We start from the raw sequence: 144,179 nt of genomic DNA, 5'->3' as shown, positions 1-144,179 counted from the left end.
TACATCAGCCTTTTTATTAGTAGCCAAATAAACAAAATCAGGTAATCTGGTGAAACTACATCCATATGTGGACAAAAACACATTGGGTGGTGCCTCCTTTTCTTTTTACTTTTTCAAACTGCATCAATCGGACATAACATGACCAGGCTTGTTTTAAAAAAATAATAGATAGGCTTTGATAGTTTTAATAAAATTGTATCATGACTGTCTGAAAATTTTGAATCACAGGAACTGGATTTTTAGAAGAATCCTCAACTTTAGTGGATTGGACAGATACTGGTTTTGCTGAGGTGAAATACTTTATTTTTGTAAAAATGGTTTTACAAGTTAAACTGTAATCATTGGAAACAGAAGCTGCTTCCTGTAGTTTTCAAATTTCTTTTCATCCAAATAAGTTTTGAGGTCGTCAATTATACAACGTTTAAATTCCTCAATTAAACATAATTGTCTTAATTTGTCGCAACTATTGGCAATCAGCATAGAATTACAACATTGATCGAAATAAACCTCCTTTTCATGGGCGAATTCCATATAAAATTGGCTCTCTTGGTTGCGATAACCTCAAAACATATGGCGATAAGCCTCTGGTACTAACTTGTATGCTTTGAGAATATCTGCTTTAACTTTATCAGAATCGATGCAATCTTCTAGAGGTTTTGTCTGTTTGTTTGTTTGTTTTTGGAATTTCGCACAAAGCTACTCGAGGGCTATCTGTGCTAGCCGTCCCTAATTTAGCAGTGTAAGACTAGAGGGAAGGCAGCTAGTCATCACCACCCACCGCCAACTCTTGGGTTACTCTTTTACCAACGAATAGTGGGATTGACCGTCACATTATACACCCCCACGGCTGGGAGGGCGAGCATGTTTAGCGCGACGCGGGCGCGAACCCGCGAATTACGAGTCGCACGCCTTACGCGCTTGGCCATGTCTTCTAGAGGGAGAACAGCATAAGCTTCTTAGGCTTTGCCAGTCAAAACACTTTGTAACAATAATGACCATTTTTAGTGAGCCATTCCATGGCTTGGGAAAACTTTTCAACATGTTGGAAATATTTATCAACTTCATGTATATTAAACGGTGGTAGTTTTATATATCGATTAAGTTCAAAATTGTCATTCTGCTTTGGTCGAGCAAAGTTGAGTCTAATTTTCATTTTCTTCTCAGCTTCATTACGGACTTGCTCGGCCTCGAGAAGTTTATTCTCCCTTTCAGCTTCGATATGAGTTTTTTCGTTCTCGAGACGTTTACTGTCTTTCTCCACTTCTATATGGGCTTATCGGGCTTTGAGATGTTTACTCTCTCTTTCAGTTTTGATACAGGTTTCTCCTCTCTCTGGTTCGTTACAGTCTTATTCTTTCTAGGCTTCGATGCGGGCTTGTTCGAGCTCGATTTGTTTGAATTTTAATTGGTTTTCTTACTTATATTTATCACTCAATTCTGAATGGCTAGTGGAGACACCAGTATATTCCCCTAATGCTTTCTTAGACAACAAATCATCATCAACTAACATTTCAACGATACACTTTTTTAAATTTATTTTTCATTGATATTTTAACCTCTAATTCTAATATTTTGGCAGTTTCGAACAATTCACTTTTGTTATATTTTTTCTAGTTATTCGAGGAAGGCTGATTCAAGAAAATATTGATAATCATACATTATCAAATCTTGTTAGTACTGATACATATAAATAGTATTAAGATTTGAATTTTAATTTAGAACAAATTTTGTCTCTGATTCGGATCTCGGACACGAGCCCTTAATTTATTAAGTTTGGTATTATAATGGCATGGCCCAGCGCGTAAGGCGTGCGACTCGTAATCCGAGGGTCGCGGGTTTGCGCCCGCGTCGCGCCAAACATGCTCGCCCTCCCAGCCGTGGGGGCATTATAATGTCACGGTCAATCCCACTATTCGTTGGTACAAGAGTTGGCGGTGGGTGGTGATGACCAGCTGCCTTCCTTCTAGTCTTACACTGCTATATTAGGGACGGCTCGGTGCAGTGGGCTAACAACCTACTCACTTAAATTGGGCCCGGCATGGCCCAGCGCGTAAGGCGTGCGACTCGTAATCCGAGGGTCGCGGGTTCGCGCCCGCGTCGCGCCAAACATGCTCGCCCTCCCAGCCGTGGAGGCGTGATAATGTGACGGTCAATCCCACTATTCGTTGGTAAAAGAGTAGCCCAAGAGTTGGCGGTGGGTTGTGATGACTAGCTGCCTTCTATCTAATCTTACACTGCTAAATTAGCACATATAGCCCTCGAGTAGCTTTGTGCGAAATTTAAAACAAACAAACAGGTATTATAATTTATTTTGGACGAGTCTCCAATTTATTACGATACATATATTAACATGTTACTATTTCAAATGACCGGAAATTTGAATTTGAATTTAGAAGTTCATAAAATATTAATATGCATCAAATTTATGTTATATTCCAACAAGTTTGACACACACAATTTTCTTTTTTAACACAAATATAGTTTCATGTACAAACGTAAAAAAATAATACAATTTATAATAACTGTTATTACTAATAGTTATGAATAATGGTTTGTATACAATAGTTTTACAAACTTACAGACAATACTGATTCTGGTGGACAGAGCACAAATTACCCATCGTGTACCTTTGTGCTAAAATACAACAAACAAACTACTTTCCTCCTTTTTCATAGATCGTCACCAAATTTAGTACGATGGGTTGCTGGGTTCATACAGATATACAATCTTGCGATTTCATATTTTGTGTTTTGAAGTTTTTATGGGCATTTTTGCTTTTCTTCCAATTGCATATAAAGAAAGCAACCTTTCATTAATCATGATGCTTCATAACTTCCGTCGAGGGATAGGTGCTCCAGGCAGTTATAAAATGATATTATATGTAGCAATCAGAGAACCCTAAAAAACACAGTAAAAGGAACGAAATATCAGAAGTATTGATATCGGAGAAACTAGCTTCAGTACATTTATGCGTCCTCTTCAGTTTCACCTTGTCTTCTGCCAGGACGAGTGGTTAGCAAAACATACGAAATGACGGTGAAAGATTTGATAAATATAAGTAGACGTTTCTTCGATTCGGCATGGCCAGGTTTTAGGGCAGTCAATTCGAAATTCAAAGGTCGCTGGGTTGAATCTCAGTCTCAACAAACATGCTCGCCCTTTCAACCGTAGAGGCATAAAATTATCGGTAAGTCCCAATGTTCATTAATAAAAGAGTAGTGCAAGAGTTGGCGGCGAGTGGTGATGATTAGCTACCTTCTCTCTGAGCTTACACTGCTAAATTAGGGACATCTAGTGCAGATATCCCTCGTAACAACTAAACAAACAAGACTTTTGTTCAAAAAAGATATAAATATTATTAATTTATATAGCAACATTATTCAAATAGGCAGTGATCTGTTTTGTTAATTAATAAACGAAAATTGTAATTTGTAATACGTTTTGAGGGAATACAATTTTTGTTTGAGTCGCTTTATTTGCGTATTTATATGACAATAAAGTTCTTTTTTTATTTTGTAGATGGCATCGTAAGTATGGTTGTTGGTCATCATCGTAAACAGATTTGATCTCACGCGAATTATGAAACTTTAATTGTAACTTAATTAATAATAATAGTAGTAGTTTCTTATATTTCCAGCGAGATATTGTTATTAATAAGCAGTTTAATCGTAGAGATTTTCTTCCAAGATATATATTCCGATTTTTTTGTTTTTGAAGCGGGAATTTAGCCTAACTTTGACTGAATTTGAGTGGGTAAGTCCATTGTCGAACACGAACTGAGTGTGGCTGTTTATTTACTTAAAAGTTAGTTATATTAGTATTACATTATTAATAAGTGGAAGAATACCAATGCAGTTTGGAAACATATTTTACCAGGGCAATAAAACTCTTTCACATGGACAAGATTGGCAATACTCGGTTTTGGGATTGCAGATATTTCCAGGCACAGAAAATACGTTAATATTAGTAAGCCCTAAGAAGTATTTTATGAAATTTGATTGACGATACCTAATATCTGCAGAACGTGGTATATGTCCAGTGATTGTCCAAGTTATGATTCGTTACTCTTTTTAGGGTGTTACTTATTTGAGTAATGGCTGTACTAACAATGATCATCATTTGTTCATGTGGTTTTGTAAATTGTAAACGATAGATGTTTGATATATATGTGTATATATAAATAACAACACCATGATTACTCATGTATTCTTAAGTATTTGTGTGTCACATATGACAATGTTTTATGAATTTTTGGTGTAATACTAATAGTAATATTATTCTGTAAAGCCAATAGTTTTAAGATCTGATGATCGGGCATTAGAATGTAAAAGCAAGCAGCTTGGTGGTTGTTTTATTTTCATAACATGTACCCACATACAAGCAGTGATCATAATGCCTAGAGTTTAGAACATTCTTTTCTAGAAACAACTGGCTTTAGATTATGAGTTTCATGTGTTTAATTTTAAATTTTTCAATGGTAACAAGGTGTGATTTCTAATGACAACTTACATTGTAAACTTAATAACAAAACCTAAATAGCAAGAAGAGTAAATTAGGTATTTTTAAGAAAGTTGTGGAGTGAACTTATTACCTTAGCATAAGCTACAACATTCATTGAAATACTTTAGGTAAAAATCAATGATGAATAAAAACCTAGGAACAGAAAAACTTAGTCAGAACTATTCAGTGAAAAATCATAAATTGTGGATTATACTTTCAGTTAAAAGGTGCAAAGTAAAAATAAATTTAAATTCCAGTAAAGAAGACAAAAATATTCATGCTTATTTAGACATTCACCTTAAATCTAGCTTAAATATTGCATAAAGAAATATTTAAAGAAAGACAATAGATGTATTTACAAATACCATAAAAAAGATGCAATGAATTAAGTAAACTTTGTACTCATGTCATTCATATATTTATGTGTGGGGTGACATATGGAGAAGTTTGTGATATTGATTAATAATGCTTCCCCGCATTTTGAAATTGCATCACTTTCTTTCTTTAAGGAGAGTGGTCCTTGTTAAAGAAGCCTGAGAAGTAAAAAAAACATGGAAATTCTGGAACTGAAGTGAATGACAAAGGTAGTCTACATTGATTTCTATAGTTATATCCAACAACAGCATATGACACTTTTTTTTTTCTTACAATAATAAATAAAATCACAAAATAAATTTAAAAGTCTATAAATTACTTGAAACACTTCAATAAAATCTTTCACAAACCTTGCGATCCTGATTGTACAGATGCTGGCCAGAAAAATCTGAAACCCTAACATTTTGTCCAGCTAAGCAAATTTTGAATAAATTAAGCCTAGTAGACAGTCATGAACAGAAAGAATATCTGTTATAAAAGGATGTGCTTGGTAATTCTAGGTCCTTAGGTGTCTTCCATTATGGTCATATTTTCTTCATTTTATGTTGTAATACAACCTTATGAGGATTTGTACTTAAAGCTTGTTATGTCATCCAAAATTCCTCGGCAGATGCTGCTCATTAACAGGGACTTTAAAGAATGCAACTTGTGTTCACATTGGATCAAAAATACTCAAAAATTCTCAACTTTAAATTATTTTCTGTTATCATCTTCAGTGGTTTTATGATAACTGATATTAAAGAATAATTTCTTTTTGTACATCATAGATTTTAGTTTTATAATGACTTTTATATGATACATGAACAGCTGAAAAGTTGATAGAGCTAGCGAACTGTAAGTGATATGTTTCAGTTTGTCTCCTTTGTTGTAATATCAGGACTTTCATTTCATACAACACTGTTTATTGTATCTTGGGAAATTCTGTACATGTGTCTTGTATATTGTAGTGTGCTTTAAATAATGCTAGGGATCAAATGATCAAAGGTTCATACGAGGTGACTTTGGTGGTCAGGGTAATTCACAATGAAAATACAGAACAGTGCAGTACAGTGTTGCCAAGTTTTGTACTATTTGCTGGGTGTAAGTGAGAGTTATTATAAATACAGAATGTATGATGTATAAAAATTCAGTATATTTGAAGCTGTCATGGTATAACTATTGCAATATTAGTTTGATGTTACAACCAATCTGAAATTTATAAGCATTGTTATTTGTATGAGCTACTTGCATATTTTAGACCAGTTTCTCAACTTGCAGTCACTAAAAGGTACATGTAGAATTAATATTTTTTTTTATGAAGGAACTGTTTTCTGCAATATTTTATTTGTGTTTATTGTAGAGGTTATTTAATGCTGCTTGTTTGAATTAATGTTACATTCAGTTTAATCTACTATACACTTTTTTGAACAAATCTGCACAGAGTTATTCCTATTTACATATATGCCTTGATACTGCTCAAGTACTCTGCATTTTTGTGTTTTTATGTTTTATGCTTTTTTTTAATAAATGTTGTTTTCTACAAGTTCCTAGACCAGTGTTTCTTGGTGTTTTTAATTCAGAAACCACTTAAATGTTTTTATCTCATTGGACCACAATGGGTGTTATATACTATTCTGCTACTTTTGTGTGATTATGTAATTTTCCTTGGACCACTTGAAGGGAACCTGTGGATCACAGAATTGAGCACCACTGGATTAAAGTTATGAATAGTGATTTTAAAGTTTTAACAACTGGTTTTTACTTTAATAGAAAGGAAATTGCACTAAACAATGAAAAAATAAACTGTAAATTTTCTCTATAATTAGTATTTTATGGAATAACTATTAGGTTTAAAACAACTTGTATTATTAGGAATAAGGATAATAAAGTATGTGTAACTAATGTGTGCAGCTACTACTTAGCATCACTGTTTTCAGTTTTGAAGAGGTGTTTTTATTATACGTGTATATAATTAATAGTCAACATAAATAGTGTTTTATACTTGGTACCACATAATAAATCATATATATATCGTTTGGCTTTTACTAAAATGTTTCAGTGCCCTTTTATGCGAGTTTTGTTGGATTAGTGCAGTGCAACTCTGTTTTCTTGATATTGTTTGGACTACACGATTGCCACTCTCCAGTTGTTTCCTTTGACATACAGAGTTAGGCATGGCTTTCCAGCTTAGCTGGTGAGTTTTGTTTTTCATAACTATTTAAGTGATGAATGATGTAAGTTATTTTTTTCCATCATTTATTGATTTTATGAACATTGAAAACATACCAGTTATTTACATACAAAACATTTGGTAAGAATATTCTTGTTGTGCAGAACTTGCATGACTTTTCCATATCTACTTAGCTGCTTTATCATGTCTATCTGTGTAGTCCTAATTAATTTCAATCAGTTGGAGTGGTTGGCATGTCACATTTTGGACCCAAAGGTCCATGGTCTACTTCTGTTGCCACAAAAAAAGTAAAATTGCACTCTACACTTATATCTGTAGATGCATTATTAAGATGACAGTCAAATTCCATTCTTCAATTACAGTATCCTAAGAATTGGGTGGTGGACATTGTTAAATGGCTACCCTCTCTCTAGCCTGTCAGTTTAAAATTAGGAACATCTAATGCAGATATTCACACACTACTGTAAATTGCATCCTGGGTTACTGTGTCCTAAGCTTCTATGTGCTTTAAATAGTAACTCTAGCCTGTCAGTTTAAAATTAGGAATATCTAATGGAGATAGGTCTTGTGTAATATTGTTTGAATATCTTGAACAAAAAACTGAATTAGAACTTTTATTTAAGACCAGTAAGGTTTTACTTATATTACAGTTTATTGAGGCATTCTTCCCTTAGAATTTAAATTGAATTTTTTTAAAAAATATTTGCTCACTTTTTGTTACAATTTTTAAATTAAATAGTGCTATCTAGGAATATAATTACATTTTGGGGAATCATGTGACTTCTGTGTTTTTAAATGTATCAGTTTTAGATTCCTAGAGCTATCTACTGTTTTGCCTTTTCTGTGTGCATTTGTCTGTGTTTTTTTGTTCTGTTCTGTACATCTTGTTCATTCTTTCTGTCATGTCATATTTGTCATATAATCAGTAGATGTCATATCTCTCGTGTTTGGTGTATAATCAGTAGATGTCATATCCATTTTGGGTTTGGTGTATAATCAGTAGATGTCATATCCATTATGGGTTTGGTGTATAATCAGTAGATGTCATATCCATTATGGGTTTGGTGTATAATCAGTAGATGTCATATCTGTCATGGATTTGGTGTGTGATCAGTAGATGTCATATCCGTCATGGGTTTGGTGTGTGATCAGTAGATGTCATACCCGTCATGGGTTTGGTGTGTGATCAGTAGATGTCATATCCGTCATGGGTTTGGTGTGTGATCAGTAGATGTCATATCCGTCATGGGTTTGGTGTGTGGTCAGTAGATGTCATATCTGTCATGTTTGGTGTTTAATCAGTAAATGTTGTATCCAACGTGTGACTTGTGTATAGTCAGTAAATGTATTATCCGACATGTCTTTTGTGTTTAGTGAATAAGGTAGTATTCAACATGTGTTTTGTGTATAATTAGTATATGCTCAGGTTATTTTTAGGGATACTCCTGTTTTGGATGGAAAAGAAGGGTTCTTCAGCAAGGAAAGCTTTGAAATTCATTCTGTAGCTTATCATGACATGATACAGAGCTTGAAAAGAAAGTGGCGTTCGAGACAGTGTGGAAATGTTGAACACAAGGAACCTGACATCAAAACTTGGAGCTTAGAATCTGACAGTGAAGATCATTTGTCAAATACAAATGATTTAGGGTTGGTAAACTCAAGTGCATGGTAAAAATTGTATCTGGTAGTTTTTTGTCAACTTAGCATTTAGCTCTTAGTCTGGAATGTTGTTATAATTAAAAGGAATACATGAAATATTTTAAAGATTCATTTCTTCGGTATGTTTTCAAATTACTAATAATTATTTTAGGAATTTTCTAATTATGGAACAACATTCTATATCTTATTTTTTCAGACAAAATTTTCAAAAATCAACTTCAAACAAGAAAAAATTGTTGCAACAATGTAAGCCTTGTAAGACACCACGTTTTTCTTGCCTTTCAAAGCAAGAACATAGAAGTTACTTAGACCTTCTTCAGAAGTACTCATCGAAAGTTGTCCAGTGTCCTACTGAAGCTGAGAAAGCTGAGATAAAAGAACTTGCAGTATGTCTATTTCTTTTACTTCATTAGTGTTAGGACTGGCACGGCTTAGTGGTTAAGGTGCATAACTGGTAACGTTAGTGTAATGGGCTCAAATCTCCATCCTACCAAATGTGCTCTCCCTCTCTGCTGTGGAAGTAATATAATGTAATGATTAATCACACTATTTGTTGGTAAAAGATTAGCCTTCCCTCTCGTCTTACACTGCTAAACTTGCAACAACTAGAACAGATAGCCCTTGTGTAACTTTGCACACAATTCAAAACAAAACATTAGTGTTAAGACTGGCATGTGCTGTTTCATTTTTGATGCCATGCATCTAATTGATGCTGGCCATTATGTAATTGAAGAAGGAATCCTAACGTGATACTTTTTAATTTCCTGCATTTATCTGTTCAAATTGTTATCTCAAACCTGGATATACAGGATGGTAATTTTAATGGAAATGCTGTTGAGCAATTATTTTTCCTTCTTATTACTTATCATTTTAGAAGACAAACTATATAGTTTTGTTTTTCCTGTTGTAGTTTTCGTGTTTTGTTCTTCCTGCTGTGTGTCCAGCGATGTCTTTCTTGTTGTTGATTATTTCTAGATTTGGACATTTAGATAACCTTTAAACCCAGAATATATTACTGGGGTTGTTGGATATAATCATGAAACACTTTCTGATGATTTTATTGCTTTTAATTTTTTATTTATCAGTGTTAATATTTGTTAATGTTTGGATGTTGGCCATTAACTCTGAACCATTTAATGATTTTATGAGTACAAAGTTAATCATTAAAAGTCTCAAAATGTTGGGTCTATATGTATTGAAGTATTTTCAAGAGTCTTTGTTTACACAAGATGGATGATTGAGGATGTATCCTTTTTCAGAACATGTTGCAGAAAATAATGTGTTTTTGTGAAAGAGCTCTATGAAAGTGACTGTTGGAAGTATTTATTATTACAGTAAAAGTTTCTATATAGAACTCATTCAATGTTTACTTTATTTGAATGTTCTGATGGTTTGTATATTTCCTTGCTATTTGTATAATTAACAGGATCTACACAGTAAAGTTGTTACAGAACAGCAGGAGTTCAGCGAACACCTTCGATCATCTGTCAGACAGTGGAGTAAAGCATTCTTGTACATACACCCTGAAGCTGAGAGATATGTAAAGGTTAGTTTATTTTTCTTTTAACATGATATGAAACTCAGCTGAGTTTGTAATACTAAAGAAAAGTTTCAAATGACTGGTAACATAATATTTTGTAAGAAAGAAATGTTGTTTTAGGTTTGAATATCACTTGTATTACTTGTAGTTAAGATTCTAATTTGTTTGATTTATGATAAAAACATTACTCACATTTTAAAATATATACAATGAAGAAAGGCTTTGAAAGTATAATCTCCAAGAGAGGATGTACATAGTTCAAGTTAACAACTTATTTGATTGTTGTTATTTTTGACATTTTCTTTTTGAAATTTATTTTACAGGAACTGAAACGATCCAAATTTTGTCGGGCTTATCGTTACAACAGATACCTTGTAACAGACAGGGTGCTTCCATTTCCAAATGGGCCAATGCAGAAAGTGGCTTTTGAGCAGTTACAAACAATCTTACAGTTGGTAAGTCCTTCTGAAATTTTAAAACATGATTTTGTGAGTATTTTTAATTTTTACTTGACTTTACACACACATGATAAATTACATTTACTATGATAAAATATATTTTTTTAAATATCAGTTGAAATAACTGTTTTTATATTATGTGAGCAAGCATTCCTTTTAACAGTTTTGTTATACTTGTCTTACGACTTTGGTAAGACACTTACATGTGAGTACATCACAGTTTTGTTATACTTGTGTCTTAAGACACTTACATGTGAGTACATCAGTAGTAATTTCCTATTTTCTTTGTAGCTGTCTGTTTCTTTATTAACTGATACTGAAACTGCTTTTACATTTATGAATGTTTTACTTAGATTACTTCCCAATGTACTACTCATTACTAATTACTCAGAGTAAGTTTAGAAAAGTCCATGTTTTGTTTATTATTTAGAATCATTACAGACAGGGTATAAATCACATTTTAGGACTGCAGAAATTAAGAAAGATTACTTTAAAAATAATTGTATATTTGTTGACATAAGTCATTATATTACCAAAAGGATATTTCACTTATTTAATTACCTTGTGTCAAAGTTTTTGTGCTCTAAATTAGACCATTTATGGAAGTTGAATAATTTGTATGGGAACAATCAACCTGAAGATCTAAGTATAATATGTATCACTACAGTAGTGAGTGAGGGGCATTTTCATTACATGCTTGTTTATTCTTTTGGCATATAATAAAACAGAGTATAACTTTTTTATTTATTTGTTTGTTCTGTTGCAATGAAACATCATGATGCTGGTTGAAAGACTTCTGACATCTGCCTTTGTATTTTTGACATAAACATTGTATTGTTGACTGAAGGATTATTCTATTACATCCTTTGTTACTGACCTTTGGGATCTCACCCATTACAGTATTTACCCATATTGAAATAACTGTAGTCGTCACTATAGTTATGAGTTTACTTGTATATATAATTTCTGTTTTGGTTGTAGTGGAACTACTGGTCAACTGTGTCAGTTGTGGTTTAGGAAGAGAGATGTTAGGTACTGTATTTTAACCCTTGATTCCTTTTCTTGACATTTCCATACCTTGTGAGATTCGTTGCTTCTTTTACAATCTCAGTGAGGATGGCATCTATTTGTATTTTATATCCTTCCAGTGTTATTTGTTGTGGGTATTCTAGATTTACATGCAACTAGAGGTTTAATAGTGGGCTTAAGGTTTTCATTCAGAATGTTCACATTCTCACCATTCCTTCTCTCATGTGAATATTTCTGAAAACTGTCAGCTGACACATGCTTGAATAAACACTATAATTCAAGTAAGCACAGATAAATATTGCTTTTAAATAGGAGTCTCTTCTAAACTGTCATATGGTTGAGGAACGATTGATTGGATGATTAAGTATATGGAAAGGACTTAGTCAATGATAATTTGATGTATTAGCTATACAATTATGAAGATGTAACTACTATTTTACTTCAATTTTAATGCTAAAAATTAGATATTATATATTGAATAAATAATTACCTTATTGATATTCACAGAAACATAGCACTTAATTGTGATACTATTGGCAGGGCAGACTTCCTCGGCTTGTGTTACCATCTTTGGACAGGAAATGTATTCTTCCTCTTGACTATAGCAAGATTACCAAGAGGTTTCCAGTTCCAGACTTTTCTAATACCAAACACTACAATCAAGTACACCCGAGTAAAAAGGTGAGATACTGTATTCCTTCTTTGGCTTGAACTGTAAAAGCAAGCTGCTAAGTTTTAAAACAGTTTTTCTTTTTCAAAGTAATTCTCAAACTTGAGTTGAAAAAAAATTGTGAAAATAAATTTCTTACATTTTGAACTTTTGATTCCAACTTGACACTTCACATTTATGTTTGATACTTTTACTAAGGTATTTTATTAGAAAATTACCTTTCAAATCTACTTCTTGTTTCCTTCTGAAAAAAGTTTAACTTTCATAAAATCAGATTTTCTTATTCTGTATAGGGTGTTAAATCTATTGTATATGTACATTTTTGGAACTTGTTAGACTTTCTTTAAACTCTATAAGAAGTAAACATTGTAATCTTAAATAATTCTGGAAAAGCTGGGAAAAAGTTTTTGTAAATGTTTGAGGTTAAACAAATGTTTGAATGTTTTGAATTTACTATCATTTTATAACTTTCTACACGACTTAGTGAAATCAACAGACGTGTTCACTTTGTTCTTGTTTAAAGTTATTACAGTTTTGATACTACTTATATTTAATATAGTATGTATATGTTTATAGTATCTGGCAGATTTTCAGTAAACATTAGAAGTCTTTCTCATACAGAAAATTAGATTCTGTAATGAAATATTTTTAATAATCTCAAGAAAGATTTGTCTGTGAATATACTGAGATGTTTTTATTCTTCCAAGTGGTTTTCATGTTATGATTAAAAATATTCTTCATCTCAAAAATCTCACATTTCCATAATCCTTAAAACCTCCTAAAGGCATTTCAAATACTTGTTTTCAGAATTTTGTCTGTTATTTTCTCTACCTTAACTCTATACAAGGTTGTTAAATTTGACTAACGTCTTAACCACCAAAAATAAATATAAGTTACCATTTTCTATTTCTATAATGACTTTAGAATGTAATGTGAAACTATTTGTTTATTTGAAGTAGGTTTAGGTTTTTAACTCTTAACAGTTTACCTTTATTTATATTTAAATTGTATTGTTTTATTGCCCTCTGAATCATATCTAATTACTGTTTGTGCCATTATAAATTGTAAATATAGATCACTTGGGAAACAGAGAATTCATGTTATGCTATTGAATTACATTATATGCAAGCTACTCTGAGTTGTTCCAACATGTGACCTATGAACTATTTTTATATTTTTATTCAATTAATCTAACCTTAACTAATGTAGAGATTCCTATTTTTACATTTTATTTACTTTTATAATAATAAATAAACAATACACATGAAAAACAAGAAATAAACTTCTTACCTGCATTTTTTTTTCAACTGTCAATGACGTGTAACCTTACTTATAAGTACACTAACTTTTTATTTAATTGAATAATATCCCAGAGAGCATAAAATAATACCATGTAAAAATCAGATGGTGTCTCTCAATTATCACAATTTTTCAGGCTTTCTAACTATACAACAAGAGCCGTTACAACTTCATCCAAATTAGTCGATATATTTCCCATGGGAATGAAGTTTGTACTAAAAGAGAAATTGACAATTCTCTGCTCGTAACACATAATACATCCTTTGATAGGTAAAGACCTTGGCTGTCTGTTGGTTATAAATAATATGGTATTAAACATAAGAGAGAGCTATTGACAAATTCTGAAAGACAGGATTTTACAGGTGAGTGTGGCAATGGGGGTCTGATTTTCTATTTTATAGCTCTGTAACAAAACAAGGTTGAAGGTTAGAAAAAAATTATGCTTTGTTTCAGTGATTATGATATAGTGAGTAATTTATGTTGAATGTCATATTTATTGGAAGGGTGGTGACTAAATTAGAGAAGAGGAGATGCCTAGAGAAAAAAAATGTATTTCTTACACTAGGGCACATTCAGGATTTCCTAATATATTAGCTTACAAAATTAAGAACTTAAAACTTGTATACTGTTAAAATAACAATTTTCAGCTAAGCTTTTATGTTATACTAATTGATATAACATCAAGAAAAAGTAGCGTAATGACGTTTTGAATGTAAGACAATAAAACCTAATGATATGAGCAGTAAAGTATTCCCATAGTTAGAGAGTTAAGTGACAGTTTTCTTTATTTTGATACTCATTTTGCTTGTTATTCTATATATTTTTTTCTTTGTGTATTCTCTTCTGTTTTTGTCAACTTTTAGATACATATATTGTTAAGAGTGATATTTTCCTTTTTCTCAAGCCCTCTGGGTAATCTTTAAGTAACTGAGCTCTGTTTTGTCATTTTGTTTCCTTTTCTCTTGAACAAGATTTCTGAGGAATACCAGAAAGTAGGTTAATGAGCCTTGTCGGTAAAACTTTTCATGTTCCTTCTCTATGATCTGGAATAGTATGTCGATGCTACATTTTGTTTTCCACCTGAAAATGTTTTGCTTTTGATAGATGTTCTCTTTTTTTAGTTCTATGTTTTACTATTGGATTTGTTTTTTTTTGAGTGACTTTGTTCAATATTTAGATAAATTTATTGCTGGCTGAAATTATAGTGCTTGAAGTTTGGATTATTTTAACAAGTAACTGGTAGCTTCTATCTCTGCCTGTCTGTCTCTCACATTCATTTTGTTTGCCTATCTCTAATTACTTGAGATTTTTTACGTTATACCTGGTGTTCATGTGGTTGTCTTACTCTAACCATTTCTTTGTAAACTCAAGGTCAGTATGCAAAATATGCTCTTCTTTCAAAGACTTTTAGGCATTTAGCATCTAGTTGACTTACTTGTTTTTAAGTTCTCTCAAATTTCAGATATTTGTTAAAAGAAAATGTTGGCTGTATAAATGTATTTCATCTTCAGTTTTTGGGTCTGTTTTGGTCCTTTATATTTTGGTTCCTGGAATTTTTTGTTTGCAGTATTTATCCTTTAGTTTTTATATCTCACTTCAAGAAGTGTAGACCTTCTCTGATATATGTCCACATGGTTTTCTTTTCACTATGGTACAAGTGTCATTATTTTTGTTCCCATCTGAAGGTTTGATTGAAAGGACAGGTATCATTACTTTTGTCCTTATCTGAAGGTTTGATTGACAGGGCAGGTATCATTACTTTTGTCCTCATCTGAAGGTTTGATTGAAAGGGCAGGTGTCATTACTTTTGTCCTCATCTGAAGGTTTGATTGAAAGGGCAGGTGTCATTACTTTTGTTCTCATCTGAAGGTTTGATTGAAAGGGCAGGTGTCATTACTTTTGTCCTCATCTGAAGGTTTGATTGAAAGGGCAGGTGTCATTACTTTTGTCCTCATCTGAAGGTTTGATTGAAAGAGCGGATGCCATTGCTTTTGTCCCCATCTGAAGGTTTGATTGAAAGGGCAGGTGTCATTACTTTTGTCCTCATCTGAAGGTTTGATTGAAAGGGCAGGTGTCATTACTTTTGTCCTCATCTGAAGGTTTGATTGAAAGGGCAGGTGTCATTACTTTTGTTCTCATCTGAAGGTTTGATTGAAAGGGCAGGTGTCATTACTTTTGTCCTCATCTGAAGGTTTGATTGAAAGGGCAGGTGTCATTACTTTTGTCCTCATCTGAAGGTTTGATTGAAAGAGCGGATGCCATTGCTTTTGTCCCCATCTGAAGGTTTGATTGAAAGGGCAGGTGTCATTACTTTTGTCCTCATCTGAAGGTTTGATTGAAAGAGCGGATGCCATTGCTTTTGTCCCCATCTGAAGGTTTGATTGAAAGGGCAGGTGTCATTACTTTTGTCCTCATCTGAAGGTTTGATTGAAAGGGCAGGTGTCATTACTTTTGTCCCCATCTGAAGGTGTGGTTGAAAGGACAGGTGTCATTGTTTTTGTTCCCATGTGGAGTTTGGTAGTTTTATTTTTATATGTTGTTAATAATAAAAATGTTACAGTGTATGTTTCTAACTGTATTTGTGTGAATAAACCAGCTCATGAATGAAGACACCATAGCTGAGAACCTCGCAAGAAAATATAATGCAGATGTTGTACTGTCTTTGAGTGCTCTAAAGACTTTGTTAAATAACCAGAAACCACATTTTGATCAGCAGTGGGAGTTGCCTATTATAATAAAGAACAAAGAAGGTAAGTTATTCACTGGAGTACAAAACACATCACATACTTAATGGTTTCTAAGAAGCTCTTTAGTTTTATCAGGTGCTTGGTGAAGTATACTTTTTCATCATTGTTTTTAATGCTGCTGCTTCTAAATTTATGACTATGTGACTAATTCATTTATAGATTTGTTTACTACATAAAGATATGGAGAACATATGAACTGGCCACACGGCCTGCTTTGTTAATTAACCAGTGAAGATTTATTTCATCATCAGTGTGTATCGAGACTAATTTACTTGTAGACACAGAAACAATACTTCATACTTAAAACTCTTTACTCAGACAGATTCTTCTTAATATAATGTTTCAATAATAATCTTTAATGTAATATAAATGGGATTTTTTGTTAGAGAACTATATACTTAATTGTATGTAAAAACTGTGCCTTCTTGAGTGCATTGCTGTCACCCAGTGAGCTACACTCTGTGAATTAGTGACCCTTCAGTACCTGAACAATTCTAAAGTATACATTATCAGGAGTTAGTATTGGATGACCATGCAGTGAATAAAACAAAATATTAAGAATGTGTATTTTGTGTGAGTGATGTGTATGTGTATATATGTATATATATAATTAATGGCCAAATCAATACATTTAGCTTAAACCATAGTTTAGGCAAAAAAATTTAACATGTATGTATAAATTAAATTAAGTGTTTTGAAATGTTTGAATTCCATCTTCAATAATTATTATAATAACTGTTTAAACTCCAAATAAACAACTTAATTATAATATGAAATATGTTGTAATATGAAAGTATAGTTAAATGAAGAAAATAAAATAATAATTAAATAATTGGTGTTATAAATAAAATAAATAATATTGTGTTAGTATCTGTTATGTAAATTACTTAAAAAGCGAAACAATATATAATACTTATAGATCATTTAGTTAACTTAGATAACACCATTCCTGATATTGTTCTGTAAAGTTTGTGGTGTAAATAGTCAAGACCACTGCTTTGTCTACTGTATCCTTGCTAGCTGATGAGTTATGGTGTTGGGTGAAAGACCTTATCAGCACTGGATATGACAGACATAGTTGGGGGACATGTTCTTCTTTTCTTCACTTTCATTCGTATGTTGTAAGATGAACAAGAATCCAGTGAAGTTTTATGTAGAAGTAAGAATGTATATATGATATAAAAATCCAAATTGTTGTGGATAAAATAAGTAAATAAAGTTTATAAATTTATTACTCTGGAAAGTTGAAATGTTGTGTTGTTGTGCAATAGGTTTTTAAATTAGATCTTTTTATTGGCATTTCCAGATGACTCCAAGACTTCTTGGAAAAAAAACAAAAGGTATATTTTATAGAGGATTAGATAAAATATTAAATGCCATATATTTATTTCAGTAAAAGGTCCTAACTCTAAACCAAACCTACCTGAGTTTCACTTCATTTTTGATTTGAAAAATAGGAAACTGATTCCAGAAAACATATCTTCATGTCTGGTCATGTATTATGACCACTTAGCTCATACTATTTAAATTATGCTTGTGCTAAGTCTGTCCCACTTATGACAAGCTAAGTCATCTGAACTTATTTTGGATATCTATATTACTTACAACAAAATATTTTATTTGTAAAAAGAAAATGCTAATTCTGTAGTAGATTTTGTTCAGATGACTTCTGGAACTGATTCAAATGTATTTCATACAAAGGTTTCTAGAAAATTCTAGGAATAATGTTTATTATAGCATATTGTTGACCAAAAGAGAATAGATGTTATAAACCCTCATAAACAATTATAAAAATGTTAATAATGAAAAATAACAAGTATTAAAACTATGTAACAACTCATTTGCATAAAATGTCACTGTATTACAATATTTTTAGTTATTAATTGTTTTAAAATATTGAACCTAAGTGTTTTTACTTGAAAGTGTCTCAAGCAATCTACTATCAGAGCATTCAGAAAGTCAAAAACCCAAACAAAGCAGTAATGGTATGGAAGATAAAAAAAACAACAAACAATTTAGGTTTTGTATCCAGATTTTAAAGAATACAATTATATATATATCTTTTCTTTTCCTCACATTAAAGAGGTACTGGAATTTGCTCTTAAAGTTCACGTGGTGTAGTTATTTACTACTGTAAGATGTACCAGGCATTCTTTATGAGACATTTGAATTAATTTTGAATCATGTTACTCAAGCATTTGATGAATGGTAATAAACTCCCACTATTATTGTTGTAGTGGTAGTAAATTGATTGGTAGTGAATTATGTTTTTATGCCTTCTGATTTCTGTTTTCTAAGATACACTGATAACAGTACTTATAGTGAATATATAAATTGCCTCTGTGATTTATAGCTTCACTCATGCCAGAAAAAACCTTTTAAATAAATTTTTTGGGGTAAAAAAATCACAAACTGCATATGTTTTCATTTTCTTCTTTCATGTTTCTTTTAGTTTGTAGGTTTAAGAACTTTAACCTTACCACAATGGGTCAAAGGCCATGTCATTTATTGACTTGCTTTCAAAATTTTATTGAACTGTTATTTTATAAATTTGTTTAGTAAGTTTGTCATCAAATTATAGATCATAATTCAAACTTTATGTATGAGTTGTGTCCTTTTAATATTTTCTTTTAAATTAAGAAACTATCTAAATATTGATTTTGTGTGTCAGATGGCATGTTGAATTTGATATTTGTGATGTCAGAATGCTAAGTCTGTACTTTCTTACAAATTAGGAACTCGAAATATCGATATTGTCATGCTAGAATATAAAATAAGAACATCCTGTTTTTTCTGTTTGTTGAGGTATGGCTCATGTATGGAATCAAACATAGTGGCTGCACTCACCTCTTTTTATTTTTGTAAATGGCCCCTTATATACTCTTTAACATATGACGTGAATAACCAGTCAAAAGCTCGGACTATCTCCCATTTACTTTCTAGCTGTCCCTAATTTAGCAATGTAAGACTAGAAAGAAGGCAGCTAGTCATTACAACCACATTCTTTACATGTTTTCATAGAAATCTTCAAAGGTTTACAGTGTTGACTGCATTAAAGTTTGTTTTCAGTTTCGAGCTAAGCTACACGAAGGCTATCTGCGCTAGCCGTCCCTAATTTAGCAGTGTAAGACTAAAAGGAAGGCAGCTAGTCATCAACATCCACTGCCAACTCTTGGGTTACTCTTTTACCAACAATAGTGGGATTAAACATCACATTAAAATGCCCCCATGGCTGAAAGGGTGAGTGTATGGTGTGATGGGGATTCGAAACCATGACCGTCAATATATGAGTCAAACACCTTAACCACCTGGCCATGCCGAGCCCCATTTTAAAGTAATTGTAATCAAGATTTCAAAGAGGTAGGTTCTGTTTGTACTGTACTTGAAATAACATATTTTTGTTAGACAACATACAACGTAATTATTAAGCTTGGCAAATTATAGTGAAATTCTGTGGTATTGATATACTTATTTATGATTTTTTGGTTATTTTAAATGTAACATAAAACCTAAAAAGAAATCATTTAAGATGTAAGAACTTAACTGAACAGGATTTGGAATGAAGAATTGTGGAAGGAGATGGCAAGTTTCGGAGGAAGATGTGTGAAGCGGAACAATATTCTTATAACTATAATGTTTTGATTGGAGGTATTCCAGAGAAGCCTAATGAGAATTTGCAAGAAGTTGTTGAGAAGATTACAACTACTTTTGGGGTTGACTGTGCTCCTACAGATATTGACACTGTTCATCAGATAGGAAAAAAACAACTGAAAATAAGAGTCCGAGACAGATTGTTGTTAAGTTTTGTCGTAAGCAAATTAAATTTGATCTGCTTAAACTTAAGAAAACTAAATTTCGCTCTCTTAATACTAATGATATTAAGGTCTGTAATGAATCTTATCCAGTTTATGTTAACGAACATCTCTCCCCATATTATCGGATATTTTCATGCAAGCAAAACGAAAACAGAAAGATCTTGGCTATAAATTTCTTTGGGTATCGAATGGTAATATTCTTATTAGGAAATCAGAAACTACTCAGCCCATTGTTTTACGTTGTTTGATTGATCTTAATAATTTATAAATACTGCAATGGCTGATGATTTTGATGATATTGTTGGTGTTACACCAACTTTGTCTTCTCTTTCTGATTTACCAAATGTTTTTTCTGTTGGTCATTTAAATTTAATACATGTTAATATTGAAGTCTTACTCAAAATTTTGACCAATTTCTTGTTTTTTTACAATCAAGCGTTGTTAAATTTCATATAATAGCTTTTTCTGAAACTTGGTTTGTTGAGGATGGATTTGTTTCCTTTTCGATTCCAGGTTACTCCTTTTATTCTTCATCTTCTGGTCTAAATAAGGCTAGTGGAGTGGCAGTTTTTGTTAAATTTGAGATACTGACTATGATAAAAGAAGTGCAGTACATTAAGTCTGATGCTTTAATTTTATTTTGTATGATTCAAAATAAGAAATTTAATCTCTTTGTTGTTTATCGATCTCCTAGATTGCCTGTATTGAAATTTATTGATGAGCTTTCATTAGAATTGAATTTATACAAATATGATATTAATATACTTGTTGGTGATTTTAATATAGATGTTTTGGCATTTGATGATGTTTGTTATAAGAATGCATATTTTAAGTTTTTGTCCGAGAACAATCTTCAGTATTATTATTTCTTCTCCTACACGGATAACCAATGTTACTAATTCTTGTATTGATCATTTTTAATTAGTGGAAATACTGTTAAAAATTGTTATTCTTATATTGTTGAGAGTTTTTGACCGATCATTTTCCAATTGTTTTATGTATAGACATTTTATCGGATCTAGAACATGTCTCAAATGTTCAAAAGATTAAGTTTAATGAATTGAGTTCTTGTTTGAATTTTTCAGATTGGTCCTGTGTTATGAATTGTTCTGATGTTAATGTTGCTTATGATAATTTTGCTGAAGTGTTAACTGATTGTATTCAAAGTTGTACTACTACTGTTTCTGTGTCACGAAAGTTTAGAAAAATTAAGCCATGGATTACCAGTGAATTGGTTTTGTTAATGATTAAAAGAGATAAGTTAAAAAAAGAAAGTACATCAATTTCCTGATGATATTTATTTAAAGATTAGATTTAAGTGTTTAAGGAATTATGTTGTTAGCTTGACCCGTAAGACTAAATGGACTTATTATCATAACCTGTTTAAGAATGCTAAAACTATTAAACAGAATTGGAATATTGTTAACTCTATTATTGATGTTAAAAAAAAAAATAAGAAATTTTGTAATTTTGGTACTACTGATTTATCTGATTTGAATTATTTTTTTGTTAATGTTGCTAAATCTACTTGCTCCAATCCTAAATTTTGTTCTCAGGGCATGCCTCCTGCTCCTTCTTCTTCTTGTTACCTATATCCTGTTACTGTATCTGAAACTATGAATAATATTTTCTCCTTATCAAATTCAGCTTCTAATGGTGTAGATGGTGTTTCGTTAAGATTTTGAAAGCTAATGCTAATCTTTTGCACCAATTTTGACTTTTTTTAATTAATTTATCTTTTACTCAAGGAAGTTTCCTAATGCTTTAAAGTTATCATTGGTCATTCCTATTTATAAATCTGGTAATATTTCTGATTTTACGAATTATAGACCTATTTCCTTATTAATACATTTCTCTAAACTATTTGAAAAATCTATGAAGATTAGAATTTTATCATTTCTTGATAGACATTCAGTTTTGTCTCCTTCTCAATTTGGCTTTCGCCTGGGCTTGGAACGGAGGTTGCTGTTGCTAAACTTGTGGAAGTATTACAGAAGCTTTGGATTCTGATCTTCATCCAATTGCTGTTTTTCTTGACTTAGCCAAAGCTTTTGATTCTGTTAATCATAAAATATTGTTAAATAAATTATCTTATTATGGTTTTAGAGGCATTGTTTTGATTTTTTTTCTTACTTTCACAATAGAAAGCAATCAGTTTGTATCCATAAATTCTTTACCAACAGTTTTTGAGATATCCAAGCCTATGCCGATGATAAAGGCTTAGCCAACCTTAATAAAATTAAAATTGGCAGCAAATGAGTATAAAGGCTGTCATAACTAGAAGAGATTTGTTTGCTCTGCTTGTGTATTTACTGTTTTACATTTTAAGAAAAATAAGTTTAAGAACTTATTTGTAAATAGTAATAATCTATATACATGTATAATAACTGAAATGTGACTGTATTTTATTAAATACTAGTTCACTAAAGCATTGCTAAGATAGGTCATTTTGTAAAGTCTAAAGTTTTATTTTATGTTATTGGATACAGTAACATAAGTGCTCAAGTGCCGTGTCACTGCAGCTTCTTTAATGTTAGCCAAGCACAACTGAAAGGTGAATAAAATAAAAATAATAAATATGTATAGACTTACAATGTTATGAGATTGAGACTAAACATCTGTGTTTTTTGTTATAATTTATAGTCATTCTGGAACCAAAAAGCATAATTTATATTTCATAATTTTATGGTGTTTACAAGGTCAGTCAAATTGACACATCTCATATATAGTTAGAGTAAAGGAAATACAGACAAAATATAAAGTTTTACTTATTACAAATGCTTTAATTGCATTTAGGATATTTTAGAGATTACACAAATAATATTCGAGATTTTTAGGATGAGGAATAGCTTTTTAATCATAACACTCGGACTAGTGAAGAAACAGATTTATTGTTTTTACAAAGAAATCTTTAATAAAAATGCTTCATTAAAAAAACTGTTTTGCATAACAACACTTGCAGTCTTTATTAAAAGTCTACCAAATTTTGTGAAGGTACGTATATTGCATCAGAAATTATAGTATAAATATTTAATTTGTGGATGTTATACACTGTGGAAGTGTTAATGGACTGTAACTGTTTGTATAAAGAAAAGGAGTTGTGATTTTGGCTTCTGTACTGAGGCCCCACTGCTGAAACCAAAATGTTGCTCTTGTTTTTTGTGAAGGTACATATATTGTATCACAAATTATAGTATAAATATTTAATTTGTGGATGTTATACACTGTGGAAGTGTTAATGGACTGTAACTGTTTGTATAAAGAAAAGGAGTTGTGATTTTGGCTTCTGTACTGAGGCCCCACTGCTGAAACCAAAATGTTGCTCTTGTTTTTTTGTGAAGGTACATATATTGTATCACAAATTATAGTATAAATATTTAATTTGTGGATGTTATACACTGTGGAAGTGTTAATGGACTGTAACTGTTTGTATAAAGAAAAGGAGTTGTGATTTTGGCTTCTGTACTGAGGCCCCACTGCTGAAACCAAAATGTTGCTTCTGTACTGAGGCCCCACTGCTGAAACCAAAATGTTGCTTCTGTACTGAGGCCCCACTGCTGAAACCAAAATGTTGCTTCTGTACTGAGGCCCCACTGCTGAAACCAAAATGTTGCTTCTGTACTGAGGCCCCACTGCTGAAACCAAAATGTTGCTTCTGTACTGAGGCCCCACTGCTGAAACCAAAATGTTGCTTCTGTACTGAGGCCCCACTGCTGAAACCAAAATGTTGCTCTTTTTTTTTTCTTTTGCAACATGCAGTTGCAGTCCATTAAAATTCCCAAACTGACAATGTTTCTTCTTACCTTATTTGCATCAGATTCAAAATCAGGTACTTAAAAATACCTGTTTCTGTGTATTTTCTGCCCCTACAAGTCAATGTGCAAGAGGTCTTTTGTTTAATCCTTGATCTCATTAGTTGAGCTGAACAATGATGGAATAATGATTCACAGAAATGCTATATGTGTATAATACTTTAAGTGTTACAGTTTTAATGCTGAAAGTTTAGGAAATGTTAGAAACTGATAGGCTTAAAAATTATGTAAGTAGAATATTTGTTCCCACATTTTTCTTGGTTTGTCTATCAGAATCAAAATGAGAGGCATGTAGAAAATAGTTTTTCACTGTTTTTTATCACCCACATGTTATTATCATAGAGACCTTTCATTCAGTACTCCTTCAGTTGTGTTGAATGATGTGTTGATTTTCTGAAATATAATACTTTAATAATTGTGGTTTAAGCTGGTGTACTGAAGAAAAGATCTCTTGGACAGTGTCTTCTGGGAGACAAAAGATAGACTAAAGTGCTATTTTTACACACCTCTGATTGTGAATTCTAAATGAAAAATGAATAGTACTTGAGGAAAAGTGTACAGTTTATCTGATTTTTGTCATAAAGTTGGCTTTCCTGGTTTGTTGCATTTAAAATGTAACTCATAAATGGATTTTGTTGATTTATTTTGGTCAAGTCTTTGGTTTTGCAATATAGATAGATCTGATATCTTAGAAGCTTAAACATTTTATCTGTTGTTTTAGTTGTTATTGTAAATTTTCATAGCTTAATCTTTCTTTGAAAGGGTTGTGTAAAATAATGATAATAAGGTTGCAGTACTTTGTGTGTGTATTTATTTTTAACTACTCTTAAATAAATACTGTAGTACAGTTGTGGTTTATTGAGAAGGGTTATATGTTATTATCTTTACCAAAGAAGGTGATGGACAGAATAAACAGAAGATAGTTTGTGTGGATTCACCAATAACTACAGACATGACCTGTTGTAGAGAACTCAACACACTTTTTCATAACTACTCTTTGAGAGTACAGTTCACCCACTTCAACCCATCTCGAATGAGACGAATGAAAACAGTTACAGACGGAGACATCAAAGATGTGGAGGTAAACCAGGATCTTTCTAGGGTAGAAAATTCTGTTGCTGATGATGTTTTTGATGATGAAGTTAACAGTATATCAAATTTAGAGACATTTGGTGGCAGTGACTGCTGTCATGCTTCCCAAACAAATCCTCAGACTTCTGAGAAAAAACACAGATTAGTTGAATCTGGAAGAAGAGACTGTGACAGTGAAGATTTGTTTGGGAGCCAAAAAACAAACATTGGACAAAATGAAGAACACAAACACTCAATACATACACACTTCACTACTGGTGAAGATATAGAAATGAATCAGAAAAGGCAAGATATTCACAGTAAAAAACATGGTGATGAACCACAGTTAACTCAAAGTTTATACAGTAATCTGAGTGAATCTGATCTGCAACAAAAATCATGTGATTATGATACAGGAACTGAAATTAGTCAGAAAAATTCACATCATAATATAGAACAGTTAGCTCTAAACACTAGTGAAGAGAAAAGGGAAGATCAGCTTCCAGCTGATGAGCACAATGTTACTGAGTTGGTTACATGCATGGACTCGGACTCAGATGGTTTAATTATTGATTTAGAAAATAAAGATGATAAGGATAGTAACAATACAAAGCAGAATATTTGTGATGTTAGAGAAAATTCTCTGTCTCTGATTCAGTCAGACTCCGACTCGAATGAACTTGTTATTGATGATGAAGATAGAGACAAAAATAGCACAGAGAACATTTACTTAGTAGAAAATAATAAATGCATTCAGAATAATAGTTTACAAAACAAGGCTCAACCATCAGATGAGATGAGTGTTGAAACGAAACCTTGCTTTCTTGAAGATAATCTATCCAACTCATCTGAGTTAAAGAGTTCAGGTTTGAAAGGTGAAGAACATCATAAGAACTTTGAAGAAGTTGGATGTTGTCAAACAGTTACAAGGAGTGATCTAAATACGGAGGTTAGGGTTAATCATAATCCTTTACAAAACCAACATTCAGATAATCCAGATATCAGTCCTAACATTGAGGAACCTCAACTTTCACTAGTTTCTAAGTGTCAAGGAAAGTCACTTCCATTACTTGCATCTCCATACAGAAGGTAAGTTGGTATTCACAGTTCTGTGTTGTTTCTGTGTAAAGTTTGGATTGAAATTCACTTTGAATGTCATAACAAACTGAAGTTATTATAAAAAAAAATCTTTTAACTAAAATGTAGGTCTTGGTGATAACAGTCATGTAATTTAAGTTAACAAGTGACAGACATGCTTGGAGTTATTGTCAAGTGTGATTACATTTTTGTTAGCCATTATGGAAAATTTACATTTTTGGTGACAAATATATAACATAATTAATTTGCAAAAATATGTTTTTGTGCATGGTGTAAAATGTATGAACTGAAATAAATCACTATTCCTGTTATGTCATTATGTACAAAGAAACATCACAATATGACTAGAAATGTTTTGAAGTAATTGACTTTAAACTGGTCCAGTACAGGCTACTGCCATTGCCAGATGTCAAAATATTGTACTCACCTGGAATTCATGAATTCTTTAACTTATTTGAAAAACTAATTTGAGAATTATTTTTTATAACTACTAACATTTTATTATTTTGTTGGCTTAATTTACTGTTAGTTTCACATTACATTAATCTCACTTGAAAGCTTTCAATATGTATATAATTCAGTGTTTATATAAAGGTGTAGAGTAATATCAGTTTTTAATTAGTTTTATTGTAATGCATGACTTAATTACAGGAAGAATGGAAGCTTTGTGTCAACTGTTTTTATTTTAACCTTTTTCATTTTTAAGGGTAACGAGAAGCCAGACTAAAAAATCTGAAGTCGATATCATGCCAAAATTAGAACTTGGAAAGCAATCTAAGATATTACAACAGAGTAATGAGAAGACTAAAGTCACCGAGCCTGTACAACCGAGGAGAGTAAGTGCTAGACTTAGACGTCAGTCTCAACGTTTGTCCTCTGCCAGTGAAGATGAAGGAACACTGGTAAGAAGGAGTGGCTTCTCACCACCAAAGAATTTTAGGAGAAGTAAAAAACATTTGTTGTCGGAGGGCAGTACCAAAAAGTCCACACATCCAAATCTTACTGAAACAGGAGCTGCTGTAGGTTCTGGATTAGCATGTGAGTTAGGAGACAACACCAACTCCAACTGTCCTGTTAGATCTAGCAGTTGTAACATAGAGAATTTAGGAAAGCAAACATACAGTGGCTCTGAAAATGATCTGGTAGTTGAGGAAATGGAGAAGAATGACAAAAATGACTCTAAACAAAACCAAAAGTCCTCCAAGCTGAATCTTAGTACTGAGGTTACAAAGTCAGATGAAGTGAAAGGACAAAATAAGCAACACAACAATAATAACAGTAGTCAACTTGGTTCATCTTCAAACTTGAGATTTAATCAAGAACTGAACCGCTCGGCAAGTGCAGGTTTTCATTTTTCACTAGAAGATGAAGACCAGTCTTTACAGAGTAGTAATGAGGTTAAACAAAGCTCAGATGTAAAGAATAAACAAAGAATTGTTTCAGGTAAGTAAAAGTGTGAATTTACTATGTGTTTCACATTTAAGATTCAGTCACTCTAGAGTTTTCCTCATTATAGAATATTTTAACACTGGTGTTCTAAGCCAACCAACCCAATAAAAATTAGATTTAATTTTAACAGTTCCAATTCTAGGATTGATTCTTGAAGAGGAGAGGCAAATAAGCTATTGACAGATAGGCATGGGGTGGGACTAAGGGTTTTTGTTTAAAGGATAACCTATAAGAACAATAATTTTTGTTGTTGAATGTTTTCTTTCATATTATAAACAGTTACCTGGTTTACAAGATTCTTTGTTAATTTTCCACTGAGGTTCTGTAAAAATTACTTATTTTATTAGTTCAGTTGGCAGGAAGTTCTTAAACTTGATAACATTTTAAAATTTAAGTATAACTTCATGGGATAGCCTATACAAGCTCATAACATAGATACATAAAACAAAGATTGCATTAACCTTTTTAAGCACATATTTTTTTATGTATATAACACTCAAAACTGCTGCGAGATAATTCAGCTCCAGAGCCAGGATCATTCTCAGCTTGTACAAGTTAAATTGTCTTATTGAGTGTGAAAACTGGAGTTATTTGGTGCCATGATGGGTCTGTTTTCTCATAAAATTTAAGCAGTTTTTACTGCAAATATTACCAGTGTTTTGAATAGCAACATACATCATGTGGGATGGAAATCAGGAACTGTGCAGGTATTCCTGTCTAATGTTTTATATAAGCTATGACCAGTAGAAAGGCCAAGTTTTAATCTTACAAATGACATGTATTGTTTCCTGTGCACAGTACTATCAATTTTGTCTTCAGTTTGAAAGTATTTCTTGTTGTTCATATTGACGAGCTGAGGGAATTGCTTTAAGCCCCTCTTCTCTTGATTAGAAAGTCAGTTAAATTGTAATAGTTCCAGGATATTGTTTACATTGTGCATGTTATTATTCTGTGTTCTTAAATGCATTATTTAAGTCAAACATTATTTAGTGCACTAGTACCATCATAATAAAAAAAACAAATAGGTTTAACTTTCATTTCTTAATTTCTGTAGTGCGTATTGGTGCAGAAAAAACATTAGAAATAAACAACCTTAGAACACCAAAATGTTGTATTTGTTTAATTAGACGCTTGATGTTTTGCTTTATAGCTTCTTCAGGAGTGTTCACTAAAATACAAACTAAAACTGACAGTAGAAACTTGAATACATTTGCCAAGTTTGGCCCTGCTAGTTTGCGAGTAATGTGTAGACACATATTCAACAGGGGTGCCTATGAGGTCAAAAAGGAGGCCAGGCACATAAAATCCAATGCCAGATTCATGTATAGTGATCTACTCTTAGACACTAAATGTGCCTAGGCTACTTTTGGGTGCATTTTAGCCTTCTTGCTGTTGGGTTACATCACTTATATAAGACCCTACACCAAGTCTGCTTTTCAAGATTGGTCCTGCTAGCTCTAAAGCAGTGGATGGAGTTTGCAGACAAACCATTTCACATATGCATAATACAAATTATAGGATCAAAAATTAAAAGTGTTAGATACATTTCTGTTCTCTAAGCCAAAATTAGTACAGTTATAATTTTTAAATGATAACTGAGGATTTTCAGTTTGATTGCAATGATTATTGTAAATACTGAAATATCATCCACTCTGTGTGTTTCTTGTACAGCCTCCTCCACCCTTGATGAGATTTTGACTCTGCAAGAAAGAATGTTCAAGAAAGATGGAGATAAACAGAGTTCTTGGACCAGTACGTTGACAGTTTCCCAAGAAGGTAGGAAAGTTGAGGAGCTTTAGAGTGTTTTTATGTTCATATTTTATGTTACACATTTTATTGTGGTCACAAGTATTGTGTTTAGTAAGTGAACTAAAAGTGGGTTTTCTTGTGTGTTTTCACTAAGGAAAGTAAATGTATGGGTAAGAAGTATGTGCAGTCTTTGTATTTTGATAATGTATTTTACATTGTTTTAGAAAATGCAGGAAATTGCACATTCTTGGCATAACTATAATTATCTGAAAAATTAAAATGGACACATACCATCCCAATTTGAATATTTTTAGTGAAAAGTTTTTTGCCTTATATGCTCATTAGTTCTTCCCTACACTTGCCCTCCCCAATTTCAACAAAGGTGTGTTCATGTGGCCCTCTGTATTTCTTTATTTCATTAAAGGTTATTTGAAAAGCAATTTTGACCTTTGACATTTTTTTTACGAGCCCTGCAGGATTTTATATAAAAAGCAGAAATTAATCATTTGAGGTGAATATTTTAGGTTTGTATATTAATGTGATTGTGTGTACTGTTTGGAGGGATGCTTGGTGTGATCGAATAGGCACATGAGGATTTTGCTGAATTTGTTTGGAAAAACTTTCATTTTTTGTTGGGTAAAATTACCTTCTTCTTGTCCTTGCCTCAGTTCATTTTGAATTAAAATCTGGTTGGTTTTCCTTATTTAGTTGTATGCTATTTATTACTGTCAGGAGTGGAAGACCCAAGCGAATATCCACCAATGGAACCATTTGAAAATGTAGTTTACAGCTTGTGGCAACTTGAAAACCTTAAACTTCTGTTAAGACGCACCCTGGATTGTGTTCGGTCTCCTTCTAACAAACCTGTAAGTTCTTTACGATGATGAGAAACCAACTTGAAGTAAAAATATATTCTCAAGATGGCTGGTATGGGTATTAGCATTTTAATTAAAATAAAATACAGAACAATGTTAAAGCCTTCTTTGGTCATCTTCACATTAACAAAGAGAGAGATTGCAACTGTAAGTCATTAAATCACTCACATTAGGCTTGAGAAAGAATACATCTTGAGGAACAAGTCCTTCAACAGATGTTCATACTTCAATAAATTTGTAAGTTATTAAGAAAAGTGAAAATATATAGAAAATTGAAAGATTATATAATTTTGTATTTAACTTCATATAAAAGTTACACATAACTAAAATTATCAACACAAGTGAAATTTGTGGCCCTGACTTAATTTTTCATTGAATTCAAATATTAAATTTTGTTTCAATTTCTGATTTTCACTTGTTTCCAACATTTTTCTCACAAGTATAAATTATTCGTGGGTTTGGTCAGGCAAAGACCACATTATTAAAATCATCTGTGAATGATTTTTGGTTAATTTTTAATGTAATGCACATTGTATTGTGTACTGTTGACTGTATACTTTATTACACTAAATACTTGATAACTTTGCTCTCATCAACAAAAACCTCCTGATCATGTCTTTATTAATTACCAACTGCTGTTTTTCGAGGGAAAAAAAGTTCAAAGTGATCAAATATCTATAAAAAGAGTAAACAGTAAACATGTAAATACATTCATCACATGAAATAAGAAGATTCATCTCTGACTGTATTAACATAAATGTTTATTTATTTTTATCTTTACCAAATATGAATTACAGATAATGTATTTTTAATTTGACAAACTAACCACGTTCTACTTCCAAAGTTTTTCAAATGTTTTATCACTCATTAGACTAATGGTTTAATTTTATGAATTGCATTTTGATTACACTAAACCTTTCCCACTTTTGACTGTTTGTAGTGAGTATATGAAACTTTTGGACTAACTTGTTAACTACTTAAATATTGTAATAGTTTAAAGTCAATTTTTACTGTGGAAGAATTAGTGTAATAAGGAAGCTTTATAAGATAAACCATAGATTATCTTCAATACATATGTACATGTAACAAGCCTAAGTCATTAAATCAGTTTTGAAGAATCAGCAAGGTTTTATAATAAGTTAAACCATGGATTATTTTCTGTACATATGCACATTAATAGGCCTAACTTATTAAATCATTCTCAGAGAAGCAGCAAGTGTTTGAGGTAAACCATGGATTATGTTCCATACATATGTTCATGTAACAAGCCTAAGTCATTAAATCAGTCTTGAAGAAGCAGCAAGTTTTTACAGGATAAACCATGGATAAATATGTCCATACATATGCACATTAACAGTACTAAGTTATTAAATCAGACTCGAAAAGTGACAAGGTTTTATGAGATAAATCAAGGATTATCTTCAGTAAGCATGTACATGTGACAAATCAGAAAATTATCTAAATCATCTGCAGATTTGAAAACTTAGATGTTTGAGACGATTCATTGTAATAAGCTACTGATTGAAATTTGAACTATAGAAAAATGGACTAACAATTGTAATGAAAGAAATGTGCATTGGAAATCAGAATTAAATGTTTTGTGTTACCTAATGAACACTTTTGTTAAGTCTTTGAGTCACACAGCTATTTTTATTTTGTTTTTTTTCCAGTGGAATTTATTTCCAAAACTAGAATACCTTCCTCAGTATGGTGGAGAAATTACTACTCCGTCTGAGCTGTGCCATCAGTGGGTTGACCTTTTGACTTTACCAAACAGTCATCTACTTCAAGGTATATTTGTGAATCATGTGTAGACATTTATCCTGCTTTTCTGTTAGGTACTTTAAAAAAATTTTTTAAATAGCTGTGTGATGGACACTTTTCATTTTTTGTGTTAAAAATTTTAAGTATTTTTATAATTCTTACTTTATTTGCAGATTCTTGTGTTAACCATGTTTTTGACGTTTTTGTAGATTAATGTTAAATATTTTTGTCATTTAGATAAAAAAAATTATATTCACTAGAGCAAACAAGATCTGAACATGGAAATTTACTTGTGTTTTTGTGTTTGAATAATAAAATTCAGTTTTCTAAACCTTTACACTTTTGTGATGTATTCATATCCTAAATGTTGTCTTGTACATCTGTATTGTCATTTTCACAATGCACTCTTTAATGATACCTGTATATTGTAAAATATTTACACATGATGTATCCAGATCTCAAAATGTTGGCACTTTCTTGACACTTCTACATCCTGAAATTTTGACAATTTTTGTATGTGTCTGTATTGGGAAACTGTGTCACTTGATATGCTTAAATTTTAAAATCTTATCAGTTTTTGGATATGCATCTGTATCTTTAAATTGTGTCACTTTTGTTATTTGTCTATATCCTAAAATCTTGTCACTTTTTGCATACATTTACTTCATAAAATTTTGTTACCTTCTGGATACGTCCATATCCTAAAATCTTGTCACTTTGTGGGTATAACAGTAAATAAATAAATGAAAGGTAAAGCAGGAAATAAAATTGAACAGCCTGAAACAAATACAAAAGATTTAATTTGGTCAATAAATGTTACAGTAGACAAAAAAAGACAGAAAAATAATTTATCACTCTAAAACCAACTTAGAGAAGTGTTTGTGTGTATCAAGCATACTTCTAATTTTAGTCTGATACTTCAGTCTCGTCAGTGTGCCTTTATTTCAGTTGAAACTTCAATTATTTGTGATGTTTTTTTCATTAACTTAAGGCAATCTCTTTTCTCAACTTTCTTGTTTCAGTAAGGATTAATGCTCTAAATTCAGAAGTTTTACTGAAAGAAGAGAAATCTTTATCTGAAATTTTGGCTTCCCCAAAGATTAAGTAAGTTTTCACATTTAAAATTTTTTTTTCATCAGTTATTGCTTTTACCATGTTAAATAATGAAACTGTTAATATACATGTTATCAGAATATAAAAACTTTATTTACAACTACCCTTGGAAGGGAAGCACTTAAGTCATGTATTAAGTAAAATATAATGAAGAATTATTTTCTTAGCCCAGTTGAATACAGTTGGAAATATGTTTTATTATCTTTTGTGTGGTTAATGCATAAGGAGGATTGAAACCAAAGGATTTTGATATTTAAGGCTACAGACAGTGTTACATGTTCCTCACAGAAAGTACATGACAAGTAAATGAGTTGTAGGGTAACTTGGATTCAGGACCACTTCCTCTAATGAGTCCAGATGAGGGTGATGAAGACCAGCTGCAGTGGAGGAAGTTTCCATGAAATTGTAACAAGCAGAGGAATAATAAAGTATTAGTTGAAGGTAATATGGAAGAAATTAAAAAAAGGGGAAACTTGTTTGTTTGTATAGCCATCTGAGAAACTAGTTTATTTGTATAGCCATCTCAGCAGACAGCATTGATTTGAACTGATATGTCGTCAAAAATAAAAGTGTCAGTTTAATGAATATTTTGGTATTGAATGTACAAACAACTGAAGAGTTGTGTACCATGTTATAGATGGTATTTCCTTTAGTTTCCTTACACAGTAATATTCAGGGTGCATAACATTTTATTTTGTTACCTTTTACAATTTTTAAATGATAGAATCTCACTGCTATTCAAAGTTTCTTGAAGGATGCAAATGTTGTGTGTTTGTTGTTGGATGGTTTTTGTTGGTTTATTGTTTAAAATGTTGCAAACTGGAATACATTCAATCAGAACAAATTAATTACCTTCTTCAATGATGATCTTTTTGGGCAATGAGCTCTGTCACTGATAGTCCTAACTTATTAAAAAACATGTTTCAACAGAAATTCTGAAACTAATGTGCACTTAAATACGGTTCATGTCACTTATTTGCAAAATTTCCTCTCTAGTTTGATATAACAGACATGTTGATTGACTGACTTACAAGCTTGATCAATGATGAAAGTATTCACTGAAACTCCTTCAACTAACACTGAACATATTAATTATAACTCACTCAGTCTGGCATTTTTTCTATTTTATGAAAATTCAAGATTCCATAGATACTTTAATTTTGAAACTTCCAGACATTACGCAGATATTACATTATACCAAAACTCTCTTTAGTGAAAAAAATATTAACCCCTTAGGTTTGTACTTTTTTTTTTCACTCATCACTCTAAACATTGTCAAGTAATTTAGTTTTAGAGCCAGAAACATAGTGAACTTGTGTATGTTTATTACCTCTTCAAGTGTGAAAACACTGTAATGATTTGATGTCATTTCTGGTCCATTACTTCATAAAAATTGTAAAAAATTTGAACTGTGAGTATTACCAATGTTTTCAGCAGCAACATATGTCATTTTTGACGTCAATCAGTAGCTAAGCTCGCTGTCTGTGTCTTGTCTAGTGACTGTTCAAACTGCAGTATGTGGTCGTAATATGGCAGTGGGTGCACTTAAAGGGTTAAAAATATTGTGTACAGTTCAATGATAAATTCAATTTACAAATTTTCCAAAGTATAGTTTCACTTTACATTGCGTTAAGTTATGTTTTTTTAAAAAAGATCTCATTATTATTAAGAAATTAATATAATACTGACTAACACAACTGACTGAAGTACATGTATGTTTGTTTTTGTAGCACTGAAGAATGTCTACAGTTTCTTCACCATATAATGGTATTTCTCACTAGGTAAGCATTGATGTTTTCAGCTCATACAAACATTTTTTTAAATTTGTTAAATATTTGTTCATTTCTTCCTTCTCTTTTAATGTATATTTTTTACTGTTTAACAGCTTACCTATTGGACAGTATTTTCTGTCACATCAGAAAGGAGAGAAGATAATGATTCTGTTCAAAGCTCTTGACTCAACCCACAGGTAACAAAAAAAATCACTTACTACTGTAAACTGATTGCCTACACAGTGATTGGGTTGTCACTAAACTAGATAGACTTGGATGATTAAAGAAGTTGTGTGTATTATGACTAGGATACTGTTAGTTTTGTTTTTTATCAATTGAGAAGAGTACTTCATGTACTATCAATCTCTTCCCAGCAATAACTAATTAATATTCTTCCAGGATTCAAATTAATAACTGCTGGGAGTGAATCACTTGTTATATATGCACCTATGTTGAACTCATTGTTATGTACCTGACTAATGTATATGTGTTGGTTCATTGTTGTATACGTGTTGGTTCGTTGTTGTGTACTTGGTATTGTATACACGTTGGTTTGTTGTTTTGTAATTAATTGTGTAACACTGATTATATGTGTGTGTATATATTGGTTTATTAAATATATAACACTGGCTTTAAACATGTTATGGCAGTTTGATAACACATGTAACATATCATTATTGGGTTCTGTAATGTTCCTTATTATATACATTTTAACTGTTATTTTCTAGCTAAGATTATAATTTATTGTTTTACAGAGGAGCCTTTGATCTACACACAAGAATTAACCAGAAGTTGTTTGTTTTACAGAGGAGCCTTCGATCTACACACTAGAATTAACCAGAAGTTGTCGACTTTAGATGATTATCAAGATGTTACTAGAGGAGAACTTCAGTGGCTCCCTCTGGATCCTGAAGTGATTCTACCTGCATTTCAACAGCAGAGAAGAATTCCTGTTACTTTTCCACCCAAACGTAAGACTTTTATGTAAGCTTTATAATACAAATCAAGGCTGTTTCAGTCTTTAGGGTTAGTATATAATACAAATCAAGGCTGTTTCAGTCTTTAGGGTTAGTATATAATACAAATCAAGGCTGTTTCAGTCTTTAGGGTTAGTATATAATACAAATCAAGGCTTTTTCAGTCTTTAGGGTTAGTAGGTGTATGTTACCTGGCAGTGTTGATACCACACAACTATGAAGTTATAATATATCAAAGTTGCAGTATCAACAGAAAATATCTAGTATTTTTAGACAAGTAGACTCCTCATAATGAAGGCTAAATGGCTGAAGAACTTGGGTTATGTTTTGTTTTTTTTCTTGTACAGTGATATAACAAAGACTATATTTATATTTAGGGTAAAAGTTTTGACATTATTAGACATTTTAAAACCCCAAAATGGCTATGAAATTAAGAAAACTTTGTTACTTTTGAGCAAGAGCTCAGTCCCTGGCTCTGACTTTGTAACCATTTTCTGCTTTTTATAGTTTTCATTCTATAACTTTTGTTAGATGTCGTATATAAGAGACTGTTTTCAAAAATAGAAAGAGGTGAGAAGGAGGCCACTGTATTTGATTCACTAAATATAGTGCTAGCTCAGTAAATAGAAAAGATAAAAGGTTTTTATTTTATATTCAAGCTTTCCAATATCAATATTTGAGTTTCTAATTCATACAAAACTATAGACTGAGAATTGTGACATCACAAACATTTAATTTGAACCAGTGCTGCATTCAGCATACTATTATGACAAACAAAAAATTGATATTTAGGTGTATATATTAAACAGACTCATTAAATTTAATAAAATACATTTAAATTAAGAAATTAAATAATGTATAATATGGTAAGTTTAATTATAATCTACAGTTTCATACCAAACTTAAGGAGATAAATTCATAAAATAGTAGCTCAATAAATGTGATGACATGGTCTTTGACCTGTGACCCTTCTGTAAAGGGTTAAAATCTAGGAATGGGTTAAAAAAAAAGCAAATTGAAACTGTATTGATTTTGATGTATTTTAATAATAAGATTTTCATGACTGATTACTATGAATTATGATTGTTGAATCATAGATTTAAAATGTTTATTAAGCTGACCTGTCTTTACATACTGTTTGTAAACCATATGAACTTGTCTTAAATGTTTATAAACTTGTTAAAGCAAGATATTTGGGTGTTAATTTGTATTTTCAATTAATTACTAAAAGTGGTTAAATAGTAATTAACAAGTTACTCTGCTTGTATGTGTGTTATAATTAAAAAGAAACAGAACAGTATAGTATTTGATCTGCTTGTACTAAAAAAATTCTAAAGTAGTTAATGTAGTCAGAGTTAGGGCTGAAGTCAAATTATTTATCTCGGAGAGTGATGTTTGATAAAATGAGGTAGTCAACATCAAGTGTTGCCTCCTGGTTATTAATACAATCTTCGTAAATTTTTAATACTCAATAACTTAGAGTCTTACAGCAGTTCTTACCATCTTCTTTACCATGAACAGTGACAGAAGCGAAAACTTTATGTCGAATGATACTGGTGTTTTCTCGTACATGCACAATGAGTGTTTTTCACAATTCTGCACTCAATGTATCATTCCTTTAGATGAGAATGTTATCAACACGTGAAAGTTCGACCAAATTGTGAAGAGAAAATGCCTGGTGACATTTCTTCTAATTCTTGATATTAACAGATAAATGTACTGAAGACTATTCTTATGCTATACTTGTGAATGTTGTTAGTTACTGTTTATTTCTTGGAGTTACTACCCTGAATATCAAACTAGTGGTGACATTTTCAAGGCTTATATGGTGGTTTATTGAGGTTATTTCTTCTAATTAACCTCATCATTAGAACGTGACACTAAAGTGGTTTATTGAGACTATTTCTTCTAATTAACCTCATCATTAGAACATGAAACTAAAAGTGACGTTTTCAAGGTGTATATGGTAGTTTACTCAGTTTTAACCTATCATTAGAACATGAAACTAAAAGTGAAGTTTATATAGTTATTTGTTATATTGAACCACATTGCTAGAATAGAAATATGATTAGCTTTGAAGGTTTATGTGTTGATTTGTAGAAGATTCTTGTCCTACAGAAACACATTGCTAAAGATAAGATTGGAAATAATTTATTCAAAATTATTCAATAAACATTTTCTCTCTGAGTAATATTTGTGTGAAGTCTGACAGAATTAATTGGTTAGAATGAAATATACTTTATGAAAGCACACGTTTACTCTCTGTGGTTATGAAACTAGTGATGGCCAGATGTACCAATAATATTTAATGGTCTTGTAAGCACAGTAAACTACAATATATTGTACATTTGTTAACAATAGAACTACTGTTTCTGCACAAAACTAAAGTATTAATGATTTGATGTAATATCTTGTGATTTTAAAGTTTTTAAATACATAATTTATGTTTTCCTTTTTGAAATAGAAATGTATTTTGAGGTTTTCTAATGTTCCTTCATCTGATATTCCAATCCACCTCAAGTACACATGTACAAGATTTTTTGTGACATTTTTGTTGTTTCTCTTATATGAACAATGGTCATGAGCAGATGTCGATGAAGAATTAATTATTTTTTGAAATTTACGCCATTAAAACATATTTTGAGGAATATGATGTCTGAAATTGTTAAATCACCATTTTTCTATTAGTAAATAACATTGTTGTGTGAAATTGGGTAAGAGTTTGAAAAATATGCCTCATAAAGTACAGCAACAACAACAGTGACTTACTAGCCATAATTTTTGTTACTTATTTTGAAGTTTCGAGCACATTTTAATATTCTGGTAGTGTGTTAACTTCGAGTTAATTTTTTTAAAAATCCTATTAAATCAGTTAATTTTTTATATTTGAGAAAGAATAAACAAAGATTATTAAGAAACTTAATTTTTGTTAGGAAGTTGATATTTTTATTTATTAAGTATTTGAATAAAAGCCTTTTTCTTTATTATAAGATGTTAGGACTATTTGATATCTGCTTGGTGAAAATCGTATCCTCATTTCTTAAAATGAATTTAACTTGCATTATTTTGTTCAAAAACAAATTAATTTTTATTTGTGAAACTGTAAAATACCACTAGATGGCGCTACAATGTTATTAACGTTTTTGGTAACAAATTAATATACCATCATAAACTGAGGTCAGCCGTAGATCTGTTTGTTTTAATTCGTTTCGATATGTACACCTAGTGTCAAGTTACACATATTATTTCCCATGTTCCCGACCTAAGAATATAGTTTCTAGCAAATGAAACAAGTTTACACATATAACTAAATGAAAACAATTTATTCACAATATGTCGCCAAATAATAGTTTTTATGTAGATGTTTGTGTGTGTGTTAACTTTGTTTTTTCCTTAATAATTCCCATTCAAAGTTTTTATGTACGCGATGTTCAAGCATTCCCTTTTCCGTTCCTAGGGAGAATTTGTTGGCCGTCAACTTGGTGACTTAAAGGGGAGGGGGATCTGTGAACTTGGCAACTTGTTAAAACCGTGAGGGATATATGTGGACTCGTCAACTTGTTGAACTCTGGGGGAGTCTGTCAACTCGTCAGTTTGTTGAACCCCTTGGGGATCTGTCAACTCGTCAACTTGTTGAACCCAGGGTAGTTGAATGCTTAAAAAATATGATGACGTAATGAATCTCGTCTCTATTGAATTGTGTGTGTTGGTCAGCGCCATGCACCGCTGTCCGTGTTTTTGGTTAATTGCATGTTATGCTCTAAATACTTGGCTTCGTTTTTCTTTTCTTTAATGATACATCCAACTACCCTGTGGAAAGCGAAAGGACTTCCCACAACATTGGGAACAAAGGAAAGTGAAAGAGATGATTAGGTTTTTACACCATGGTAATTATAAAAATCGGGGCTCAGTCGTGCCTGAACGAAACCTAGCTCGAACTGATGGTTATTACAGACAGAACTATGTAATATTAAAAACTTGAAACGTTTTTGTTACCGTTGTAAAAACCTTGCCCCAGATTCCTTGCTAATGTTACACATGAAGCTTAAAGCACGTGACTTTACCGATGATCACACAGAGTCCTTTCTTTCGCCAATCAAAAATCTTGAACTTATTATTAATAATTTGTATCGATTACCAAGCGAAGGGTTTTAAGGTAGTAATTTGCAGAAGACAAAAGATGGATCTGAAACACTTTTTACACACCATTGATTCGAATCAGCTATGTACCAGTTATGAATAACGTGTGTTAACAGCTGCAGTTTACGTGACTTTTATCACAGATCTTAGGCCTATTGGTTACTAATGTTGCAACACACTTAGCGAAACAATGTTCGAGAGTGTATTGACGACTTAAGTGATTATATGCATGCGTAACGCATCGTTGAGTGTTGCAAAATAAATCATATTGATGGAAGCTGTGAAAAGTAAAATAATATCTGTTTACCTATTAACCACGTTGTTCATTATTGCAAAGTATATCTTATTGTTGATAGCTGGCGAAGGTAACACCTTTGTTTCTGATGTGTGGTTCAATATAGTTTTATAAAGAATAGTTTATCCGTTTAGTTTTCACGTTTTGATATTTTGTTGTTCCTTGTTTGTGGATATTCATTTACAACATACACATTTGAATTTCGTTTTGAGCATATTTACTCATGAAGTTTATCTTGTCACAATCTACAGTTAGTAAGACTGGTTTTTAGGACAGGCATCTAGGGACTTTGCTTAAGCAGAAGAAATAAGAAAGTTCTGAACAGTAAGTTGTCAGATTGTTTGTCAGAAGAGTTGTCAGCTGAAGATGTCAGTGTTAACTAATTCAGGGAGCACTTACCACCTGAGAATTGTGATCGAAACGACTTACCTTTTCCAAAAAACTAATATTATTTGTGTAAAAGCTGTAAATTGTAATAATACACACACATTTTAAGTCTATTTTGTGTGTTTTTGAAAATTAATGCACAAAAATCTCACTGTCTTTCTCTTTCAGCCACTTCAATATATCAGATCCGTTCCGTTAAAAAGAAAAAGACATCGTTTAAGAAGTCGCGCTAAAGACAGACAGACTGACGTAGTTTTCGAGTATGAAATTTATAGAAGTCATGTTTATGTATACAGTTTACAATTATTTCTTCGTATGAAAATAAAATTTTAAACTTCAAGATGTTCCAAAGACGCCTGTTGAGAACGTTCTTTACATATTTGTTTAGTTTTGGTTTTACCAAAATATTTTGACTCAACACATATAAACACAACCTGCACACCAAAGAAAATTCATACAGTATGGCCTTAAGCCAGTGGATTTATTATGCTAGGAACTGAGAATCATAGTTTTGATAAAAGTATGTGAAACAATATGTGATACACATTTTGCAGTAAATAAAACATTTCTTGTAGAAGAATATAAGACGGCATGCTGTGTTTATGTCTCTTTGTAACTGATATCTGATTAATATCTGCTTATTGTATTCCCAACTGATTTTATGAGGAAAGGTATTAACGAAAAGCCTCTTTGGTTGTCCTCAAGGTGAGCTATCCAGATGCTCTTTCTTACTGTAAACCCGCTCAGAGTTAGTAGAGGAAGGTGCTATCAGTGGTTTCATGCAAGCCACCGATAGTGATAGTAATAAGGCGCTGTGTGCAATAACAGTTAACAATAGTTCAACATTTAAGACAAAAAAAATGTATTGTTGTATGAACCTCTCCCTCACATATACACATGATGTCCATTGTTTAGTGATGACGTATTACGTGTGGTATATAAATGAAACTTTCACGGTTAACTGATGAGACTTAACGCTAATAAATGTGCATGTCTTCAGTCTTAATGACGATTCTCTATAGCTGAGTTGTTTCCCACAAAACAGCTGAGAAAATCAATCACTTACATTAACCCTGATGACGCTTAGAAAGCTGTAAGATAATTGGTTAAAGTAAAACAGTAAAAAGTACCCATTGTTTGTCGACTTCAAGTTGCGTTTGAGTATAACGTACAATATCTTGGAATACAGGGTGTTCATTTGATTTTAGTTTCTCATAAATTTGGTTTTGCTTAAAGTTTATTAACCAAGTTTTCGTATTAGAGTTTAATTATTCTAACTTCATAATAATTGATTTGTTCAATGGTATCGTTTGTAAGTCATTATATAAAAGAAATAATTTTCAGAAGAACGTTTTGGTTAATTACTTTAATTAAAATTGTCACCAATTACTAAATAATTAAACATTATTTTTTTCTTAATTTTGTTTGTTTGCTTCTTAGTGCAGAGTCATACAGTGATGTTCCTGCGTTCTGTTCACCGCGTGGAATCGAACCCGAAGTTTTACGTTGTAAGTTCCCAAACCTACAGCCCGGCATGGACAGGCGGTTAAGTCACTCGACTCGTAATCTGAGGGCCGCAGGTTCGAATCCCCGTCACACCAAACATTCTCGCCTTTTCAGCCGTGGGAGCGTTATATTGTGACGGTCAATCCCACTATTCGTTGGTAAAAGAGTAGCCCAAGAGTTGGCGGTGGGTGGTGATGACTAGCTGCTTTCCCTCTAGTTTTATAGTGCTAAATTAGGGACGGCTAGCGCAGATAGCCCTCGAGTAGCTTTGCGCGAAAATCAAAACAAAATAAACCCAAACCTACCGCTGACCCACCAGAAGACATTTGTTTTTAGTATTATAATTCATATTCTAGCTTTGACTGTCGTCTTGACATTCTTGTAACTAAAATTTCAAAGAAAACAATATTCGATTTTTGACTTTTCGGAATACACGTAATTCACTGTTGTTTTTATGTGAGAACATAACTTTTGTACAATCACGAAGCATGTTTAACCTCAAAATTTATTGATGGTTGTTTGTTTTTATCTCCTTGGTTAGATTACGATTCGTAGCAAAGGGATGCCAGACCTAATGGCAGTTATCTCGAAAGAAGTTATTTCGGTAATTCACTGGTTCGAGTACAAAACGAATTGGAATTTTTAAAAACTAAAATTGTTCCCAGATGTCGGTGTTCAAGGAAGTTTTGATTGATAAATTCTGGTACTTAGGTTTGTAACTTGAACCTCTCTTAATACATGAGATAGTGTGTAATTATGAAGCTTGGGTAAATCGATGGTTTGAGAAGATATTTTTGTCAATGAAACTATTTCCAGAATTCTGACAGTGGACCGAAGGGTGCGTTTAAAATAGATTGATAATGTCTTATTTGTACTTCTTACCTTTGAAATAAATAAACATCATAAAATGTGTGTGTTTGCTGTCTTACAGTCACGTGATTTAAAACATTAGTTAACTTGTTGATTGTTGCAGATTTAACATTTACCAGTAGGTCAGCGGTAAATTTACGAACTTAAAATGCCAAAAATCAAGAATTCAGTTCTTTGCGGTGAACTAAGTATAAATGGTCCGTTTTGTAGCGTAAAACATTAACTTAAAAATTACAATTTATAATAATTAAAGCTGTTAATAATAGAAGGAATAAATAAACTAATACAAAAAAATCAAAATTAAGTCCGAACCTAGTTGTTATTTCACTGACGCCAGGTACATTTCGTTGTAATAATATTTTTACCATTTTTAAAACAACAGAATTCTTAGGTACGTATGGAATGCTAGTAAATACCATTTTTATCAACTTCTGCGGAGCAAACGTGGCTGTTATGATTGTTATTGTGTGATTTTCGTTAGGCTTAGTAGACAAATACCCGAAGGCATTGTATAATTCTCCTTCACCCTGATATTAGTCAAGCATAGAGCTTGTGGAAACTTTAGAACATACGTCTAAGTTCTTTATTCTGCAACTTTCCCTTGGGTTCAAGACTTGGCTGCTGACCCTCTAATAATATGTGAGTCACATAAAAAAATGTAAAAAAAAAACAAACTTGCAGCCGACTCCTGCTAATTACTGAGCGGGTCCCTTATGTATTTTACGTAGGAAATTAGTGGTTTTCCCCTATTTGTTGACGTCGTTACTTTAGCGCGAGCAACAGAAATAGATGTATGGACCGATTCTCGGATTTGAGTGTCGTAAAGTATAGAACCTGTTGCTGACAATCCTGTTTGTTTGGTAAGTTTTGTTTGTTTGTTTATTTTCTTCATTGAGTATTGTGACATGTCAAAAGGTTAAACTACTCAGCGGAAGTGGACTGTTTAAAAAGTAAGTCAGTGATTTGAGATTTAGTGTCACTACACCCTATTATTTTTTATTTGTCCTCAATAACTGGGTCAATGAAAATCATCTAAATAGATAGTATTAGTAATGGTATCCACGAACCACAATGGCCCGGCATGGCCAGGTAGTTAAGACACTCGACTTATAATCTGAGGGTCGCTTGTTCGAATCCCAGTCACACCAAACATTCTCGCCCTTTCAGCCATGGGGGCGTTATAATTTGACGATCAATCCCACTATTCGTTGGTAAAAGAGTAGTCGAAGAGTTGGCGGTGGGTGGTGATGACTAGCTGCCTTTCCTCTAGTCTTACACTGCTAAATTAGAGACGGCTAGCGCAGATAGCCTTCGTGTAGCTTTGCGCGAAATTCAAAACAAAGAAACAAACCGAACACGCCCTTTCAGCCGTGAGTGGTTTCTAATGTGTCGGTCAATCCCACTGTTCTTTGTTAAAGAGTATTCAAATTTTGGCGACTGATGGTTTTGCCTACTTCTGTCTTTTCTGTAGTCTATTATTCCAAAATAATCGATGGATACTGCAGATTGCCGTTGAGCGGCTTTACGCAAAACTGGATAAAACAAGCACAATGGACTGTCTGTCTCCGTTTTATCTAGTAGTCAGTTAAATAGACATAAAATTGAAAACAACAATAAGTTTACGGGGCTCAAACCTTGGATCTACAGTCCGACACCCTAACCGTAGACCCATACAAAATGGGTTACAGAGTTTCTTGGAATTAATGGCTTCTCATAGACACCTCGTTTCAAGCATAGCCGTCCCTAATTCACTGACGACGAGCCAGCCATTAATATGTCTTGTCTTAGCCAGCCAGAAGGATTGGCTGTTATGGTCATAATACCCTGACTACTGAAAGTGCAGATGACATTCAGCGGCGTTGTACGCTAACCATGTACCTTTCGAAACGCAGCTCAGAAGTTAACCACTTTTGTAATTCAGTCTGCCGGGGAAGATGTTAGTAAATAGATAATGAATTTTATATTTGGAAATTTAATCGCAATAAAGCACATTTTTCATCATCCTGCGTTTTTTTTTTATTTGTTTGTTTTCTGTGTCATCTATTTGTTTCCAACTTTCGTTGATGCTGTTATACGTTTATTGTCACTGTTCAATTTTCAGTGGCTCCAGATGTTTATTCCCTTTTATTAGACTTTAACTGTTGAACCGATCAGCTTTTCCCCTTGTCATGTATTATTGTTTTTATATGTGATTTATGTATCAGTCAGAAATATTTGAAAAAAAAAAACTGCTAGAAAACGTATGTCATGGGTTATGATGAAACCGATATTACAATAATGTTTTTTTATCCTTGAGTCTTGGTGAGTCATGCTTGGGGAAGGAGAATTACTAACACAGCGATTCGATGTTCGTACCACTAGGAAACTAAACCGTGGTACGTGGTTACACCATTTACTTGGTGACATGTTTAACTCACTTTTGTAATAATTTTAGGGCTAACGTACTCTCGCTGGATGTGTTATGTTAGTGTATTATATGGTGTATGTGTGTATATATATACACACACACACACACACACTAGATGTACTGGTGAGGGTTTTGGTCCAACATCAATCTTCATATTTTAAGTTTAATCCAGAATAAACAGACTTCCGTTTCTCCAGTTTTGAGTTAAAGAAATGGGATGTCGAAATGATGTTTTATGTTTTCAAGATATTTTATGGTCCTTAATTTCGGGACTTATTTCATTTTTCTTCTTGCTTCATCCATCTTTTCTTTATATTTTTAAAATTAAGAATATGATAAAAATAAGAAATAGTTCTGGTTATTCGTTGTTTCAAGAGATTTATTTAGAAACGAACTGATTTATTTTGCTCATTTAATCGTTAATTAATATACTTTCCTTATAAACTTGTATCTTTTTTTTACTTTGCTGAATTACTTAAATTAGTACAAACCCCGTCGTACAGGTGGCTGTTTGTTCTAGTAATTATAGAGACATGAGCATCTACATTTATATTTCTGAGAGGCGCTGGAAAAGTGGTTGTTTTGAATCTCTTGTAAAGCTACATGAGGGCTATCTGCGCTAGCTGTCCCTAATTTAGCAATTAAGACTAGATGGAAGGCAGCTAGTCATCACCACCCACCGCCTACTCTGGGGCTACCTTTTACCAATGAATAGGGGGATTGACCGTCACGTTATAACGCCCCCACGGCTGGAAGGGCGAGCATGTTTGGTGCGAGACGGATTCGAACCCGTGACCCTCGGATTACGAGTTGAACGCCTTAACCTACCTGGCCATGCCAGACCTGCTGGAAAAGTGACCAGATTGTGTTGTTTCGTGGTACACAACTCATTCTATCAGAATGGTTCAATATACGCAGCTTAAATGTTACTGATATAAACTGTAATGTTTTTATGTATCAAAAGTGGTAACAATCATTGATAAAATAGGTTGGTTTGTTCATTAAACTAACTCCAATTTCATCACTAAAGATATAACAAAACCCTGACATACAGTCCTAGTGAAAGTTGCGTTTTTGTTGTGAAGATATTACTTTTATGGAAAATTGTGTTCTATGATAAAGAAATAGTTGTTAAACATACCGTAAGTTATTTTTATAGTTGTCTGAATCTTTAATACTCAAAATCTGAATTTATTTATGGTTTTGTGTTTTCAGTGTCATTCAATAGATGATACAGAGGTTTTTATTACATACATAAATAATGACATACACGCTACATCCAGTATTTTAATAAGATAATCGTGAAAAACATAATGTTTAATGCTAAGGTTTTTGATAAAAACTTCTTAATGGCTCTAACTTTCTGAAAAATTTACATTCTTGCTTGTTAATGTATGCCTGATAAACTAATGCTTTAACAGAAGCTAATAACAGAAGTGTCAGAGTTAAAAGAGAAGCCAAGGAAATAGTCTTATGAAAAATATCGCATTCAAATTTATCTTCTTTATTATGGTAACCTGGTGGTTAGGGCGTTCGACTCGCAATCCGTTGAGGAGGAGCTATAATGTGATGGCCAACCCCATTATTCATTGATAAAAGATTAGCCCAGGAGTTAGCAGTGAGTGGCGATGACTGTCTGTTTTCTCTCTAGTCTTACCGTATTTTCCGGTTAATAAGCCGAGGCCAATTTTCAGCTCTGAAAATGAGGGTTTTTGCTTATTACCGCCCAATAAGCCGAAGCCATTTTTAAGAAGTGACAAGTTTCTTCAAAATGATTTCTTAGTCTCGTTTCAGCGTCAGCATGCATGTTGTGTGTGATCATTGGTGTTCTGTAGTAAAGCAGAACGTGTCGTATTGAGACAGAGATGGAATCAATATGTCATTCGTTATTGGCTCCACTCACTGTAATTAGGTAACCAATGAAATTCCAGAAACAACGTTTCACTGTAGTCTTAACGTGCTTTGCTGATTGGACAAAATTACCGCCTATGGTAATTTTCAAAAGAAAAACATTTCCTAAGAAGAAGAAATTTCAGAAAGGAGTGATCGGCCAATAAGCCGACCCCCAAAAATCAGGTCCAAAATTTAGGGCCAGAAATTCGGCTTATTAGGCAGAAAATACGGTATTTCAAATTTAGGGACAGATAGTTCCCGTGAGGCTTTGCGCGAAAGTCAACAAATAAACTTCATCGTGCATCACAATAAGGATCGCCCAGGAATTTCACAAAAATTGTAATAAAACATGGGACAAAAACCGTCTTAAGAAGTAGATATGTTTTGAAATGAAACTCTAGAACTTCTATCTGAATGGTTGAGGTTGTTAAATTGTTGATAATAGCAAAAAAGTTGGTTTTCCGATTATTAAACAAATTTCAAATTTCATTCTTTTATTCTCCATATTATTATCATATTATTATTCTTGTTTCACAAACCTAAAGGATAAAACGTCTATGAATATTTTATTGAAACCTAGATAAGCCTACTAACAAAACACCTACTAAGGTCATAATACTTTTTTATGCTGATTTCTGAAAGAGAAGAAGAGATTTCACCAGTTATTCATTGCTTCTGGTGGACAAGTTTCTCTTTGAAACCATTCAAGCGACAAAGCCTACGGCTGAAATGGCTAGGAATACTGCACCAAACTCTATGCATAGCTACTACACAAACTTCTTCGAAGGTTGTAGGGCCTATTTTTAAGTTGATCCTTAAAAGTCGAGATTTCTACCCTCTAAACTTCTTCATTACCAACATAAACTCTCCTAAGCTATTCAAATATCGCAAAAAAGTAGAAACCACTTAATCATCGTTATACTAGTGGGAAATGTTAGAGTTGATAAGTACTATAGGTCTGCAGTCAAAATATCGATTTTAAGCTTGAGGAAACTATTTACAGCCTAGTTTATTTATAGTTTATTTTTTAAGTTCCTAGTTGTATGATTCAAGATATGATCCTTGTATTTTGATTCAAGTTGTTTCTGTACCTTTGTGATGATCCCTATACCTCTTTTTAAATAAACAATTTTTAACTATTTTGTTATAAATAAAGATGTCAAAGAATTAAAGATGATGGTTTTATTGGTGTTTTACTGTGAACTTAATATTAAGATAATTATTGTTAAGACAGTTTTAGAATTGACTGGTTTAAATTAAGAAGTATGCGGGTGACAAGGCTATTCTAGATCCCATAGCAACGCAGTATACATAGTAAAAGTGTATCTCGGGACGACTGGTAGGGGTATTAACACATTTACCAAAATAAAGCAGAAAACAACGTTTTGACATCTTTAGGTCATCTTCAAGTTGACACAACAGCCATACCAGCCGTCCTGAGATGCATTTTTACTTCAAGTGGGTTTCTCATCATCACGAGTATACATGACGGTACAAATTATTAGCAATTTAAAAATAAGATTATTTGTTGGCAGAAGCTACGAGCTTTTGAAACACGTGCTTATAAAGTATCACTTCACTGTTGCTGCTATAAAAAGTACTCTACTTAAAATTATTGTCTCATTTAACGACAAATTAGTGTATTGAAACAAAACTAACAGTGTATTCCATTATTAAAACTGAATATTTTTAAAGTTTTAAGAAATCTCAAAACTGGCTTTATTAATGTAGTTATTTCTAATTTTTGCTTCCAGAACCATTAGTACTTAGTTTTATTTGGCTTGTAATTCATTCTCTTTTGTATTAGTAGGTTTTATACCAGAATTGTAACAATTAAGATATGTTAAAACAACATGACATGATTGAGCTCTTATGCCGTTGAAGGTTTCTCTTTGTTGTTTTTTGTTGTTCAATATTCAGTAGATAATCGTGAAAAATAAAACTATTTGATATAGTGGTAAATATTAAACCAGGATCTAACGCATGTTTTTCTATAAAACTATTTGAAATATTAAAAATTACTTCATCGGGATGATTCACAACAAATACAGGTTTGTGAATTTTCACAACCGATTTGGTTACCGTGGTTATTACTACATCCAACTGAACCAAATTTCACGCATGTCTTTATGATTATCCTATCAGTCTTCGAACGCAACAGGATTGAAATGTTACTAAACAAAAAAGATTTCTTTAGTTTTGCCATAAACGGGTAAACATGCTATTTTAATTAGAAACCTTTTACGTGCATACTTACAGGTTGAATAGAGGTGTCTTGAAGCTTAAACATACGTTATAGTATTCCTTCAGGGACTTGTAGAGCCCAGCATGGCCAGGTTGTTTAGAGCGCTCGACTCGTAATCTGAGGGTCGCGAGTTCGAATCCTTGTTACACCAAACGTGCTCGCTCTTTCAGCAGTAGGGTCGTTATAACGTTACAATCAATCCCACTATTCATTAGTAAAAAAGTAGCACGAGTTGCCGATGGGTGGTGATGACTAGCTGCCTTCCCGCTAGTCTTACACTACTAAATTAGGAACGGCTAGCGCAGATAGCCCTCGTGTAGCTTTGCGCGAAATTCAAAAACAAAACCAAAGATTTGTGTGTAGAAGCTAATTAATAAACTGACAAACAACGATTCATGGGTATAATGAAGTGGTTTATTGTTTGGTGAACATAATACATACTATCCTTAAAAATTATTGTGTCAGTTTACTATTCCTTCACTTATAAAAATCGAGTATTCATTTTCAAAATTTCTATTGTGGTAGATTAATGCAGTAGTCCTAAATACTATTAAGGTTTTATTATTTCAGTGGTAATTGTTGGTTGATGGTAAAATCACCAAAACTATTTGCTATCTGCCCTAATTTTGAACAGTTTTGTTTGTTTGGAATTTAGCGCGAAGCTACTCGAGGGCTATCTGCGCTAGCCGTCCCTAATTTAGCAGGGTAAGACTAGAGGGAAGGCAGCTAGTCATCACCACCCACCGCCAACTCTTGGGCTACTCTTTTACCAACGAATAGTGGGATTGACCGTCACATTATAACACCCCCACGGCTAAAAGGGCGAGCATGTTTGGCGCGATGGGGATGTGAACCCGCGACCCTTGGATTATGAGTCGCACGCCTTAACCCACCTCGCCATGCCGGCTACTTTTGAACAGAGGGAAGGCAACTAATGGCAGTACCTACCACCAACTCTTGTGTTACTCTTTACCAACGAAGATTGGGTTGAACATTACATCTCCATTGCTGGAAATGATGGCATATCAGCTGGGTTTGGATCCCGTGACCCACATAATGTGAGTCCAGTACCCTAAGCACCAGGGTGTGCCAGGCTTTAATGTAAGGTTTACAAACACTATATTAGGCAACCGTCCCAGAAACTCGAAACTTGTGGAACATTTTGGACCAAGGTTTCTTCTAACGAGGAAGTGCGATATTTCCAGTGTTGTTTTAGCATTATTCCATTGGTCAATTGAAAAAAAAGTGACCTAAATCCTCGGGCGAATATGGTAACGAGTTAGTGTTTGGCGCCAAAATTTGATAGCATTACGCACAAGCACGTGAAAGGAAGCAAAGTAGAATTCAGCATGACAAGGTCAGTTCGCGATTAGCACACCAGGTGTTAAATGTTGTGTAGGTAGAAATAACTAAACTACACGGAGAAATTGGCGAGTTACATACATGCTAGAAATGATTCTAAAGGTTTTGGAATTCGTTTAAGAAACGTAATTATTTCTATTAGGTAAAATGGGATATAAGAATTTGGCAAGAAACACGATCACGTAAACACACGGTTGGTACCCGGAAGATATTCACTAACAGCATGAGATGAGCATGGCCTCGTGATCAGAGTGCTTCAACAATGAATACAGACATTCCTGAATTGCAACCTATTGCATAAACGATATCCGCACTATGGGGACATGGGTGCACTATAAGGGTGAAAACCAAATTCTACTGTTCGATTAGAACAGTCCAAGGGTAGGTAGTAGGTGTTGTTGAATAGCCGTTTTCCTTCTGGCCTATCAGTTCAAAATTAGGTCTATCTAGCGCACTTAACTCTTGTGTAGCTTGAAACTGGTATAAAGAAACAAATATATATACATTAGGAACCGTTATGATCGTTATACAACCAGTTACAGTTGTGAGTCTCAGTTATTTATCTTACTGGTGATTTTGTTTGTTGTTATCTTTCTGATATTTGTATGGGTTTACTTGAAACACATCAATAGGTTACCAGATGGTGTTGAACTCCGGAGTAGTTGGCAAAAGGGAGTGAGAGTGATGTTAAATTCTCCCCTTAATGGAGCCAAATCCATCACATGTTAACACCTTGTACCTATCAAACGTCTTGTTTAAACTGAAACAATCGGGGTAAAGTATTTTGCTTAAAGATTTGAACTGACAACCGTCAGCTTACGAGTCCAAACCGCGGAGCCGTTTGTTCAAATGAATCGCTCATTTGATACATTTCTCCAATAAAATCACTCAGTTGATACATTTGTCCAAAGAAATGAAACAACGTATCATAGTTTATTGTCGGAACACCAATTTTAAACACTGACAGGATTGAATACACTTGATGTTCCATGTTTTATCTCGAATTTACTGAAAGTTTTTTTGTTTTCTTACATCAAGTCCAGATTAAGTCTATATATACTGAAAATCGGAGCAGACAGTGTTCTTGAACTATAAAACGAACTTTTGTTCATTAAAGAATGTTTTGTTTGGAACTACTATCTATTGGTGGTTCAGTTAAATATCTGGAGTGAGAGGGACAAATACTTGTGATTTTAGAACCTTTAAACAGTTCTCACAAACATTACAACACACACACACACGTAAGGATTTTACGACACTCATACACACGAATACGTAGTTAAAAAAGAAACTGAAGGTTAGAAAGTGTCTCAGAACGGCTGGTATGGGTATTAACACTTTTATTGATAAGAAGAGAACAACGTTTCGACCTTTCTAGGTCATCTTCAGGTTAAGAAAGAGAGAATTTAAATGTGACCGTTCACAGACACGTCTTAGGGACGAGAGTATAAACAGGTACGGGATTATAGGGAGCGTTGCAGGTGGATGTTAGATTATTAATTAGTATAAATAAAGAAGGTGTTCCTTTATGTTGGTTTAATTTTGGTTTTAGTTGCTGTATAAGTAGGGCTTCTTTAATTTTGCATTTGTTTATATTTGTTTCCCTACATAATATCTGGGTGTTTTCTATGGTTATGTGTGTTTATTTGATTTGCAGTGTTCAAAAACGGCTGAAGGTGTATTTTTTCTTTGTTTTTTATTCTTTGACTCTAGTTTTCATTTTTATGCTTGTTTCTCCAATATAGAAGTCGTGGCAGTTATAACATTGTATTTTATAAATTACGTTGGTGTTGTGTTTGTCAGTGTAGTTTTTACATAGTATGGAGTTTAGTTTTGTACCTGGTTTTTGAATAAATTTGTTGTTTACTGGAATGTTGTGTTTTGTTACACGTTTTTTCAAATGTTGGTTATTTTTTCTCTGATGTCGGTAGCATATGGTATGCAGCAGTATACTGTTTTGTAGTTTGTTGTATCTTGGTACAATCCTGTACCCGTTTGTACTCTCGTCCCTAAGACATGTGTCTGTAAACGGTCACATTCAAACTCTATCTTTCTTAACCTGAAGATGACCTAGGAAGATTGAAACGTTGTTCTCTCCTTATCAATAAAAGTGTTAATACCCATACCAGCCGTTCTGAGATACATTTTTATTTGATGTGGGCTTCTCGTCATCAAGAATGAACGTTGGAATTGCGAGAATGGCCCCTCTTTATGGTGACCTTGCGTAATTGTGTTTGTTCTATTAAACACTAGGGCACTGTGTCAGGTTAACCACATGCTTTACGAACGTAAACTCTTTATGACCTTGTCAGGATTCCACACGTGTCAGACAACATTTTCATTTCCTTCCCACAACCCAGTCATAATCGTGTAGATTCCAAGATCCTTAACGGTATTTCGGTTCAATATACCTTCAGAATCTGAGATGTCTTAAGCGTTCCTTCTAATGTTTTCTTTATCAGCAATATTCCGTGTTCACCAAAGTGTTATGTCGAGATCATAGTTGTTAGGTTGTCATAAACCTGAAAGATTTGTTTGTTTCGAGGGCTATTTGCGCGTAGCCGTCCCTGATTTTGAAGTAATAGGTTGGAGGGAAGGCAGCTAGACAACACCACCCACCCCCAACTCTTTGGATATACTCTTTATGAACAACTAGTGGGACTGACCATTACGTAATAGCACCCCTATGGCGGAAAGGATGAGAATGTTCTAGAACAGTACGCTACAATAAACCATGTTGCAGGCCCAAATATAGTTTTTAAACCAACAATACGCTACAATACACCAACGTCCGGTACTAAACAGCTTTTTAACCAACAATATTATACGCAAGCATTTACTACCCATTCCAAGTGTTTGTGGTATGGTAGTTATAACCCAATGATTAGGACCTATGCCGAAGTTTAGGATGAGATATAAACGGGGAAACTCAGAAAATTCTTTTCTCTTCAACCCGCTAGTGACTTAAATGTATAGGCGGGCTAAATATTTAAAACAAAGCCCCATAAAGATAAAAATATTAATACTAAGAAAGACGAATCATTTCTATAACGGTTCTCAAGCTGTAAGTGAGGAGAAAATTCAGCAGCTCGGCACACTTGTCAACTGGGCCACACACAGCAAATTAAACATTAATTCATGAAAGTCGAAACTACGTGAACTAATTGGAAGACAGAAGTTGTTGTATATAACCTTCAGTCACAGTTGTGATATTTCACATGTTGTAGTCGAAGGTAAATGTTAGACTGTCAGCCCACTCTTATCATCATGGATGGAGGAAAATGTTAAATTATTTACAAACTATTTAAGATCTTTAAAGACAAGATAAGATCTTCAAAGACAGACATGTTACAATAAACAAAAACACCAATTTCTCCTTAAACATAAAGATTATAGTTGTTGTTTGTTACTAAGTACAAAGTTACACAGCTATCTGTGCTCTGTCCCCCACAGATAGCGAAACTCGGTTTCTAGCAGTACAACTTCACAGACACACAGCTGTGCCACTGGGGAGCTAAAGATTGTAGAACGCGAAGATACCATACAAACAATAGAAATATTAAATACGTATGTACATTAAACATTAAAACGAATACACATTACACACTTTCCTTTACACGCACGTTAGTAAACCTCCGAGCTTCCAGTATCTTTGAGTTGCTTCTGATATCATGTATGTATTAAATAGTTGTTCAATACTGGATGACTTCTCATGCTTTACCTTAAATTTTAATTCTTATTTAAGGACGTCATAACATCAGTTTTAGTTGTTTCACAAAGCCTATAGTATCTGTTACTAAACATCTTGTTTGACGAAAACTACAGTATCTGTTAGTAAACATCTTGTTTGACGAAAACTACAGTATCTGTTACTAAACATCTTGTTTGACGAAAACTACAGTATCTGTCACTAAACATCTTGTTTGACGAAAACTACAGTATCTGTTACTGAACATCTTGTTTGACGAAAACTACAGTATCTGTTACTGAACATCTTGTTTGACGAAGACTACAGTATCTGTTACTAAACATCTTGTTTGACAAAAACTACAGTATTTGTTACTAAACATCTTGTTTGACAAAGACTACAGTATCTGTTACTGAACATCTTGTTTGACGAAAACTACAGTATCTGTTACTGAACATCTTGTTTGACGAAAACTACAGTATCTGTTACTGAACATCTTGTTTGACGAAAACTACAGTATCTGTTACTAAACATCTTGTTTGACAAAAACTACAGTATCTGTTACTAAATATCTTGTTTGACGAAAACTACAGTATCTGTTACTAAACATCTTGTTTGTCGAAGACTACAGTATCTGTTACTGAACATCTTGTTTGACGAAGACTACAGTATCTGTTACTGAACATCTTGTTTGACGAAGACTACAGTATTTGTTACTAAACATCTTGTTTGACGAAGACTACAGTATCTGTTACTAAACATCTTGTTTGACGAAGACTACAGTATCTGTTACTGAACATCTTGTTTGACGAAGACTACAGTATCTGTTACTAAACATCTTGTTTGACGAAAACTACAGTATCTGTTACTAAACATCTTGTTTTACGAAAACTACAGTATCTGTTACTAAACATCTTGTTTGACGAAAACTACAGTATCTGTTACTGAACATCTTGTTTGACGAAAACTACAGTATCTGTTACTGAACATCTTGTTTGACGAAGACTACAGTATCTGTTACTAAACATCTTGTTTGACGAAGACTACAGTATCTGTTACTAAACATCTTGTTTGACAAAAACTACAGTATCTGTTACTAAACATCTTGTTTGACGAAGACTACAGTATCTGTTACTGAACATCTTGTTTGACGAAAACTACAGTATCTGTTACTGAACATCTTGTTTGACGAAAACTACAGTATCTGTTACTGAACATCTTGTTTGACGAAGACTACAGTATCTGTTACTGAACATCTTGTTTGACGAAGACTACAGTATCTGTTACTGAACATCTTGTTTGTCGAAGACTACAGTATCTGTTACTGAACATCTTGTTTGACGAAGACTACAGTATCTGGTAATAAACATCTTGTTTGACAAAGACTACAGTATCTGTTACTATATATCTTGTTTGACAAAGACTACAGTATCTGTTACTATATATCTTGTTTGACAAAGACTACAGTATCTGTTACTATATATCTTGTTTGACGAAGACTACAGTATCTGTTACTAAACATATTGTTTGACGAAGACTACAGTATCTGTTACTATATATCTTGTTTGACAAAAACTACAGTATCTGTTACTATATATCTTGTTTGACAAAAACTACAGTATCTGTTACTATATATCTTGTTTGACAAAGACTACAGTATCTGTTACTATATATCTTGTTTGACGAAGACTACAGTATTTGTTACTATATATCTTGTTTGACGAAGACTACAGTATTTGTTACTGAACATCTTGTTTGACGAAGACTACAGTATCTGTTATTGAACACCTTGTTTGACGAAGACTACAGTATCTGTTATTGAACACCTTGTTTGACGAAGACTACAGTATCTGTTAGTGAACATCTTGTTTGACGAAGACTACAGTATCTGTTACTAAACATCTGTTATGTTTTTTGTACCTTGTATTCAGATCTCGAAAAGCTTTATAACTTTCAATTGTAGGCCAAGGACAGTTATGAAAGGTAACACAATAAGGACGGCACTACCTTGTACATGATCGCTTGCACGTGGAAATCGAAGTTTAGACAAACCTTCAACTTTCTTATAGAGCCATGAAACAGGGACTTTAGATTCAGGTTCTTTGTAGTTAAAGAATCACGCGCATGTTGCTGTTTATCGTACGATTGGTTAATTTCCAACTGGTGTTTTATGTACTTAATGGAAAGAGCGTTTAACTACTGCTTCTAACCCTTGGTATTTATGTATATATTTTCTTTAGTGATTTTCAAACGTGTTTGAGCACATGACTGAGAATCCATACATGTTTACGACAATATCGAGTTAATACATATTATCATAATGAATAATGTTGAATGCTATAAGTGGTAAGGATGAGTTCCCTCCCCTTGTTCGACAGGGGCCAGTTTGCGGACTTACAGTGCTAAAATCTGTGGTTAGATTCCCCCACGGTGGACATAGTAGATAGCCAAATGTGGCTTTTTTCTAAAACAAACAATTTTTTTTTTAAAGCGGCTTAAATACACTTTTACTTCAAGTGGGTTTCTCGTCAGCACGCATCACGAAACAGTTCTCCCCCCGGAAAAAATAAACTAGTTTTTCGTAGTCACTGTATAATCTAGTTTATTTTCCCAAAAAGGGAGCTGAAGGTCGCTTGGAGTGGTCACTGTTTTAGCTATAAGGGACGTTTAACGTTTCAATTTATACTGTCATGACGTCAGTAAAGTGTGCGCAACCCATGAATCACGAACTTTAAAAGCAAGAAATAAAAATATTTTAATCTAAAGTTTGGTTTTATTTACTCTTGAAACAGTTTACTTTCAGGGACCATTCGGAAGTGCAAGTAGTATATACCCTTACCCAAATTAAAGCTGGGCGAAACGTTCAGCTGATATAAGATCAAAGGAACATTTCACTGATGCAATATTAAGAGTACTGTGGGAAGCTTTATAAATAGTTATATTCTGTAATATTAGTTTCATTCACACTAGTGATTAAAATGTTTAATAAAAATATGTATTTATTTGTAATTTGTTACATATTTTTATTATGATTGTTATTTTGCGTTTGCCACTAAGTAGACGAATATAGAATTAACCCTAATATTCTTAGCTGACCGGATTTCGTGCAAGCATGCCTACACTGATTACACCACCAGGAGGATTCAGAAACTCTGTATTTCACTAGTATCAGCAATTACATCTAGGAGTACAGCGATATTCGGCCATCAGAACAGGTTAAAAATAATTTATAAGCCAGAAATAAAAATTATCTATGTAATGGTTAGTTGTTGACAAGCACAAAAATACACAATGGGCTATCTGTGTTTTGCCCACTACAGATATCGAAACCCGATGTTTCAGCGTCGTAAGCCTGCAGAATTAACGTTGAAGTGCAGTAGGATGTTGTTTGTAATTAATCACAAAGCCACACAACGGGCTACTGTGCTCTGTTCACTACGGGTATCGAAATCCGGTTTCTTATCTCGTATGTCCGAAGACGTGCCGCTATGCCATTAGAGGGAGGGACGACGACAAGCTCTAACTCCATAAAAATTACAAATCTTGTACTAATATTTTTTGTTAGATTTAGGATTAAATTAATTTCAAGTACACCTCTCGTTTCCCTTACAGTTAACGAGCTTACTTAGAAAAGTGACAAAAGACACAACCTTCGACGACTGAAGGCTAAAATAAAACAAACAGAAATGGTTCCCTGCCCCATCAATTTAAATTTGCCCCCGGCGACCTTGTAAGAATACGGATGAGATCACAGGTAATTAAGAAAACTGAAAACTAAAACCCATCGCGTCCGGTCTGTCTGACTAACGTTCATAAACGCCGTAACTCAAACACGTAGTTTCAGAAATTACAAGTATGGTACTAGAAGTTTGATCATATCGCTTGTTGCTAAATGTCGTTAAGTTGAAAAATAAAACAAAAGCGTCATTTTAAGTAATTGAAGGACGTGGTCCAATGATTAGGATAATTGATTCACAGTGCGCGGGATTGAATCTCGTCGTCAAACATGCTCACCTTTCCAGCCGTGGGAGAGTTATGTAACGATCAATACATTTATTTATTAATAAAAAGTAACTTAAGAGATGGCGGCTGGTGCTATTGAACGTCTGCCTTCCTTTTAGTAGAACACTTCAAAATAGGGACGGCTAGTGCAAATAGCTCTAAAATACTTTTACGCGAAATTCAAAACAAAGATATTGAACAGTTCAGAAGAAGCAGGCACTTTGTGAAGTAAATAAAAACTATTAAAAACAAGCTGTATCCGGCATAGGCTTAACATAGACGTGATATTTTGTATCTTGAATGAAGGAGTTGACCAGTATTTTTGTAAACATCCAGGGAAATCCACTTCAATTTATTATTAATTAAAATCATTTATTCTGAAACCACAGAGAGACAGATGAAGGGGATATGGTCTCTTACTAGGTCTTTCAACTATGAAGAATAATTTGGAATAACCCAAATACAACAGACCATTGGCACGTGAATTCTCTGAGTACAGAGATGAGTCATTTTCTCTTTAGAAGTGGATTTCACCCCCCCCCCATCCTCCTGTCGTTTCTTCGGATTCTCTACCCCCTTAGTTCCGGGTCTATTTGTATTGCAATCACACTTTCTCCTGAGTAAGGTGTTCCAGCTATAATAACCAGGATTTTCCCTGTCTTTCCTGCTTCGCTAGCGACAGGAGGATCAACCTTGAGTTCCATGCTGCTTTCTTTTCTCACCAGTAGGTCATTATGGAGAAAAAGGATCAGACGGTATTAACGTAGGCACGACCTACGAAACACCTTGACCTTCGAAACAAGAATTCCAGCACTGGGTGTTTTCCTGTCGAGACAAAAATGTAGAGTTTAACTATACGAATAAATGTCGATGGTAACTATGACTTTAGTTTGTTGGGAACGTTCATTTTGAGAACCTCCTCTCCTCCCATAAGAAAGCAAATAAACAAAATTTAGTCCTAGATTTATATGAAATGTTTCAGAACAATCACGATTATAAATGAATGCTTTAACTCCACTCTATACATTTCTTTGTTGTTGTTGTTTTTCACTACGATTCAAGATACAAATAAAACTTTGTGTTTGTCCCGAGAAGAATTTCCATTTGGAATTGTTCATGTTTTTTTTAAGCTTTTCATTTTTCGACTTGCTTATTTTTTCTTTTTCTTTCCTTGACTTTGATTCGATTATTTTTAATTTGGTTTCCGTTTTCATCTTCGTTATTTTTCTTTATTTTCTTTTCTCTGTTTTCTTTCTATCTTTTTGTTTCCTTTATTTTGAGTTGCTGTTCTTTCATTCCCTTTTCTTTATTTTTATTGTTTTTTCTTCTGTCTTTTTTTTTTCTACTTTCCTTCTTTTCTCTAATTTCTTTTGCGTATATTCTAAGATTTGCTTTAGGTTTAGTATAAACAGGGTGGTGGCTCACGTTTGTATCAACTGCATAAAACACAACCTTCACAATAAATTAATTAACTTTAATATTAGGATAGGTGTTTGGAACACGACAAAATCAGCCAACCTGATCAGAGATAACAAGTTAAGAAATAAAATTTAATAATTTATTTAAATTGTAATATTCCAATCGTAATCACTTTTTATGCTTTTACCAACAACATTGTAGAGAAAACTAGCTATGTTAAAAAAATGACATTAAACAATAACGTTATCACTACCGACATAAAAGTACTCCGACTACATATTATTTGGCCTAGTTTAACACTTGATGTTAATAGTACTGTACGCTTTCAGTAACAATACTCTAACTTAACGTCTTTGTGTTAACACTACTGTACACTTTCAGTAACAATACTCTAACTTAACGTCTTTGTGTTAACAGTACTGTACATCTTCACCAACAATACTCTATCTACAGGGTGTTTGGAAAGTCACTGTGCACTTATATATTTATTAACAGACATGTTTCAATATAGAATACAGAAGGCAAGTATGAATGACAATTATAAACAATGTTGAACGTGACCCCTGTTGGCATCAATAGAGGCCTGGATTCTTCTTATTTTGTTTCTAAACACTGCTATCAGTTGCTGGCTTGAAATAGACTGAAAAAAATATTACAAAATTGCACAGTGACTTTCCGAACACCCTGTATATAGTTTGATAATGTCTATTTGTTTATATAGATTCCATACAAGCTGATAATGCTTCTATTTGTTTGATAAATTCCATTTCGGCTGATAGTATCTCTGTTTGTTTGATAGACTCCATATAGGCTGATTATGTCTCTGTTTGTTTGCTAGACTCCAAAGAGTCTGATAATGTTTCTGTTTGTTTGATAGATTCCATATAGGCTGATAATATCTTTGTTTGTTTGATGGATTCCATACAGGCTGATAATATCTTTGTTTGTTTGATGGATTCCATACAGGCTGATAATATCTTTGTTTGCTAGACTCCATACAGGCTCTTAATGTCTCTGTTTGTTCTCTAGGTTCCATATAGGTTGATAATGTGTCTGTTTGTTTGCTGCTTGAGATACATTTGTATAAACAATGTGACCAATCCTTCTGGTTCACTCGAATTATCGATTAAGCCCAAATTCTAGGACTTGATTCTATGCCTTCACTGTGTGTCACACTTTCATTCTTCTGTACGACAATTAGATTATATGTCCATCGGTGATAAACATTCAGTATAAACTGAATGACGTAAGTAAATAATTTATTTGATCTTACCATATCCAGTAGGGAAAATGGCTTTAGAACTTTTAAGTAGTTTTCATGGTTTGTTTCAAGTTTCTCGTAACTTTTCAGTTGAAGAATTAACTTTAGTTCCTTATCAATATCTACTTTATTTAGTGGTACATCTCTAAGGTTGAGTCCTCATAACAATATATTGTATATGGTATGTGGAGATAACAACCTTCCATCCTCATGCATCGTGCAACTGTTCGGGGAGGAAGGATGATATTATCACGGCCACTGTTTTCATAAAGTATATATATATATATATACACACCCTTAAGATCCACTTCTCTACTGGGACCATTTGTTTATCACATTACCTAAAATAACTTACTTGTAATTAATATATTGAGTTTTCTAGATTGGAATGAATTTATCACTTCCAGTCCTAATATCTCCCACCAAATAACAGTAATTGAATGCTTGTCTGCTGGTTTTAACAATATGACCGTTTTCTGGGTCCTCTTACTCGAGGGTGTGTCTTCTTAAATAGCAATACGTATCCAAACATTCGGGAAATGTTTTAATCGCGACTAACCTTGGCCTCCACTTTCACTAGTACCACCATGCTTCTTTCTTTTTCATCTCTTTACTTACTCAGTATGTCTTTAGATCAATTTATTTAAGATCTTGGGCCACTTTCCCTATAGCCACAATGACCACAATTTACAGTAGATTATCTTTCACTTGGTTGGCATGTTTTAGTGAATAGTTGCTATTCATTATCTCCCATTAACTGTGTTCTGTAGTGTGAAGGTTGTGTACCTCCCAGTGGTGGCTTAAACTGCATTCATTCTGATTTCGTTTTGTGTTTTAGTGTGTTTCCAAGTGTGAGAGTAGTAAGTCTTATAACACAAAAATTCGGGGGTTGGTTCCCCGAAGTGGACATAATAGAGAGTTCAACGTAAGTTTGTTTAGTAGAAACACGTTTTGTAATAATTTTAAATCTTATATACTTGTAGCAGACAAACATTTTAATGTGATTTATTTTCGCTTGGGGAGTCTTGAAACTGTTATGTAAACAGAAACCTCCGAAGAAAAATCAACTGAACTGAAACTAGGATTTACATTATTGGAAATTTAATGTGTTATCGTATATTCAGCTGTCAGGTCTGTGATACAATTTCATCTTAAACTGAAAAAAGGAAGGGTTAAACAGTTACAAGAGACTTATAATTACCTTTTATGAAATATTTAAAGCAAAATTCTAATACCTAATGGAATATAATGTATCTCATCACCATTTGTCTGTATCAGAAAGTCATTTTGTTGAGATGGTCTGCTCTTGAGTCTCTCTGACCTATAGTGATTACATTTAAGGTGTGCTAATGGTCAAGTTAGGAGCTTCTTTGGATAAAGAAAACTACCCCCTTCCCCCATAGGCATGGTTGATTGCATTTAATCACAAAACCTGAAGGTAGAGTTTTCTATACATAGGCCGCAGTTTATAATTTACAGTTATCAAAAATAGTTGTAAAAAAACAAAACAAATATTTTGTTTTTATGATGGGCGGGTCTGAACTTCAAACATACACATTAAACAGGTTATTTCTTTTCTCCCTGATTAGGAATTTTGTGCAAATTCTATCTGTACATAATTTTCTTCAGTTGTAAAGTGATAGACACGATGGAAGGTAGATAACCAAAAGTACCCGTCGCCAGCACTTGGTCTACTCTACTAGAATAGCGGCATTTCTTTTCATCCCTCATACAAAGAACAGAGATCTGTGTTACAGTCCTTACAAAGTTGTTTTTGCAACCATGACAAACTTTGATACCGCTTAACTAAGGCCACATGTTTTACAGATAGGCTAAATTTCATTGAGCAAATGGTGTGTTGGCATTCTCGATGGTCTTTGGACTAGATACAGGGTTTACTGTGTTTGCCTATCCACCCAGTAAATAATCCCTCTATAAATCTGTGACCAGGCATGGTTAGTTTGCCATATCGTTAATTAGGAGGCCCATGGTTCACGACAGGTTCCTACAAAATGGCTCTCCAAACAGCTGGGACATAGGTACATTATAAGAGTTCTTTGATAGATTGTTTAGGCAGAGTATTCCTGATGAAACTTTGTAGAATGGACGGCAACTGCCTGTTGTGGAGACACAAATGTATAGGACGACGTTTCGAAAGTCTTCCGTCTTTCGTCTTCAGAAATAAGTAAATTTGTGATATTATGTATGTATGTATTATGATGAAAATCCATGCAATAGGTTTATTATCCGCACTCTTTCCACCTCAGAGAATCGAACTTTGCATTTTCGCGTTGTAAGTCTGTAAACTTAACAGTGACCCCCTGCGTGACTATTCATCGTAAAGTTATAATATTAATAACTTAAAGTACAAAAGAATACTCGGAGAACAGTGTTTGAGAATACACCTCTAAGTGAGTAACAGATTGTGTTGTGAACTGATACATTTTTGTTTATTAAATGTTTTAATGAAAGAACAGTTCTTCAGTGGCTCAAAGGCAAGTCTGAAGGCTTATCACCCAAAAAAACCTAGTTTCGATACACATGGTAGGTACAGCACAGACAGCTCTTTGTTTAGCTTTATACTCAGGAACAAAACAAATAAATCATAATGTTGCGAAAATTAAACACAAAAAATGCAGGGACATTCCGATAATTATATTTCGTTATATCAGTACATAAAAGTATATCGCTAATTCCAATTGCTTCGATCTTACGTTATTTTTAAATAGCCATAGTAGTAGCACGTGCACTAACTGTTTTAATCTTGCACTGATAGACTAGAGGAAAAACACTTACTTAGTCAACATCACACACGGAATATTCTTGGGATGTTTTTGCCAGACCTAACAGCAGGTTTTGGAGTTGCTCTTATAACACATTCACAGCCCCATAGTATGTAGCGACTTTGTTTGATTGACAATAACTACGCTTAAATCATAGAACCTCAGATCCACAGCCCAGCACGCTAACAACTTGGCACAATTTTTAAGGCTGAACTTCGTTTAGAAATTTTTATTTCAATAAGTAATGATTAATTACGATTTAACTGTTTTCTGCACATTGATTTTCGCCATTCAAATGTTAATTGGTTTTCCTTACATAATAGTCGGGCGTTTCCTTCTGTTGACAGATTTTAGGTCAATCTTCCTTCTAGCCTATCAGTTCAAAATGACGGAACAATAATGCAGCTACCGCTTGTATAGCTTTGTGCAAATTGCTCAAACAAACAAGCAAATTATTTGAACAATGACATCACAGACAGTGACGTATTAACCACTGATATCCATCCGATTCTTTCAGAGCCAGATTTATTTGCTTTGTCCTCTAGGCACGATTTAAAATTTTGTTTATTTTAAACAAAATAATATTAATAAAATTACTTAAGCGTCGTAATGTTATAAATGATAAATTTTTATTTCAGCAAGCCTAACTGTATGGTAGACTTGAAGTTGAACTGGTACCACCTGATATAGATCAACCTTTGAATGACATTCTGTATGGTAAACATGTAGTTGGACTAGTGAGAACAGAAGGGGTCGCAGATGAAGAATGTTGTTTATTCATAACAGAAGGGGTCAAATATAAAGAATGTTGTTTATTCATAACAGAAAGGGTCAAATATAAAGAATGTTGTTTATTCATAACAGAAAGGGTCAAATATAAAGAATGTTGTTTATTCATAATAGAAGGGGTCAAAAATAAAGAACGTTGTTTATTCATAACAGAAGGGGCCACACATAAAGAACGTTGTTTATTCATAACAGAAGGGGCCACACATAAAGAACGTTGTTTATTTATAACAGAAGGGGACGCATATAAAGAACGTTTGTTTATAACTTCAGACCTATTCCTTTACCGAAGATATAAAAACGACACTTTTATTCTTTTCTACAATAAACATCACTTTTCAAAATTCCTATTGTAGCTGCACTCAACATCTTGCTATTACATTCGCTTCCGAGTTTGTAGAGAATAATAATTTACCTTTCTAGATATCCTTATTAACCAGTGGATTTAGTACATAACCATGCAGGAAAACAAAAACACATTGACTGGACTCTTCATATAATTTGATGGCTGTAGTCAGTTTATGTGGAAATAAATATTGTAACATGCTTATTTAACAGAGCTCACAACCTGTGTTTTACATTTGTTTGTTTGTTTTGAATTTCGCTCAAATCTACCCGAGGGCTATCTGCGACTAGTTCCATAATTTAACAGTGTAAGACTAGAGGGAAAGCAGTTAGTCATTAAACCCACCGCTAACTCTTCAGCTACTCTCTTTTCAACGAGAAGTGGGAATGATTGTAACATTATAGCACCTCCACGGCTGAAAAGGTGAGAATGTTTGGTGTGATGACGATTTGAATCCGCGACCCTCGGATTTACGAGTCGAGCGCCCCTAACTACCTGGCCATCCGGGGACTATGTTTTACATGCATTCATTTACACTCAGAAATTTCTTTAACACACGATGTTCTATAATGTAACGGCTACCCCAACATTTAGTATAAAAACTACTAATATCTTTTTAACTAAGAAATTCAATAGTTTATCGACAGCTCCCAGACTTACTACATACACTTGTCTTCCATACATTACTAAATAAAGCTCAGCTTTAAAAGGTCATATTAAACTAGTAATTCATCGTTTCTATCTCCAAAGGTCAGCTTTTAGAGCCCCATCCCACATGTAGGAGTGTCTCTACGATAAAAGATCTCTCTCCCAATTTCTCTCCTTTCATGGCCCGTATTTCTTTACAACTGTGGAGACTGTAAGTCTCCTATGCTAGCAAAACCAAATTCCGTCTACTTCAGGGATGGCCAAACCGCGGCTCGCGAGCCACTTGCGGCTCTTTGACATAAAATGTAAGTTTAATGTTCATGGTGAGTAAATATATTTAAGAATTTAATTCCTAATTTTAATGCTAGATTTGAGTCAGGGATTAAAGAAATTTCGGATCAGCAAGGATAACAGAGGAATTGTGCTGGAGAATCAGTAATCGTACAAGCCGGATCTGACAGTGTTAGTTTTGGTGGGCGTGGCTTGCAGTCGCGTGATTGTGGAGTGTGTGGCTGTGTTGCGGGTAGTGAATTATCGGAAGTGTTAGTGTGATACTGGGCGCTGTGGAGTTTGGTTGCATTGCGGGTGTTGGAGCTAATTGTTTCTTTTCACTTTAATTTTTTTAAAAATGTCTGTGAAAATATTGCGAAGGAAGATCGTGTCATCAAATTGTAAGAAGCGAAAGTATAAAGATGAAAACAGAAATTTTAAGCCAGAGTGGGAAGAAGCTTTTGCATTCACCGTTAAAGGAGGTAAACCTTTGTGTCTTATCTGCAATGTGTTACTCAGTCATTACAAGGCCAGTAACTTCAAATGCCACTGTGAAACAAATCACAAAAATGTCTCGTTTGACTATACACCTGAATCAGAATTACGGAAAACAAGTTAACTGTGTTAAAATCATTATTAAATAGCCAGCAGACACTGTTGACAACGTTCAGTAAGGAAGTTGATACAATGACTGAAGCTAGTTTTGTTATATCATGGAATACTGCTCGTGCTAAACGCCTATATTCTGATGGTGAATTTATTAAGAGGAATATTGCTTAAGTTGTTGCAGTGTTAGATCCCAATAGCATAAAACTTCAGTGACTAACAGCACAAACCCTAGCTTCATGCCACACTACAGAGAGACGCATTTCCCAAATCAGTGCTGATGTTGCAGGCAAAATGATTTAAAGAATCTCCTTGTATTCAGCTTAGCCCTTGACGAATCTACAGACATACAACACAACCCACAACCGGCGGTATTTGTTCGTTATGTTTCCTCTGATGTAACTGTGAAAGAAGAGATGTTGGACTTAGTGGTACTAAAAGAAACAACCCGTGGTGTTGACATTGAAAATGAGCTTGACAGAGCCTCAACAAATGCTGATAGCCCACTGGATAAACTGGTCAGTATTGCAACAGATGGAGCACCTGCACTGGTGGGGAAAAATGCAGGATTAATTGCACCTATGAAAAGTGATCTCAGCTTTCCAGAGTTTCTCCCTGTTCATTGTATTATTCATTGTGAACACCTGGCAGCCAGATACTTCAAGTATGAGGATGTTATGAAATTTGTTCTTGAAATTGTGGATTCCATACGTTTAAATGGGAGAAGGCCCACCGACAGTTCAAAAAAAAAATTAGAAGAAATGGAGCTTGAAGATAAACCCAGTGATGTCTCTTTCTATTACATTATAAGATGGCTATCAAACAGCAATGTCTTAAATAGGTTTGTGGATTTGTTGGAGCCTATTACTACTTCTCTTGAAGAAAAGAATAGATTCTATCTTCAACTGGGAAATAATGAATGGATGCAAGATCTAATGTTCATTACCGACTTAATGAATCATCTGTAGATAGCACTCCAGGGGAAGGATAAGATTGTTTCTGATCTTACTCAGACAATTTTCAGCTTTCAGAATAAGATGAGACTTTTGCAAAGAGACATATTATTAAGAAACTTCAGTTACTTTTCCATTCTCAAAAGGAAAGTAAATAAATTCCCTGATATTGAAATAAGAGACCATAAACTGAAAGAATACAAAGATTAATTACAAGGACTGCTTGATAACTTCCTAGACAGGTTTGAGAACTTGCAGAAGCTGAAGACCTACCTTGTCTTTCTTGTAAATCCATTCATGATTGATTTGATCAATGATGGTTGTCTACTTCTCGAACCTCTTATTACAGAATCACCTGCTGTGGAAAAGGAACAACTAGAACTACAAGAGGACCTGGGTCTAAATGTGATCCATAAATCCCATTCTACAATTGAGTTCTGGAAGCAAGTTCCAGAAGTAAAATATCCCGAACTGAAGAAAACCAGTGTGCGACTCATCTCAATTTTTAGCACAACAGACTGCTGTGAATCACTGTACTCTGTAATGAAGTTTGTGAAGTCGAAGTATCGTGCAATCCTTACAAATCAACACCTGTCGTAGCTAATTCGTAAAGACTTGACAACATACCAGCAGGAATTTCAACGATTCACAACCAAGATGAAAACTAACAAGACCTCTACTAGCAGTAAATAGCCTAATAATTGTATCAATGTCTGTTTCTGTCAGAAAAATATTATGATAAGACTAAAATTTTGTAAGGTGGTATCCAATTAAAGTATCTCTAATTTTGTTGTTTTACATATTTTCCTCCATGTTTTGACCAGATATTTACTAAGACAAATTAATATCATTAAAAATATCGGTTTTTACCCCTTATTTTTATTTTTGGCAGTCTCATTTAATCTTAATGAAATGCAAATTTGCATATTTTTTCTTAGATGTTTCCCTAGTTCATTACCGTATTAAATAAGCTCAATATAGTTAAACAATAATCAGCCAGGATTTTGAAAACATTTGATATACATATGTGTACTTTGTGATTATTGAAACTAATACAAATTAACAGTTTAAAAAACTATATACATGAATAAATATTATTATGTACATGTATTTATTAATATTTGTATAAAATTTATGTAACAATAAGAACGTGGTGTAATATTTGTTCATGCCTTATGGCTCTCAAACATCTGAAGTTTATCGTATGTGGTTCTTACATTAAGCAAGTTTGGTCATCCCTGGTCTACTTGTTAGAGTCAATAAAAAGATGGGAATTTCCATGAAAACAATAAAAGTCCAGCGTTTCCTCCGTACAGAAAAGAAACAAGACGTGAAATTAGCAAAAAGTTAACATTTATCTGGAAGATCAACATTTACTGGAATTACTGTTGAAAACACCCTCCGCATCAAACAACTTTCATGAACATCGAATAACATGGGATTTTTTTTTTTTTAAATAAACATTTTTAATATCTAGTGGTTTGTTAGTTCATCACTTTCTGTACGTTTTAGTTATTTATTTAGGAATAACGTTGCTTCAGAATTCTCCATATTTCATTTTCGGTAACTAAAACACGATAATAGAATTACATTTATCTGCGTCCCGTTCTGTTATAAATAAACAACGTTCTTTATCTACGTTCTCTTCTCTTATAAATGGGCCTGGCATAGCCAGGTGGGTTAAGGCGTTCGACTCATAATCTGAGTGTCGCAGGTTCGAATCCCCATCGCACCTAACATGCTCGCCCTTTCAGCCATGGGGTGCTATAATGTGACGGTCAATCCCACTATTCGTTGGTAAAAGAGTAGCTCAAGAGTTGGCGGTGATGACTAACTGCCTTCCCTCTAGTCTTACACTGCTAAATTAGGGACGACTAGCGCAGACAACCCGCGTGTAGCTTTGCGCGAAATTGAAAAACAATCAGAGACCCACCTTCTCTTATAAATAAACAACGTTATTTATCTGCGGCCCCTTCTGTTATAAATAACCAACGTTGTTTATTCTAAATACAGTTCACCTTGGACTATATGCGTAAGTCTTATCTATTATAATAATTATGAATTAATTATTGTATTTAAATTAAGATCCGCAAGAGGGCAGCATGACCGACTACTTACTCCAATATTTCCAAACTAACGTGTTTTTTTTTTTTTGTCAGTCCTTTAATCAGTGGTGCTATATATTTGTACGACACGCTGACATGTAACAATAAACTGTGTTATTCCCATCAGATTGGATGTTTACGCATCATTGGAAGCAGAGGTAATTGACCGAATTAGCGTTCTTATGTATAAATACGGTTCTGTTAGTACTGCCAGATCGCGCCATATTTTAATATTATGTCGCAAGTTACACTGCCTGACTGAGTTAAGCCTAATTATTAAGTGTGTTCCGTACCATCGCATCGTGCCATTTTAATTTTTTCCGCAACTAACTGCCGAGCTACGAAAACTTCTAGTTTAACTCTTCTCGACTAAACGGTTCTTGTGAGAAGACCCTCTTTAAAGCCTACACTGACGGAAGTATTTGCTTGTATTTGTTTTATTTTGCGCATGGCTACACGAGGGCTATCTGCGCTAGCCATCGCTAATTTAGCACAGTAAGACTAGAATTCGGAAGGCAGTTAGTTATCACCACCCACCGCCAAGTCTTGGACTACTCTTTTACCAACGAATAGTGGGATTTACCGTAACATTATAACGCCCACATGGGTGAAAGGGCGAGTATGTTAGGTGTGACGGGGATTCGATTCCGCGACCCCCAGATTACGAGTCAAGCGTCCTGACCACCCGACCATGTCCAGTTTCAACGGTATCAATAGCTTCCTCAGGAAGCATAAGCCAAACGCTTGTATCGATCCAACAAAGACTAGACTCCTGCGAAGCCTTAATCTATGTCCTCCATGGAGCTCAACTTTTCCTCCCACCAATTAACTGAAATATTCCCATAATTAACATATCTTTTCTCGGTTTTCCTTAGGGTGTCTCGACCATTCGATTCCACCTGATGAAACACATTCTTTACTGGAAACAACAGTCGGATATTCCTCCATCTAGAGTTGATACGATGGTTGGAATAGCCGACTATGCTGTTGTGTTTTTTTTTAATTAAGCACAAGGCTACACAATGGGCTATCTGTGCTCTGTCCACCACGGATATCGAAACCTGGTTTTTAGCATTGCAAGTCCGTAGACATACCGCTGAACCACTGGGGGGCAGGAATAGCCGACTACGGGTCAACCAACTCCCTACGTCAAGATGGTAACTGTTTCCAAAACCACTGTAGAACTCGCTCATCGCTTTCTTTTTTACTTTTTCTGTTTAGCTCACAACCCTTTCTAATCTCCACAGTTTTCCCCAAACATCTCATTTATTCAATACGAGCCAGAAGGCGGTCCTCGAAATACTCGTCGCCAACAGTCGAGCCAGGCTCGCCACAAAGCAACCACATCAATGAACTACAAATAAACTCACGCAGACGACGCAAGAAACAACGAAACAAGTCAACTGAATCTATCTATAGAGCAATTCATCCAGACCCCCTACCAAGAAGAATACATTGAAGATCCAAGCTACATAGACCCAAATATCACAAAACAACCTTTTTAGAATCAACTGGTTTCTTCCATACATCCAACAAAGAATTACAGACACGTACTGCCAAAATAGAAAGGAGAATCCAGATGGAAGAGACTGCTGCCGACTTCCACCAATCATGTAAGTAGTTCAAGTGAGTCTACGTCAGCATGACTACTTCCAAATTTGGACCACAAATCGTAGTTCTCCTCTACTGCAGTAGAAGTCTGCGACTAGTATTAATTCCCACTTTCCACCCGTTAAACCTGTTTCAAAAACGTTTATTACGCTAGATCGTACTAATCCTCATGTTTGTAATCCTCAATCTGTTTCTACCGGGCACGGTCAGGGAATTCTTTCTCGGCAACTGTGAAAGTGGGTTTTCTCTGGGCACTCCCCCCCCCTCACACACACACAAACAATTTTTTTCCTAGTACAGGATCCATAGATCTCAGTGCTGGGAAGGGATCGTAATAAATCAATAAGTTACTCAATTTCAAATCCCAGTTACAAAACATCAATAATCAATCAATTTGTTCAATCCAGTAATTAATGATGTTCAGTTGTCTTTGATCGATTAACATCCTTCAAATTATATCTCGTGCTGACTTTGAAATGAATTTCATACCTTTACTTTTCACTTCTAAAACATTAAGATTCGCTGATGTTTATTCTTCCCTCCGAATCGAACATCCTCGTCCCAACCTTACTCTCCCCCCCCCACCATTACTTTACACAATCCGGCGTCCCAGAATTTCATATTTAGCGACTCCTTCCTTCTTGTGCGACTCGTAATCCGATGGTCGCGGGTTCGCATCCCCGTTGCGCTAAACATGCTCGCCCTCCCAGCCGTGGGGGCGTATAATGTGACGGTCAATCCCACTATTCGTTGGTAAAAGAGTAGCCCAAGAGTTGGCGGTGGGTGGTGATGACTAGCTGCCTTCCCTCTAGTCTTACACTGCTAAATTAGGGACGGCTAGCACAGATAGCCCTCGAGTAGCTTTGTGCGAAATTCCAAAAAAAAAAAAAAACAAACAAACTTTCCTTCTTCGGCCTTGTTGTTTCCGATTATTTACTTTTAGAATTAACCTGAATTTCACAAGCTATTGAAGATTTTGTTTTTAAACTGACGTGCTAGATGTTTTTCAAATTGTGTTGTATGACCTTGGCAATAGACATTTCGTCATTTTCAGCAATCATTTGTTTATAAAAGAGATCCTCACGTACGATTATCCTAACTGTACACTTTAAATTAAATATTAATGAAACATCTGCGAAACGTTATTACTTTAACTAGTATCGTTTCTCTGTACATATAATGTACGAAAATGTAAAGTGTTTTTAATGAGTAGAAGAAGCATTACTTATTTTTCAAGAATAAATAAAAGTTACTTATAAATACTACAAAATGCGACTATTATCAGGCTGGTGGACTGCTTACCATGCACATATCGTCCTAGAAAGTGGTTAATATTATTTTGGGATATCCTGTGTATTGGTATTTATTACTAGGAAACAAAACAACAAAAAATACGGTTTATGGAAGAACGAGAAACCGATTTATTTTTTGCATTTGGCTGAAAGAGTAAACCAAACTTTTCGTTTCTTTATTCACTCCAGTTGCTACCGGCTTTAGCGCCCTCTGTGAAGAAGAACCCTTTCACCTCGATTATTATAAAACACACAAAAAACTTCAATGTGAAAGGTTACTATACACTTGTACAAGATAAGCTATTAATATACATACGCTTTCAATTTTCAACTCGACGGCATCAGTTAAAGGCCATCTTATGGCATTCTTTGACATTATACTTTGAGAGTCCTAAAAAAAAAAAAAGTCTATTTTGAAAGACTCTGCAGTTGGAAAAGCCGATTTGATACGCCGACATCACAAAAAGGTTTTTTTTTTTTTTATTAAACCAAAATTCAAGTATGACCTCTCCAACCTTTGGAACCATCTCCACCCGACTGAAACTTGTGGCACGTTACTGGTAGTTGTACTTCAGGTCACGCTGGTGTAAAAATATAGCCACATGGTGGCGTCACCACATTGCTGCTGCCTCCAAGTCGGTATTACCATATTCGCTGGTACCACCATGTCTGTCAGAGTAATTGTTCAAGTTTCTGTAAAAAAAAACAAACAAAAAAGGGCACCACATTGGATTCTGCACCATTTTAAGATAATTTAAAAATTCTTTTTATCACTATTGTTGGATTTCGCTAAGAAGAGATTTATCTTACATTATCATAAAATGATAAACCAGCTGTTGTCTTAGGATCATTTATCTTGTACCAAAACCTACCGGCTGATAGCTGAAACACTCCTCCTCTTGGTCGCTTCCCGCTCGGCATATTTCCCGAAGTGGTGAAGACTTATAGCTCGCTTTCCGTTAATTATCGTACTGCCGTCACTATCGTCGTTCTCGTAGGCGACGTTGTCGATGCCTTCTTTACTACTGCCAGGGGCATCAAGGTCACCTTGAAGAATAGTACCATTCGTCTGGTGGTCGCTACGTTTTTGTACTATTGTTGAACTGTTATTCTGTTCCACTAAGTAACGGTAGGGGGCGTCATAATCCACTTCCAAAATCGTTGAAAATTTATTAGGAAAAACAATATCTATAATAGCAACTGTGGCCCCAGTAAAGAAAGCGATGCTTCCTATAGAAAAGGAACGTGAAACAATTAATCCGTGTATGGATTGAACGAAATCTCGCTAATTTCCTTCTAAGTAAAATATCCACTACAAATTGGTGGCTTAGAAAAGCTTCAAGGCAACTAAAATATGAAATAAATATCTCCCTCCTCAGTCCAATAATTTAAAATAATGCTTACATTCAAATATTTATAGGATATGATTTCTTTAACACGTAAACTTTACACTTTAAATACTGGTTAGAACAATATTGTACTCTACTCCAACTTTTAGTAAACGAATGTTAAATGCTGGTTAGGATAGTTTGGAGCAGGAAAATTCCGTACTTTCCTCATCTTCTGTGAAAAGTTCCACAGGGGTCAATACAACGTTGATCAGAACAATACTGGAGAAAAAGGAATGCCGAACTATCCTCCATCTTTCACGATATGTTCAAGAAACTTCTGGTATATATTGCTCACGACTTACTGAAGAAACATAGGGCTTCTTCTATCTCCATCTTCCACAAGACGTTCAGTAAATGTTTATTGAGGCTGGATTAAACACTTGAACAGGCACAGTTTGTTTGTTTGTTTTTTGAATTTCGCACAAAGCTGCACGAGGCCCATCTGCGCTAGCCGTCCCTAGTTTAGCAGTGTAAGACTAGAAAGAAGGCTGCTAGTCATCACCACCCATCGCCAACTCTTGTGCTACTTTTTTTTACCAACGAATAGTGGAATTGATCGTAACATTGTAACGCTCCCCACAACTGAAAGAATGAACATGTTTGGTGTGACAGGATTCGAATCCGAGACCCTCAGGTTGAGGGTCTAGCAGGCACACTAACGTTGATTTTTTCCCCGTTTTCTTTACTTTTTACCAAACAGTTATTCTTGACGTAATACCGGCTGAACTGCGTTATGTCCAGTCCTTTTAAAAATTTCATGTTGTGACGTCCAGACTTGATATTGTTCTAATAATATCTGAAACGAACGTTTTTTAGAATGTATAAGGACAGTCAAAAATTGTCTAACCTAACGGAGGTCATGACGGTATTATGGAACTCTTCGTGTATTCAGTAAAAGAATTTTGCGAACACAGTACTGATTTACCGTTTCGTTAAGGGAATTTTTGTTCGTTGTATTAGTTTTACTTGATATCTTTAACCCTCATTTTGAAACAAAGCGATATCCTCATTGGTTTAAAAATGACAATACATCACTTGTACTTTCTTCTATTAGATGTTCAGGTCAGACTGGCCTGTATCTAACTGAGGTGAGGGGACATACTCTGATATTGTCTGGTTAGTTAACGATAAATGTTGATTTGTAATTTTTAAATAAAACCTATTGTGTTTAGAGGTTGAGTCACTAAGCTTTCTTCAAAACAGTGGCTTTATACCTAAACCGATTTCATATTTAATTCTTACTTGAACAAACTTAGAATAACTTCCCGACAACTCGTTTTAGAGTATATATTTTACTTGAATGTTTAATTAGAGTATTTTTATGTATCAGAAAAAACAACAACAATGCTCCAAAAGACTATTATGAATACCATGCGAGAATAATGTGTTTTTATACAAGGTTCATATTTACAACTGACAGGCTAGAGAGAAAGCAGTCAGTAAACCGCATACTTTAACTCTCGGGCTACTCTTGCTGATTGAACACCGATACTTGACGTACGGATCAAATTAAAGTCCATGACCACTCCCTTTTAACATCAGTCATTTGTTGTTCGTTATCTTTCGGCACCTGGTTTTACCCCTGATGTTATAGCGTGTCAGAGTATGATCGTCAAACTGTAGACCATCCACGGGTGCCTTAGTTTTGTTTACCTTTTCAAGTTTTGTTAAACGGCTAAAAGGTGTGTATTTACTGGGAAGATGTGTTACAAATGTGTGTCTAAACTGTTTTTTTTGTTTTTTTAAGTAAAAGTTGCCGAATGTAGTGTAGCTTCTGGGTGGTTCGACTTAAAAGCTTTCGCACAAATGATTTATAAACGTAATAATTACCATGTTGTTTAGTTTGTTTTGAGTTTCATACTTTGTACCTTTCATCGCATCATGAGATTATCGTGCGTTAGCTAATAACCTTTTCACAAGTAAGATTTATGTACCTCTCACATGAAAGCTTTCCTATCACGCAATTCCTTTCTGTGCATACGTAGATATATATTAAAGAGAAGAAACTGGTATGTTGTTATACCATCCACGTATATTCAGAACTCGTAAAGATGATATAATACCCTAATGTAAAATACTAAAACAGAACAATACAACAAGAAGGAATATTAAACAATACTTTAATATTGTTGATTTCTCCAAGCACGTTCCCTTGGCTGTGGTTTCGCTAGGTAGTAGATAGGTACAGTGGGAATCTCGTTAATCCATTCATGCGCGTCACTAATTAGATGACGAGGCATTTGGCGTAAAATATTAAACATTACAACAGACCAGCACATGTTGGAAATCATGAAGCCCTGGTGGTGGCTCGACTCACAACCTGTCGGTTCGAATTCCGTCCCCGAACGTGCTCTTTCAGCCTTAGAGTAGCCCAAAAAGTGGTGGGAATGGCGTTAACTAGGTGCCTTTCTTTAGTCAGTTACTTCTAAATTAGAGATGGCTAGAGATGGCTCTTGTAGCTATGACCCAAATAGTAAAACACACCAACACGAAATAAACACTAGCACTCCAATGTTAAGTACAGCACTACAGTGCAACGTAACACTCACTATGCCTTGTTGCCACGTTTCCATGGAGACTATCATTGATGAGACCGTCTGAAGATACATTTTTAAGAAGGTGCTGGGTGCTACAGTACCCAACAGAGAAATAGAAAATTACTTTGGACAAATTTTCCCGAACAGTTGGTACAGTGGCATTCCTAGGAATATGTCGAGAAATTAGAGGAATTCCCAATAGAAAACACTTACACGTGTATTACAAAATGTTTCAAACTTGGATTATAAGGTTTACTCTAAGAAATTTTCCCACGTACTAAAAAGAAAAACACTACTTAAAATGGCTTCAAACTAATTACTTTTCCTGGATTATTTACTCAGAAATATTTGGTTGCAGCTAATGAAAGATGGCTAACATTAGCTCTTTATTCTCGCTAAGATTAATAGGGTGCATACAATTTCTTTTGATTTTAACATTTCTTGCTCCCGGGTAGTTTAAGACTTCATTCGTTGTTTGTGGTAAGTGAATAAAGGGGACAATGCGTCAGCCATATTCAGCTATCGGGACACACAAAATTCTAGCTAGGCCTACAAGTTCGATACCAGATGAGGAGTAGACAACGACCCATAGACACAGACACCATCTGTGTTTATTTACAAACAGTCTGAACTGGAGCCACGTTTCTTTTTCTCCTGGCACATTTCCTCCAGTTTTCTCTATATTTTTCACATTCTAGTTAGTGACATTTAGATTAAGTTTCTTCGGATTTTTTTTTTTTTTAGCATGCTTTATGATCAGATTAAGTGTAAATCAGATAAAGCAATTGAATTTCAATTAACAATTTCATTTAAGTCACTTACAAATTAGATATTTAGGATAAAGATCTACAGTTTAACATAAATATATTTATTTTAATTTTAACACTGATTAATTTTTGGTATTTTAATTTTAACACTGATTAATTTTTGGTTTTACTATTATTCAGTTAATTTTACAAGAGAAGTGTCACAAAAACCCTTGTGCTTTTGAAAGTCACACCAGAATAACTAATGTTATTATTAGCGTCATTATTTATCAGTGAATCAAGTGCCTCCACCTTGACTTGCTCAATCTCTTGGAATATAGCGTTAAACTACCTTAAAAGTCTTCTTTAGTAGGTAGCTGTTAATAAGAACAAAACATTTACTGACAAGAAAATACCTGTAACTAGTGACAAGTGGTTTATCAAGTATTCGTCGTTTTCGCTAAAATTATCAAATCAGAAAAAGTACAAACATATACATTTAGCATATGCTTGGAATTATAGTATGTGAAAAGCTTAGCGATACCTGGAAGTAACTGTAAATACTGATGAATTATCAGACAAATAATGAACACGTAGACTTACCAGCAGCAAGCACGAGCCAGAAGCACCAACCATACGTAAACATAAGGGTTCCTTCCTCAAAAGGAATGACTAAAGGTTTTCGAGGCAACAGGAGAGCATAGACGGCGTTAGTGAGCAACATGACAGCTCCTGTGAGTTGCATACAGAATGCTCCATATCTTGGAACAGTGCATACAAGGACGTTCATCAGCAGCCATAAACCAAACGCTGTCCTGTAAAAGGGGAAAAGAAAGTAAATATTAAAGCAAAGTGTCTCAATTTATTTATCTCTTCAACACGCAGTATTTCTTTTTACTGGCATTCATTACCAGAGAAATCTCTGATGCTACTGGTTGGACTCCTACTATTCGTGAATTTTTAAGTTTTAACAATGAGATCTTTTTCTGGTCAAAATCAAAATAAGACCGAAACATCGTCAGAGAAGAAATCCATTAAGCATATCAGTTCAGGTACACTAAAGCTCTGAGAAACCCCTGTTGTCTGAGCTTGGCTGTATATGAGAGCTGTGGGTATGTTATTAGTTATTGTGAGCTCTGATTCAAAGGATGTCTCTAAAGGCAAATTGGCCACGCCATTAAATGATGGGCTACAAATAAAGTTTGTTGCATCAGTATACGAGGTTACAATAACACAGTGGAGAGTTAAAAACTTAGAACAACGATAATTTATACAAATCTATACAAAAGGCTACTAGCGCTGCTCCCACTTAGAGTATGTAAACCCATTTCTTTTTTGGTTTATTTTACCTCTGTAAGCCTTCAGACTTATCGATGAGCCACTAGGGACATCCCTAAAAGCCTTAAGTAATATAAAAGTGTAATTAATGTGAAAACATTTTGAGCAATAAAACAAACAAACAAACAAACAAAAACTACAGTATGTTTTGTTCAGATATCACATTTGGCTTCAACAAAAAGTAATTCTTGCCAAAGTTACTTGCAGATATTACTCCGAAAAAAAAAAAAAGAGCAGTTCCCCTCCCCCCCACTGTAGGGATCCTAAATCCCATTCCTTCTGATTAGCAGTCGGGTATCAGTTTTAGGCTCCGTCTAGAATATAGGGTTATTATTGTATGCAGTTTGTATACTTTCTTTGATCTTGCACCAGTGGTTCAACCGTAATTCTGGTGTTTATAGCACTGAAAATCGAGTTTCGATACCTGTGGTAGGCACAGTGCAGTTAGCCCATTATGTAGCTTTGTGTTTAACAACAGTAAGAGGGTCCCTCGATGGTGCCCAGCTCACAGTGCCTATTTGAAGTTTTCAGCTCGGATTCTAGAGTTTGAGATATATATAAATTCAAAGAAAGAGGGTGTAATCAAGTTGCCATGTAATATTTGGAAACCAGAGTTTCTCAACCTTAGTGTCCTTTAAATAATTTGATATTAATTCTACATTAATGACATTTCTGTTTGGATTCTCTAGATAAGCGAGTGGAGATATTTTTGGATATAGAGGCCATTCAGCTGATGAACTTTATTACAACTGTTTTAAACGTAAGATTTATCAGTAGGAAGACAAGAACACCAACAAAACGGATGATTTGATGAACGAAGAATTATCTTAAGTAACTTTGCGTTTCAATTTGTTGCTCATTGATTAAGTGCAGTTACCGAAATTCGTTTTCATGTTCCATACTTGTAGCCTCTAGAGGTCATGTTTATTCGATTTATTTAAAAAAATGGAACTATTGCTAATTCCCACCCACCCTTACTGAATCTTAAAACGAAGTACTTTACTGGTTTGAGTTTTGTTTAATTGTAGTGGCTAAACAGGACCACAGGAGCGATAAGGTAAAGCCTAACCACTTTTTCATAGTACAACTACAACTTAACATTAAAATCTGCTTGTCTGAATTCAGTACACCACGTTATGTTTGTATGCAGTGTTTGTAGCTACAATGGCTCAAGTGTCAATCTAATAGCATTAAATACACAATAAATTTCTAGATCACGTTGAGAGTTAGAATTTTTTAAAATGTGGTTGGTTTTTATATTAGAGACGCCCGACAACAGATGACAAGTCTTCCTACTACACTATTTGCAAGTTGTTGTGAAGTTTAATTTTATAGTTTTGAATCGAATTTTCTCAATTTCTTTTCATCACAGATACAACAGTTTGTTCAGAACCGAGATGAGATTCGACATAATTAACAAAAATAAAAAAGGGTTAGTTATTCCTGCTCCAACACCTGTCTGTGTTTAATGTCAATGTGTAATATACGCCCCTCTTTCTTTCTTTCTTTTTTTTTTAAACATCTATTTTTTGAACTATAGTCGAGAACAATTATTAGGCCTACCAAAGCCTTTGTGAAAGAAGTTAAGTATAATAGACGTTTCATCTTAACATTTCATGATTTCTTCCGAAAAACTCTCCACATTTCTTTTACTTGCGTTACTATTATCATTATTATTTAACAACCAAATAAAATTATATTTAAAAAGTGAACGCCCGTTATTAAAAAAACCTCTGCTTCACTGGCCTTCCAGGTTAGTATTTACAGTTTCCTAGTTTCATGAAGCGCCCTCTCTGCGGAGACAAATAACAACTTGTTATGTTTCCAACTTTATTTGTATTTGTTCTTTGGTTACCGAGAGAGCTTTCAGTTGTAGGAAACAATATGGAAATGTCGCTGACAGACGACGTTCGAAAAACATTCCACACGAGAAGCGTTTTAGGACTTTTCCCATTTCCTCTTATTTTTCTCTAAAACGAAACTGTACTGACGGTTAATCGAGTTGTCACGCTATGCTTAGCGAAAAATTAAAACATTTTTAATATAATGCACTCGTAGCCATGTTGTGTAACTACAGTTAAGCAGGCGTTCCGCTCTAAATCACATCTCTCTATCTGGAGAAAAACTTATCAGTCCAATCCAAAAACAAAAATGATAAAATAACTCGATTTTTAGATAAAGTTATCGTGATACGAAACCTATTTTGTATATATCTATAAAGTTGTTTAAAGACTCTTCAGTGGCAGATAAAAACCTATTAAAATGGATAAAAATAGGCTTAAAAGTCACGTGATTAGGCTTACAACCATAGACATTTAACCAATTTATAGTAACGCGGAAGTACAACACTTCTCTCTAAATAAAGGTTTGTTCTGAATTTCGCGCAAAGCTACACGAGGGCTATATGTGCTAGCCGTCCTTAATTTAGCAGTGTGAGACTAGAGGGAAGGCAGCTAGCCACCACGACCCACCGCCAACTCTTGGGCTACTCTTTTATCAACGAATAGTGGGATTGACCGTCACATAATAATGCTCCTACGTCTGAAAGGGCGAGCATGTTTGGTGTGACGGGGCTCTCTGAATAAACAAACGTTTAACAGCTCTACGAATCATTAGTCTACTTAATATATGCATAAAAAAAGACAGTTGGAAGTGAGCTGTTTTACGTATTGATAAATTGTTTTTTTTTGTTTGTTTTTTTAGCGAGACAAAAGAAATGTACACTACTACAAAGTTTTTCCAGTTGTCATCCAGTATCTTCAAGAAATAGTGTACGCCTCTTCTGTATTCCAATAAGTTTATTTTTCAATAAATATTTGTTAATAATCTTTGGGACACCTCACCTGTTAATAATAAACTACAAACTGAAACACGGAAAAATAGAAACGTGTCAGGAAGTTGGTGTTATTAGCCGACCTTGTAACCAACTCTATAGTCCAACTAGGAAACGGTACAATATGTGCAGCAAACATTTATTACATTATTATAGCGCCTAACTATAACGTAATACTATACGTACACCAAGTGACACAAATGGAAGTTCAAAATTATTACTGGAAGTTATATTTACATATTTCGATTTAAATTTTAGTTTAAGGGCGTTTCACGTTAAGAACATGAAATTCCTAGAATATTCGGGAATATTAATAATCAAGAGACTCCACAAAGTGCCCAGAGAAAAAGACTAAGGGCACATACACATTATATATGAGTAAACATTTAGCTCAGGGGGTCGTGAATAGTTAACGAGTATCGAGTAACCAGTTATATGTGTGTCTGTCATTTCAGTTACGTATTTAGATCAATGTTAATTATTGCATATATTCAGATACTCGATCGACTAGCCGTGAAATTGCGCAAGTAGGTTAATTTTACGTTAGTGTGGCACCATTAGCAAGAGATTTTCGTTTGTACGCCATTTGTAAACCTAAGCCTATAACAAGTTAGAACAGTACACAACGTCATAAAAACGTCGATGAAGAAATAAATTAATTTGTTATCAGTATGTATACAGTACTTGGAATTATGTTTGTCAAATAAATTTATAGAACCCGTTTAACAGAAGAATGACAATGGTATAGGAAGTAGGATTATTTTGGTGAAAATATAATAATCCATTAAATAACCATCAATTTTCTAGATGACTTCACACGACCATATGAAATATTTATTGGAGTTAAAGAACCAGTTAAAAGAAAGTTAAGAAGAGCGAAAAATAAAAGTTAAAAAAATGAAGAAAAGAAGAAATAATAAAGGCCAGGAAGAAAACAGAAAATTAAAATAATAAAAAAGGCATAAAATTAGAATAATGTGTTAATAAATTAAAAAGAGGTAAGAGACAGGAATTAAAGAAACAAATTAAAGAGATAGAATAATTAAACAGGTAAAAATAAGTCAAGATCGAAGAAGCTATAAAGGAAGTAGAAACTTATTGTTGTAATTTCTTTGAGGTATACACAGACATGAACAAGGTGAAGAAAGTTTTGTCAGTACTGATGAAGTAAATACAAAGTTAACGATGTTGTAGAAAAAAGGCCCAAGAACAGAACGAAACATCTGGAAAATACATTATTAAATTCAAGATGCATCTCGTTCTGCATTACCTAAATTACTATCTTCCACAAAATGTGGAAAACTTTAGTTTGTACCCGTTAGTAGTGATGCTGAATTATCTGTGATTGCATAACTCTCATACCATAACACTACCAAATAAAGTTTCAAACTTTTTTTTTTCGCCATTTCAACAGTAGAAAATTGAGAAACCAATGTATTATGAAGGGAGTCATACTACACAGAATTTGAAATCATTTCCAGAATGAATGGGTAGAACAGTGAACAAAAAGCCATTTACCTTGTCACCCATTTAAAAATATCAGGTTTGAATAAATTAAGTAACCTTCCACCTGATATCCATAAAAAATATCAAGCATTCGTAGCTGCCTTGTGGAACAGATCTAGAAAGACACACCAAAAGGAAATATCCAGAGAAAAGTTTCGGAATAAGGTACAGAGGGGGGGGGGAGACATTAGCTGAATTTACGAAATATTTGCCCAATCATTTTACTTAGATAATCCTCATTAAAGAGATGGATTCATTGGCATCCAATTCATATATGCTATAATAAGCAGAAATATGCAGATTAGGCTGAAGCAAATTAAATTTATAATGTTTAAAGGAAAATCTACACCCGACAGTAAAATTAAAGTCGTAGATAGACAACTAAAGATGTCATCTCAATATTGGAGATTGTTGTACAGAGAAGCAGTTTCATAGAGTGAAGGAAATAAACCACAATAGAAAAAAAAGTCTTCTATGTAGCTTACAGAAATAAGAAATCCTTGTAAAAAATACCAGGAAGAAGAAAGTGCTACAAATGTGGGGAATCTGACCATTACAGCTCACACTGAAAGGAATGATCAACTATTAATACATAAAGAAAACAATACCTCAAGGATAAATGTTTGAGTCTACCCATATCAAAGGAACAACAAATGCTAACCAGATATTGGGAAACAGAAATGAATTGGTATTGTAAGGCAGAGTTTGGCTGCACAAAGTGAGTTAAGTTCATTGTTTAAAGAAACCAGATCATAAGCCCACGGGCTTATTCTTGGGAAGCCTTACAATGCCCTGGTTAAATAATGGTTCTGCAGTTAAACAGTTCGACCTGATTTGGTAACATCTGCAAGTTGAGAATCCACTAAACCAAAAATACAGAAATAGAAAATTAAAAAAAAAAAGTGACAGAGAATTAGAAGAATGTAACAGGAAACAGGGAAGAAGAAAGTGAGAAGTTATTATTACTGTTGTAGGAGACTTCTATACACCTCATGATGTGCGAGTAACATATATAGGAATAATACATATTGAACCGACTTCATGTAGTAACATGGATGTAAGGCGAGACACGTTTCAAATAGTTTCATAGTTTGTGATTAAGATATCCGTGCGTATTGTACAAAAAAGGTTGAACTTCTTTGACAACTTGGACAAAAATCACTGTACAACCAAGAAGAGAAATACTAATCATTTTCGAAAATTAAAATGTTCATTTTGTGACTAGCCTGTAACAGAACAAAACACTCCAGTTTACCTTGATGGATTAATGGTCAGTGGAGCTCTCGTGGATCCGAAGAATAAAAGATGTCATTATTAGGACTAAAACACATTAAACCATAATATAAGAGTTAAAGCAGTACATGAAGTTACAAACATAGTATCATCACTGACGTTTGGGAGAAAACGTAAAGTTCAATTGAACCTTCTGTACTCTCACCTGGAGAACAGCCGTCAGAAAAGTCTTAAGAATATGTCAGAGTTTAAGAATCACTATCAATGACATACGTTACTTTACCCAATAACGAATTAAATCAGATGCTGATAAAAAGAAATGCTAATATGCTGTTAAAAATGTCAGTAACACTAAATTACATCTAGATGACGTGGTATGCCACAAAAAACAAACTCACAAAATTAAACAGATGTTGAGAGTAATCATAAATGTTGGGATTTACAGAATCCAAAAGGCTAAGTAATCCAAGTCAAAAATTATCTGCCGTGATTTCTTTGCAAGTATGTTGCAGAGAAGTGACCAAATGAATAATTACAGAGGAGAAATTGACAGTAACGTAATAATCCTTTTGATGAGCCCAAAGTTCTTGTTGTAAATACTTCTAGAGGCTCACCAAGGATGAAACTACCAGAGGAACCACTTGACCACCTACTCATGAAGAACTACAATGATAGGACAGCTAATGATAAAAGACTAGGGGCCATTTCAGGTGTGTAACATAGGATTTGAAGTATGAAAAATATCAAACTCTCTTGGTGAATGAACAGTTCAGTGTATTATTTTATTATTGTATCAGGATTGTTCACGAAACTTCACTGTCCAGGAAGGAAAAAGTGCTTGTAATTATATTTTTTACGTTTCAATTTAGATGTTTGCTTGGGGCTCGGTATTGATGGTTAGTGTAGTTGTTTTTAAGCATTAAGTTTCATTCAAATATTTGAATCAATGTTAGTTATTGTGTATATTGAATAACTAAATCGATTATTTGTAAAGTCGTACATGTATTTTTATTCTTACCTTAATATACACTACCATCAGCAAATGTACTTTGTTTACAACATTTCTAAACTTAGACTTACAGTAACTTACAACAGTTTCAGTGAAGAAAATTTGTAGAAACGCCAATAAATAAACAAATAAATTCGTTACGGTTATATGGGCTAGGTTGTAAATTAAAAATAATTTTAAAAACCTCGCCCAACAAAAGAACAACATTACAACACCATGTTGAATGTTATTTTTATGTTTAAATTGGTTTGGATACTGTTTAGATGGGTAAACTTGTATTTAATATTATATACACGAATATATTTACTCGAAATAAAATCACAATGTCAGCAGAACACTTAGATTCAAAATGTTAATTTAACACAAAATGCGAAACCCTAAAATCCGTGCTCTCTCGAAATACAGGAATATTATGTTTTTAGTGTTCGTGTTTATAACCCATGAAATATAAAATGGTTCTCTCCTTACCAGCGCCAACGTCTCTCATGCTGCTTTTCGATTTTAAAAAATATAAAAAGACTGATTCACTTCATTACGTGTTTATTGTGATAATCAGCTAAAAATATACAAAAGTAGTAAAAAGTCCTACAATTTTCTCTCACCACCTGTCCATAATAAGGGAGGTAATTATTAAATTCTCTATTTCATGATTTCAAGATAAAACGATGAAGTCAGCGTAAACTCTTACACGTGAATATTTATTCAGTGTTAACTTTTTTTTGCTTATAAGACGATTACTTCTGACAGGGTCAGATTTATCCGGCCAGAGTTTTGTCTGGTAAAAAAAAAAAACAAAGTTAACACTGAAAAAATATTCACGTGTAACAGTTTACACTGACTTCATCGTTTTATTTTGAAATCATGAAATAGAGAATTTAATAATTACCTCCCTTATTATGGCCAGGTGGTTAGGGGCGCTCGATTTGTAATCTGAGGGTCGCAGGTTCAAATCCCAGTCACACCAAACATGCTCACCTTTGCAGCCTTGGGGGCGTTATGATGTTTGGTCACTATTCGTTGGTAAAAAAGAGAGTATCCCAAGAGTTGGCGGTGAGTGGTGATAACTAGCTGCCTGTCCTCTAGTCTTACACTGCTAAATTAGGGACGGCTAGCGAAGATAGCTCTCGTGCATTTTTGGGCAAAATTCCTAAATAAACCTAATTTTTAATTCATAAGGCAACTAAAAATGATCTAGTTTTTCCACCAAAGAATCCTATAACGTGTATGATTCATTTAGCCCACCCACTTTTTCTTTTTCGAAATATATTTTTTTATGATACATTGAATGAGATTTGTCTGATCTACTCTTTCTTTCCATAAATAATTAGTTCAGAAACGTGCAAGATATCAGTGGTCTAGTGTTTGTTTTCGTGAAATCACCACTTAAAAATATACCCGGCTTAGTGTTTTACAGTGAAATTACAATTTCAAAACCTTCAAAATTGCATGGACTAATGCTTTCTTCAGGAAACAACTAATTCAAACATACAAGACTGTCTGGCCTATCGCTTTCTCGAAATAACAACTTCAATACACATTTATTGGTCTAATATTTCCTCTTGTAAAAAACATTATATCAAACCAAGAATTACTAAACCAGCAATTCTAGAAGATTTAATAAAGGACAAATAATAAAAATGGACAAGAAAAAGATAATAAATTAGATAAACGAGACAGAAATGTAGAAAAACGAGAGAACCAATTGAAAGATTAGCAAGAAGACAGAAAATTAAACGAAGGACCAGGAAGATTGAGATGATTGGTTGGTTGGTTGGTTGGTTGATTTGGTGTTTTATGGCACAAAGCAGCTACACTATCTGTGCCAAAAGAGTTAAAGTAAAATTAGGAAATTTATAAAAGGAAGATAAGATAAAATGAAACGCAGTTATAAAGCATAAAACCAATGTTTACATCTAGTTTACAGCGTTAAGAGAAAAACTACAGTTGTCCAAGTTGCAGAGATGCTAACTATTTCAAATAACTGAACGTAATGATTGTAGACAGAGCCCGTACAGATATTGTACAACCACTGGATAAAGTTTTGAGTCATCCATGTCTGTGGATCCATCAGTGGCTAAACTATAAACAATGTTAGTAAGTATGCTTGAAATCATTTTGTCATCTTCACAACCCAACATTTGTACAATGGCTGTAGTTTTGGTTCTAGCACAGCCATATTTTTTGCTATATCAGAGTCTGGAAACATTTTTCTGAATAGATGTCCTGCATGATCGGGGTAAATTTACCAATAGGGGTAAATTATGAGCAATGACGAATTGCGTGAACATCACTTCTGTATTTATGGTTTCAGCTTTTGTTGGCGAGATGTCGATTTTGTATGTCTGGAACAATCGTTTATCCCGCCATGCACCATAGAAAAATCGATGTGACAAACTGTACAAAACGCATGAATGTCAATGATTTTTGATGCAATGACCAGATATTTTGCACTATACTCTTTCCTAAATTTTTGATTCATAGTTTTAGTCCTTTTAGATTTGCCAGAAACAAGACGATCTGGTGAACGAGGCCTCTTTTTTTTTCCCAACTTGTGAGCCATCGCATTGGTGTTTCTATGCCACTTAAAAAACGAGAAATACCCATCTACGCGAGCGCTGATTGACTGACAAGCACTAATGACGTAACTATGGATTCCCCCACGTATCAAATATGGAGAAGCACCGCACTCAAACTATTGGTAGACGTCGGAGATACAATTATTTTTTATTATTTCAAGCACAAACATGATTATCGCAAGTAGCTATTTGGACTATGTCTTTTATTTATTATCAAAATTTATTTGTATCTCACTAGAAATTTTCTTTTCACCCCTTTCAAGCCCTGGGGAAATAAATTATCACTTTATTGTATATGCCTATATAATAATTTTGGAATTGCAACAAGTCGTAATATTTGTCTGTATGAGCGTATATTCGTAATGTTTACACCAAAATCGTAATGGTTGGCATCTCTGAAGTTGGAGAGGACTTTCTGTACCATAAATATAATTATCATAATTCGCCAGGAAGACTAACAGGTAAGTTCAAAAACCACCGTCAGTCACAAAAAAATGGCCTTTCCAGTCCTAATTCCGATTTATTTGATGTTATGGCCATTTCCAGAAAGTAAAGTAATAAAAAAATTTTAAGAGACGTGTAGCAAAATAAGAATAACTCGCCAGGATAACTAACGGATAGTTGAAACAGCAGCGTTAGTTACCTGAAGTTGGCCTTTCCAGTCCTGGTTTCGAGTTATTTGACGTTACGGCCATTTTCTAATTTCAAATCGAACTAGATGAACTGTGATTCTTAAAGGGAATCACATTAAAAATGTCTAATGTATAAATTAAAAACTTAAGTGACATTAAAAAGATTAATGGCCTTTAAAAAACTAAAAACATTTCTAAGGTGGACAGTGTCACCATCACCAATAACACTGTCTAATGTGATGAGAAACTTTGGGACAGAATATGGTGCAGTCGTTGTGTATTGTAAAAATGACAAGAAAGTAAAATGTGGTTTATTGTGATCTGAGTGTTACACAAACTACACACTGGTGCATCAGTTCCAGATAAAAGAAAACGACGAGTTAAAAAACTGACCAATGTGTAATCTAGTTAAAACAACTTCTTTCCGATCCTTACGGAAGCAAGATGGCCAAGGTCCAATACAAGGTTTTATTTGGAAAAGCTTGTTGTCACGTTGCTCATTCCAAGTCGACTGCCAGCTGGCATAAAGCTGAGTCTTGAATACAGGACGATAGTCCATGTGTAGAACAGGCATAGCAGTGATAGTGTTAGAGCAGACAGATTTAGCTGCGGTGTCGGCGAGCTCGTTCCCGCGAATACCAACATAGCCTAGTATCCAGAAAAACTGGATAGATGTAGATGTTAAAAATAATTGGGCCAGTCGGTTTTGAAAATCGGCGAGAACCGAGTGTGAACTAACGTGAAGCGACACCAGGGCCAGAAGAAAACAAAGCGAGTTGGTGTAAATAGTGCAGTTTGAATACTGCTTAGCTTCTATGTGATCCAGGGAAAGATAATTGGCGTACAGTTCGGCAGTGAATACAGAAGCTGTAGAGGGGATTCTGTGCACAATCACTAAACCATAATAAACCATGGCAAAGCCCACACAGTCACCTGATTTTAAACCATCTTGTAAATAGGAGTGGAAGGATGGTTAGAAAAATGTTCAGCAAATAACAGACAGTATTTCCAATCAAGATTGTCTGCTTTTCTAAGATGACTTAAAGATAGGTCACATTTGGAGAGTGTAAAAAGCCATGGTGGGATGGGCTGACCAGTGGATACAGAAATGTTATCCAAGGATAGACCCAATTCATCCAACTACACCTGGATACGAAGGCAAAAAGGAGCAATGGCAGACCGTCTGTTCTAAAAAACTATGGCCCTCCAAGGAAGGAAAACACAATCCTAGGTGGGATGCTTTGATAAGGAACGAAGTTTCGAAGCAAATGGCGGAGGTGCAAAGAAGGTTCATAAGAATCTGCGTATAAGTTGTGAACTGGGGAAGTGCAAAAAGCCCCAGTGCAGAGCCGAAGTCCTTGATGATGAATGGGGTCCAGCATCTTTAAGGCCAGTCCTGGCAGAGCCATAGACCAGTGATCCATAGTAGAGTTTTGAACGAATAAGAGCACGATATATCTTTAGCATAGAACACCGATTTACTCCCCAGGTGGTGGAAGAGAGGACAGAGAATGTTCAGTGCTCTTGTACATTTGGCCTGTAGCTGCTTGATGTGTTGTATAAAGGTCAGCTTATGGTTAAAGATAAGCCCCAAGAACTTGGTCTCAGGGACCACAGGCAGCACAACTTTGCTAACACAGATTTCAGGATCAGAGTGTATACCCCGTCAACGGCAAAAGTGCATGCAAACGGTTTTAAAGAGAGAGAGAAGCTAAAGCTGTTTACTGTGGTCCACTTCAGTAAACGATTTAGGGCAGTCTGTAGCTGCCACTCAATATACCTCATGTACAACGACTGACAGGGGATGTGAAAGACATCGGCATAAAGCCCGTTTGCAACAGTGAGAGGGAGTTGTTCAGTGAGGGCATTAATCTTTATACTGAAAAGTGACACTCAAAACACAGCCCTGTGGGATTCCAAGTTCCTATAGAAAATGACGGGAAAGTGTTGAACCAACACGAACTTGGAATCTCCTGTCCATTAAAAGTTTTTTAATAAAATGGGCAGGTTGCCACGTAACGCATATATACGGAGGTCTCGCAAACTGCCATACCTCCAAGTTGTATCATGAGCCTTCTAAATGTCAAAGAATATTGATACAAGATGTTGTCGTTTGAGAAGACTTCTCTGACGTTTCAAGTCGAATCAGGTGGTCCATGGTGGAGTTCTGTCATTGGAGCCCACACTGGGTGGATGAGAGGAGGTTGTTTGATTTGTGGAATCAAATGAGACCAGCATTAACCATCCTGTCCAAGATCTTACAGAGACAACTCTGTCAAAGCAATTGGACGGTAGTTTGAAGGAATCTTGGGATCCTTCCCAGCCTTAGAGAAAGGTAGGACAGTAGCCTGGCGCCAGGTATCAGGAAAACAAACATTCTCCTGCCAGTTAAAAACAAAGAGAAGAATAACAAGAGAAGCAGCAGATAGATGGCGCAGCATTTCATAGTGTACATCATCAGGCCCAACCAATGTACTGTCAGACCAAAGAAGGGCTAGTTTGAGTTCCACTAGTATAAAGGGACGATTATAGTCATAGAAACAATCAGCTCGAAAGGACAGAGGTGTTTGCTCTGCCTAAGTCTTGATAGCAAAGAAGGTGGAGGAAGAAGCAGAAGTGCTAGATACCTGGCAAAAGCTTTCACCTAGACTATTGGCAATGCTCTGGGTATCAGCCACTTCCTGGCCATAATAGAGCAAGAATGAGAAGGGGACAGGATTATATTTCCCACTGACCTTTCGAATCTCGTCCTATTGACTTTGGAACTGGTGGTAGAAGATATGCTGGTTGTGAACTTAATCCACGATTCCTTTTGGCTTTGACATCTTATCCACCGAGCATGTGCATAGGCCTGCCGGAAAGCAATGGAGTACGAGAGTGTGGGACACCTACGAAAAGTATCCCAAGCCCGTTTTTGAGCCTTCCATGCCATGTAGCAGGCAGGATTCCACCACGAACGAGGATATCGTGGAAAACGTGTCGAGGTTTTAAGAATACACTGAGCAGTTGCTTGTATAATATCGTCAGTTACCACTGCCAAACAGTCGTCTATTAATGGCTTACAGACAATGGCAGGGTCAACTTCTGCGAGAGCAGTGAAAGTGGGCCAGTATGTTTGATCCAGCTTCCACCGGGGCACGCGGGTCGGGTGGCATCGACCACGGCCAATCTCTCAAAATTATATGCCAATGATCACTGCCTCGTGGATTATTGTCAACCCTCCAAAAAAAATAGGAGAATAGTGAAGGGGAGCCAATTGAGAGGTCAATAGCAGTAAAGGACAGAGTAGGTGCATGAAAAGAAGTAGAAGAACCAGTATTGAAAAGATAAAAGGTTGTAATCAGAGAGCATATGCTCTATGGAGATTCTCCTCCTATCTACATCAGTACTTCCCCAGAGGGGATGATGTCCATTAAAGTAAGTCTCCCTGGATTAAAAAGAGAAACGGCAACTGCTCAATGAGAGCATCAAGGTCTGATTAACGCTATGTCTCTCCAGGCGACAGAAAGAGAGAACAAATAACGGTATGACCCAAGGAAACACGGATCGCTACAGCCTCCAAGGGTGTGTTAAGTGGCAAAGATAGGATGGGCACATGCTGATTAACCAACATTGCCACCCCTCCATGCACTCGTCCATTACACAGCCTGTCATTTCTCTACAAAGAAAACTGCCGAAAGGTGACTGTATTGGTAGGTTTCAGAAATGTTTCCTGTAAGGAGAGACATACAGGATGGTAGGAAGCAATCCAGTGTGTTGATGCCATCCAGATTAGAATGTAACAGTCGACAGTTCTATTGGATCAAGGTGGACATTTTTATTTACGTGTAAATGAATTTGATGTACAACCCTTCTGTTTACGACCACGTCTTTTTTCTTTACTGTCTTTATTCGAGGGAGTTCTATCGACCTCCATGGATCCTGCCCTGCGTCGATTGGGCAATTCTTTGCTGTTGGAAGAGGATTACAGCGACTGAGGATGTGAACGAATGGTTGTTTTGCATCTTAGGGTGGGTGAAAAAGATGTATTCATGGAAATGCCTGCATCCAGAACCAAAGGAAGGCGATATTGGGATTTGTCAGAATGCATGGAAGGGACAGAAATGGGTGTTGAAGTTGATTCAACCTTTTTAACCATGGAGGTCAAAATACTTTGTTTTGAGAATGATACTTTTGGAGGAACAGAGAGCTCCGTCGGCACCCCCACTGTAGTAGTGAAATGAAGAGCAGCAGCAGCATATATCCGAGATGAAGTGTTGGTGAGTAATTTTCGAGCCTCAGGATAAGTAATGTTATGAATCGTTTTCAACTTCTGCACCTCTTTCTTCCAACCATTTAGGGCAAAAACGAAAGTAGGACGGGTGAGAGCCATTGCAATTGATGCAATGAGGGTCCGTTTCACACTCGTAGGCATCACGGTCCTTGCCATTGCAACGAGCACACGTCAAGGAACCACGACATGACGTCTTTAAGTGGCGAAACCGCTGACACTGGAAATAAACATCGGAGAGGGTTTGGAATGTATGGCCGTGATCTGCAATTAAGATAACCTGCCTTTATGGTGGCAGGCGGACGAGGTGACGTAAATGTGAGAATGAGAACACTGGTTGGCATCATAATTTCATCTTTGCAAGTCGATATACGCCTCACCGAAGAAACCATCGAGAACCTGACTCTGGGATGTTCTTAAAATCCCTCTCAACAATAATTCCTCAAGAAGAATTCAAAGTAGTATAAGGTGTAACCTCAATAGGTATATCCTCAATGAATGCAAGAGGAGCTCACTGTGTTGAGATGTTGATGTTTCTACCAATATGTCACCTGATCGAAGCTTCTTTACAGACTTTGGAGAGCCAGCAAGTCCCTCTCGTCCCTTATGAATGAAAAAGTGAGACATTTGCCCTGAAAGTGAATGCAATATAAAAAAAAATGAGGTATAATATGTGGTACAGATGGTGAGGATTGCTGCTCAAAATCTACAAGACATGGTCGTTTACCTATAGACTGTTTCTTCACTACTTTATTAAGATCTTTAATTGGAGTATCCAAAATAAAGAGAAGGAAATTTCGGTGTCCTCTGACCCCATCCACCATGGAGCCCTACGAGGAGATGCATTACAAGTGTCAAACAAGGACACTGCAGCCATGCCAGGGTTTCTTGAGCACTATATTCAAACACCAGCATCAGATACAATGTCCACAACACCTGTCGAGAACATCCAACACTGGTACTTGATTGAACCTAGCCTGAGTGGACCAGTTGATTGACACAAGAGAGCCACCCCAAGGCAGCCCGTCTACAGGAATTCAAGGCCAAAATGGTGTGTTAGGGTTGGACCCTTCAATCACCAAGATACTCTCCTCCCCTTCACGGGTCACCATCCATGGCAAACACGTGAGTGGATGTTTATATCCCAGAGGAGGTAAACTGAAAGAGCAGAACTTTCCCTGGAAGGTTCTCTCACCACGTACAGGACCACACCAAGGAAAGATGAAGTTTATAGAAAATTTAAGTAAGATCAAAATGTAACCAACAGGAATTTAAGAAAAAGAGTTAAAAAAAAGACAATATTTAAAGAAGAATTAAGAACAAAACCAAACCTGATTGAGGACAAGCTTGGTGGAGCTATCAAAGGATGTACAAACATAATAAAACAATAAGACGGAAATAAGGAAAGCCTTAACTAAAACATTAAAAATACAAAAACAGAACATCACCTTGATGTACAGAAGGTTCGTAACAGTGTAATAAATGAGGTGGAAAAATGGCATCACTGATAGAATAAAAGATTTTGAAAATGAATTGGTTAACCCAAGATTAATAAATCACACGTACACATTAATTATACACACAGAGAAAAAGAAAAACTAATTACTGTACACTTGTTATCATAAGTACTGTTCAAGCTCCGACTGCAAGACATAGTACTTTGCAAGCGTGTTAGAACGACGTTAAAAATTAGATTTCAGGTTACTTTCAAAAGAACAGTGGAAGATAAATAATAGGTGAAACATCAAAATGTTATTAATCTTTATATTTAGTACAACAGAAACTCATTGGAAATGCTTGAGCTCAGCAAACAGCTACATTTTGTGTGTCCCCTTTTGTTTCAAAGCTGCGGACAGTCTTTCAAATATCGTTGCAACATGTTTAATCAAAGTGCCATTTGATATTTTACTCCAAACGCTTTTAATACATTTCTACGTAGTTTCTTTGGATACAAATTTTGAAACGTCAAGTTTTTAATCGAACAAATCCCAGATCTGTTCAATTGGGTTGAAATCAGACTCTATGGGGTCATCGAATCATGTGAATGATTCCAGCAGCTTCTTTTCTCAGCTAAGTAATTTATAGAAAGGTTGGATGAATGGTTGTGGTCATTATCTTCTTGGTAGTAGAATCCTTTACCAACAACACGCAAACCACTGGGTATACTATGACGGATCAGTACCTAATGGTGCTTGTGCTGGTCTATTATTCCATCTATTTTGCAAATATTCTTTGTCGCCTTAACAAAAAACACCCCCAACATATCACCTGCCTCTCCAATCCTTCATGGTAGATGCTATGCACTAAGGTAAGTATCTATTATCTCTCTTCCGTTGGACGTACAACTTATGTTTTGAACTAAATCTTTCGAAGTTAGATTCATCCATAACACTCTTTTCCCAATCATCAATAGTCCGATTTCTGTACTTAACAAATTTCACTTTCTTGACAATATTTGAAGATCGAAATAAAGGTTTTAAACTGCTACACGACCAAATATTCCTTTCTCTTTTAGTATTCTTGGTACTGTAGATCTGAGCACTTTTCTGTCATATGATACATGGTTGTTTATCTCATGCTTCAGATCAGCAGCAGTCTTATGTTTTGAAGGCTGCATAAACAAAGATACTTAGCATCAGTATCGTTGAGTTTAGGTGTTCTACCTCTTCCTTTACTATTTTCAAGTTTAATTGTCTCAGTCTCATGATCTAGAGTATACTTGATGGTGTTTGGGAAGTGTTTCAAGTTTGCAGTAATTTGTCAGAGAATCCAACCAGAGTTACGAACAGCTTTTATGTGAACTCTTTGCTCCACTGACAATTCTCTACATTTTTTGGGACTTGGCATGACAACAAAACTTGATATTTAGTGTTAAACACTATTTTTATCAAAGTTTATTTGTGGAATACTATTAAATTGATTTCTTCTAGCAAATACCAGTATCATATGCTTACTCCTTACTAGTTTATTTCTACATAGTTAAAACACTGCATGTGGTACATGACAACTATTTCAGACCCTAAGTTTGATCATCATGTTTATTCAAGCAGAACCCTTTTGACATGCACTTGGTTCAATTACACGAGAATTCTAAAATAACGATAAGTACTCTCATCCTGGTTCTCAGTTGTCAGCATGGGTCAGTGAAGCATGACCACAGTGTTGGAATTTACAGTCAGTAATGATATTGAAGAATTAGCCACATAAAATGGAAATAACGACAATATTATCTTGTTCTAACACTTCTGTGCAACACTGTATTTGGACTACTTTAACTACACCATTTCTTAATCCACTCCAATAATTTAGTTTTCCAGTACAACGTACAATGATAGAATGATAACATGAAAGGAAAGTCAAGCTCAGTTTAATATAATTTTCAAAGTGAACGATAGGAATATTGAAAAAAGTAACTGTGCATCTAGGTACACATTTAAATGGGGAATATTAAGCTATCTTCCAGCCGTGTTTCATAATAACGACAAAGCATTGATAAATGCCTTATCCAATAAGTGCGAAATGACACACCAGGTGGAAGTTTCTAAAGTATAGTTAAAGAGAATAGGAAGGACGACGGAAGATAACTTAGCTGAAATTGGCCAAGATATAAAAATATAATACTCGAATCTTCCACGTAAAATGGTAGATTTGTTGGCATATGAATAATTCCCAGATGCAGTAAGAGATAAGGATATGCAAGTTGCATTGGAACGAAGTAAATGTATATCTTCAAAAGAAGAAGCTCTTCATTTAGCAGTGGGACTTGAATCCACTGAAATAGAAAACAAAGAACCAAATACGTCATTTAGAAGTTATTGGAACATCAGACATTAATTACTCCGAGATAGTCTTTAAGGAGTGAAAGGGTTAGTTAGTCAAATAGTCATTCAGAATGGAAAAAAATAAATTGTGTTAAAGCAGGTGTTTCAGTATTAACCTGAAACATATCGTCAGGAGCTGCAGACAAGAGCTTTTAAATCAGAGTGAGATGTCTACTCATAATGGAGGAAGTTATCCAAACCATAGGAAGATAGGTGTTACAGCAGTAATATACTGTTAGAACATAGATGTTACTTGTGAAACTAAGTAATCTATCAATATTGATAAATTGAAATCAAAAGAAATCTTGATAATGAGAATACTTTATCTGTCACTACCGAGATAATAATTGTTTTATCAAAAGAAATCAGTCCAAGAATTAATGGATTTATTGATGTGAAGCCTCACAGTATGTGGATTGATACTGGTTCGACAACTCATTACAAACTGGAAAATTACCTCTAGACACCAAGAATGAATTCACGAGAACAGCGTGTTGTCAAGAAGTTTCAGTGTGATAACGGTTAGTAGTAGCCCTCACTGTTGAAATCTTCTTTGTGAAATACGATGGGTAAGTAATTCACATCGAGAAAGAATACGTGTTAGGAAGGGCTTTATGCAGAAAAATGGGTATAAGGTTAGACTAAAATTATAAAGCTTCTCAGTTTATGATCAGAAAATTCCTAAAAACATTATGACAATTACTTCAGAGTTTAGACTTCCACTGACGGATACAACAAACAACCTTGAATTCAACAGAATAGAATCCAGGACAAGTTGTCCAAGCCAAATTTCATCTAATGTAACAATCGTTGGAATAATGATAACGGGAAGAAATCTAATTGCTTAATTTCAGAGAAATCTTTACCAGAGTTAGTTGAACCTGCTGAAGAACCGGAGGTTCTTGTTAAGACAACTTTAGAGAGGAATTTGCAAGCATTAAATCAATTACTATCGAGATCATTTCCATAGAACCACTAAGCAGAGAGAACTCTACCAGTGACAAGACAATAAGTGATAATAAGAATCCTGATTCCATGAACTTCACAATCTAAGGAGGCAGTGTTGTAGGCTATATTTTTAATAACTTAGCTTAGTTTCTTGTTCCCTAGAGGGAATGATTTACTTGATGTGATGATTGTGTTCGTCTGAAAGTTATGTATATTTAGGTCTCTGTAGGATTTCAAAGTTTCGTGAAATAGAGTACAACATAAAAATACTAGATCAAGTGAATTGTGTTAAATCAGCTCAGTTAGACAATATTAGTTAGTCTGCGATTTAATTAGTTTATTCATATACGATTCAGTTACAAAATTAGTTAGTTATTCTATAATTACAAAGTTACTGGGGCCTGGCATGGCCTAGCGCGTTAAGGCGTGCGCGTAATCTGAGGGTCGCGGGTTCGCGCCCGAGTCGTGCCAAACATGCTCGCCCTCCCAGTCGTGGGGGCGTTATAATGTTAAGGTCAATCCCACTATTCGTTGGTAAAAGAGTAGCCCAAGAGTTGGCGGTGGGTGGTGATGACTAGCTGCCTTCCCTCTAGTCTTACACTGCTAAATTAGGGACGGCTAGCACAGATAGCCCTCGAGTAGCTTTGTGCGAAATTCCAAAAAAACAACAAAAACAACAACAAAGTTACTGAGTTAGTCATTGTATCTGTTTAGCTCGAGTAACGAGAAAACCCTCGTACGTGCTGCGAGCTTTATTTACAAGTAAGGCATGTTGAAATTTCTGTTGAAACATTGTTTGTGAAGTTAGACTCACCAGTGACACTAGCCTGTATAAAACATTATTAAAAAGAAATAAATGAATTACTTGTCGCTAAACTGGCTGGACTTCACATTATTTTTACAAAGTGATTCTGAAGAACATGCCCAACGATAAAAACACGATGCGACAATTAATATTCAGCTTGTTATTTTCACCATGAATTTCTCGTACAAGTTATTCGAATTTTTATAATTATTTTATGAACGAAATAACTGAATAAAATCCAAATATTGCGATTAACTAGTACAAATACTAATTCACAACTTGCAATAAAAGTGAACAGCTTGGCCATGCGAAATATAACGAAGGTAATTAGATCACACAGTCCAGTAAAAGTTGCGTGTTAATGGTTGGTTCAATAGGATACACTATTCACATAAAAACATCATTATGACTCAAATTAAGCACTTAGCTATTAATTTTAATGTTTAAACATTACATATTTACTTCACTTCTAAAACAGATGAAGTTAATCAATTTATTCCAATTTTTTATTTCTAATTTTTCAGTGTGAAGTATTTCAAAGCACGAGGGTCTCGAACAGTCACGTCTTGCTTGAACTTCAAGTCACTTTCGGTACAAATATGATTGACTGGTAATACAATTTAAATATACGTTCAATACTGTTAGATTCTAAACCCTGGAAACATCTGTTAACTCAAGAAACTCACCAAAGCAGTATGTAAGAGTAATATCCGGCCATCCGGTAACGACGTCCCCAACAGAAACCCTCCAACTCTTGACTAAAGTATTCAGCAATGGTTAAGATAGGAAAAGGCAGCCCCTTCACCAGTGCCTCTCGATAACCATCCTTAACTTCTCTAGCTGTAGGAACAACATTACTATGAAGGTTTCTATTGTTACTCACTAGATAAATGCTTCACGTATACAATACTTTGAAGAGTGTGTAACCCTGGAATCCAAAGGGCCTTTATAATTGTATAGAAAAACAAAAAGTTATTTTTTGTTTACACGCAACTTACTCGAAATACTCTTAAGCAACATTTTTTTCATGGTACATTAGTACACACTTTAATTCGAATGGTTGGAAATTCATCCGTTGCCAAGTTAAACTTATTTTACTTTCTTTAATTAGATTTTACAATAATAATTCATTAAAAATATAGTATCTTACACAAAAACCTTTCCTTAAGTATGATAATGTAAAAAAAATTGTAATGAAAGTTATTCAAGGAACTATAAAATTGTAACATTATCCGCATTTTTGATATATTACCAATCGTTCACGTTTCGGCCCGGCATGGCCTAGCGTATTAAGGCGTGCGACTCGTAATCTGAGGGTCGCGGGTTCGCATCCCCGTCGCGCCAAACATGCTCGCCCTTTCAGCCGTGGGGACGTTATAATGTGACAGTTAATCCCAGTATTCGTTGGTAAAAGAATAGCCCAAGAGTTGGCGGTGGGTGGTGATGACTAGCTGCCTTCCCTCTAGTCTTACACTGTTAAATTAGGGACGGCAAGCACAGATAGCCCTCGAGTAGCTTTGTGCGAAATTCACAAAACAAACAAACAAACGTTTCCTGGGCCTAGAAATGGCCTAGTGGATAGATCACTCGACTCGCTATTTGCGGGTTCGAATTCCTTCACTCAATACACTTGCCTTTTCAACCGTGGCAGCGTTATAGTGTGGATATAAAATCTATTACTCTTTGGTAATGAGTAGCCGGAAAGGTGGCGGTGTGGGTTTAGCTGCTTTTACTGTAGTGTATCGCTATAGAACGTTATTTGTTTACTGAATTTCGTGAAAAGCTATTCAACGGTTATTTGCGTTAACAAACTCCAATTTATAAGGGATTGGAACTAGTTAATATCTCCCTATCTTGGACTATTGTTTAACAGTAAATAGAGGAGTAACAACAGATTATAAACATCTCCATAAAATGACACGAAAAGCACGTTCGACAATGGATTTCGATCCTGCAACCCACAGATTGCGATTGAAATGCCCTGACCACTATGCCTTCTCGAACATATAAAATATTATTATAGGCTAAGTTTTCTTTTAATTTTGACTTTTACATTGTTAGTTTGCCAGAGGGAGTGTTGATGTCACGTAGTGAAGCATGGCTTAATGTTTAGAATTTTTTCAAGTTCAAAAAATGAGCTAAAAGTATACAACGTAGCAAGGTTGGAATAGATTGTTAAGATTGATGATTGATAATAAAGTCAGCTAATTAGTTAGTTCAGCACTGCAAAATCTTGAGTTTGTGTTTTAAACACAGAAGAGAAAATTACCGAGAAAATCTATAAATATACGTGTGAAATCATGCTTTTTGTTAATTATTTAGAATTTGTGATAATTTATAGGTCAGAGAAATTATATTTTTCATAACCATTAAGTACACTGGATTTTACATTATTTTTACCTAGTACTATTAAAAAAACAATCCGTGTAATAATAGAAACTTTTATACGATTGGTGTCAGAAGTGAGATTATTCTGATAAAAAATAAAATGGAATCAAGACAAGCTTCAAGTTTGTGTTCGAAGTGTGATAAAATGTTACTAAAAACGATAAAATAGTGGAAATATTATTAATAAGAAAATGACTAATTTAAGGAATAATTATAAGGAGGCACGAGATTTCCAGAAGCATTACGTAAAAATAATTTTGATCGAAGAAGCCATAGGAAAAGATATTTTAGTGAAGTATAAAAGAAAGTTCAAGGAAGTAAAGAGGGACAAGATGAGATTTAAAGAATTACTAGAACAAGAAAATCTAAGTACAAAAAGATACGAATGAAATGCAAAATGATTTTAAACTTAAAAAAAAATCAAAACAAGTATAACAGAACACCAGTAAAGTACAAACATGCCAGAAGGAGATCATCATCACGATAAAACACGTGTAACATGAATTAATATCACACCAGCCACACTTCTCTCTGTACCCACTCAAGAGATCCATCTTCTAATTATGTTATATGGAATAGAACAACCCATCTGGTCTACTTTCTAGACTATCCAAACAGTAAATATACTTTATGAATCTCAGCAACTGAGAAACCAACAGATTATGATGAAAAGGCATCATGGGAAGAATATCACGTGTAGTTAAAGTAAACTCATGGACTACTAAACAACGAGCTAAGTAGAATTATACACGCACTTCTCTCTAGTTTAAAATACCTTTACTTGCGAACTTTCGGCCCTCTAATCAGAGCCTTCATCAGGCAACAATGTACTGAGCGATAAAAATCCATTCAACTGCAAAACACTGATTTACAACATGAATTCAGACAAAAATCGTAACAACAGACATCTAGTATTAAAGTTATTACACATAAATAATTATAATAAAAGTACATAAACATAATATTACGTATTAAAGTACATGAAATTACTTCGCAGGGTGTATACAGATTTTTATCAAAAGTGGTATGAAGGTTCATTAGGTCTATATGAACATACATACAAACTTTCAGTTTTGCATTTTGCGATTTTTATGGCCATTCTTGCCACAAAATTAAAGGTTTAGCTTTATATTAAAGCCATGACAGATAATATGGTGTACTTGCACTAGTGAGTACTTGTTGGCTAATGTTTTCACTGCTACCCCGCCTAGGGGGCCACTGTCTTTATGCTTGAATGGCAATAGCTTCTTCGGTTTTCTCAACTTGAGTTTCTTCTCTGTCTGTTATTTTCGTATTTTTTAAGTATATTATAAGGTTGTTTTCTTGAACGTGAAAAGCTATAGCTGATGTGTTTAAAATATAGTTCTTAATATCTCTATGTTCTTTTAACTTCACCTGTAACTGTTGTTACATCTCCCTCAAATTATTTATTACACTCACACCGAGTGTTACAAACCACGTTCTTTGTGAAAGGACCAGGAAGTGGAGATTTTATCTTCGTAGACTGTCGCGTAATGTAGGAGAACTTAAGAAAACTACAGTGATGCTAAGTTTATTCATTATCTTAGTTTTCTTCCTAGGCCTTGTATATAAGGAAGAAATGCTTTTTTTTCGTTGCGATTGTACCCCTATTGTACAAGATTCTCTCTATAACGAGGATGTTACATGATTATGGCCACCGAAGTCTCTAGGTTGTAATCCTGTTGAAAATTGTTGGGTAGAAATGACCCAGAAAATTGCCAACTATAGCCGTAAACAAACTACTGTATCCGTATTGCAGCGCCTTCTAGTGACGAGGCGAGATAAAAATCACGGTGGATTATATCAATAACCTCATTGACAGCATGCCACGTTGCTTTGCAGTTGTTATAGTACAAGGAAGGCCAACCAAATACTTCAGGTATAATATGAACTGATAAGGTTATAGACGCTATTTATAATAATTTGGTGTTATAATTTGTTATTATAAAACATCTTTCTACAATATTTTGATAAATCTGTTTACTGTTCTAATAAATATTTTGTGGTGTCCATAGAACCTGTTGTCTCATACAAATTACACATGTAGATATTTAATATAACATACATTTTTCATTTGACAGCACCAAGTGTAATTTTATTCTAACGATTTTTTGTGACAAAATGTACAACTATTTAGGCCAAGACTGTGTTCTAACGAAGAGAACAGTCCGTGAAGAGTTCTGTATATTAACTTACCAATGTTGGAATTCTAAGAAACAATTAAAGAAATTGGGCGTTTAAACATATCAGCTTTTAGACCTTTAAAGAACCTTTCAACAGAAAACCATAAAAAATAGCTACTAATCACTAGTTACCACCATTACAGATTTGAAGTGTCTCAGAAGAAAATGTCTGAAACAAAATTTTAATAACATAACTTGCTGAAGATGTGAATGGATAGTTTGTTTTTGAATTTCGCGCAAAGCTACGCGAGGACTATCTGCGATAGCCGTCCCTAGTTTTGTAGCGTAAGACCAAAGAGAAGACAGCTAGACATCACCACCCACCACCAACTCTTGGGCTACTCTTTTATCAACGAACAGTGGGATTGATCGTCACATTACAACGCCCCCAAGGCTGAAAGGACGAGCATGTTTGGTGTTACGGGGATTCGAACCAGCGACCTTTAGATTACGAGCCGAACGCCTTAACAACCTGGCCACGCCGGGCCAAAGATGTGGAAAACATGTCTTTTGTCTTATACGATAAGTTATACTGTTAGAGAAAAAAACAAAACAGGCATGTTTGTTTCTTACAGGAACCGACAAGCTTGTTTATTACAGGAACGTTCCTGTAACTGTCGGTTACACTTTTTTTTTAGTTTGGCTTTACAAATAACTTTTGCTTAGAACGTCGCCGAGTTAATAAATTATTACCACAGTTTTAAAACGTGATTTTTGTGTTTAACAGTCAAATTGAGTTCATTTTACGACATTCACATTTTTCTTGTTAGTTATTATCTGATACAGATGCTCCACGTGGAGTGGTGGATTTCTTGGATAACAACCAGTTGATAAGGTCCATAAAAGATAAGAATATGCAAATTAGGCCCAGCATAGCCAGGTAGTTAAGGTACTCGACTACCTGGCCATGCTGGGCCTAATTTGCATATTCTCATCTTTTATGGTTTGTATATATCACCATAGTTTGTAGAGAAAACCTGAATGACAGTGTTACTGGTGGTTAGCGTATGTCGTTGATATACGCATGGCCAGGTAGTTAAGGTACTCGACTCGTAATCTGAGGGTTGCGCATTCGAATCCCCGTTGCACCAAACATACTCGCCTTTTCAGCTGTGGGGGCGTTATAATGTGACGGTCAAGCCCACTATTCCTTGGTAAAAAGAGTAGCCCAAGTGAGTGGTGATGACTAGTTGCCTTCCCTCTGGTCTCACACTGCTAAATTAGGGACGACTAGCGCAGATAACCCTCGTGTAGCGTTGCGCGAAGTTCAAACAAACGATATGCGAATTAGGCGAAAAGAAAGAAAGTTTGCATCTTTAAAGGAGACTGTCCAGTTGGCAGTGGAGCTTGGGTCAATTTTAGTTACAACTGGTTACTCAGAATGGTAGAAGTGAATTACAAAACAGCAAGTATTTCAAATGCAACTTTAGAAAACAAAGTGCCAGTAGAGGATTACAGTAAAATGATTAATAATGTAAGTATGGACATTACTCAAACATCCTGACCAATGAATCATTCATAGTACGCCGACGAGGCGATACCTTCAACTTGAGATTAATTCTTCTCCCACAACTGAGATAAGAAATACGTTACTTAAAGAAACCAGTCCATTAATGGAAATCTTGCACTATGTGGTTCTACATCGTGGCCCCTGAAGTCACACAGCGTTATGTCTACGAACTAAGACAGTTAGAAACCTGGTTTCGAACCCGTGGTGGGCAGACCAGAGATAACTTTGTGTAGCTTTGTGTTTAACTACATAAAGAAATTTATAGCGTTATCTGATAATGAAAGATGTGAAAGTGCCTAGAAAGATGAATGAGAAAGATGGATTGATAGTAAAGTTTCAGCTTGAAGTCACTTTCACTATGGAAAGCTGCTTGCACAACATGATGCCTGGATAGTTGACGTCAAGGAAGAGTACTCATTGAGAGTTGACTTTGTACAGAAACAGGTGCGGGATTAGTTTATAAAACTAAGGAGATGTTTAGAATGCACTATAGGAAGACTGATCCTCCAGTAACAGCACGGACAGAAACACGTGATAATAAACAGAACCAAGCCCATGACAAAGGTCATCATCGTGGTTGTCTACGGGTGAAGAACTAACTTCTAGATTTCACTACAGCTAGAAAAACCAAGATTACTCTCGAGACCACTTCCAGAGTTTAACCAAGGATGGAACCACCAGTTTGAACTTCCTCAAACATCTACGTAAAGAAAACTCCTCCAATGACAAGACAGTAATTATATTGATAAAAAAAACAACAACCTATAAGCGATGGAGAATAAAACCATGAAAAAAACAAAAATTGTTGACTGGGTAATTTAAAGACAATAAACAAGTAACTAAATTGGTTAACAAAATAGTAAAAAGATATAAACAGTGTTAGTCAATGCATGGTTTGATTTCTTTAACAAAAAGGTAACCAACAAGTATGAAGAGGGAATACAGGATTTTGGTTAATGCCTGTAGGAAGACCACAATCATGAGCTATTATTGCAATGACTTCTTTAATTTTTCTCTTTTTGATATTATAATCCTGAGCAATTGGTTTTATATTCTTGAAGTCAATGTTGTAGTTGTTCCTTCAACGTGTAATACAACGGCTAAAATATCTACAGAAGTATGTGTGACGTCTCTTTGACGTCCTTTCATCCTTATGTTAATATGACGTATGGTCTATTGAATGGATTTTTTTTTTTTTTTTTTTTACAAATCACATGATACATCGTAGACAACGTTTTTACGCATGGAAGTTGAATATTGCGACTAAACCTTAGATAAGACATTAGTCTAGTCGAACAGTTTGAATGTTAGAAAGGTACTCATTATTGTCCTAGCCCCAAAACGTAAGGTACCACCATCCTATATTTATTTTTCTAACTAATGGGATTCTCCTCATTAAAAAGTTTTTCGCCAGTCTTTTTACCAATTTGTTGGTATAATTATAAGAGTCTGTTTCTATGTGTTTGTTGCTGGACATTCTAACGTTTTAACGATAATGTTTTAAACAGGTACAAATATTCGTTTGTACTGCTTGATACTCGATAAACAGTAGTTTTTACTTTCGCTAGTCTTTAAAACCAAAAAGGAAAGGACTTACTTCTCGCTGCTTCCAAGGCACCTTTTACAGGAGCGTGTCGATTACTTAGACGAAATAAAATTGTTTGTTTGTTTTGAATTTCGCACAAAGCTACTCGAGGACTATCTGTGCTAGCCGTCCCTAATTTAGCAGTGTAAGACTAGAGGGAAGGCAACTAGTCATCACCACCCACCGCCAACTCTTGGGCTACTCTTTTACCAACGAATAGTGGGATTGACCGTCTCATTATAACGCCCCCACGGCTGAAAGGGCGAGCATGCTTAGCGCGACGGGGATGACGTAATAAAAACTCGCTCAAACTTCGTGCGTCATGTTTCCATAAGAGAATATCAAAATATTAAAATTTGAGTAAGGTGCACTGAAGATGAAATAGTTGTAGTTTGAAACCTTTATCGTTCAAGCTACGCTCAAGAGCCCGAGTAGCCTATGTAATGTCTTAACTAGGGCCTAGTCGTAACATCAAGCTTCCATGCCTAAAAAGGTCTACAATGTATCATATGAATTTAAAAAGAATCCATCGGATAGACCAAACGTCCTGTTAACATTAGGATGAACGAAAACGAACGAGACCTCACAAACACTTCTGTGGATATTGACTAACATTGTTATAGAAATAACATTGTTTCATTTTGTTCATATTTATTTTTTTACCGTTGTTTATATCCTTCCATCATTGTGTTAACAAACACAACAATAATATCACCTCTTATGTTTCTTGACCTTGTAACATTATTTTAGATAACTAGGCTTCAGGCTTATTGTTGTAAAGAGACATTGGGCAGGTTTTGTTTCTCCTTGTAGCTAAGCAACTTGTAATTCGAATTGTTCCGTTAGATTCTGTTGTTTACTAAACGTCTCGCACCTGTAAAAAGGCTTAGATAAAATAGCCGAAAGCTTGGGTATTAAAAAAATAACAAAATAAATTACTTACTACAAATATTAGACATTATTCAAACAATATAACATCTTACATAATATTACTTTAAAAACGAAAGAGTCGTTTGCTGTAGAAGAAAGAAATAAGTGTACAAATTTAAGAGAACTGGTGTTGTAGTGTACAAGGAATAATTAATTGAAAAGAAAAATTTAAATATTTCAGAAGTGTCTTTCAGAGTTTCTTCGGACAGAAATTGCGTACCTTAATAAAGTGTTTCACATAATATCTTACTTAAAATATAATCGGTAACGTACATTCTAATATATAACTCGAAGAAATAAGTGTTGCATTACAATGATAGATTACGGCGTTCCGTTGAAAATACCCATTGTTATAACTGTGGTTGTATACATTTTTCTGTATCCACGAACATATTTTATCTAACTGATTTTTTAAAGGTAGGGAACATACAATTATTTGATACACATCTTTCAGGATATATCAATTCTTGTCTTCTTGTTCACCAAAGTTAACTCGGAAAGTATTATAGAACACTCTCTCTGACACGTGCTATTATGTTGGAAACGTGTTACGAGACCACGCCCTACCCTATCATGGTCTCACGAGGCCAGTACGAACAATCACGTTTTCTACAGTGAAAACATTGCTATAGCTATGATACGGTTTATTTTGCTAATATAAGAATGCGGAATAACTATGCACACAGACGCTGTATAGACTTTACGTGATTTTCAAACTTCACGAGTGTGGAAAGAATTAAGTACACATTTCTTTCAGTCTACTCTGACTGATAAAAAGAAACGAAAGTGGTAGGTGATAAAAATATACAAATATCTATATGTTTTTGGACATGTACTTTTCTATTATATCTATTTGAAGGACTGACTAAATTTGAAACTAGAATGAAATATTATTCAACATTATAGACGTCGCTGCGACCGATTGATTTTATAGGAATACGGAAAAAGTCTCGCTACGTTTTGCGAAAAGAAAGAAAAAAAGACAATATCTTACCCAAATATTTTTTGCAAATAGTCTAATTATTTATTACTTAAGATATCTTAAAGTTTGTTTCAAAGCGATAACTTAATTATATCAGGAAAATTACTTCGAAACGAGTATTTGTTTCCATGAGAATCTAATTAAGTACGTAATTCGGTAATTATAGCTTGTATTTTTCAAGATAAGAAATTACACATTGTTGCCAAAAATTCGGCACTTTATGCATAAAATTGGCGCCTTATTAGCAAGAAATAATTCTATTTGAATAACAATTGTGAAACATTTTTCAGACGAATAATAATAATAAAAAAAAAAAGAGACAGATTTTTAAAAAATGATTGCAAAATATAAAAGAAATACTTATGAAAAAAACAATTGTTTGAACACGAAACAAAAATATGACGATTCAATTCATGTAAAGAAAACATCGTTCAAAAAAAAAAAAATCTTGAATATTTATAAAAATTACAAATTTTGGTGGTTGACTACATTTGATTACCACATTCAAGTTTTATAGTTTTAATTGTTCAAAGTGTGAATCTTGTGCTTTAACAACGTAACACCAAAATTATATGCAAAACTAGTTTAGTATACGATCGTTAGAGATGATTCATAAATAATGTTATAAGAAAAGGTTTAAAATTTAGTCGTTAGCTTATGACTCAAAAGCACAAGTTTTTCTGTATAAATACAATATTTGTTTTACAAGGTATTTTATGAATTATTCGATGTACGATTATTCAAATCTTCTCGAGTGAATAAAAATACACGAAATAAGAGTAAAACAATGTAAACTGCAAATAAACTAAAGATAATTAAACCAATGACTTGATTTATGGAGTTAGGAATTTCAACCACTATGACTTCAACATTTCTTACCTCCTATCCAACTAAATATTTCGTTGTAGTTTATGTCTTCCTGAGGGCTTTTTAAGGAAACAGCTAAAAAATAAATAAGGGATTTCTTTAGGTTCAAGCGTAGTAAGTGCATACTACATATCTTCTCTCCTACGAAACACAAGTCCTAGTACGTCAGTTCTAAGGTACAACAAAGTTTAAGTTTTCTACCTCTGACCTTTTACTCAAATCAGATGACCAAGGGTCACGGTACTCTTGTATGAGATCATTTAAACTGTACGTCAGCGTTTCTCAAAGTGTCTTGCGGGCGGAGACGAAGTGATTAATGTAGAGTAAACGGTGTAATAATGCAAAATTAAGCATTTTAACATACTTTTATTAATCCTAAAATGTCAGCGTTAGATTTTCAACCTCTAACATCTTAAGTCAGTGGTTCCCAACCAGGGGTGCGAGATAACATTTGTTTTGGCCACCTTCACCTTTATTCTTAAATAAATAATTACTGTGAGGGGTGCGAGAACATATTTAAATTTTTTAGGGTTGCGGGGCATAAAAAAAGGTTGGGAACCACTGTCATAAGTTCTAAGATTATTGAAAATAATAAGTAACCACGACATATACAACATTTTAATGTGTATCCATGTGTTATGTTCAATAATCTCACACCCTTTCACACCTTATAAAAAAAAAAAAGGCGGGTCACACACAAGGAACCATATTTATTTAAGGAGAGTACTGGTAACAAAAGTTTGGGAAACACTGACGTACGCGACGTATTTAGAAATACATGTATAATAGAATATGCATAAAAGATTATATTACTTTCATAACCTACACATTTCATAACGAAATCAGCATAATTTTCTTTATTCAATTATTTAAAACAGATGAATCGTTAGATGTCAAACTTGAAGTGGACCACTGTAAGTTACAGAGGGGAGGTAGGGTTTACAGCAGAGGTGGGCAACTCCATGGCCACTGGCCACATGTGGTCAGTTCGAGTTTAGTAATAAACTTTTTCCATCATTTATTTTTTATCGCAAATTTGGTAACCAGCAACTGCACTGCCTCACGTCATCGCTAATATCGCGCGCTTCATCACTGCCACAGACTCCGTCCATTTTGTAGCATCAGTCTGGTTTAGATGTTTGTTATCCAGTGTGCGTTGTTTTGCATGCTCTTGCAAACATATGTTTATTGTGCAACTTTCAAGTGTTCAAATATATTTTGTTTTAAATCCCATAATATGAATAAGTGGATAATTCGAAAACGAAATTATCCAGATGATGGTGAACATTCAGAAAATAAAGACCGTTTAATTGATTCTGGCATTACTGCCGAAAATAGAATGGCGCGTGACTGGATAAACGTGTGACGATAATTTAATGAAAGTTGGGAGTTGAAATTTGCAGTGATTGAAGCAAATAATATGCCACTGTGTCTTTTGTGTAACAAAGTTTTTAGTATACAACCTTAAGCAACACTTTAACAATTTTCACAACGAATTTGATGTAAAATTTCCAGTTGTTAGCAAAAATCGTATGAATGAAATTAGTCATCTGAAAGCACAACTTCATGAACAAAAGGGAGACCTAAAAATATTTTTATCATCGATAGAACTAGTTACGTTAGCTAGCTATAAAGTAGCTTGGATTATAGCTAAAAAAAACATTTCCTGATGCTGAACTAGTAAAAGAAAAATTGATTGTGGTCATTGAAACTTTATTGGAGAATTATGATTCAAAAATAAAAGATTATATTCTTCAAAAGGTAAATAATTTGCAATTAAGTCGAAGAACAATTGTCCGCAGAATGGTACAGTTAGCGAAAGACATAGAAAATCAGTTGTTTGAACAACTAAAAGACTGTTTGATTTTTCTTTAGCACTAGATGAGTCTACAGATGTTAGAGACACTGCACAATTGATATTTTGAGTTTAATATGTAATTTCAGATCTTCAAGTGAGGGAAAAAATGCTTGGCCTTTGCGAACTACGAGATCGAACATGTGGAAAACATATCTTTGAAAAGTTTCTTGAACTGCCAAAATATTCAATCTTGATTTTAAAAAAACTGGTTTCTGTCACAACAGATGGTGCTCCCACCATGACTGGGCGAAATTAGGATTTGTTTCTCTTTTGAAGCAGCATTTGATTGAAGAGAATGTGAAGTCTACGCTGCCATCTTTCATTTGCATTTTATATCAGGAAATGTTATGTGCTCAGATGTCTAAAAGTGATGAATCGAAAAATTTGATGAACATTGTTGTAAAAATCGTGAATTTTGTTAGAAGTGAAAGCTCTCTCATCCATCGACAGTTTGTTGAGTCTTTGAAGAAAAGCAGTAACTATACTTTTGATGGTCTTACTGATTTTGCAAATGTAAGATGGTTGAGTAGAGGAAAAGCCTTGGAATGATTTACTTTCTTATTTTCTCAAATAAAAGAGTATCTTGTTGAAAAAGGTAGGATTGAAACTTTTGCTGAAATTGAAACTTTGTCATGATAGTGTGATTTGCACTTTCTGTGCAACATGATGACTCACTTGAATAATTTGAATACGAAGCTTCAGGGAAGAAGTAAAATAATAAGCGAGCAATCACTGTCTATTCATGAATTTCAATTAAAGCTAAACCTGCTTGCGGAACAATTACAAAAGAATGTTTTTACACGTTTTGTAAAGTTTAATAGTTTCCTAGAAAATTATAAGAACTATGATTTTTCTGATGCTAAAGATGATCTCTATGTTAACTGTATCAAAAATCTATCTCAAAAATTTGTATCACGTTTCTCCGAATTTAAAAATTTGAAGTTGATATTTGAATTTTTGCATGATCCATTTCAATCTGTCTTAGGAAATTTCAGTTAGGAAATTACATCTTTTTTTTGTCTTTAGATGGGTGTGGATTTGAAGACGAGATGCTTGCCCTGCAAAGTGTAGAACACATAAAAGGTAAACAAAAATGTTCTATCAGAGAGATGTGGCTTACTATTCTGATAAATGAGAGTCTTCCAAATTGAAAGATAGCAATTTCAAAATTATTTTCCATGTTTGGATTCACATGAGTGTGTGAGTCGTCAACATTTTCAACGCTAGAATTTCTCAAGTCTAGATACAGATCTCAGCTAACTGACATAAGTTTATACGCAGAGCTAAGATGCTCATTGAGCATAGAAATTACGCCAGATTTCACGAAACTTGTTGATGAAACACCTATCAATTTTCACATTGAAGATTAGTTGAAATGCAATTATTTTGATTAAACTAACATCTTTCTTTTTTTTTTTTGGATAGTGTGGCTAACGTCGTTTTCATTAGCCACAATTGTGGCCACTATGAAAATAAGTTGCCCACCCCTGGTTTACAGGATGCAAGAACAAATACATTGTATGTTTCTCCTCCATTTTATGTGGACAAATAATTCCATATAGTATTAAATATAATGAAACAACGTGGTTCATACCACGTTCCTGTGAACGTCACATTATCCTTCACAAACAATCTATTGTTTGAAGTTTAGTTTTTATTTTGTTTGAGTAATAACCTAAAGCCTCCAACTGGTCCATTTTATACGTTGGTGATATGATCAGAACTGTTTATATTTTATTATTTATATATATTATACGTGCTTTAACTGGTAGAAGATAAGGAAAAGACAAAATCTGGTAATCATGGTATTCTGTTGGAAGTGAACAGATTGGGAAAGGACGCACGACTGTTAAAATACCTTTAAACAAATAAGCCTTACAGTTTAAACTTATATAACCATGACACTTTAAGTGTTAGACACTTAAGAAGAATTGTGAATACACAGTAAGTTAGCAGAATAAGAAAATAATTAAATGCATGAAATACACAATAAAAAGTTTCAAACACATAATATATAGGATATAAGAAGGTTATAATAATAAATGTACATTGTAGTTGTAGAGAAAGTGTCTTATAAGAATTTCACAAAGTTATAAAACATTCAATAAAAATTAAAATGTAGAAAAAACATGCAAGAGAAGGAGTGAGACAAAAAATCAAGATGCACAGGAAACATGCAACAGAAGTATGATAAAAATAAAAATGTGTAGTAAACATGCCAAAAGAAGTAAGATAAGAAATCAAGTTCTATAGGAAACATGTAACCGAAGAACTAAGATAAGATAAAAATCAAGATGTATAGGAAATATGCAAAGGAGGACTGAGAAACGAAATCAAGATTTATAGGAAATATGCAACACAAGAACTAAAAAGAAATCAAGATTTATAGGAAATATGCAACACAAGAACTAAGAAAAGAAATCAAGATTTATAGGAAATATGCAACATAAAAAGTAAGTTAAGAAATCAGGATGTATGGGAAACATGCAACAGAATAATATAAAAATCAAGTTTGTAGGAATCATACAACAGAAGAAGTACTGATAAAAATCAAGATGTATAGGAAACATGCAACAGAAGAAATAAGATAAATCAAGATGTACAGGAAAGATGTAACAGAAGAAGTAAGATAAGAAATCAAAATGTATAGGAAACATGCAACAGAAGAAGTAAGATAAGAATTCAAGATTATAGGAAACATGTAACAAAAGAACGAAGATAAAACCCAGATGTATGTAAGAATACAAAAGAAAAAGTAAGATAAGAAATCAAGATGTATAAAAAATATGCAACAGAAGTATGATAAAAATCAAAATGTATAGGAGACATGCAAGAGAATAACTAAGATAAGAAATCAAGATGTATAGGAAGCATGCAACAGAAATATGATGAAAATCAAAATGTATAGGAAACACGCAAGAGAAGAACTAAGATAACAAATCAAGATGTATAGGAAGCATGTAAGAAAAGAACTAAAATAGAAATCAAGATGTATATAAACATGCAACAAAAGAAATAATATAAGAAATTAAAATGTATAGGAAAAATGCAAGAAAAAATAAGATAAAAATGAAGATGTATAAGAAACATGCAACACAAAAAGAAAGATAAGAAATCAGACGTATAGGAAACATCCAAGAGAAGTAGTAAGATAAGAAATCAAGATGTAACAAAAAGATGAAAGAGAAGTATCATAAAAATAAAAATCTATAGGAAACATGCAAGAGAAGAACTAAAATAAATGAAGATGTATGGGAAACATGAGACAGAAAAAGTAACGAAAGAAATGAAGATATATAGGAAAATGAAACATGCAACAAAATAATTAAATTAAAAATCAAGATTTATGGGAAACATACAAAAGAATAAGTAATATAAAAATCAAGATGTATAGGAGACATGGAACACAAGTATATCAAAAATCAATATATATATAGAAAACATGCAACACAAGAAGTAAGATGAGAAATCAAGATGTATAGGATGCATGGAACACAAGTATATCAAAAATCAATATATATATAGAAAACATGCAGCAGAAGAAGTAAGATAAGAAATCAAGATGCATAAGAAACATGCAACAGAAGTATGATAAAAGTCACAATATATAGGAAACATGCAACAGCAGAACTAAGAAAAGAAATCAAGATTTATAGGAAATATACAATATAAGAAGTAAGGTAAGAAATCAGGATGTATAGGAAATATGCAACAAAAAAAGTGAGATAAGAAATCTAGATATATAGGAAACATGCAAGAGAAGAAGTGAAATAAGAAATCAAGATGTATAGAAAACATGCAACAGAAAAACTGAGGTAAGAAATCAAGATGTATAGGAAATATGCAACAGAAGAACAAAAATAAGAATTCAAGATATTATGGAAACATACAGAAGAAGTATGATAAAATCAAAATGTATTGGAAACATGCAAGAGAAGAAGTGAGATCAGAAATCTAGATGTATGGGAAATATGCAAGAGAGGAAGTGAGATGAGAAATGTAGATGTACAGGAAAGATGCAACAGAAGAAGTAAGATAGAAAATCAAGATGTATAGGAAACATATAACAGAAGAAGTAAGATAAGACATCCAAATGCATAGGAAATATGCAACAGAAGAACTAAGATAAAAAATGAAGATGTATAGGAAACATCCAACAGAAAAGTAATGTAAAAGATCAAAATATATAGGAAACATGTAAGAGAAGAAGAACAATGAACAAACACGATGTATAGGAAACAGGAACAAAAGTATGATAAAAATAAAAAATTATAGAAAACATGCAAAAGAATAACTAAGATAAAAATAAAAATATATAGGAAACATGCCACAGAAGTATGATAAAAGTAAAAATTTATAGAAAACATGCAAAAGAATAACTAAGATAAAAATCAAAATCTATAGGAAACATGCCACAGAAGTATGACAAAAGTTAAAATGTATAGGAAGTTGCATCAGAAGTATGATAAAAGGAAGCATGGAACAGAAGGAGTAATATAAGAGATCAAGATATATAGGAAACATGCAACAGAAGCATGATAAAAATCAAAATGTATTGGAAACAGGAACACAAAGTATGATAAAAATCAAACTATATAGGAAACATGGCACAGAACATGAAATATAACAAATCAAGATATACAGGAAACATGCAACAGAAAAACTAAGTTACGAAATCAAGATGTGTAGGAAACATACATCAGAAGAAGTAAGATAAGAAATCAAGATGTATAGGAAACATGTAATTTCCTATTACATATTTCCTATACAAACCAAATTGTATAGGAAATATGTAACAGAAAAAGTATTATAAGAAATCAGGATGTATAAAAAACATGTGAGAAAAGAAGTGAGATAAGAAATTAAGATGTATGAAAAACATCCAAGAGAAGAAGTAACATAAAAATGAAAATGTATAGGAAACATGCCACAGAAGAAGTATCATAAGAAATCAAAATGTATAGGATATATGCAACAGAAGAACTGAGATCAAAATGAAGATGTATAGGAAACATGCAACAGAAGAACTGCTATAAAAATGAAGATGTATAGGAAACATGCAACAGAAGAAGTAAGATAAGAAATCAAGATGTATGGGAAACATGCAACAGAAGAAATAATATAATAAATAAAGATATATAGGAATCATACAAGAAAATAAATAATATAATAAATGAAGATATATAGAAATCATACAAGAAAATAAATAAGATGAAAATCACGATGTATGGGAATCATGGAAGAGAAAAAGTGAGAAAAGAAATCCAGATTTATAGGAAACATCCAACAGAAGAAATAAGATAAAAAGCAAGATGTATGGGGAAAATATACAACAGAAGAAGTAATATAAGGAATGAAGATTATAGGAATCATGCAACAGATGTAATGAAAAAAAATCAAGATTATAAGAAATATGGAACACAGGTATGATAAATATCAAAATGTATAGCTAAAATACCACAGACGAAGAAATATAAGAAATAAAGATGTAAAGCAAACATGCAACACAAGTACGATAAGGAATAAAGATGTAAAGCAAACATGCAACACAAGTACGATAAGGAATAAAGATGTATAGGAAACATGCAGCAGAAGAACTAAGATAAGAAATCAAGATGCTATGGAAACATGTAGCAGGAGTATGATAAAAATAAAAATTTATGGGAAACATGACACAGAAGAAGTAATATACTCTTCAAAACAAGAAACGCAAAAGGGATATTTTTGTTAGTTTAAAGAGAAACATATGTAATAACGTTACAAGCTCAGAGTATGTGATGTTACACGTGTTAAGGCACTGATTGTCAGACCAAAATGACAATAAAAGTTGTGCACTTTGAAAACGTAGGAAAACATCGGATTTTTCGCCAAAACGCATGCGTGTCCAATAAATTTGTTTGAGAGATTGCATGTTCTGCAAGTGCAACATGTGCAAAATCCCAATAAAAATGACGGGTTCTCGGTTTCCATAGCTCAGTGTTAAGCCACCGACACGCAATACAGTTACGCCAAGACTGACTGAAGCACAACGCAACAACGCCAGTGGTCGCTTGGAAGCAGGCGAATCTCGATCAGATGTTGCCAGAGCTGTGAATGTCCACCCAAGCACCATCACAAGGCTATGGAATCGTCACCAACAACATGGATCAACTCGTGACCGTCCACGATCTGGCAGACCTCGTGTGACCACGCCCGCACAAGATCACAACATCCGGTTACGTCACCTTCGGGATAGGACCACCACTGCGACGTCTACTGCCTCAACCATACCAGGGCTGCGTAGGATTTCCGATCAGACCGTACGCAACCGTCTACGAGATTCTTAGGCCCCATGTGCAACCCATCATGGTAAACGTCAACGACGTTTTTCAACATGACAACGCCCGTCCTCACACAGCCCGACTCACCACTGTCTTCTTGAGACACCACAACATCAACGTTCTTCCCTGGCCCTCCAGATCACCAGATTTAAACCCCATCGAACATCTTTGGGACGAGTTGGACCGACGTCTGCGACGGCGACAACCTCAACCGCAGACTCTACCTCAGCTTGCAGCAGCTTTGCAGGCTGAGTGGACAGCCATTCCACAGGATGTGATTCGTCATCTCATCGCTTCCATGAGCAGGAGATGCCAAGCAGTTATTGATGCTCACGGGGGGCATACTCGTTATTGACGTTGAGTGACGTTAAGCTTCACCTAGTGAGCGTGGACTTCGCCTTTGCAGACTTTGGATGTTCAGCAGTGAATGTGCAAAGTTTCACACATGTCATACAGAACTACCCGGAATAAACTTGTTAACAATTTGTCTCATATTTTGCCTTTTGCGTTTCTTTTTTTGAAGAGTATATAATAAATGATGATATATAGCAAACATGCAACAGAAGAACTAAGATAAAAATCAAGATGTATAGGAAGCATGCAACAGAACAACTAAGATAAGAAATCAACATGTTATGGAAGCATGCAGAAGAAAGTATGATAAAAATCAAAATGTATTGGAAAAATGCAAGAAACGAAGTGAGATAAGAAATCAAGATGTATAGGAAACATGCAACAGAAGAAGTAAGGTAAGAAATCAAGATGTATAGAAAACATGCAACAGAAGAAGCAAGGTAAGAATTCAAGATGTGTAAGAAACATGCGACAGAAGAAGTAAGGTAAGAATTCAAGATGCGTAAGAAACATGCAACAGAAGAAGTAAGGTAAGAATTCAAGATGTGTAAGAAACATGCAACAGAAGAATGATAAACACCAAAATGTATGGGAAACATGCAACAGAAAAGTAATATGAGAGATCAAAATACATAGGAAACATGCAACAGAAGAAGTAATTTGAGAAACGAAGATGTATAGAAAACATGTAACAGAAGTATGATGCAGTAAAGTTTCAGTAACAAAAAGAAAGTGTAAGAAGAAGTATAGTATTAGAAACATTATTTGAACCAATAACAATCCAAGATATTAGGTTAAGTTGGCAGCATTGATCTACTCTTAAGAACCTCTGTATAACCATAGATATAGTGGCACAGAAAATAAAAACGAAATATATTTTTTTTAAAAAACATTTTGCACTTTAGTGAAGAACGATAAATAAATATTGAAGAACTTCGTTGACTGAGTATAATTATATATAATTATAATAGTAGAATAATTTATAATAGTAGAATTAACGAACTTGTAAATTCCTAAATCTTACCTTGCAGCGTTATGTTGACGCTGTTTAGTCCTATGTGAACATGAAGTTCAGAGTCAATCTTTTCTCTAGAGAAGGCTTTGTGAAGACTAGAAACCGTGGCTTCAGCAACGTGCCAGTCACTGCCATAGTTTGAAACTAGAAGGCAACAATAGTGAGTTATCAAACTAGGAAACTGAGAGACTTCACTCCATAGATTAAAAATATGACTTATTTGTTATATTGGGGATTTATTTTAATTTTAGTTTATAGTAAGACTATAAAGTATTACCTCTACATGCAAATTGTAATGTATTTGGGTGAATGTGAGGCCTAGATAAATGTTTTGTTCAATTTGTAATAATCAAACTTACCGCTTGAGCGGTCGGTTATTATTAATAAAATGGAACACCCATCCAACTATGAAATTACATTACCTTTTTTGAAGCCCCAATTTAAATAAATTATCGAATAATTTTATACGCAATTATTTCAAAGAGCAAGTAAATTTACCACGATGTCATCAGGTTGTTTAGAATCAGCTAGACAATAGAAACTAAGATAATAAACTTATATTAAACAATTTTTAAAAATCTACATCCTACATAAAACAAACTCATATTTTCTAAAAACACGATAAATGAAAACGATGAACTTTAGGTTTATTATATGTAGATATATACATGTATCAGAGTCTAGTGAACTTAAATTACTGTCTCTGAACGGAAGTAGAGAAAAAGTATTAAAGTGTATTCTCTCCTTATCTTATTCTCCATTGTCTTTTTTGGATACTTCGAGAAAAAAAATTCAAATTAAACTTTAGGATTATAGAAAGTGTATACAGCGTCTATAAAAGTGTATATATAAAAACTTATAAACAAATTATATACCATAATGCTTGAGGGGGCTACGCTTCTTTTAGTTATACGGTTCTTAATAACATTAGAGTCACACATGAAATGAAACAGCATTGGCATTACTCCTGACTAAACATTGCTGAATATCGGTCACTTCTGTTAGATCTTTATACAGAGTTTTGTAACAGGCAAAAATACAAAATTAATTATTACGGTACAATATGTCAACTCCCACTTGTAGTAAACGTGCTATGAAAAGGAGTATTATTGACTCTACATCCGTAGCTAATAATACCACGTGTATAGTTGACACTACGACCGTTGCCAATTCCACTTGTGTGTAGTTAACACATCTTTAGCTGAAACTTCATGCATAATAGACAGTTTGTTTATTGTTGACGGTAAATTTAGTTTAATACCTACATGTATAAAAGTCTAACTTCTGTTACACAATATCGTTTCTAATGGGTTTTGTGCCTTACAAAAACTTTATAATCTTATAATCTTACAGATGATTAGAATGAAATAATATATATATTTAATACTTAAAGCCTACAGACGGTGAGAATGAAAAAATCTTTCAATATAAAATGTTATTTATTGGTGAGTCATAAGCTGATAAACTTTAAAGCTTTCACACTGCAGACACACCTTCAATATAATGACGAGTGTATTTGTCTTTCGTCAAGAAAGTGGCTGAACCAGGAAATGACTAACGGACAATGGCCATTCACAGATAAAAACTAATGTTTTCACTCTACCTCTGTATTAGTAATCCAATAAAACCTGGTTAAAATATGATGTACAACATATTAGCCAGTGTTTTAACGCTAACAAAGAAACACTAGAAGTGATGTTTTCTTATAGCAAAGCCACATCGGGTTGTCTGCTGAGTCCACCGAGGGAAAACGAACCCCTGATTTTAGCGTTATAAATCCGTAGACTTATCGCTGTATCACCGGGGAACAAAACACTAGTGAGTTAGAAGATGTATTATAATACGTAGGATTACCACATAACTTTCTATACGTCTAACCATTAAATATGAAGTGGGACTCTTTGGAGTCTATATTGTTTTATCTAGAAGTCATACTGTAGAAAGTAATTCAATATTACAACTAGTAAAAATACGCTCTATTTTTTAAATGTTATTTTTGGAAATAATTCATTCTCAAATCTAAAGAAACAGATATTCAGCTGCATGTTCAATACCTATCAACTTGTTCATAAACTGAGTGAATGTATTTGAAATGATCTGAATAGTTTTGAGTGAAATTATCTCTTTTTAGTGAGGTCTTGGTTGAAATTAGCAAAACCCATAATATGTCGATAGTGAGAGGTTATCAATCTTTTGGTTTAGGGAAAAGTTCAGAGGCATTGCATCAACAGCAGAAGTCAGATGTTGGACCTAATAAGACGAGAACGATCGTTTCTATAAGTTACAATACTGTAGAACATTTACAAGTAGATTAAAATTACAGTTTACAAATGTTTCCAATGCACCAAAAATTAGAAACGTCTTGGGGGATAGGAATAGAAAACACAGGTACCTTAAAACTTATGACTTAAAGCTGGTTAAAATGTTGAAGGTTTAATATTAAAGTAATAACATTTTGAGATATGTGATGCATGCATATGGTTAACAGTTCCAGTGTATAAAGAATAACAATTGACCATGGGCAAAGATATTATAGATTCTTATATTTTTAAGTGTAGCATGTGATCACTGATTAGAGATATTATGGATATTCAAATCAATAACATAATGCAAAGTGAAAACTCAACACTGAGTTAGATACCATACTATTAGTTAAAAGGTTCTGATATTACTTTACGTCAGTTGCTACACTATAAGTCAGAATATTCCAAAATTGCACTGGACCATTTGTTACACTGTAAGTTAGGATATTTCAACATTACACTGGACCTGTTGTTACTCTATAAGTCAGGATATTCCAACATTACACTGGACTTGTTGTTACACTATAACTCAGGATATTTCAACATTACACTGGACCAGTTGCTACACTATAACTCAGGATATTTCAACATTACACTGGACCAGTTGCTACACTATAAGTCACGATATTCCAACACTACACTGGACCAATTGTTACATTACAATTTGAGATATTACGATTTTATAATTTATGAATAGCTACAGATAAATAAAGGCATGGTTATTGAACTTCTACGAGATTTTGATAAAAAGCAAAACTGTATTACTGGCTACTTGCATCGTGCCCATTGGAGGGATCAAACACATAATTTGAGCGTTATAACCATTCAAGTTTACCGCTGAACCACACGGTATTGGTATTTTTACAGAATGACAGTTGTGTGAGGATTGCAGTTGAGTATGCGATACTTCTGAATTTACAAAAATGTAGTTGTTTACGCGATGCTGTATATAGTGGACCATAGGAAAATAAATATAATCGTCACAGGGAAACATGTGTCACAAAGAAACACTTTCTTAAGTTATATGCTACAGTGGATGTAATGCTTAAGTCGTAAATAATGAACTAGTGGTTGAACAGCACCGAGCCCCATATTGTCAAGGGGATATGTGTGTGTTTTCTATAACAAAGCCACATCGGGTTAACTGCTGAGTCTACCAAGAGGGATCGAACCCCTTATTTTAGCATTATAAATCTGTAGATCTACCGCTGTACCAGCGTGGAACCCAAGGGGGTATACTTAATACTTAGCCAGGATACTAAGAATAGAAAAAAAAAGTGTTTGTTTAGTGTTGCGCACAAAGTTTCACTGTTATGCATCAAGCTGTGCCTCGGGGGGTGGGGGGAGGCTTAGCATTAAAATATTATACTTTGTAGGCTTCATTTTCTTCTAGAATAACAAACAACGGAAAGAAATGGTGGCCAGACAAATTTTGGTTGTGTCAGCAGGATATGAATATCTTTTCTCGTTATTTCCATTCTTTCATGATTGTTAGAAACTAAACGTACTAATTTTTCAGGCCCCCGCTAGTATAGCGATAAGTTTACAACGCTAAGATCAGGGGTTCGATTCCTCTCGGTGGGTTCACCAGATAGCCTGATGTGGATTTGCTATAAAAAAAACACACACTAATTTTTCATGTTAATTACTTACAGGGGATAAGGTAGAAATCCGAAAATAGACCTGAATATTCTACATCTATACGGCTCCACAAAGATTTAAATAAAGTGTAGAAAACGAGGACATTTGTGAAATGATGAACTTTTATTTTCTTAATGCGCAATTTCTTCAATTATACAAAACTGTCACACTAAAGTTTACAAATAAAAACATTCTGGTGAAAGGAATTAGAGAGTGAAAATAGAATGCACTGAGTGTAACGAAACCATAAAGAAACCCATACGTGTTGGTTTAAAACGTAATGGGTTATTTCTTCCCCTAGCCCTTCATATTTCACACACACATGTTGATAATAAAAATACAGGAATGCATTGTTGAGCACCCACACGCCGACTAGGGTCTGATTATCCCGTGTAGTTGGAAGAGGTCAACCTATTTACTCGGACCTTTCCTAGTGCTACACGTTAACACCGATGTTCTGCTTTGATATCCTGGAAATGAAGGAAACTTACGAACCATTCATAGCGACGTAGTTAGGGCCTTTTTGTTGTTGTTGTTTATTGTCTTCTTACTACAGTCCCAAGAACATTAAAAAAACAAAACAATAAACGTTAATGTGCTATATTGTGGATTGCATTTGCGTCGTTTAGAAATAGCTGATTTTGATTAAATACATCCTACCAATAACACAACTGGGAATCTTTTATCATTAGACACTACGTTTGATTCACTAGCAATTAATTCTTCGCGTGTTTTGAAAAAATGCATGCTTGGTTTAAAAGATTGGGGTTAGAAAAATTACTAATATAGGAACAAAACGTGAACGAGTAAGTGTCCTCTCTAAATAATGTTTTGAAATTAAATACATATATATAGTGAGAGAGAGAAAAAAAACCATCTTCTAAGAGAAATAAGACGCGGAAGGACAAACACTATTAGAAAAAAAATATATAGAGAGAGCGCCCTCTTTGTCCAGCCTGCAGCTTGTGTATGCATCTATAATAAACAGAGAATATAATGGCTATTAAACGACTAAAAGTTATATTCGTTGTGAGTTTTGCTTGAATATCACTAGCTAGCGTATTCACACGTGAACAACAGTCTTTTATAAGTTTATTAACCCCTGTCTATATCCAGACACACACATTACGCTTTAGTTATTGACAATTATGCTATATTTAATCTATTAATTAATATATATTATTTAGCAATGTATAAGTATTCCATAATTTTTTCAATCGGTCAAAAGTAATTGAATTAAATAAATTTAAACATATGTTTAAATAATATTTTAACAATATGCTTTTTTATTTTGTTCATATAAGTTTACTATAGAGGTCCGACAATTTCTCATATGCAAAAATTCAGTACTGACCCCCACTTATTTAGGCAAGTAGAAATATCAAAACAACACAAAAGTGGTTCTTACAACATATGTTGAAGGTGCTATTTGCCTTTCATAGATGGTTCTAAAAATAGTTTTTATCTTGATACGTATACATAAGGAAGACTTCTAGCAAAGTTTTAATGTCGTGCCAGTCCTGTTAGATATAACTTGCTGTTAGAAACACACCTAGAAACGTTAAGAACTAGATCGCGCGTAGTGCGTGAAGACACGGGAAATGTGCTATGTTCACAATATTATTGTTTATTTTTTATAGCTTTACAGTTACCTGATTATTTGTGGCCTTATGGATCTTACACCGCCTGTTCGAAATAATCTTTTATTTTACCTTTTTGTTACATGTAAATAAATAAATTTTTAATTAGTTTTCTTTGTTCCAACTATCAAATTATGATTACTTTGACATCGGTCCTCTACGAACAAATTAACCATGGCGATTGTGAAGTTAACTTCCTGTACATATAATAAATGGATGGTGATGACTAGCTGCCTTCCCTCTAGTCTTAAACTGCTAAATTTGGGACAGCTAGCGTAGATAGCCCTCATATACCTTTGCGCGAAATTCCAAACAAACAAAAAATAAATGCGCTGACAACATTGCAAACAATAAGGTTCTAGCCTACCTCGACTTTGATATAGTTGTTTGTATTTTCAAAAGTTTCGGTGTAAAGAAAATGAATGAAAAAAATTATATATATGAAAATGAAAATTATTACAGTATTTTTTTAGCCTTTAGTAGAGTGAAGAAATAAAAACACGATAAAGATAATCACTATCTATATAAATACGTGCTTGTAGGTATTCTCGTTTTAACAACAAATAATTAAACTAAACGGAATATAGATTACTGAGTGTGATAGTCCACATTCCTTTACTTACAGCAGATATCCCGATGTGGCTTTGCTATAAGAAAACTCATAGACGTACTCCTTTACTTAAAAACTGAAAACAGTAAGAAACAAATAATACTTTTTTCGTTAAACTACATTCTACATGAAATACTTTCTAAAAATTAGAAATTATGTAACTGTTACATAATATGTCCATCGATGTATCTATATATATTACTTATGTTCATGAAAATATTACCACTTGAAATATAATAAAACTCAGGGACGCAGTGTAAACATGTCAAACTAGTGGAGAATAATAGATGTAATTTTATTTTAAATTTCTCTTTTCTAGAAAGACTGATTTCCTGTACCACTATCCTCGTGAAGATAGCGGTTTATGCACTTGTACCATATTTTCGTCATGTAGCTTTTAAAACGTCAACATGCCCTCGAGCTAACTATCATGGCTTCTCGTTAAGTGGGCCTATCCGGTTGATGAACCCAAGTAAGGAACAAGCTTTCACTTCGACTGAACGGAGTGCCCATGCTGCCTCTATTTTCCTAGGGACTCTTTACTGTAGTATTTATGCTAATTTCATACACACCTAACGGTTTAACAATGATGTACCTGTACGTTGGTGCTTCTGACACTAATAATAATACGCTTAAAAGGTGAGTAAGTAGGCCTAGCAAAGTGCGTGATTCAGGAATCATCATTGTCATGAGAAAGGTCAGTAAAGAATAAGTGTCAGTAGGCCTACTTTTCTGGTATTTTACTAATGGCGTGGGCTTAGAAGTCCAAATCATCTGAAACAATGATTACAGAGTAAAATAGTTGTTATATTTATGCAATTGTGGGTATAACAATTTCTTTAGTGTTTTGCTCAAATTTTGTAATACCAAAATATAGGGGTACGTTTCACACACAAGTGCTCAATCGGCCTTTTGGTTGTCAGCGAAATATTTGTACCTATTTACAACTATGTAGGCCTAATTTCAAAAAACCGTAATTCCACCACAAAGAACAAATGTACATATTCATAAAATTACCATAATAATTTATGATGTTAGACATCATTAAAAGTTCTTATAATAAAGCGTTTTGCGATTATCTCTCTATACCAAACAAATCGGAACCCCACATAAATTTTAGGTTGTGAAGAAAACCGATATTTCAACATTTTTCTTTGACAAAAAATGGCATGTTAGGTACTACTGATAATCAATATAACATGAAATGGAGGAGGGAAAACTCCAGTAGATAATAGTAATGGCTTACATTTGAAGAAAAAAATGCAAATTTATCTCCAATATCTATAAAAATAACATTGTGTATAACGTCTTGATATATAAAATTACTTACTAAGAATAACAGCTCCAACAAAAAGACTTATTGTAACGCTGACAAAAGTGGTAAATTTCTGAAAGAAAATAAAGAGAACATTAAACCAATTTTGACGAAATTATTACAACAATGTGAGGTTGTTGCTTTTTCAGTTTCATTATGCTACTTCATATAACATCACTAGAAAATATTAAATGTAAGTTTTTACAATAATAGTAGGATAATCACATAATACTGGTTTTAGAATTTGTAATAATTTTCATTGTAATACTACTTAAATTAATGTCACCTAATATTATTCCAAGTAACTCCCTATAAATAAGATAAATGCATATTGAATCAATTTATATAGGATTTAGAACCTGCAGACCTTTTCATCATACTTTTGTAAGCTATATTTTTAATATTTTAATTTCGATGTTTGCTTGCTAGAGGACGCGTAGAGTAATATATTGAAATTTAATGAAATTTATAAATGAATAACTTTTGTTTAATAATAAGAGCACAATATAATTACGACACTTACCGGCTTAATGAATAAACAATGATCGAATTAGTTCAGTGCTAGTTAGGCACTCAACATTAATGCCTTTGTAATTGAAACTACGATTAAGTTTTGCATAGGTGAAGAAAAGTATTTTAACTTAAGGAGAGGGTGGCATTTTATTACTTATTTTAACCATGACTGTTGAACTCAAAGTTTGAACAGCAACTTTCAGTGATAGTTGTACATAAGTCTGTCTATTCTTCATTTAGAGGTGGACTTCGCCAACAGTTCCGCCACCTTTGAAATTGTATTTGTGTGATACGCTTACGTTAATTTTCGTAAGATCTGTTAAACTTTATATAGAACGTTGTATTTGACGTCAGGCCTACAGTTTAACATAATATATAACAAGCATTATTCTCTTAAGGAAGAAATAAATAAATATAAATTGATTATAATTATCGTTTCTTATTTCTTTGTTATTAAGCACAAAGGGCTTTCAATACTCTGCCCATCACGGGTATCGAAACCCGGTTTATAAATAATAAAATAATCACATTTAAAATATGGTAATATTAGTTTTCAGATCAGATAATAATAGTTTCAGAACATGTACGTTGTCTTTATTTATTGTATAAATATTTGGAAAATTATTATAGCAATATAAACAATATAATAATGTTGAATCTGAATATTTGGGGTTTGTAAAATTATTGGGCACGAGCTATGAAGTCTTTACCATGTGATATCTCTTATCTAAAGAAAATAAAATATTATTATTTATTGTAAGAGTAAATTTCTATTGGCAATTTTTGATTTATTCATGTGTATTTATTATTTGTTTTCTAAAAGCACTAAACTATATGGGCCATTTTGAAAAGATTATGTTTCAATGCACATCCTATTAATGAATGATGAGTGTATAGCACCGTGCAAAAATGTTAGGACAAGAGAATATTATGTCATTCTTTCCATTTTATGGGATTAATTCTTTATGTCATTATAGAATGTAAATTTCAACACTATGGTAATGCTTCACTGATTCCTGTTGAGGACTGAATGAGCTAGGGTGAGAATACTTGTCATTCTTTAGAATTCCCTTATACAAGGGTATATCATAAGGGTTCTGCTTGAATGAACGTATTGATCAAATTTAGGGCTTGAAATAGCTGTCGTGATACCCCCATGTAATACCTTAACTATATCGAAAGAAGCTAGCATATTGTACCTGTATATGCTAGAATAAATCAATTTAAAAGCACCCCACAAATAAACCTTAATAAAAATAGTGTTTAACACTATATATAAAGTTTTGTTATCATGGCTTTTACGAAGAGTAAAATACATTTTACTTATTACAATTACATTCTACGAAGTGTAACTTTGGACAGGTCTTTACTAATGAAGCGAGGACTGACTTCCCTGAAGAAAAACACGAACAGCCTTTGTAATTTCAGAGCAAGAAAAATATTTTCTACGAAATGACATATACCTAAATTGAAATTGTTTGAGTTTCTTTATCCTCTGATGTCTTAGTCACAACAGGATTTGTTTAAAAGAAATAGTACATTTAATTACGAAGCATAACATTAGGTATTTAAGAATAGAAGTTTTATTTTCGGAAATTTAGACTGAATCATTGTTGGGTAAAATAAAATATTCATAGGCTTATTTATCTCCACTGGTTAACTGTTACCATGACTACAATTTTTACTGTACACTTCACTTTATCATTAGGTCTTTATAATGAATTAATAATAGATTAACTTAGAAGTGTCCTTCAGTTCCAGTGATTTATGAGCACGCCTATAGTTCACTTTTGTACATCATGTAATAAATTACTCAAGATACAAGAAGTTTCAACATAAGAAACAAGTTACTAACATCGCTGACCCATTGTAACGATTTACATAAGTAACTACACGTTGTACAATACTTATCACCAGAGTTTGTCCTTTCTTTGCTGTTAAGCACAAAGCTGTGTAATGAGCTATTAGTCCTGTTTTAATCACTGGTATGGAAACCTGGTTTCAGCATTATAAGCCTTCAGACTTACCACTGAACCACTGAGGGGGCAGTTGTGGTTTGTAATGTAAATGTTACAGAATTCATCACTATCATTAAGTATAATAGTACTTAATAGTAGGGATCACGATGGAACAAAATGGCGGTCATACAAACGACTTTTTGAAACTGCCTTTAAAATGTTTGAGTGCTAACAATAAATGCTTCGCAGTGTTGGCTGGGCAAAACTGTAACTTATTGTGCTTATAAAGGCACTTAATTCGTCATATACGTATTTATGGAAATAATAAAAAAATTCGTTATTTCGATGAACTTTCATCTAAGTAAGTAAATAAGTAATTTTCACAGACAAGCTTTCAGGAAGAAAAAACGAACCTTATCGTTTTAGTCTTTTATATATATATTAATGAAAATAATTACATTTTAATGAAGTTAAATAGTAAAATAAGTGAAATCATAAGGAAGGACTGCGTTAAAAACAACAAATCCAAATCTCTGGCTAATTATGTAATTTGTTATTTTAACCAAAAACAAGCCAAAACAAAACAAATTAAACAAGAAACGATGTATCAACTGAAAATATCCCAGGGTACAAGCTACAATGTGGGATTATAAAATGTACCCTAGGTTTTGGAGGTGACTTCAGAAGTAGGACCCACATGACGGTGGGATACATTGTCTATCAGTCTTAACCTTCATTCGCCAGTCTCACATACGAAATAAAGAATAGCAAAAGATATATAATTAGAAATAAAAATTAGAAGATTAAGATGTGAGTGCTGAAGCCCACATCACCCTTCACAACCTGTAGACAGTTGTGGGAAGGTGACTGCCCTCCCAAGTAAAGAATTAATGGAAAAAAATAAGTTACTACCTTTGGAGGTAGGTATGATAAAAACTTACCTTTTTATGAGGTTTTATAATCCCACATTGTAATTTGCAGCCCGGGATCTTTTCAGTTGATGCAGCGTTCTTTGTTTAATTTATGTTTGTTTCGACTTCTTTTTGAGTTAAAGTAACAAATTATATATATATATGTAATATAAGATGCACTACTTTGGGCATATAGTTATATTGGAGGTGGGTTGGTAGATATCACGATTAGAAATAAATTAGAATCGAGTATAGGTGCGTTCTACGTTTGGTGTTTTTGCCGTACGATACTACAACTAATAAAAATGAAACAAACAAGTATAATAAAAACTATTATAAAGACAAATGAGGGATAGATAGATATATAACCAAGGAAACTATAGAAATAAAGAAAGTTTTAAAGATACTAAATATAACGCATGTATATTATCCCTTAATGATATATGTCCTAAGAGTTTAACTGTTTTAATTAAAGTCAGTAACAATAACAGACATGTAGTCTTCCTTGATATTATATGTTTTTATAAATGGACTATATTAATTAAAGTTAGTAACAATAACGTATATATATATATACAATCTTCTCTAATAATAAATCATCTTAGAGCTGGACTATATTAATTAAAGTTACTCACAATAACTGATATATATAGCCTTCTTTAATAATAACTAATCTTAGAGCTGGACTATATTAATTAAAGTTACTCACAATAACTGATATATATAGCCTTCTTTAATAATAACTAATCTTAGAGCTGGACTATATTAAAGTTAGTAACAAAAACGGAAATATGCATATGTATAGTCTTCTTTAATAATAAGTAATTTTAGAGCTAGACTATATTAATTAAAGTTACTCACAATAACTGATATACACTGCTGGCCAGTAAACATAAAGAAAAAATATGCATTTTGCGTTGTTAGACTCAACCACTTATTTGAGTAAAGCTTCGAAAGATGAAAATAAGAAAAGGAAAAATAAAAATAAAATACTTTTTTAGCATTTAATGTGAATACCATGAAATTAGCCTAAATACTAGCTGGTCAAAAGTTTAAGACCATACTAAAACGAAGCGTTAATCGGTAAACACGTAACGAAATTTAGTCATTTGTGTTCAAGCATTAGCGTTGTCAACATCTCCCACTGACATCTCCTGTGTTACATTGGGTAAAAATATGGCAAAGGCTAAAAAGTTGACAGAGTTTGAACGTGGCAGAATTGTCGAGCTGCAAAAGCAAGGTCTCTCTCAACGTGCCATCACTGGTGAGATTGGGCGTAGTGAAAATGCTGTTGCAAATTTCTTAAAAGACCTTGAGGGATACTGAACGAGAATTTCAAGTGGTCGGCCCAAGAAATTTTCGTCGGAGTTGAGCAGGAGGATTTGACGGCTTGTCCGACAAGATACCATCCGATCGTCGAGCCAGATTAAGGTCCTTATGGACGCAGAATGCAGCTCAAGAAGAATAAGACGGCATCTACGAGAGAAATGCTTTAAAAACCATAAACGTATTCAAAGGACACGCCTCCTTCCCACACCACAAAACAGCTCGGTTAAACTTTGCTGAGAAGCACCAAACATGGGACGTAGAAAAGTTGACGAAGGTTTTGTTCTTTGATGAGAAAAAATTTAACATGGTTCCATCATGATTTTGGGTGCTTTCTCCTTCCATGGAACAATGGAGCTTCAGGTTATACAGGAGCGTCAAACAACAGCTGGCTACAATGGCATGTTGGAGAGAGCATCCTTGTTGTTTGTTTGTTTGTGTTTGAATTTTGCACAAAGCTACTCGAGGGCTATCTGTGCTAGCTGTCCCTAATTTAGCAGTGTAAGACTAGAGGGAAGGCAGCTAGTCATCACCACCCACCGCCAACTCTTGGGCTACTCTTTTACCAACGAATAGTGGGATTGACTATAACATTATAACGCCCCCACGGCTGAAAGGGTGAGCATGTTTGGCACGACGGGGATGCGAACCCGCGACCCTCACATTACGAGTCGCACGCCTTAACACGCTTGGCCATGCCGGGCCAGCCACCCTTATTGACTGAAGGCCCTCGCTTGTGTGGAAATGACTGGATCTTTCAGCAGGACAACGCTGCAATCCACAATGCCTGCAGGACTAAGGACTTTTCATGGAGAATAACGTGATTCTTTTGGACCATCCAGCGTGTTCACCAGAACTGAACCCCATTGAAAATGTTTGGGGGTGGATGGTAAGGGAAGTCTATAGAAATGGACGTCAATTCCAAGCAGTGCAAACGCTTATATCGACCATGCCAAAGCGAATGTTTGCAGTTGTTCGCAATAACGGCCGTGCAACTTACTACCGTGACCTCTTGTTTGGCATTTTCTATCCTGTTTAGGACTTCTTTTTGGTATGGTCTTAAACTTTTGACCAGCTAGGATTTAGGCTAATTTCATAGTGTTTACATTTTCCCTATTAAATGCTTAAAACGATTTTTATTTTTATTTTCCTTTTTCTCATTTTCATCTTTCGAAGCTCTCCTCAAATAAGTGGTTGAGTCTAATAACGCAAAATGCATATTTTTTCTTTATGTTCACTGGCCTTAAGATTTTGGCCAGCAGTGTATATATATATATAGTCTTCTTTAATAATAACTAATCTTAGAATTGGACTATACTGATTAAAGTCAGTAAAAATAACGGAAATATAATTATATCTATATTCTTCATTAATAATAAATGGTCTTAGAGCTGGATTATATTAATTAAAGTCAGTAACACTAACGGAAATATATATATATGTATAGTCTTTAAAAATAAGTAGTCTCAATGGTGGACTATGTGAATTAAAGCTAGTAGGAATAACGGAAATATATTGATGTGTAATCTTCTCTATTAATAAATTATCTTAGAGCTGGGCTGTATTAATTAAAGTTAGTAACAACAACGGATGTGTAATCTTCATTTATAATATGTTTTTTTAGCTGGAATATATTAATAGAATACAGTAATTGATATACAGTTTTCCGTATAAATATATGTTTTTACCACTCAGCTGTATTAATTAAAGATAATAACGATGATGGACTTACTGCTTTTCTGATCCCTGGGAACACAATAAGAAATGCGACTAAAAGAGTTACAAAACTGATATAAATAACAATGCTACGAATATCTTGAATAGCAGGAGTTCTGTTCGAGACACTATAGATCGTGGGTCCTCCGTTGTCTCTGAAGGCATCAAACCATCCGTTCAACATGGTGTCAGCTTAGGTGTCGCTCCACGCACTAGAAGAGCATGGCAAATTTCAATAAGCTGATAACACTAAAAAATAAAATAAAAAATCATTTGTTTAGTACAAAGCTACACATTAAGGTATGTGTGTTCTGTGCACCACCAATAATCTAACCCTGGATGTTAACGTTGCCAGTCTGCAAACTTACCACTAACACACTGACGGTGGACAAAGGAATCTCAGAAAATATATGAAAACAAAAACTCAGTAAGTTTAAAGAATAAATAAAAAATCTATCTTTATAAATAATAAAAAACTCAATAAATAGTTATGATTAAATCAATCAATATTGATAAGTAAAAACAAAGTCTTAGGAAATAAGATAAAATCACAAAACTCGGTAAAAAGTAAATCCAACTAAGTAGATAAAAAAAATGACAAAAGGGTGTAGTAAACAGTGACTTCTAGAAAACTTTCACAAATTAATATATGAATGTAGTTATGTTTTTAGACTGTCATTATATTTATGTGACATAAATAACAATGATTAGTTGGACTTGGTTGGTGACTAAAGATTGTACGAAATACACTCAATTCTACGCATGATATTTTCTTCACGCACGAGCACGCAACCGATGGTCAGAGCAAATCCAACCGTTCACTGTATGTGTCTCCGGCTGAGCTTGTGTGGGTCATCCAGTGAAAGTAAACCATGTGGTCACTCGCTGCTCCTTAGTAATCCTACACCAGTTTTCATTTCCGCAAGGTGATCGTCATTTGTTTTCTATCACCTTCTCTGTTGTGGAATTTCTCCCAAAACCAGGTCAAGGGCCACTGAACACGGGGATATTAGCTACCAATCAGCTAACAACTTTTGTAAAAAATTATACGATCAGAGATCGAGTTTGTGATCCAGTGACGCATGCGTGTTACTTTCCTACTCCTGCACAGAACGTCTTCAAAGTGGACATAAATTATTTCAGTTTAAAGTAGAATTATTTCAGATAGTTTTTATTTAAAAACAACAAACATTTTATCATCGTCCAGAATTAACAATAACACTTAGTCACTTTTCTTGAAAACATAATTTCATGAAATTACCAATGTAATTTGAATATTACAACTCAATACGACTATTAAAACGGTACTCATAGATTACAGATGTACTAAGCGGTCTCCCGTGACTACGCTATAGCCCCATTCTTTCGCGACTGGCCTGTTTTCTAGGACATTTGAGAAATGAATATAATAACGCTACATACCACTTCCATCCATCTTCTATCTAGACTTCTCTGCTAGTTCTATGTTACTGATACTCATTCAAGACGTTTGCCATCTGTCACTAAAGTACGTTTTTAAATGAATCTCTGGACTTACTGCTGGTCGCGGAAGATGATAGATAGGACTAAAGAATTCGTTCGAGCAAGATGGTCCAACACACTATCAAATACAAGTGCGGTATGACTCGCTCAGCCCAGTTATTTCAGCGCTAGGTACAGGCACGTTGCGAGAGAACACCAAGTGTAACGAAGTAGCTGACGCATAGAGTATCGCAACACGTCACTCGTGTCGTTAGCTTTCCCCGTTACTTCTAGGCTAGTTTTTCTGCTACTATAGGCTCATGACACGCATTAAAGAACGCAAACTTTTCTTTCTTTGTGCGATTTGAATCGAAACTTTTCACTGGCACACTAACATTGTTTCTATGGTAACATCTCAATCAGAAAGATCTTAGTTTGATGCGCATGCGTATGTGAGGTAATAAAACAAGCTGAGGGATTCGAGAACAGGTGTATGTATGACAAGAATATTTAATTATATTTAAAGCACTGTTAGCCCAATATACTTAAAATAAAGGTTATTAGTGTATCAAATGTTTATTGTACATAAATTGAAAACAAGATATATACAGTAAGTCACGGCGAGTAACCAGTGCTGTTCAAAATAACGAACTTACAAATGTCTACGAATTATTATAAGATTTTCACAGTCTTGGCTTCACCTAAATATTATATTTAGAAAACGTAACTAACAATAAAATAATATACAAAGTAGAGACTTTAAAAAATAAGCCACTTAAAACTAAAAATAACTTTTGAATTACGTGAGAAGAAAATCTGGAAAAAACTGACACGTTTAAATGAAAATGTTTTCATCTAGACATGTCACATTATTTTTTACTATATGTTTTCCTTCTATATACGTTAAGTGTTATTGTTTTTATTAGCACTAGTAATATTTTCAGACAACCTTGTATTTTTAAATGAAAGACAAGAACTACATACATTTCATGTACGTACATCTGTTAATATTTATGTTATAACTCAGTTATTTTTATTTCCTTTCGAAACTTTTCATTGCTAAACCGAAAATTTTATTATTATTATTCTAATATTTTCGTTTATTAACTAGAGGCTACTTTCACACTTTTTTCCAACCAGATAATACTATATTTTTGTTTCGTGTTGTAGCTTATTGTACATAATTAGCACCCAAACTGTTTAATAAAACAGTTTTATTTGTTTTTGGTATTTCGAGCAAAGTTACAGGAAGACTGTATACGCTATCTGGTTCTAATTTAACAGTTACAAATCAAAGGGAAGGCAGTCAGCCAATACCTACTACTGCCAACCCTCGAGATGCTCTATTATCAACAAATAGTGGAATCGACCGTCACATAATAACGCCCTCACGGCTGAAAAGGTGAGCATATTCGGTGAGTGGGCAACCTTCATGATCCGCATGTTGCAAGTCAAGCGCTCTAATCAGCAAGTCAACGTTAAGAGACCAAAACACCACCAAATTGTTCAATCATTCATTTGAATGAAAGAACATACGAACTGTGTTCCACCGCTTACATTGTCACTATTTTGTTTTATTAGAAAGCATCTGTAAGATAAATAGGGAGGTTTTTTTTCTGAGTTCTACACATATTTCTAGAGTTATTTCATGTTTCGAAAAATCCTTAAGTTTCATAATATAAGATTTCCAATTAGTTAGTTTGTTTGTTTTTTGAATTTCGCACAAAGCTACTCGAGGGCTATCTGTGCTAGCCGTCCCTAATTTAGCAGTGTAAGACTAGAAGGAAGGCAGCTAGTCACCACCACCCACCGCCAACTCTTGGGCTACTCTTTTACCAACGAATAATGGGATTGACCGTCACATTATAACGTCCCCACAGCTGAAAGGGCAAGCATGTTTGGCGCGACGGGGACTTCCAATCAGTAACTAAGTGGTAAGCCTGGGTGCTTACAATGCTATACATCGGGTTTCGATACTCAAATTGAGCTGAACATAGATGTGCCATTGTGCATATTTCGTAAACACCACAGCAGTATGCTGTCGATACAATATTAGATCAATAGTTTTATTCTAGTGTGCCACCCCCAGTGGCTCAGCGGTATGTCTGCGGACTTACAACGCCAAAAACCGGGTATCGATACCTGTGGTTAGCAGAGCGCAGACAGTCCATTGAGAAGTTTTGTGCTTAATTCGAAAACAACAAAAAAAAACAACATATTCTGATGTCATTCTCGAGTTTGTTGCGCCATCTAGCAGCGTATTTAGTAAGTGCAGTGTGTATGTACATCACACCTGAATGTAATTTAGTTTGGCTTGTTTTATCAAAACATTACACAGTAGATTCTCTGCGCTCTGTCCACCGTGAGGAATTTAACCCCCCGATTCTAGAGATTTAAGTCTATAAGCATGTATATATTAGATAATAACTTAAAATTCCAGTTAGTAAACTATAAGTTGTGTTAATATATAACACACGTGTGTGTGTGTGTCCGTGTGTTCTTACAGCGAAGCCACAGCAGACTATCTGCTGTGTCCACCAAGAGTATTCGAACCCATAATTTCAGCGTTGTGAATCTGTAGACCTACCACTGTCTCAGCGGGAAACTATAGCATACATATTGATACGTTGTTTGTTTGTTTTTGAATTTTCGCGCAAAGCTACACTAGGGCTATCTGTGTACGTTGCTTGTGACTGCCAAAAAAAACATAAAAAAATTGGCATTGAAATGAAACGTTAATAATTATAGCATAATGTTTGAAGTTCGTCTTTTTTTTCCATTTTCGTAAGGTTGAGGGTAGTCAAGTAAGTTTGCTTAACGGGTTACACGTTAAAAGGTTCGATGTTCGAGACTGATACCGCTGAACAGTCATTACTTTTTATTTCTTTCAAACGTCCGAACAAACTGTTCATTCTGGGTGGTTTAGCTTCTGATCAGTAGTGGAAAATTAATAAAGGTTACACCTGAAACCTTGGTGTCTTTGACCCGGACGTGTGTGTAGTAGGCGTCTTTTAGGTTGATGATTCAGGTAAGATTAGCCGTAGTTGAAGTAATGGCGGTTTCATAAACCTGCAATATCATTAACAAGGGCACTTGTTGTTGTTATTACAGCAGAAGACATTCACTAACTTATCAGTCATCCTTAGTTTCGTTTTATATATAGACTGTGGAGGCGAAACCTGTGGTATTCTGGCGCACTGATTTTCAACGAATTAGCTTAAAAATATCTTCAAGAAGGCAAATTCTGAAAATGTACTGCAGAGAATAATTTCAACACATACGGTAAAAATCAAAACCTCTATGTTTGTTGTGTTGACTTTAGCTGCTCAGGTGAGGAGGAATCTTTTTTCCACACACGACAGTAACATACCAACAAACAAAATAATAATTCTATTTCACACCAGCGCTGGACGAAGACGAGAAAAAAATTGATTTACAGCGCCAAAATAAGACAAGTACATTAAATTACGGTATACCAAAATTCAACGTTGCATTATTCTGGTGTACAGGAGAGTAAAGCTTTAATTCATACTAGTTTGTACAAGTGTCCCTATTTCTCCTTGAGACAAACTTGCCTCTTCCTAGAATAAACAAGCACAGAACCAAACTTTTATGCAATCTTTATTAAAGAAGAAGGTTTGAAAGTGTATGACCTTCAAACAACCAATATATGAAAACATCTGTACGAAAATTTAGAAAACTTACGCGAGTACATCTGAATAAAGATATATTATAAACTAGTTACAAAAGAGCGAATTCATAGCTAGAACAGCTACGAAATTATTAATTAAAAGTTACGTAGTAAATAAACCATGTTTTCTGATAGGTAGGAACAATTAGTGATGTTTATTAGTGTAAATAAAACATCTGAATATACTACTAGAAACAATGTTTAATCAAGATCTGACAACAAAATAAACGAAACAATAAAATGTGTTCGTCATCAATGTTCCTACGCTTTAAAAATTAGTCTTTGGATTTTTCTCTCTTTTGTCTCATGCAACCAAATGTATTAGTTGCTAACAAGTAAACGTGAAGAAGAAACTGTGATTCGACTTACTACTTGTCATTGGGTTATACCGGTTTTAGGGAATTTCACCCAGTGGTGTAACAAACTTTAACTTCTGACCACTGTGCTACTACTGTTTGCCCACTCACATGTTATTCACATCAGCACTGCTAATGTATGGGACCGCAGTTTCAACATTTGAATGTGAACACATTAATACTATCAACCACTACACCCTGTAAAAAAGAGAAAGGAGAAAGAGTCCGTTTAAGTTCTATTTTAAAACATTTCTTAGATTGGAATGGATCCGTAAATAAAACCGAAGAGATATACATGCGCCCCACGTGACTGGTTGATTTGTTTTGAATTTTGCTCAAAGTTACTGGAGAGAAGAAAACTAGTCTATACCATGCACCGTCAACACCTGGGTTACTCTTTACCAACGAATAGTTGGAATGACCAGACATTATGACTACGGCTGAGAGGTTGAGTATCTTGAAGAAAAAAAACTCACTTGGAATAAAAATGTATCTCAGAATGGATGGTATGGGTATTAACACTTATTGATAAGGAGAGAACAACGTTTCGACCTTCCTAGGTTAACCTGAAGATGACCTAGGAAGGCCGAAACGTTGTTCTCTGCTTATCAGTAAAAGTGTTAGTACCCATACCAGCCGTTCTGAGATACAAAGGTTGAGCATGTTCTGTAACGAAGATTTGAACCTGCGACTCACAGATTGCGAGTTGAGAGACCTTAACCATTCACATGACTGGGAGTAGCGGCCGAAACCCGCGATTTTTTGTTTTTATTTTATAACAATGACGATAAAAAATGTTATGATAAGTCGAAAGATACAATAATTGAGCATGTTCTGTAACGAAGATTCGAACCTACGACTCACAGATTGCGAGTTGAAAGACCTTAATCATTCACATGACTGGAAGTAGCGGCTGAAACTCGGGATATTTTGTTTTTATTTTATAACAATGACGATAAACAATGTTATGATAAGTCGAAAGATAAAATAACTTTGACAAAATGACTTGCACAAAAATTTTTACCTGTATTCTTTACCTGACTCTTTCTTTTACTACTAACTATACCCTTCGTCGGTAATCTTGGACTAAAGCAAATCTAAAGAATAAGACATAACAGTGGAAAGTGTATTATATGTATGGTAGACTGCGTGAGTAAAAGACATCTCAAATATCCACAGGTGTAATATTAGTTACTGTTATGCGACCATTGTACGTAACACCTGTTAACCTCACGTTTTTACCCTTATACAATGCTGGCCAAAATCTTAAGGCGAATGAACATAAAACAAAAAATATGCATTTTGCGTTGTTGGACTCAACCACTCATTTAAGTAGAGCTTGAAAGATGAAAATAAGAAAAGGGAAAATAGAAATAAAAAACCTTTTTCGCATTTAATAGGGAAAATGTGAACACTATGAAATTAGCCTAAATACTAGCTGGTCAAAAGTTTAAAACCATACTAAAAAGAAGTCCTAAACAGGGTATAAAATGCCCAACAAGAGGTTTCAGTAGTGAGTTGCACGGCCGTCATTGCGAATAACTCAAACATTCGCTTTGGCATGGTCAATATAAGCGTTTGCAGAAGGCTGGCTGAAATGCTATTTCAAGTGGTGAAGACAGCTTCACGAAGATCATGTACTGTTTGAGATTGACGTCCATTTTTACAGACTTCCCTTGCCCTCCACCCCCAAACATTTTCAATGGGGTTCAGGGCGAACATGCTGAATGATCCAAAAAAATATCGTTATTCGCCATAAAAAAAGTCCTTTGTCCTGCGGGCATTGTGGATTGCAGCGTTGTCCTGCTGAAAGATCCAGTCATTTCCACACAAGCGAGGGCCTTCAGTCAATAAGGATGCTCTCTCCAACATGCCAATATAGCCAGCTGCTGTTTGACGCCCAATCCCAATATAACCTGAAGCTCCATTGTTCCATGGAAGGAGAAAGCACCCCAGATCATGATGGAACCTCCTCCACTGTGTTGTGTAGAAAATGTCTCCGGTGGGATATCCTTATCATGCCAGTAATGTTGGAAGCCATCTGGACCATCCAGGTTAAATTTTTTCTCATCGGAGAACAAAACACTATTTCACTTTTCTACGTCCCATGTTTGGTACTTCTCACCAAAGTTTAACTGAGCTGTTTCGTGGTGTGGAAGGAGGCGTGGCCTCAGAAGACGTTTACGGTTTTTAAAGTATTTTTTTCGTAGATACCGTCTTATTGTTCTTGAGCTGCATTCTGCGTCCGTAAAGGCCTTAATCGGGTTCGACAATCGGCTGGTGTCTTCCCGGGCAACCATTCAAATCCTCCTGCTGAACGCCGACGACATTTTCTTGGGCCGACCGCTTGAAATTCTCGTTCCTCATCCCTCAAGGTCTTTTAAGAAATTTGCAACAGCAGTTTTACTACGCCCAATCTCACCAGTGATGGCACGTTGAGAGAGACCTTGCTTTTGCAGCTCGACAATTCTGCCACATTTAAACTCTATCAACTTTTTAGCCTTTGCTATGTTTTTACCCAATGTAACACAGAAGATGTCAATGGGAGATGTTGACAACGCTAATGCTTGAACACAAATGACTAAATTTCGTTACGTGTTAACCGATTAACGCTTTGTTTCAGTATGGTCTTAAACTTTTCACTAGCTAGTTATTTAGGCTAATTTCATAGTGTTCACATTTTCCCTAATAAATGCTAAAAAAATTTTTATTTTTATTTTCCCTTTTTTCGTTTTCATCTTTCGAAGCTTTACTCAAATAAGTGGTTGAGTCTAACAACGCAAAATGCATATTTTTTCTTTATGTTCATTGGCCTTAAGATTTTGGCCAGCAGTGTACCTCATAATACCGAAGGAAGTGTTTATGAACAATTTGTAAACAAAATAACCTTTTCTTACGTCTAACGTAACATTAATTGGAACTAATACCCGTTCATCTTTCACGGGATCATTATAACTAATCATAAAGGTAGCTCACTCGGGGCCCGGCATGGCCTAGCGCGTAAGGCGTGCGACTCGTAATCCTAGGGTCGCGCGTTCGCGCCCGCGTCGCGCTAAACATGCTCGCCCTCCCAGCCGTGGGGGTGTATAATGTGACGGTCAATCCCACTATTCGTTGGTAAAGAGTAGCCCAAGAGTTGGCGGTGGGTGGTGATGACTAGCTGCCTTCCCTCTAGTCTTACACTGCTAAATTAGGGACGGCTAGCACAGATAGCCCTCGAGTAGCTTTGTGCGAAATTCCTAAACAAACAAAAAACAAACAAGCTCACTCGGGTGCATATCACTCTCGTTTTTCTAACGTTTCATTAACAAAGGAAACGTCCTCTTCACGTTTCAAGTGTTGTATATTAACCATACTTTATTACCCCTCTCCCCCATATTTTTCATCCAAAGTTATGCCTCTGTAACTAATAGTTGTAATCTTTTGTTGGTGATATTGGAACTAATACATTTTGTCAGAACACGATTGTTAGCGTTTTGTACTGGCTGATCACATGAAATAATTATAAATAACTCCCGTTCACACCACACACAATGTGAGTTTATTTGTAACTGTTGCTTAATTTTGTTACATGTAGAAGTTATCGCATAACGTGACGTTCTTTACAGGTAAAACTTGTATTATCACATAACGTGACGTTCTTTACAGGTAAAACTTGTATTATCACATAACGTGATGTTCTTTACAGGTAAAACTTGTATTATCACATAACGTGATGTTCTTTTCAGATAAACCTTGTATTATCACATAACGTGATGTTCTTTACAGTTAAAACTTGCATTATCACATAACGTGATGTTCTTTACTGGTAAAGTTGTAACGTCTTATCACGTAAAATAACGTTCTTTAGTGGTAAACTTGTCACGTCGCGTCACGTTCTTTACAGGTAAAACATGTTTTATCACGTAATGTACGTTCTTTACAGATAAAACTTGTATTATCACATAACATGACGTTCTTTACTGGTAAAGCATATCCTGTCACGTGACGTGATGAACTTTACAGATATAACGTGTCTTCTCACGTAACGTGGTGTTCTTTGCAGGTAAAACATGTCTTATCATGTAATATAACGTTCATATAACGTCACATTCTATATTGGACTCAGTTGTAGATTTGGATTGAAAGTGACCTTGGCAATAAACACTTTCATTCCTTCATATGACGTTACGTTCTATATTGGACTCACTTGTAGATTTGGATGAAAAGTTACCTTCTTTGAACAAAATCTTGTCATTAAACTTTGAAGTTAGCTTTTGTGTATCAATGTAGTGTTCTTACAAAAAGTTAAAGCACAGGGTGAAACAGTAATCACTAGCCAATAATAAACATTACATATTACACTTGGAACTTCATTGTATCAGAACTTGGTTATAGATAAAACCTTCTTATATTTATTAAAACAGTGTATTAAAGAAAATATTTTTTTAAAAATGAAGTAAATGTATAGCGATGGGTGATATATATGACTTAAAAACAAACAAGGTAGTAGGGATGGTAATTCAGTACCAAGCAACTTGTATTCGTTGGTTTGAAGGATTGCTAGTAAACATCCACACATGTACTACCGTTTTGAAAAAAAGTTTTTTGTTCGCTTGTAGATATGGAAATAGTTGAAACTTAAGATACACGTCCTTCCACTTGGTAACTTTCATTGTCTTAAAGCAACATGACTATTATTACTGATTTATTAACTATCTTAAATATATGTAAAATTACTCTTAACAGACATTTCTGGAACACCAAATATTTTACCTTTCTTTTTCAGAACATGAAATACATGACGAATATTACAACTTTGATTTGAATTTCTATATACCTTCTAAATATCTCCGGGAATATGACAGCGTTAAAGAGAGGTTATAGGTTGATAGATAAAGAACTAGCAGCTGACTGGGTTTAATAATAGCAAGAAAGTGAAGTAAATAACACTGATTTAATGAATAACTGAAACTGTTCAAGTTTAGTAAACATCACTGACTTAACGAACAACTGAAACTGTTGAAGTTCAGTAAACACTGCTTTAACGAACAGTTGAAACTGTTCAAAGTTAGTAAACACTGCTTTAACGAACAGTTGAAACTGTTCAAAGTTAGTAAACAACACTGATTTAACGAACAACTGAAACTGTTCAAGTTAGTAAACAAAACTGATTTAACGAACAACTGAAAATGTTCAAGTTTAGTAAACAACGCTGATTTAACGAACAACTGAAACTGTTCAAGTTAGTAAACAAAACTGATTTAACGAACAACTGAAAATGTTCAAGTTAGTAAAGAAAACTGATTTAACGAACAACTGAAACTGTTCAAGTTAGTAAACAAAACTGATTTAACGAACAACTGAAACTGTTCAAGTTTAGTAACAAACACTGATTTAACGAACAACTGAAAATGTTCAAGTTTAGTAAACAACAATGACTTAACGAACAACTGAAACTGTTCAAGTTAGTAAACAAAACTGATTTAACGAACAACTGAAAATGTTCAAGTTAGTAAACAAAACTGATTTAACGAACAACTGAAAATGTTCAAGTTTAGTAAACAACACTGATTTAACGAACAACTGAAACTGTTTAAAACTTAAACATTTTAAAGTGTTTTCTATTTATATTTTATCCTCTTTCCTATGAAGAACTTCTTAACAGTAAAATAATTACTTTACAGGAAAGGACTCATACACCTTATTAAACGGAAAAATGTGAGATATATCTAGTGTTAAGCATTGATGATTTATATAATAAAATATTTGGTATCATACATACCTATTTGACGTAAACAAGTAATAACTTCAATATCGTATCTGTAGCTTTAAAGTTGCTACGGTCCTTTTGCTTGTGCATATGGTGGATAAGATTGTACTTAAGTTCTGAACAACCAAAAGTGTAATAACAACAGGTTTATTCAATTTTCATATTATTTATAAACCACGAAAAGACATCAAGCCATGCTTTGTGGTTGATAACGTGACGTCACAAGTACTCATCGAATAGGAGAAAAGATTTACATTACGTCAGATGGGAAGCCACCGGATGCTGAGTTTCGATTTCGGAAATGAACAGACATCGTGCAATATCTTAGCCAGTCTTAAGCATTTCTACAGGACGATGTCTTTACTAGACATGTTTCGTCTCTCTATCTATCTGTCTGGTTCTGTCGTTGAAAGTCGATGTTCAGAGTTATAATTAAAACTAGCATCTGGTAAACGTAGTTCCCTAACGCTAACAAACCTTTCGTTAAACCGAACTGAATGTTCTCTGTGTT

The 144,179-nt window shown here is 34.3% G+C and overlaps 2 protein-coding genes across 18 annotated transcripts; one reads left to right on the top strand and one right to left on the bottom strand.

The window, feature by feature from the left end:
• The first annotated feature begins 3,523 nt into the window (after positions 1-3,523).
• Positions 3,524-43,178, top strand: LOC143252455 (uncharacterized). 14 transcript variants are annotated; one of them, XM_076504587.1, is made up of 20 exons: positions 3,524-3,753; positions 5,010-5,084; positions 6,914-7,048; positions 8,483-8,692; positions 8,901-9,090; positions 10,131-10,250; positions 10,568-10,699; positions 12,272-12,412; positions 16,297-16,450; positions 24,971-26,234; positions 26,950-27,686; positions 29,364-29,468; positions 30,150-30,307; positions 31,987-32,107; positions 33,103-33,184; positions 34,924-34,974; positions 35,079-35,162; positions 35,773-35,936; positions 42,205-42,272; positions 42,812-43,178. In XM_076504587.1, the coding sequence occupies exons 3-20, from the start codon at positions 7,029-7,031 to the stop codon at positions 42,914-42,916; spliced, it is 3,906 nt and encodes a 1,301-aa protein (XP_076360702.1). In that variant the 5' UTR covers positions 3,524-3,753; positions 5,010-5,084; positions 6,914-7,028; the 3' UTR covers positions 42,917-43,178. The 14 variants fall into 14 exon arrangements, with proteins under 14 accessions (XP_076360702.1, XP_076360703.1, XP_076360701.1 ...); XM_076504588.1 differs by having other exon boundaries at positions 24,968-26,234; positions 30,174-30,307; XM_076504586.1 differs by having other exon boundaries at positions 24,968-26,234.
• A 29,744-nt stretch (positions 43,179-72,922) lies between these two features.
• On the bottom strand, positions 72,923-143,818 carry LOC143252454 (dual oxidase maturation factor 2-like). 4 transcript variants are annotated; one of them, XM_076504584.1, is made up of 9 exons: positions 143,681-143,818; positions 132,425-132,620; positions 126,000-126,057; positions 118,485-118,619; positions 108,941-109,003; positions 99,149-99,302; positions 78,095-78,306; positions 73,690-74,047; positions 72,923-73,510 (listed from the first exon to the last, which is right to left on the bottom strand). In XM_076504584.1, exons 2-9 carry the CDS (start codon positions 132,590-132,592, stop codon positions 73,429-73,431), a joined length of 1,230 nt encoding a protein of 409 aa, XP_076360699.1. In that variant the 5' UTR covers positions 132,593-132,620; positions 143,681-143,818; the 3' UTR covers positions 72,923-73,428. The 4 variants fall into 4 exon arrangements, with proteins under 4 accessions (XP_076360699.1, XP_076360697.1, XP_076360698.1 ...); XM_076504582.1 differs by lacking the exon at positions 143,681-143,818 and adding an exon at positions 133,831-134,219; XM_076504583.1 differs by lacking the exon at positions 143,681-143,818 and adding an exon at positions 133,191-133,344.
• Positions 143,819-144,179: the final 361 nt, after the last annotated feature.

This window comes from Tachypleus tridentatus, chromosome 6 (assembly GCF_004210375.1).
Source record: "Tachypleus tridentatus isolate NWPU-2018 chromosome 6, ASM421037v1, whole genome shotgun sequence".
In the NCBI taxonomy this organism is placed as follows: domain Eukaryota; kingdom Metazoa; phylum Arthropoda; class Merostomata; order Xiphosura; family Limulidae; genus Tachypleus; species Tachypleus tridentatus.
Note: the sequence above shows the minus strand (reverse complement) of the source record. Positions and strands in the feature narration are given on the sequence as shown.

Coding starts and splice junctions, on each gene's coding strand:
- LOC143252455 (XM_076504586.1), top strand. CDS start 7,029: ATGGCTTTCCAGCTTAGCTG. Junction 30,308..31,986: donor GGTCTCCTTCTAACAAACCT/GTAAGTTCTTTA, acceptor TTTTTTTTCCAG/TGGAATTTATTTCCAAAACT. Junction 32,108..33,102: donor AAACAGTCATCTACTTCAAG/GTATATTTGTGA, acceptor TTCTTGTTTCAG/TAAGGATTAATGCTCTAAAT.
- LOC143252454 (XM_076504584.1), bottom strand. CDS start 132,592: ATGTTGAACGGATGGTTTGATGCCTTCAGAGACAACGGAGGACCCACG. Junction 99,303..108,940: donor AATATTTAGTTGGATAGGAG/GTAAGAAATGTT, acceptor TTGTTCCTACAG/CTAGAGAAGTTAAGGATGGT. Junction 74,048..78,094: donor CTGGCTCGTGCTTGCTGCTG/GTAAGTCTACGT, acceptor CCTTTTCTATAG/GAAGCATCGCTTTCTTTACT.